At 40.9% G+C, this 144,179-nt stretch overlaps 4 protein-coding genes, 1 long non-coding RNA gene and 1 pseudogene across 11 annotated transcripts in view; 4 read left to right on the forward strand and 2 right to left on the reverse strand.

The window, feature by feature from the left end:
- ACBD7 (acyl-CoA binding domain containing 7) overlaps nt 1–3,901 on the forward strand; it is a 9,407-nt gene extending 5,506 nt beyond the window's left edge. Inside the window, exons 2-4 of the mRNA XM_020777973.3 lie at nt 3,294–3,411; nt 3,516–3,578; nt 3,668–3,901. Of these exons, the coding sequence (XP_020633632.3) occupies nt 3,294–3,411; nt 3,516–3,578; nt 3,668–3,741 (255 nt within the window). The 3' untranslated portion in view covers nt 3,742–3,901. The remainder of the gene's footprint in view (nt 1–3,293; nt 3,412–3,515; nt 3,579–3,667) is intronic.
- Nucleotides 3,902–15,675: 11,774 nt separating this feature from the next.
- Nucleotides 15,676–39,709, forward strand: CROT (carnitine O-octanoyltransferase). 3 transcript variants are annotated; one of them, XM_020777965.3, is made up of 17 exons: nt 15,676–15,815; nt 18,737–18,860; nt 21,012–21,136; nt 21,982–22,163; nt 24,091–24,215; nt 26,719–26,827; nt 28,228–28,321; nt 28,403–28,528; nt 28,908–29,009; nt 29,519–29,602; nt 29,702–29,809; nt 30,117–30,247; nt 31,529–31,652; nt 33,556–33,634; nt 34,277–34,370; nt 34,715–34,834; nt 38,776–39,709. In XM_020777965.3, exons 2-17 carry the CDS (start codon nt 18,746–18,748, stop codon nt 38,894–38,896), a joined length of 1,839 nt encoding a protein of 612 aa, XP_020633624.3. In that variant the 5' UTR covers nt 15,676–15,815; nt 18,737–18,745; the 3' UTR covers nt 38,897–39,709. The 3 variants fall into 3 exon arrangements, 2 of the variants coding, with proteins under 2 accessions (XP_020633624.3, XP_078234804.1); XM_078378678.1 differs by lacking the exon at nt 38,776–39,709 and adding an exon at nt 35,195–35,337; XR_012088273.2 differs by lacking the exons at nt 34,715–34,834; nt 38,776–39,709 and having other exon boundaries at nt 31,529–31,691; nt 34,277–34,311.
- On the reverse strand, nt 39,495–91,668 carry ABCB1 (ATP binding cassette subfamily B member 1). 3 transcript variants are annotated; one of them, XM_073003127.2, is made up of 28 exons: nt 91,130–91,668; nt 89,779–89,870; nt 87,021–87,075; nt 85,629–85,773; nt 84,393–84,468; nt 80,280–80,471; nt 79,360–79,531; nt 77,631–77,755; nt 76,230–76,401; nt 74,272–74,385; nt 73,324–73,434; nt 72,843–72,968; nt 71,530–71,733; nt 69,124–69,294; nt 66,628–66,789; nt 64,242–64,424; nt 58,900–59,046; nt 58,074–58,178; nt 56,198–56,275; nt 55,206–55,289; nt 53,527–53,730; nt 51,043–51,143; nt 49,273–49,413; nt 47,625–47,781; nt 45,035–45,232; nt 42,679–42,885; nt 40,960–41,106; nt 39,495–40,340 (listed from the first exon to the last, which is right to left on the reverse strand). In XM_073003127.2, exons 2-28 carry the CDS (start codon nt 89,838–89,840, stop codon nt 40,134–40,136), a joined length of 3,846 nt encoding a protein of 1,281 aa, XP_072859228.2. In that variant the 5' UTR covers nt 89,841–89,870; nt 91,130–91,668; the 3' UTR covers nt 39,495–40,133. The 3 variants fall into 3 exon arrangements, 2 of the variants coding, with proteins under 2 accessions (XP_072859228.2, XP_078234803.1); XR_013537792.1 differs by lacking the exon at nt 51,043–51,143; XM_078378677.1 differs by lacking the exon at nt 40,960–41,106.
- Nucleotides 91,669–100,724: 9,056 nt separating this feature from the next.
- LOC144583823 (uncharacterized) lies at nt 100,725–113,443 on the reverse strand. The gene is made up of 2 exons (XR_013537794.1): nt 104,082–113,443; nt 100,725–102,477 (listed from the first exon to the last, which is right to left on the reverse strand). It is a non-coding gene; the product is annotated as an uncharacterized LOC144583823 (long non-coding RNA).
- Nucleotides 111,036–111,152, forward strand: LOC140701551 (U2 spliceosomal RNA; annotated as a pseudogene).
- Nucleotides 113,444–125,312: 11,869 nt separating the features above from the next.
- The window catches only part of RUNDC3B (RUN domain containing 3B), a 46,882-nt gene continuing 28,015 nt past the window's right edge, over nt 125,313–144,179 (forward strand). Inside the window, exons 1-4 of one of the 3 annotated variants that reach the window (XM_020785129.3) lie at nt 125,313–125,700; nt 138,769–138,884; nt 140,085–140,218; nt 143,181–143,266. In XM_020785129.3, coding sequence (XP_020640788.1) covers nt 125,597–125,700; nt 138,769–138,884; nt 140,085–140,218; nt 143,181–143,266 — 440 coding nt within the window. In that variant the 5' untranslated portion in view covers nt 125,313–125,596. Of the gene's footprint in view, nt 125,898–138,768; nt 138,885–140,084; nt 140,219–143,180; nt 143,267–144,179 lie in introns of all 3 variants that reach the window. The other 2 variants (XM_020785130.3, XM_073003129.2) reach the window with 2 other exon arrangements.

The raw sequence follows: 144,179 nt of genomic DNA on the forward strand, positions 1-144,179 counted from the left end.
CATTGGAAAAACTGTGTATCCAAGGAGGCCATAAAATAAAAATTGTTACCAAAGCCAATTTCCCAAACAAAATCCCAACCTACTGAGAGCACAGATATTAAATATGTCTGGAATGATGCCATGTGCCTTCAGTAGCTGCATTGCAGCTTTTACACATGCTCTCTCTCTCTCTCTCTCTCTCTCTCTCTCTCTCACTCACTCACTCACTCACTCACTCACTCACTCACTCACTCACTCACTCACTCACTCACTCACTCACTCAAGGTCTATGCTGTGCTGGAGTTTCACTGCATGGATCAGCAATCAGAGCTTAAGAAAATAAAAAAACAAGACTAGTATACTAGGGGATTCTGGGAGCTGTAGTCTGACTTTTCCAAGCTCTGGATCAGCTGACATATGGAAGGCTGGAGGATACCCAGTTTAGTTCTCTGTGGTAGAAAAGAAATGATCTTATCAATTTTATCTTTCTTTCCTGATCATTTTCACTTTTACCATACAAAAGCTATTTTGTTGTTGAACTGTAACAGACCTTTCCCATTTTTTTGGAGTATTAAAAAACTTTTTGAAGATAGTGATAGGGAATGTAAAGGTGTTTTATACCGATACATAAGGAGAAACAAACAGGGCTCTCCGCATTGTCTCAAAGATGGACTAAGACCAGCGTCGACTCTAATGCAATGATGGCAAACATTTAGCCATCTAGACGTTCTTGGACAACTCACATCAGCCCTAGCCACCGTAGTAAAGGATGATGGGAATTTCAATCTGGCAACTTTTGGAGGGGGCACTGACTTGGGTATCACTTGGCAAAATCACTAGATTTTATTTATTTTCCCCTGTTCATATCTATACATGAGGACAGAATATTCAGAAAAATGCTAAATATACAGTACAGGAAAGGACCTGTATTTCATGCTTTTGAAATGGAATAGAAGACATCGGAAGCAGAAACTGACAATCTCTTAAGAATACAAAAGGAACAGTTTTGGATCAGACAAAAGGCCTATTGAGGCCATCATTTCTACAATTGGCACCTAGATGTGTCTGGGAGGCCCCTTGCCTTTGCTTTAAACAAGTTCATGTATCTTTTTGGTAGTACAGTACATGGACTGCAATATTAATTCTGCCTCCCTACCTCGCTTTCTGGGAGTAATAGATTACTTGGAAAATAGAGTAGTGGCTTGTTCACTAAATGGGTGAGGTATAAATATAAATAAATAATAAAAATAACTTATTAGTAATGGTCCTTCTGCAGAATGCAGCTGTTTTGCACATATACCGTATTTTTCTGTGTATAAGATGATACTTTTGTCTAAAATCTTTATATTAAAAATTGAGGGTCGTCTTATACATAAATGTAAGGAGGGGGAGGGATCAAAGCGCTTTGATTCCTGCATTCCCCCTCCACTTTCTTGCAAAAAAGTGGAGGGGGAAAGCACTTTCCTCGCAAGAAAATGGAGGGGAAAAGCAAGAATCATCAAAGCACTTTGATCCCTGCCTTCCCCCACCACTTTCTTGCAAAGAAATTAATTTTGGGTTAGAAAAGTGGGAGGTGTCTTATACACAGAAAAATACAGCTACAACACAGACTGTATGAGAATGCCACATCAGTTAGCACTAGGAAGTGAGATTATAACAGGATTTTAAAAATTGTTCTAAAACACTTTTGTTGTTAAACTGAGCCTCTTGGGAGAGGATGAAGTAAGAGCTCTACACCTGACATGTCATAGTAACACTGGTGATACATGTACAGTACAATACAGTAAGTGGTTGTGCAGTTTGGGTGGATGGGGAATTTTATGGACTAAAGTTAAGAAAAAGGAGTATAGAAATGAATGATGTGTTTTGTTTTGTTTTTGTTTTTTTGGACTTATATACCGCCCCATAGCGCTACAAGCACTCTCCGGGCGGTTTACAATTTAATTATACAGGCTACACATTGCCCCCCCAGCAAGCTGGGTACTCATTTTACTGACCTCGGAAGGATAGAAGGCTGAGTCAACCTTGAGCCAGCTACCTGGGATTTGAACCCCAGGTCGTGAGCACAGTTTTAGCTGCAGTACAGCGTTTTAACCACTGCGCCACGAGGCTCTTTAGTTAGGTGCTGCTCGTTGCGGGATGAGTTCAGTGGTGAATCCATTTTAATTCTAGCCATTTTTATGACCATGTGAAATTAATCCCTTTTTTAAAAAATAGAAGAGGCAAGAAATGGAGGAACTGTGAACTAAAATCCATCTACTTCCATGCAACGCCTTCTTAATATGCAAACCAGAGTTCAGTTTACACATTTTAAATAGCCTCATTGGCTCTGTTTACAGAGCAAAGGTAGCAGTAAAAGGAGCCTGCAGGCAGATGGGAGGAACCTCAGCAAGCCACATCTGGCCTGCAATGCCAAGAGTTCCTGCTGTTGCATTATAACATCATCCCATCTTCTCTGCAAAGAAGTAACAATTAGCAGTCCCATTATAATGGGCGTCTATGTATGTGTGTGTCTGGATTGTGATGCAAGGAGAGAAGCAATTATAAATTCTTCATGCCCTTCAGAATGCTTTTTTTATTTCAGTGTTCAGAAATGTATGGTTAATTTTAAAAATGAGGATGCTGCTTGTGTGTGCTGGAATTCCTACCCCTGCAGTAACAGTAGTTCAGAGTGAGTACAGAGGAAAAGCAGAAGTAACAACCATACAGTTAAGTTTGGAGGCAAATGTTGAATGAAAATAGTGTCATGATGACTTGGATTTTAAGAACTGTACAGTGGTGCCTCGCTTAACGACGATAATCCATTCCAGGAAACTTGCCGTTAAGCGAAAACATTGTAAAGCAAAAATAAAAACCCAATTGAAACGCATTGAAACCCGCTCAGTGCGTTCCAATGAGGTAAAAACTCACCGTCCAACGAAGATCTTCCATTTTTGCTGCCTCTAAAGCGAGGAATCCGTCCCTAAACACAGCGGGGAGCCATTTTAATCACCCGGTGGCCATTTTGAAACCATCAATCAGCTGTTCAGAAAACGTCGTTTTGTGAAGAATCGGTTCCCGAAGCAGGGAACCGATCATCGCAAAGCAAAATTCCCCCATTTAGACCATCGTTTTCCGATCACAATTGCGATCGCAAAAAGATCATCGTTAAGTGGTTTCATCGTAATGCGGGGCAATCGTAAAGCGAGGCACCATTGTAGTTCTGAAAAGTAACTTTTCCAAGCTTTGCAGTCAAGGAAGGTTCAAACTCTACAAAAATAGTTTGTGGTCATTTATAGTGATGATGATCCCATTGTTTTATTTCTTCTCTTCAGGCTGACTTTGACAACGCTGCGGAAAATGTTAGAAAATTAAAGACCAGGCCTACTGATGATGAACTTAGAGAACTGTATGGGCTCTACAAACAGGCTACTGTGGGAGACATTAATATTGGTAACTTTGGACACACGTACACAATCCACATGAATGTTGACCCTGCATTTTTAAAACACATATGTTGATTTTGACTGAATTATTTGTGTCTTGTTTCTTGACAGACTGTCCTGGAATGCTAGATATGAAAGCCAAAGCCAAGTGGGAAGCATGGAATCTTAAGAAAGGTTATAATTAATGTAAACCATATCAAACCTTTTGTTTTGTTATTTTCCTGGAATAAGACATGGTTATAACTGCTAGTTTTTCACTACAGGTTTGTCAAAGGACGATGCCATGAAGGCTTATATTTCTAAAGCAAACGGGATGATCGAGAAATATGGAATATAGAATTCTTCCAAGTATCTTAAATGGCAGTAGTGAATGACTAATTTGAAGAGAAGAGCACTGTTAATTTCCAGTCAGACAAAAAACTTTACGAATCATGAGTTGTTTAACTGGACACTTTATGATGCAGACAGTACTTGTTTACAATAAATTTTTTACCTGATACATGACTTGTTTGGATTTTTTTAATGGATTAACAACTTTTATGGTTAATGCTGATCAAACTTCCATATATAATTTATATTTCATTGTGAACTTTTAAAACTCAGTTATTTGTCTCTGATTTTTTTCCAGATGTCAAAAAGCAAGTTGCAACTGATTTTCACTGAATATTTGTTGCTATGTTCCATTAAGTAACTTCTGGCAGTCTCTGGGCATCTTACAACATTTAAAATATAATAAAAAGGCAAAATAAAAGGCCAAAATAATTAAAATGCAATTAAAAATATATACTCTAAAAATTGCCATCAGACCCACAGCTGATATTATTTCAATTAAAAGCCTTCTGGAACAGGAAGGTTTTGACCTGGCACCAATATGTCATCCGCGTCGGCGCCAGATGAATCTCAGTCGGGAGGGCATTCCACCCAATTCCAGAGAAACCTCTTGGGGCTCAGGTTTATACAAGTCTTTCAGAAATAGCAAGAAACAAATTCAAAATAGTGTACAAGTTAAGTATTCCTACCATTATGTTTGGCCTCTAAACTAACACTGTTCTAATACCCGTTTCATTTCTTTGGTTAGAATTAATGCTACTTTACAGTACATGAATGTACTTTCCTAGTGGAGCCTGAAGTTAACAAAGACTTCAGTTGTTTCCTAGCTTTCCTATTCTCTCCATACACAAGTTTAGTAAAAAGTTTGGATGAAAACTGGACGTGACTTGCACAACAAATTCAATAGACCCATTCATTGTGGAGAGCCCTGCATTTTATTTATGGTAATGTGCCTATTGATGCCTGATTGTTCTTTTTCCTTGCCAGAGAACAAGAAAAAAAATATCTGGTACGGGCCTCTTACATTCCTGGTAGAACATGATAGCCGTGGGGATTACTTCACTGAGTAACTGAATGTTTTTTCACAGTTAAAAAGAAGTAGAAACCTGTTTGTGACAGAATCAATTTTTGCCCACTGCATGGGACCTGAGAGAACTGCACTTCTCTTTCTAGCAAGAAACAGATCTGTGAAGATAGTTTGGTGTAAATGACCGGTATCCAATTAAACGGATATTGAATGGAAGGTCCCGCCGGCTTGGGATTACACCACTTAGGCCCTGGTTGCACAAGATATTATTGAGTTCTTCCACTGCTTTCCACATCTCTGTTGTACTGAATCATGGTCACATGGTTGTTATCCAGGATGAATGTCCCAAGAACTTCTAGCAGTACAGTACTGATCTATTTCCTCCTATTTGAATCGTTAATGGCCAGCTACACCATGGTACAGGTTTATTTTCTCTCTTGCTTCAAGGGGCAATTTAGCCCTTTGATTTTATATATATATATCTTCCCTGTGCACCCACAACCCCTGCAGGGCTGAAAATTAGAGGGAATGTTGATCAGGAAGGGTTTCTGTTTAAGAAAGTGTCCTCTATTACACTGGCTGCTCCTGCAGAAATGCATTGCACACAGTGGGCATGGGATAATTGTGCAGCAGTACTGGCGATCACCCCGCTCCCCCAGTGACATTGCCATACCAATAGTTCAATGTTTCTTCCCATAGAAATATATATATGACCCACCCTGCTTCTTTTCAGAATCAAAGCCAGGAAGGTGGCCATCGTTGGCGTGCATATTTTTTAAATTATTATTTTTCATGCCTGATACATCGATATGTTGGGAAAAGCATGTCACTAGGGGGCCACCACCATTACATTACTGGTGAGTAATATATAGAATTCCATCTATAATTCAAAATAAACACAATGTATTAAAATATTTTAAATTAAAAATACTGATGTTTATTGCAGGAATTTGTTTATACTGACAAAAAAAATTTTTCATTATGAAAATCTCATAGTCTTCCCCTTCCATGGAATTTATTCTCGCACCCCTAGGAGGCACTAGTGGCTTTAATTACGAAGGTAGTCATTAATCTACATTTATTAATCCAAAATATAATTTGTTGTTGGAGTTAAACAGCATATAGGGAACTAAAAAGTTTGGACATTATGCTGCAACTATAGGTGTTATTTCCCAAACCCAGCTGGATAGAGACATGAATAATAGTCAAGTTACATTTCTTAGACAGCTTTATGCTGGTGCTAATTTGTCAAGTACATCAGAGCGCAGTTAACAGAAATGTACACGAGAGTCTGTAGCTGCTGGATAATGCTGCAATCAGGATAATTGGTCACCTTTGTCCTCTGCCTTCCCATTCAAATCTGGAAGTGCAAAACCAAGACATGGGAGACATGCAAATATTTAAACAGTAGCATTGTTGCATGTCTGTGGCAAAATATCTTGAGTTTTCTTTCAGTCCTCAGCTGTAATTTCTTCAGTATCTGCAACACAAACTGTTTGACACATTTCAGATTAAACCCTTGCTACGAACAGACTGCAAGCTGTGCCTATTAATTACCTACTGAAAAGCTTCCATCCTCTTCTAACAATCCTGACACATGACCAACATGGTGATCAGCCCAAATATCTGGGTGCCATCCTTTCACATTCTCTCTTTTTTCCAGCTTCTTCAGCCTCTGAACATTTTGTTGTGTGGCTTAAAAGTGGGGAAAGAGGAATGAGGAGAGAGGGAAATATATTAGTCTCAATCCACAACCACAAGAGGTAGTGCAGGCCTTGGACTGCCTGTTCTTTATCAGCCTAATTTCTGATGCACTTCATGTATGCTGACTTAAACTATTTACAAGTTAACGGAAATGCTAAGAAAGCTGATGGGGACTACAGTGGGGTCTTGACTTGAGAACTTAATCCGTATTGGAAGGCGGTTCTCAAGTCAAAAAGTCTGTAGGTCAAGTCTCCATTGACCTACTGTGCATTGAAAACCGATTAATCCCGTAACAGGCCGTTTTTGTTCCATTTTGGTTTTTTTCTGGTCTGTAAGTCAATTCTCAGGCTGCAAGTCAAACCTAAATTTTGCGGCCAGAGAAGTCTGTAACTCTAAAAGTCTGTAAGTCAAGCCGCCTGTAAGTCAAAGGTCCACTGTATAAGGCTACTTCCCCTACCCTGACTGCTTCAAAAATCTCAGCCTTTTCTTCCAACTCTGGGAAAAAGTAATTCTTTGTCTAGTGGTGATAGCACTAACCTTCCAGCCCCACTTAACTTTGCCCCAACTTCTAACCCTCTCAGTCTTCCAGAAGGTCGCCCTACTCATTCTGCTTCCTTAATTCCTTGTTTCTAATGGCTCTTTAAAGTTCCAGAGTCCTATTCACATAGGAAAAGATCATCATCCTTCATTTTTGATACCAGTGCTAAACGGCCACCCAACCCCTCTGCCTCCATCTCCTTTCCCTTCCTCCTCCACCTCTCCCACATTGTTGAACCAAAGTATGAAGAGATTCCGGTCAATCCACACACCCAGCTTTACCAGCTACAAGTCCCAGAATGGCGTCAGCAAATTTTATTTATTTATTTGTTTGTTTGTTTGTTTATTGAGCTTATATGCTGCCCATTTAGACATAGTTTACTATGGGCGGCTCACAAAATGCAGAATAAAAACAATATCAAATAACAATTTACAACATTTACATGAAACAGAGTAGATAAAGACAGAGAAAAAGAGAAAGTTACTGGTACGCAGTGCCTGGAGGGAAGGCCTGTCTATATAACCAGGTCTTGAGTTGGTTTTTGAAAGTGCCCAGCAAGGGAGCCAGATGAATCTTGGGGGGGGGGGGGGAGCTTGTTCCAGAGCCTGGGAGCCACTGCCAAGAAGGCCTGGTGTCTTGTTTTTTCTTTCTGGGCCTCCCTCGTCGTTAGTCACCCCTCCTGGCTAGATTGGGTGATACGAGTAGATCTAGGTGGGAGGAGGCATTCTGCCAAGTATTGAGGTCCTAAACTGTTTAGGGCTTTGTATGTGATCATTAGAACTTTGAATCAACGTGGAACTGAATGGGCAGCCAATGCAATGCGGCCAGAGTGGGAGTAATATGTTGATGTTTCTTCACCCCACTAAGAAGTCTGGCCGCTACATTCTGCACCATTTGAAGTTTCCGCATTAATCTCAAAGGTAGCCACACGTAGAGCGCATTGCAGTGGTCTAATCTTGAGATGACGAGCGCATGGACCAAAGTGGTGAGCACACCAACGTCAAGAAAGGGACGCAGCCGGGCAATTTGCCAAAGATGGAAATAGGCGGTGTGGACCACTGACGCCACCTGAGTTTCCATGGTGAGTGCCAGGTCCAGATGAATCTCCAAGCTGCGAACCTCATTCTTAGCAGTGAGAGTCACCCCCCCAAAAAAGAGAGGGAGTTTCCCAAACCGCTGACAATGAGTCCACCCACCCTCAGGACCTCCGTCTTGTCCGGGTTCAGCCTCAGCCTGTTTTCCTGCATCCATTGCAGTACAGACCCCAGACAGCACTGAAGGGACAGAACAGCATCCTCTGTAGTTGGAAAAAAAGAGATGTAAAGTTGAGTGTCATCAGCATACTGATGTCATGATGCTCCACACCCCCTGATGACCCCACTCAGCGGCCTCATATAGATGTTAAACAGCATTGGGGAGAGGGCCGAGCCCTGTGGAACTCCACAACTGAGGCTCCAGGGGACCGAGTCCCCCTCCCCAAGCTGGACTCTCTGAAGACAATCCTCCAAGAAGGATCGGACCCAGGTCAACGGCAGGCCACTGATTCCCAGCTCAGAGAGCCACCCCAGGAGGATACTGTGGTCGACAGTATCAAAGGCAGCTGAGATATTGAGGACCAACAGAGACTCATCACTTTGACCAATTCCGGAAAGGTCGCAGACTATACGGAAAAGTTCCACCTGCTAATTTGAAGCCTCGCTTATCCGGTTAGCAAGGTGAGCTTGACTAGCAGCACTTATCTTAGCAAGATAAAGGTTAGTCGCGACCCTGACAGCTACCTTATTGTGATCCGTCAGTTTCTGTCTCCAAATGCACGCTAGCCTTCTCCTAGTTTGCTTCATCGCTCGTAGCTCCTGATTAAACCAGGACACTGGCCGAGCTCTGCATTGGAGAGGGCGTTTAGGAGCAATCGTGTCTACAGCCCTGGTGGCTGCTGTGAACCAGCCATCAACCAGAGCCTCGACAGGAGCACCAACCAGTTCAACCGGAATCCCTCTCATGGAATCCTGGAATCCAGTAGCCTTTGAGGGCGAACCATTATTTATGATCACATAAATGGATGTCAAGATGGGGTGGTGGTGGTTAGCTTTCATATTTGAAGAAAAACACTAGAGGGAGCCCTTTCCTGAAAATGCAAGCAAGATGCTGTGAATTACATTTGATAGCAGGGCTGCTTTCTCTTTGCAGCCACTACAGAAAGTCTGCTGAACTGTGGATCCCTCCCAGGCTGCCCAGTACAATGCCACGGAGAAAGCTACAGCAGCAGACATTCTCAAAAACCAAGAAGATGCAGGAAACCATCACACTTCTCCATAGCAAATGGTGGTTGAGCCCCCAATTGAGTCATCTATAGTGAGAAGTGCTCCCCGTCTCCACTGAGACCATTCACAAAGTGCAGAGCTCCCCAGTGGCCATCTGTCAGTCTCAGCATTAATCCACACTGGTCAGCCAGTAGCTTTGTCTGGGCCCAGCCACACAGCCCCTGCTGCGTCAGAATCTGCAACAGTCACAACCACTCAGCAAACACAGATCTCTCACTCGCCCCAGGTTTAACGGCTCTACCAGGCAAAGTGTTTTCATTTAAGAACTTCACAATGCCACAAGGAACAGAGCACTGTCAATTCAGGTACATTTTGTGTGCATTTTTGGTCTGTCGGAGGATTGTGGAGCTGTTTAGATACACATCAGTCCCAGAGCCAGAATTAGCTAGTTACAAATAACTCAATACTCGTGGCTTAATACCTTTTTCCAGTAAGAAAAGTATAACTAACTTGCATTGGAATTGAAGCTTAAGTAGGGACAATGTCTTTCAAGTAACTTTTATTTACTTGAAAACTGGTCTCTCTAAATCAGTGGTTCTCAACCGTGGGTCCCCAGATGTTCTTGGACTACTGCTTCCAGAAATCTCGGCCAGCACAGATAGTGGTGAAGGGTTCTGGGAGTTTTAGTCCAAGAACACTTGAGGACCCAAGGTTGGGAACCACTGCTCTAAATAGAGCGACATCAGATGTATCATGTGCTGACTCATGTTGCTGTATTTTCAGGCTTCTTTGTTTTTGTTGTTGAATGAACGGATTTAATTTGTTACGGTCAAAGACCAGCACCAAACAATTAGTAGTGTACAAAATAAAATAAAACATGCAAGGTAATTCTGCCAACTACCATATTCATAGGGTACATCTACCCTGGAATTCAGCATCTGGAGTGCCACACATTCCACATTCCTGCACTGCTACCTTTAGAGACAAGAAAACAAGGGAAAATTAAGCAAAAACTGTGAAAACTGTAGCGCAAATCAAACAGAATAATGATGTTTTTTTTAATTTTTGGATTTTGAATTTTTGCATATGGAATTTGGATAGACCCATTAAAAAAAAGAATGGGGAAAATGCAGTCCTAAACTTCCCTCTTCCTCTTTTTCTACTGCCTTTAACCTTTCCCAGCATTACTGTCATTTGTGGAAAATCCTATCTTCTCTCATGATCTGCTCTCATGAGGATACCCAGGACCCACTTGTTCATCTTTCTGGCAGTCTGGGGTATTCTCAAAGTTCTCCTCCAGCACCTCATTTCAAACAAATCATTTTTTTCCTATCAGCTTTCTTTACTGTCCAGGTTTCACATCCATACATGGTGATGAGAAATACAAGAGTGTGGATGGTCTTGGTCTTATTCTCCAGTGACACATCCTTAGACTTGATGATATTTTCTAGTTCCTTCGTTGCTGCCCATCTAAGTCTTAGTTTTCTTGTTAATTTTCTAAATTAAACCTGTTGCTCTCCATTTCAGATATTTTGCCAAATCTTGTGAAGGCACAATGCAACATCAGTATAAAGTTAGCTTATATTAAATGCATATTAATAATATATATTTCTTGCTGAGAAAGTACAAATTTCTTTACAAATCAGCATCATGTCAAATAAATGTCCACTGAAAATACAGAACAAAGCAAACAAGCCTACATAAAATTAAAATATCATCATGCCGTATATATTTTTTGAATTCATATAATTATATTGTGCTTTTACATTCTGTCTGGATGGTGTAGACCCACTGACGACAACAAATTAAAACCTTAAAAGGATAAGGTCAAGGAAGAATCTCTCTGGATCAAATTAGATAAGATACCAGCTTTGCAATTGGAAGCTCTCATTTCTCCTCCTGTGATGCAGTTCCTTTAACACTCTGGGCTAAGCAATCAGGCTTGCTGTCCAACTAAAAGCAAGGTAGTTTTCTACATAGGTGATGAAAGTTCATGGTAGGATAAACAAATATCTTTTATCTTGTAAGAGAGCTCTGCTTCTAATGATGTGTTAACTGTATCACCCAATCTTACCTTGTACCCCTGATTCCAGCAAACCATGGGGCAATTGGTTTATGCTTAAAAAGAATCTTCTCTTAACATGCCATATTTTGATTCTCTAGGCTATCCACAAGTGATCTTAAACAGATATAAACTTAATCAGTCATGTTGAACAGTCCAGAAATGACACACAAACAAAAGATGCAATGCCTAGGCTTTAACACAACCAAAGGAGAAGAAGGTAACCTTGACATTTTTTACTTTGCCACACACTTGTGTCTCACCCTCCCTAGCTTCAACACTAATCCTTATACAGTGGTGCCTCACTTGACGACGTTAATCCGTTCTAGTGAAATTGCTGTAGAGTGAAATCGTCGTCAAGTGGGGGAAAGAACCATTGAAACACATTAAAAACCGGTTAATGCGTTCCAATGGTCTAAATACCTCATCGTAAAGCGAAGATCCTCCATAGGGCAGCCATTTTCCGGTGCCTGTATAGCGAGGAATCCGTCCTAAAGCACAGCGGGGAGCCATTTTGCACAGCGGGTGGCCATTTTAGAACCGCCGATCACCTGTTTGAAAATCGTCATCTTGCAAAAAATTGGTTCCCGAAACAGGGAACCAATCATAATGAAGCGAATTTTTCCTATTAGAACATCATTTTGTGATCGCAAAAACCTCATCGTCAAGCGGTTTTGTCGTTTAACGAGGTAATCGTTAAGCGAGGCGCCACTGTATATTGTTTAACCTCTTGTGTGACACAATGGCAGTTTTCTTTTACTTAGATTTACCATTCATCTTGGCCCTGAAGTTCTCTAAAGAATTATAACCTATAGAAAGACAAAAATAATAAAATGAAATGGGATAGATCTGCAGACAACTCAAAAGAAAGGCTGTGGGGTGATCCCTGCTGTGCCTCACCCACTGAGTAAGATACTCATACTCTAAAAGCTGTCAGTATTTTCTAGATTGACGCATGAGATTCCTCTGCTATCTTCTTATTCTTCCCTTTGGTCAGATCTGGTGTCTATTTTCTATTTGGGAATACTTGTATTTACACCAACATAGGCCATAAATAATTACTGCAGGTGAAATGTTAACAACATGCCTAAGTCTCTTACAGCCAATGAGTATTTCAAATGCTCTGACTAGGAAATTTATATTTCATTCATTCTTTCATTTGGGATTTTGCCTAATAGTTCTTGGCCTGAAATCTAAGGGAATAGGATATTGCTGGCTTGGAAAATGTAACAGGCAAGTGTAGAATTATTGCCTACCAGTCATGGCATATCATAGATACATACTCAGAAGTGAAGGTGCCAATATACAATGGAAAAAATGTGCATGGATCCTCTGTGAAGTCGGCTTTCCCCAGGTGCAATTGCTTTAACCACATAGGAACCAGCAGAAAAGAGAAGAGGAAATTAGCAATCAGCCTTATTTGCAGCTTGTTAAGGTAGCTCTTCTATACTGTCCAAATTTGCAAGAGTTACAGCTACTGCACAGCTACCTTAACCCGCTGCAAATATGTACTCATTAGCAATTTCCTCTTCACTCTCTGCTAATTCCTAGCTTTTTTTTCATGTTGTCTCCTAAGTACTCTAGTACCACAGGACCATAATTTTTTAAAAAGGAAACAGATAGGGAAAGGAAGAGGAAAACAAGCAATTTGAAGGAAAATGACTTATAGATGAGACCAACAATCTTGCTTTAAAAAACAGAACAAAAGCAGTTTTTAAAACCCTGCTCTCTATTTGTTAATTTCAGAATTGCTCCCTGTTCAATATTTGGTAACGGCAGATAGTTTCTGCATTAGCAAGAGCGAACACACAAACTGAATTGATGTGAATGTGCTTGCTGTCAAAAAATGTAGAAGCCCTAGTAGTGGAGGAAAAAAACTATGGATTAGTGGAGGGAAACTCCAAGCTGATTCACATTGACTTGTGCACTATGTAGTGATTTTGATCATCCCAATTCCAGAGCATTTCCTACATTATTTGTCAATGTGGTCACCTGCTCAGTACCATTTAATTTCACAGGGCTTACTTTTCATTGGAGTACTTAAGCCTTCTGTTTAAGAGAAGTCTATTCACATTTCAGAAACAACTCAATCCCCAAACAAGTCACATTTCAAACAAAAGGAAACTTAGATCTACCATTTTAAATTATTGTTGTCTATCCTGTTTAATCTAAGTACTGTAATTATAGGATAAACTTTAATCTATATAAATTAAAGATAGGTATTCTTTATATGTTGAAATATATCTTCATATTTTGTTTGCTTATTTAAAATACTACCATAAGGCCTTTCATCAAATTAGATTCCAGGGTGGTTTATAACAACACAAGTAACTATTAAAAGCCTACTACAATAGAATAAATCTGTAAGCTGAACTAATATAATAAAAGACAACAGACAGAAACTACTCGGCAAACTCTGTGATTCTACAGACAAAACTGACCAGGTTAATAAAAAAAATTAACCTGGAATTCACAAAAATAGTAATGTAAGTATAAGGAATACTTTTTTGTTTGTTGTGTGCTATCAAGTCTGGCAGATGTATTTCTTAAGTATGTGAGAAATTTAATTAATGGTTTTACCACTGCCACTCCCTCATGAGTTTCCATAGTTGAGGAGCAATTTGAACCCAGGCCTCAGTTCTACTCCCACACTATATCAACTATAGTACACTGGCTCTTATACCTCTTTAGGGAGCCAAAACATAAACACAGCTACGTGATGTATGGAATCAAGCTCAAGTAATAACTTAATGCAATAAAAGCACATTGCACAACGTTCATTAGGGTGTGTATTCCAAAACCAGGGCACCACTGAGCAAGCCGTCATCAAAGCACTAACATAATGTGATGCATGGAATCAGGCTCAAATAATACCTTAATCCAATAAAAGCATATTGCACAAAATTTTTAGAGTGTGTATTCCAAAGCCAGGGTACCACCACTGAGGAAGCTGTCAACTTTGCACTAAGGAACAGGTACATCCAACAAATCTGATTCAGGAGAAACTGCAGTCTCAGGACATAGTAAAATAAATCCTTGATAACTGTCCACTGCCTGGATGTATGACCCTCTTCAGGGGCTGTGTAACCTCCCCATCTCTTACCTCCATGCTATGTGTACATGGGGAGGAGGGGATGTCTCCTAGCCCTCCACCCAGTGAAGGCTTCTCTTAGGCTTGAGGGTAGGTATGTAGTGGCAGTTCCTTCTTTCTCTGAAGATCAGCCACCCCTCTTTCTCCAGCCACTGGGAGCTCCATGGAGCTGAGAGGGAAGGCAGAGTCCCATATTCCAGCAAGGGGAAACTTCCAGGAAATGGCCATATTGGATTCATTCTGTTGCATCAATCCAGGGACCAAAGCTGAGCAGGTTTCCCGCAAGATATGAAGCTCCATGGCAGAAGAGGCATCTTCAGGGCACCCTTCACCAGTACATTAGAGATTGGCAGAGCAAAAGGCACAAATGTTCATGCAGCTGAAGGGGTGACAGGAGCAGCGCCCTGTCCCCAATCTCCTCAGGCTCCTAAAGCTCTTGTTTTCTAATGCTGGAAAAATTAAGAGGGAAACAACAAAAACAAATGGACAAAATACTACTCCAAATCTTACCTAGTTACGCTGTTGTAACCTTCAGGCACATTGTGTAAATGTTATGAATGTACCACAGAGGGATCAGTTGTGTGCTGAATTGTATGGCTCTGTGCAAGAATATCTACAATGATTTCTTAAGGCAGTTTTCTACCAACAGTTACATTATTTGTGTAGCTAGGCAAGAACATTTTGGCCACTGTGACACGCTGAAGACTATTGTTTCAAAGTGAGCTTCGGAGGATCAAAATCCACTTCCTCAGACACTTTTAAACATCTCTGCTGGAGTGGGGGGGGGAACCCCTCTACATTTTAATACATAATTTTAGGAATATTTGAAGTTGCACGTTTAAAAACAATAAAGTGGTTTCTTAAACGAAGAACGAAGGGCAAGCTTTGTACTGTACTGTATAATATACCCGGACTAGTAAGAGGGCTGCGGAGAGACAGCAGCAGCACGAAGAGCGTGAGCTAGAGGAGGAACCGTCCAGTTTCCTTTTGTCCTCCCTGAACGCCGCCTTCACCTTAACCGAGGCAAAGGCAGCGTCTCGTCGGCCCCGTTCCCGAAGGCCTGGGTTAGAAGCCAGCCTCGGGAGCCCAACGCCGACCGGCCGTGACGGTGGCAGAAGGCCAGCCTCCTTTATCTGTCGCACGCCTTCGGAAGCCACCCCGCCTCGGAGAGGCAAGGCCCGGTTGCGGCCCATCCCTCATTCCCTCCCTCTGCCGGCTGGAATCTGGGGGAAAGGTGAGAGGGAAGCGGAGCCAAAAAAAGGAGGAGAAGCTGCCGCCTCCCTCGCAGTCATTTCCAACCGCTGTTGTTGTGACTAGCATTTGAGGGACGGAGGGCCTCCGCGGCCCGCGCTGAGGCCTCACAAACGAGCGACCAGCGGCGAAGGCCCGGGCTGTGAGGTGAGTGCAGGCGAGCAGCAGGCGCCGGGAGGCTTACTCAGGACAGTTGTGGAAAAAAAAAAGGCAGAAAGCAGGCCCAACACGTCCAGAACTCTCCATTTCTGTGTCTTTTGAGACCATTCTGTTTTCAGTCGGCCCTTCCACGGACTTTCTGGGGCGTAGTTGCCCGGTCTTGTTCTCCGGCCTCTTGCTCCGTGAGCCCTTATTTTCCCCGCTGAAAACTCTTCCTCTTGCCGCCCCCAGCCCGCCATCCTCGGGGCTTTTCAGGGCAGCAGGTTATCCCCCTGGCTTTCACGGAAGGGCTCTGGAGCAGTGTAACCTGACAACACTGCAAGGTAAACAAACACACGTGAAGAGCAATGCCTTTTGCCATTAAAAAGCACGATAAAAATCAACCAGCCCATATTCAGGCACGTTCCACGGTTTTAGACACGTTTAAAGTCGGGCACGGGGTGGGGGGAAGATAACACAATTCTCTTTTCGCTGCGTCGGAGGAGTGGATCCCGCTCAGTCAGATGCATCTTGGCAGGTGAAAAAATAGCTGATGTTGTTGTTTCGACTTATACCGCCCCTATAGTGCTTAGGCGATTTACAACATAACTATACAGTACAAACAACAACATTCCAAGGCTCCCCACTATTACTGTAGTAGGAACACATTTGCTGTAGTGGACTCAGTGAAACACTATCTGCAGTTTTAGGACTGATTGCCATGGGTCATACATATACTGTACCATATAAACGATCAGTTGTCTAGGTAGGAGTTCAATTCTTTTTTTTTCGCTGCACTGGATGTGTGTCAGGTGTTTATCAGATAGTAAGGGTTTGCTGGCAAGATGCTCCTCTTCTGATTGCCCTGTTTAAATTTGTGCACCTCTCTGTGACACTTTTGATTCAGTGTACAGTACTGTGCCCAGGCAGAGAGAGGTGCACAGTGTGTGATGTTATGGGCATATGTAAAATTTCACAACAATTGATAAAGATTGGCAGGGCAGGGTCTGGACCAAGGTCCTTTAACACAGCCTGCTGTTGATGATAAACAATGAAGGGGAGCCAAATGGAGTGCTGTTCAGGTAGTCACTAGGAGACATGATGACGGAATGGTGGAGGAGTATACTTATCAGAGAAACCTGATTTAAGATGGCATCGGACAGCAGGTCTGTTTTCCTGTTTGATGTAATGATGGTTTTGTTGCTGGGTCTAGTCTTGTGCTAATTTAAAAAAGTGAAGTCCTGTAGACAGAAGACATGCGTCCCAACATTAGAAAAGGGGAATACACAGCCTGAAGAGAAATAGAAAGGTGATTTGGATATTTTTAAATTGCATGGCATGCAAATTCCCCTGAAGGGGTTTGAAGAGGACACCGGCTGCTTCTGCTAGAGCAGACCTGGACAAAGTTTGGCTCGAGGGCCACATACGGTCCGTAAGCCACTCCTGTCCGGCCCACGGACAGTTTTGAACATCAAAATCATTTACTGTATAGCTTTTTGTCTAAAGTTGATCAGTTGCTTATCTTTAACATACCGCAAAAAAGCTCTGTACTATATATGAAGAGTAACAAGTTTAAAATAAAAACAATTATAAATCACTGTTTCATTTTATTTTTAAGTAAAGTTGGTTCGGCCCCCGAACACAGTTCAGATTTTTCATGTGCCCCCCCCTATAGAAATTAATTGCCCACCCCTGTGTAGAGAGATATTATAAACATCAGCAGGGAGTTTTTGTAACACTAGCACTACCCTACCTGTTGGTGAAAGGAGAAGCAGAGTAGTGCAGAAGGGTTAAATATAATCTTTTTTAAATCCTGTGTTTTATAAGTTATGATAACCAAAGTACACAACAGTATTATACAACAGAGCAAACTAAATAAAAGTTAGCATAACACAACTGGTTTAATCCAACTAAGGTTAATCTAACAGGAAAATCAGTACCAGTCACATTTCAGTGGGAGGGGCATTCTAGAGAAAGGGGATCACCTCAGAGAAGATCATCAGCCTAGTAATACACAGTGAACTTAATTGTATTCCTAAAGGATGGTCCTTGAAAAGGAACCCAGAGGCAGGTTGGTACAGGGAGATATGCTCCTTGTCCATGAGCAGTGCACTTATCTTTTCACAGGTTCATGAGGGTTAAGAACTTAAAGAGGCTAGAGATAGGAAACATGGCCTTTGCAGCAGCAGATCAGCAAAAATGTAAAGCAGGTTATCTTTTCAACCCCCAAAGCTTCCCAGAATGTATCCATCATGTTAACTGTTGCTATATTTCACATCAACTTTTGTTTGCACAAAACCTACTGTCAGCATTATTTCTCTATGGAGGAAGGATCATTATATTGGCGATTGCTGATGTTTGAAAGGTAAAGTGGTTACTGGACAAAAGAAGGCATTTGCAGAAACTGAGGTACTGGAGCTCTCTGTCCTCCCATATTTTGTTTAGATCCTTGTGGTATCATAGTAGCAGTATTGAGTTTTAGTCCTCTAGGTATCTTGATTTTAACCTGCAAAAGCCTTGACTGCCATGGAAGAATTGCGAGAGTTGTAATTGAAAGTATCTAGAATACCAAGAGTTCCTCGCATATCTTCAGACCCTTCATAGCGCCCTAAATGACTACGGCATGACTGAGGTATGTGGTAGCACTACTCATCAAAATCAGTCGAGATGATCTGAACCCTCAGATTTAAAAAACAACCACCTAGTGTAACAGCTGGTTTTATGACTGTTTTGAAATACTTTACAGAAAGACAAACAAGCGGAAGAGCAATGCTGTTTACATGTAGCAGTGAAAATTATCCCAGTTCTGGACAGTAGGTGGGGATGCTTTTCTGCATTGTGTAAGAGAGATGCAATCTTCTCTTACTAGTTCTCATGTGTAAATATGTAATACGACCTGAAGTGTAAAATATATTTACTATTTGCTATAGACTGGCATTATGGAAAATCAAGTGACTGATCATTCTGAGGAGCGTACATTTCAGTACCAGAATTCTCTTCCTTCACTACCTGTTCCGGCTCTTGATGAATCTTTAAAGAAATACCTTGATTCAGGTATGTCAGTTTTTAATGATTGTTTAACCGATGTATATTGTAGCTGGTGGCTATGAATCTGTTGGAAACAGTACTTTTTGTTTTCTGTTTAGCCAAATATCTTCACATAAATTAAAATCTGTTGATGATGGAAGTTTTGAAACAGATTGTGGGGAGAGGTAGCATTTGTGTATTTCTCACTGCTTTCTCTGGTACTGAAGCCAAAACAATGGTGTACAAAGGTTGAATAGTTCTGTCCAGTCAAAATTTTTAAATGAAAAGCCAGATGAGAGGAGCTTGAAATCATAAAATGTATGGAGTCTGTTTAGAGAATAAGGTCCCATTACTTCTGTGAAACAACAGTTGTTCTTCAGGTAATAGGAGGGGGTTTTCTGATAGAAATGTGAACTTTTTCTCAATGGGATAGCAGCAAATAGAATGCACAATGTACAGTGTTTCAAAAAGTAATAGATGTACCATGGCATATATATATTTATATTATAGTATATTAAGAATATATTATAATATATTAATTATATATTATTATTATTTATATTAATTAAATTTAGGTTCCAGATAGGAGCCAGATAGACTGCACCAGCCCCCAAAATAGCACTTCTTAGCTGTTTTTAAATAAGAAAAATTAGTGTTCAGGTGGACACTTCCCATTTGTTTGAATTATTTCATTTTGAGGGCTGGGTGGGCATAGGGGAACTACCCAAGGCCTCCAGAGTGAAAGCATGCAGTCCCAAAACTTCCAGGAATAGAAATAACACATTAAAAGGGGGGGGGGATACAAAAATAACAAAAAAAACCCAACCCCAAAACCAGACAAACTAATGCTTTTTAAACTTTTGTTGAGGCTCTGGAATAATACCCTGCAGAGCTCCATAATGTCAACACCTGTTCAAGGTCACAAAGAAGAAAAAAAAGCAGGACAGAGCTAGACTGATATAATGGTTAAATCATAGGCTATGCTATGCCCACAGAGAAGTACAAAGTGTATGGTTGATGATAATGTAGCGCCCAATAACCAGGCCAACAAGTTTTAGGATAGTTTCACAAAGAGCCCTCCCTTATGGCACAAGAAACTGGTTTTTGTCATGTTAAAGTAGGGAGATGGAGCAGAACCAGTCCAGTCCCCAACACCAGAGATCAAGGGGAAAATTTGCTGTGTACAGCTCTTAGTCGTCCTGAGCCCACTCCTTGGGCAACTTAAGGACAGACTCTCACTTAACCATAATGCTGAACCAAAATCCTCTGTTTCTGCTACTATTATGTGTTCTGTTGTATTATCAAGGTGGAAGAGACTTATAATGACCCTGATAGAGCTTTCAAAGTAGGTGGGGGTATTTAAGGGGAGTATTAGTTCCACAACCCCTAACCCCAATGAGTTTCCATGGCTGAGCAGGGGAAAGATTCAAGCCCAGGCCTCCAGAGTCCTAGTCCATCGTCCATTGCGCTATCCACTACACCATACTAAGTACCACCCCCCCAAAAAACCTTTTTACTTGTCATGATTAACCATGACTAAATTTCATGCATTTATTCCAGTGTATTAGTTTACTATTGTCTGAACACAAAGTCCTTTCAGTTTAATTAATGTAACGCTTTCACAAGCCTAAGAAATAAGCAGCTTGACTGTGTTCTTAAGGGACAATACTGTATATTAGTTGCACCAGCCTATTAGAATTCTATAGGAATGCATGCAGGTTGTCTAATAACCAGGAAAAACACCCCTTTCCACACTTCCATGTATCTGGATTATTGCAGTAAACGAACAAAATGGCTTGCTTCAGTTGAACACTGACTCTTCTTTGGGCTTGGTGAGAGCTTGTCACTTAACATGAATCCATAGTAATTGTTGACGCGGAGTAATTCATTCATACTTATTTTTGGACTTGTATCCCACCTTTTAGAAAATGAATTTGAGGCATAATGTCTTGTATGTTGTGATGAATATTGGATGGCCACATTTACAATCCGTTACAGTATTTGACATCACAGACATGCGTGTATATGTTCTGAATCTCACTGACATTTGGCTTTAATGAAATAGTTCTCTGCAGAGACTGTAACCTATGCCTTATTTTTTCTGTAGTCTAATTTAGAAGTACTTCAGAGCATCAATAAAACTTAAGAGACATGTGTTCTGATATTTGTGTTTTACAGTGAAACCTTTTCTAAATCATGAAGAATATCAACGAACTTGGGACATAGTAAAAAGATTTGAAAATGGGATTGGGAAGGAACTCCATCAAAAGTTGCTTGAAAGAGCTAAAGTGAAGAGGAATTGGGTATGTGTTTTTGAATATATGAACGTTCTCCATCTAAATGTGCATGGATATCAGTTTCCTACAGTATACAGTAATAAGAAAGTAAGAAAAGGATTCAAGAACTGTTTTAGAAATATGAAGGATTAGATTAAATATTTTGGTCCTTATCTGTGTTATTGCAACTTTTGGGTCAAATTATTCATCTTGATAGAGTCTTAGGATCAAATTCTTTATTTGTTGCTGAAATCCAGGACAGGTACCCTGTTTCCCTGAAAATAAAACCTAACCCGAAAATAAGCTCTAGTATGATTTTTCAGGATGCTCGTAATATAAGCCCTACCCTAAAAATAAGCCCAGTTAAGTGAAACTCCACCCCTCTACTTTTGTGTAGCAACCAGGAGATGATGACATGACTGTATTTGAATAAATGTAGACTATTGTACATGAAAAAAAATCCCCTGAAAATAAGCCCTAATGTGTTTTGGGGGCAAAAATTAATATAAGACCCTGGCTTATTTGGGGGGAAACACGGTATTTACCAAGAAGTAATTTGCTCACAGTCATTCTGTAATATTTAGATTTATTCTGATTTCAGTCTGTTCAAGTCATTAGAGTAATCCCACCACCACCCCACACAGAACCCACCCACCCCCCGATCACGGGGGACTACTGGTATAGAAGATTGCTCTTTGAGTGTTATACATTCAACCCTTTTTGAACTTGCTAAACTATGTTTGCTATTCTATGCATCCCAGCCATTAAGTACTGTTGTCTACCCTGAGGCCATGGGATTGGCTCCATAGTTGCAAAATAATATCTGTGTTAACAATTTATTGCATAGTTAACTGTCTTTTTTTCCCCTTCAGCTGGAGGAATGGTGGCTGAATGTAGCCTATCTTCAATCACGTATAGCAACACAAATCTATCACAATTTTGGAGGGCCAGGCCCTTATCTTGAACACTACTGGCCACTGAAAGAAGGGACTCAAATAGAAAGAGGCTCCTTAACTGTATGGATTACCTTGAAATTCTGGGAGCTAATGAGAACGTAAGAAATTAAAAAGCACAATGTATTTGTTTATATAGTATTGTACCGTTTCTTGTCTCATAATTTTTTTGCATGCATAGTTGCTGATGTATTCGCGAAGGCTTTCATGCCCGGGATCTAATGGTTGTTGTGGGTTTTTCAGGCTCTTTGGCCGTGTTCCAAAGGTTGTTCTTCCTAACGTTTCGCCAGTCTCTGTGGCCGGCATCTTCAGAGCACAGAGTGCTGTCCTCTGAAGATGCCGGCCACAGAGACTGGCAAAACGTTAGGAAGAACAACCTTCGGAACACGGCCAAAGAGCCTGAAAAACCCACAACAACCGTAGTTGCTGATGTTCATAGATAAATTGAAAAGTTAACTATGTGTTTTAAGTTCTGTGCCTAGGTATTTGGGAAAAAGCCCTAGTGAAAACAAACAAAAAACCAAAGCAAAGTGTGCTGCTTAAAGCACTCTCTTGGTAGTTTACAATTTTTTAATTAATTATACAGGCTACACATTGCCCCCACCCACCCCCTGCAAGCTAGGTACTCATTTTACTGACCTTGGAAGGATGGAAGGCTAAGTCAACTTCAAGCCGTTTGTCAGATCTGTTGGTATTGAACACTGACCGTGAACAGAGTTTGGGCTGCAATACTACAGTTTAACGACTGTGACATGAGTCTCTCTTGTGAACTCACTGGGGGTTTATTTTTGAGTGGGTGTGCAGTGCACTAATATGGAAGAAAACAAAAACTTCAAAGGTTTTGAAGTCTGAGCATCTGTCCTTAAGTAAAATCCTTCAAATGCATTTTCAGCTTTTTATAGGGCAACCCATGGCCCTCAGTCTGATCTCATGCAGCCCTCAGATTATTTTCCAAAGCCTTATGCAAGAATTGAGTTCAGATGTCTGCAGGAACTATCTGATCCTTGCTTGGTACTCTACTGGGTGAGGAGGAAGAGAAGAGGGAGAAAATGAGGTGTCAGAAAAACAAAAGGGAGGACTGCAGAATGGGAGAGAAAGCAGAAGATGTGCATGTTTCAAATCCTGTCCCAATACTGCCATCACCTCCAGTTCCTCCCACCACTGCTGTACAGCTCCCAACAGATTGCCCTTCTGAAGGAGTGCAGCCCTCAGCTGTAATAAGATCAGCTGCTATATATAAAGGCTGCTACTCTTGCTGTAGAAGAAGGTTGACTGCTGGAATAAGTTCAGCTGAATCCAGTGATGTTTCTTCCAAGTAGATATGCATGGTCTTGCCAGTTTTAAGTGTTTGACTTGAAAGTGTATACATTTCAAAGTACGATGTGGATCAAAACAAACACCTCCCTCTTCTTCCTCAGCCCATCCAGAAGTCACACAGATTTCCACATATTCAGCACAAAGGTGTGCAGGGGTGTTTATCACCATGTTTAACTGAACATATTAAATACTTATTTTTAAACTTGTATTCCATCTTTTAGAAAATAAAAATTAGGCAGACTGTCTTGTACGTGGTGATGAATATTGGATGGACATTCACATATACCAGCATTACCATGATTGGGATTTATTCTTTATTGGGGCTGCAAATCATAGACACACTAAATGTGCTCACAACACCTATATGAACCTTCATGCTAAGCTAGTAAGAGTTGGAATGACTCTTGGGTGGAGTCAGAACATGGAAGATATTATTGGAAGACATACCTACAGTATGTCATCATCACACTCTGAGTCTTGCACATTTTCAGGCTTAAAAACTGAATAGGGCTTTTATAAGTGTAAACTAAGAAAATAGAGTGCAACTTACTAGTTTATTGATACATGGAAAGATGGTAAGTCTTCAGAATATTAGTCAAGCTCACTGAGTGAAGATTCACACCTGATGTCAAATATGGTAGTCATTAACAAAATGCAGGCCTTTCTAATGTAAAATTAGAATCTCAATGTATTTTGTTCTTTTTGTTGCAGAGAAAAGCTGCCTGTCCATAAGTCTGGAAATGTCCCTCTGGACATGGATCAGTTCCGAATGTTGTTTTGCACATGCAAGATTCCAGGAATTACACAGGATTCCATTGCTAATTATTTCAGGACAGGTAGCAAAAATCTGCTCTATATTAGAAGAAAAGTCATCTTAATGTCTCCTCTGTATACATGTCTGTTGCTTAGATAAAGTGCTCACCAGTTGTATCCAGGCTTTAGTTTTATATTCATCTATTTTGGAGAAAGCCCAAATGATCTGAATAAGATTTACTTATAGAAGTTCTGTACAGGATTGCATTAGTTTGTGTCTCTGATTTAAGAGATGCCATAAAAGTGGATTCTTGGGTTTCTTTTGTTAGCATTGCTTTTATATGCTGTCAGGTTGCTTCTGACTTATGGCAGTCTTATGTATTAGTGACATTCAAAAGTTTTTTTTAATTAACAGCTTTGCTCAGATTTTGCAAACTAAAACCATCACTTCCTTCACTGAGGCCATCCATGACATGTTTGGGGTGTTGGCTTTTTTTTCCTGCTGTTAGTATTACAGTCAGGTTTAACTTGAAGTGCAGGAGTCCAGAGGTGAATAGTTTGATTTGATTATTGTTACTGTGAGAGGTAGTGTAGTAGGTGTTGAGTTTTAGAACTCAAACTAGACAAAAATAAACAGTAAAGACCTTAACTCTTAGACTTGGGATCTTCCAAGAAAAGACTAACTTGCATACTGCACCAGGTCCTAGTTATGAATGGATTTCAACAGACACTGAATTAGTGTTACTGTTAACAAATTGTTCATCTAAAATGAAGATCAAGCTTGCCAGGCTCAGTATCATAGATAACTCTTTTGCTTCAAGGCTATAATCCTTTGAAGACCTGTATTGGAGTGAATCCCATTGATATCAGGGTGGTTTACCTCTGTGTAAGTTAGAGGGAAGCAAAATGTCAGCTATGAGTGAGATTTTCAGATTTTATTGGAGAACCTTCCTGTTCAGAAAGAAAGTCCCAGCTTAGCACTTGGGCTGGAATAGGAAGCTTGAGTAGAGCCTAGCCTAGCTAAGCCTCTGAATCTTCCAGCTGAGGCCTTTCTTCCACATAAGCCTCATGTAGGTGTGTGTAAGGTATCTGTCAAAAAGAACTCTCAGAATGGAGAATTATATGATTTGGAATCTTGTAAGGCATTTGAGGAGACAGTCATGGCTAAAAAGTGTGTATTATATTTGTAAATGTAATACACAAATATATTTGTGCTTGTGAGGCAAGAACAGAAGGCTGAAATGGCTCTTTGCTTAAGGCTATGTAAATAAAGTGTAAGACTTCTGAATAAATACAGTGGTGCCTCGCACAACGATGTTAATTGGTTCCAAAAACAAAAAACCGTTCTGTGAAACATCGTTCTGTGAAACACCATTTCCCATAGGAATGCATTGAAAACCGGTTAATCCGTTCCATTTGGAACGGATTGCCGTCCTTAAGCGAAAATCCCCATAGGAAACATCGTTGAGGGAAACGCGGCTTGGACGGCTTTTGAATGGCTTTCAATGGAGAAAACAAAAAATCACCAAAAATTAACGAAGACTCAGAACAACACCAAATTAAGTTTGCATAGGTTTCAGGAGGTGGGCTAACGATAGCAAGCATTTAAAACACTTTTCAAACAGTTTAAGGCACTTTTACAGGAGCGAAAAGGGACATCGTTGTGCGAAAATTCCCCATAGGAAACATTGTTGTGTGAGGCGGCCAATTTTTCAGGAAAAGCCATCGTTGTGTGAATTTATCGTTGTGTGAGGCACTCATTGTGCGAGGCACCACTGTATACATAAGGTTGAACTGCTAAGGCTGCAGTCCTTGTGTGCTTTCTTAGGATAAGTTCCTGTGAATTCAAACTGGCTGACTTTGCAGTTGACTTTTTATGTACTCCTGAATCATCTATCAGCTGTACTGTCACAGCGGTTGAAATCCAGTAGTAGGTTGCAACTAGAGTAGGGCTGTTGAATGAGTTGAACTTAAAGAGTTCAGTAGATTCACCAAATCTCCACTGTTTAGGTGGGCCTATTCTGGTTGTGATTTATTACTGGATTTCAACGAGTGTTTTGTAACAGAGCAGTTCATAGTCCTGGCAGGTGGACACCTCTTCACAGCCTTCTTCAGAAAAAAAACACATGTAATTTTTATTCTTATTAACCTTGCAGTGCAGATTTTGCCATAGTATTTTGCACAAAGAAGCACATTTTACCCTTAAATACTTTGCAGGTGATGGCCACCTTTGTACCCAACAGTAAGCTTTTGAGTTGGTCAGAATTCTGGATTACTCTGTACAAGCTGCATGTTCATGCACACAGTTCAGCTGCATATTTCAGATTTGTTTAGTTGATCAGGCCAGGAGGAATAAGGAAAGGGCATATGGACTTACATGCACAAGCAGAGATCTCATTCACATTAAGCCAGGAGTCACCAGAATCCTGGCTTACCATTATGCACGTACAGTACATGGCCAGTTCCTGAAGGAGATTGTTGCACTCACTTTATTTGTTAGAGCACCTTGGCTCACATTTTGTGATGACTGCATGAGTTCCCTAATGAAAAAGTCCTGTTAATTGACTTTCCCCCTCTTTTTTTCAGAGAGTGAAGGTGAATGCCCATCTCATTTGGTAGTGCTGTGTCGAGGTAGAATTTTTGCGTTTGATGCAGTACATGATGATCATATATTGACCCCACCAGAGATTTTTAGGTATATTAAAAGCAAACTATGCATGTTTATTATCATAGGATTCTGACTTCTGCCAATTCAGGCTGTTGGCCTGTTGGATCTCCATGTTGTTAACACTGGCTGTCAGCAGCTCTCCACGGTTTCAGGCAGAATGTTTTCCTCTTACAGGAGATACAAAGTTATCAATCTGGGACCTTCCACATAGAAGGTGTATACTTTACAACTGAGCAGCAGGCCTGCCCAAGTGCTGGGTAATACATGCTGAAATCTGTCTAAAAGAAAAGTAAAATATTTATTGTATTCTCAAAGGCTTTCACAGCCGGGATCTGGTGGTGGTTGTGGGTTTTTCGGGCTCTTTGGCCGTGTTCTGAAGGTTGTTCTTCCTGACGTTTCGCCAGTCTCTGTGGCTGGCATCTTCAGCCTACTCCTCTTCTCTGAATGTCAGGAAGAACAAACTTCAGAACACGGCCAAAGAGCCCGAAAAACCCACAACAACCAAAATATTTATTCTGTGCCATTTAGAAATATTGAGGGCAATCTTTGTGAGGAAGATAATATATCTTTCGGAAGGTTCTGTGCAAGGTCCATGGAAATGAATGAAAAGTACATTGCAGCAGTATTTGTGGACGGGGCAGGCTATATTAGAATTATACTTCAAAATGAGTTACTTTGCTTCCACACTAATACTTCAATTGTAAATAATCAAAAGAAGTGAGTAATTAACTGCTCCTCAATGAAGGTGTTTAAGAATGACAGCAGTGACAACTTTGAGCAGCTGCTGTCTACCACAAACATCCCACAATATAGTTGCTAAGCATAAGCAAGATCACCACTGCTACTAAGAGGCAATGGGAGAAAATGGCATCTGCTGGGAGGACCACTGCTTTGACTTGTAAGTCCTCCCCCATTCTGTTGTGTTATGTCACACAACCAGTACCACTTGCATGCTAACTCCTATTTTCATTTCCTCTTGCATGTGATGTGGAAAATGAGTGGGAGTATAATTTTAATTCTCTGTTCAGCAATGCCTCTGCAGCATTAAAATTTCTTGTGTGGAAGCAACCTTGAACGTTTGTCTAACGTATTTGTCTCAGAGGACATTAGTGCAATCTACAAATGACAGGGAATATTTAATGTACTGTGCACTTAAAAAACCTCTCTTGGTCTGAAGAAAAAAAATTAAAAGCTAGGAAGAGAATACAACACATATAGGACATAGAGATGCAAATAGGTACTTTAAAGAGAAATTGACCAGCAAAAGGCAGTGAGTATAAATTTCTCCTGGGAATTTCTACTGAAAACAGTGTATGTTTTGTGTGTGTGTGTGTAAATATTAACTGTAACTGTTATTTTGTATCTGATCTAGTAAGTAGCTTTAATATATTCCTTCCCCCCCCCCAAAAAAAAAATCCGGCTTGAAGGCAACTTTCCTATATCCAGAGGAGGTGCCACAATGAACCTGAGGGGCCAGGATTGGCTGCCTTAACCTCTGAGGAAAGAACTCCATGGGCAAAGGTTAGGAAAATCTTTTTCTCTTTTTAGGATACAGACGGATACATACTTTGACATTTCAATAGCCTTTCATTTGTCTCTCAGACACGTGACTATCTTGTCAACCTTGATCCAAAGAACCTGGCCTTGTTGGAGAAAATTCAGAGCAGCTTGTTTACAATCTGCTTGGATGAATCAAGTCCTCAAGCTATTCCTGAAGATTATACAGAGGTACTTATGGAGTGGTGTATCTCATTCTGTATCATTTTCAATAGCCTCTTCAGTGTTATATTGAAGAGTTTAGATATTTTGAAGTGATTAGTTATATTTGCCTAATTTCTGTAACTTCAGATTAGAAGTGCATTACTCCACTTACCTATGTGTACCATGTAGTCGGAGGAGCCATACAAATGAAATGTCATTGTTAACCCTTGGCTGTAAAGTGGGTTCATCTTGACAGCTTCCTCTCCTGTCATCTTGCTGTTTTGCCTGACCTTATAAAGAGGTTCAAATTCACATTTTTCCTGCTGGTTTTCTCTTACTCTTTAAATGTAAATGTGGCAAATTTCTCTTTCATAATTCATATGTTGTTTTTTTTTTTTTTACTTAGATCACAAAGTTGTCACTAACAGGAGATCCAACATTACGCTGGGGAGACAAACCTTATAACTGCATTGTATTCTCAAATGGTGCATTTGGGTCAAATTGTGATGTAAGTTTTTTTTTCATTTGTGAAATCAGCATATTTTCTATTCCTCAGAATCTTTGCATACAGTCTTCCTAAATGTGGAAGTCATGTTCTGCCATTTTGCATAGCAATTTCAGTTTCAGAGATCAGTTTTGGTAAAGATCTTAAATATCTTTAAAGTTTTAAAATGAGTAAGTGTGGAGAATACATATTTTTATACAGTAGATCCAGATTTAGGCATATGCAGCCAAACATGTAAGTCATCTTCTGTCAGCTCAGTTGCACATATCTAAATTTGGCTTTAACTCAATCTGTAAATCACAATTTATAAAGTCTTTGCTTAAGCCATAGAGTGTCCTAGTTGGAGTGTTCTAGCCTAACTGGATAAACAGTAAATAGAAAAGAAGTGTAATATAATTAGAAAACCAGATGGCGTTGTACCTTGTGAGAATATTTTTAGAGGATAGAGATAATCAAGATTGGCCATCCATTTATTGCTCTGTATGGTAATGTTTATATTTTGTATGTTCCAGCATGCTCCTTTTGATGCTATGGTTTTGGTAGCCCTCTGTTCTTTCATTGATGCCAAGGTCATTGAGTCAGAGGGAAGATGGAAGGTATGTAAATCGTTACCCCTTCCATACCAGTTGATCCAGTTCTGTGCCTATAGAAATAAATCCCTTGGTTCTCTCTTTTTATTTTGAAATGAAATATAGGGCTCAGACAAAGTGCGGGACATTCCTTGGCCAAAGGAACTTGCATTTACATTGGATCAAAAAGTATTGAATGACATTGCCCTTGCCAAGGACCACTATAAAAAGAAGGTATGTACTTTGTATCTCTTCTTCTACAAGCCTTGGGTACCTGCCTGTTGGGGCATCCTCTTTGTTCTTTTTCTTTAAAAAGTGAGATCCCTAAATGTAGCTACAGATAAATCCTGTAACTATCTTTATCTAAACCAAAGAGTGAGTTCAAATGAGTTCCCTGGATTCTCCTCCTTGAATCTATTTCCGTCGGGTAAGGGAGATAAGAATAATTTATAATTTGAGTATTATTTTTTTGGATTTTTGTATAAGAGACTGTTGTTGATTTTCACCTGACTTTTCAATGTATAATTTTTCTGTTTCTCAGACATCTGACGTAGAGCTGGTGAATTATGCCTTTACATCCTTTGGGAAATCACTGATCAAGAAACAGAAGCTTCATCCTGATACATTTGTCCAGCTTGCTCTCCAGCTGGCTTATTATAGACATCATGGACAGTAAGAAAAGTTTACTTTTCCAGCAAAAAGTTTTGAGCATACAGTGTCAGTTACCATTATACTGAATAAATAAATGAATTCTGAAATATATATGGGATTGGATACATCTATAAAGAAGACCTCTTAGTTCAATGAAGGATTACAGTTAGCAACATTTTCTATAAATCCCATTGTTTTCAGTGTCTGATTTTGCAGATGAACAACGATAACAATTTGCCCCAAATACTCATACTTGTGTGTAATGAAATGTTTGTACGTATAAAATGCTTGCCCTTCTCCTTTCCCTCATGGGCACATGAAATTTTAACAGCACAGTCAAATCCAATAATCTGGTTTCTTCTCTGTTTCTTTTATTTTTCTGTTCTTCCCAAGGTCCTCATGTGGTAATGCTTCTGATACTATTTTAATTTTATTATATGTTCATTTGTCTTTTTAAAACATTTTGATTGTGAAGGCTCGCCCTAGAGTACAAGGTAAAAGAAAATATAATAATTTAAAAAATAATTAAATTGCAAAAAAGGGGGGGAAAGGGAAGAAAGAATTTGAAGTTCCTACATTTTCCCCAATTCTTTCGAATAATACCTGATGTAAGTGTGCAGCAGAGTGTTTCAATGGCTGTCACATTTTGAGCAGTTTCTTTACTACTCTTTGGAAACAAAACACACCAACTGCTGTATCTGTTTTAGTCTGTAAACATTCAGTCAAAAATAGTAGAGTCCTATGGCACCTTAAAAATTGTCATTCTCAGAATTAGAGGATCTGTAGTAGGAGCTTGAAAGGAATAGGTTTCCTTTGTTTTTCTAACAGAAAGAATCCCCAAACTCTGATTTAAAATGTAAGCAAATATAAAGTGCTATAAGGTGAGTGATTTCAAGAGGCTTCCAAGTGAAACTGTGAAGCATGCACTTTTTTTTCAGAGTTAATGTGTAGTATAGTAATATAAAACATCTAGAACAGTGGCCATTTTAATGCATAATGGAGTTGATGTTTTGAGAAACAACAGGGATGTTTGTGCATTAAGAAAACATTAAACATCAAAAGTAGTCTGGGCAGTGTTTGTGCTTTTGAAGATATCCTTACTGTCCTGCATTTGTCAAAAAGATTTGCCTAATTATTATTACTTAATTATTAACTTTGCCTCTCCTTTTCCCTCTAACTTTGTCATATGGTTTCCCTCTTCGTCATATGGTTAGACATAGTGTTCTCACAATGGGCTACTTACGTCCCTGTCAGATGAAGGTATATCTTCCTACTTTTAACTGTCTTAATGTTCTTTTCTAGTCCAGGTTGCTGCTATGAAACGGCTATGACCAGGCGTTTTTACCATGGCCGAACAGAGACCATGAGACCCTGCACTATGGAAGCAGTCGAATGGTGTAAATCAATGCTAGATCCAGCCTTTACTGTAAGCAGATGATATACTAGAGCTGAAAAGACTTCACAGGTCTCCAGCATCTTGCTTATTTTCTTCTGTCAGTATAAAGAGCAGTTCTGATATAGGAATCAAACCTGTTTTCATACCTGCAGGCAACAAGAGTCAAAATTCAGTAGAATCATAGAATAATTGAGTTGGCAGGGGCCTATAAGGCCATCCGGTCTAACCCCTTTCTCAATGTAGGAACCAAAATCAAGGCAAATCAGGCAGATAGTTGTCTAGTTTTCTCATTGCTTCCCATGTTGGAGTGTTCACCACCTCACAAGGTAATTGGTTCCATTGTTGTACTGGTCTAACAGTCAAAAGGTTTTTCCTTATGTTCAGCCTAAATCTGGCTTCCTTGAGCCCATTATTACATGTCCTGCACTCTGGGATGACTGAGAATCAGTCCTGTCCCGCCTGTGTATAAACTGCATTTCAAGTATTGAAAAGCACTATCATATCTCCTCTCAGTCTCCTGAGACAGAGATATGTTATGTTACTTTAATCATTCTAGCTACTCCTTTCCTTCCTTCATTTCATTCATCAGCTTCTTGTGTAGCTAAAACTACCTATACTAAAGCAGTTTTTGCAGAAACCTCTTTTTGAGGTTGGAGACAAAATCCAGCATGGGGCATTGAACCTTTCTTTTTGCTAACACAAATGATGTTATACCACTGTAATCTGAGTTCCTTACTTTTAAGTGGGGCAGAAATAGGCCTCCCTCCTTTGATTTCCTTTTAGTACTAGGAGTTAGAAATGCGAGACAAAAATAAAGAACCATTTGTAACAGAAATCTGATTCTTTAGGGTGTTTGCCCCCCCCCCCTTTCCACTCTTGTTTCATTCTGTTTCCCAGGCTGTTGTGTTTTGCTTGCATTTGGTCCCTGCATTCACTCATGGCTTGCTGGATAGCTTGGTCATTGGTTGGCTGAAGTCCCACAGGGCTCTGCTTAGGTTTTGCACCTGAGAAATTGCAAAATTGATGCAAGACAAACATCCTGAGATGATATACTATACATGTTAGTGAATTATTCATTCTTTTACAGAAGTGACTTTCCTGTTCAATGTTTTCAGCCTTCCTAGGGTCACTCCATCACATTTAAGGGTCTTTCCGCTGAATAACAATTTGCAGTTGGTATTTAGTCACTATCTCTTTCAGTCCAAATCTCTTTCCTTTGTGTATAACTTGGTTCACACCTTCTTTTTTGAAGTAGGTAAAATGATTTTTTCTAGCATGGAATTCACTAGAATTTGAGCTTAGGGAGAATTTGATAGGTTTTAATCAACCAACTGTCATACCTCTTACTCTTGACCATATAAAACATTTTGTACAAGTGCTATGGAAGAAGAATTGTTGTGTATCAAACGAAAGGTCTATAGCTGTGTGAGCCAGTGGAGTGTCCTGTACTGGCCCATCTCTTTCTCTCTGAGCAGGACTTAAGTGGATAGCCAGGGAAACAGCCATCATTTGTGGATATTGTACCATTTATGAATGGAAACATATGTGTGGCTTATCTGCAAATGTTACTTAGATAAGACCGCAGAGAGTTGACTAAATACACGTACTGCTAAGCAACAAGAACAATAAAAATCCCAGTGTTTGTCTTGGATTTTCCTTTGATCTCTGCAGGTTAGGGATGTGCTTTTCAAAAGGCAGTAGTTAATGCTTTTTTTTGTAGCCAGACAATTGTTCTGAGTTTGTTGTGTTAACTAAAGTTTTCATTTTGCCTTAAGACAAACAGTGCCAGACAGATGTTTCAAAAAGCTATGAGAGAATGGTTAGGGATGCATTTTTTTTTTGCATTTTTCCTGCATAGAGCTATTTGCTTGAGGATGAATTTTCAGAACTTGTTTAGAGTTTGGAATGAATTTATCTTTCTTGCTTTACACAGCCAAATGAGCAGAAGCAGCTCATGTTGAAGGCCTTTGCAAAACACAATAAATTGATGAAGGAGTGTGAGCAAGGAAAAGGTACTTTCCTTTTGTTTCTTGGGAAAATATTTTTTTTCTTCCTCATGAGTTGGGACTTTTTCAGAAGATGAAATACTGAGCAAAGTTGCAGACCTGCCATGTTCCCCAGATCATTATGAGAGATGGGGGTATTCATTTATGAATACTCCTGCACATGTGGACATAATGAGGGTCCAGCCCCCTGGGGTTGACCATCCACTCACCACGAACTCCAGAGGTCACTGTCTGCAAGTGACTCCTGGCAGGAGGTGGGTGGATGAGCCTCACTGCAAGGTCGATGAGCAATAGGAAGGGAGCGCAGAGCTTGTGCCAACAGCGGAAGGTGAGTGGACAGTCCAGCCCCAGGGCTGGACCCTCATAATGACCATCTGTGCAGGGGTATATGAATATGAATACCTCCATCTCTAATCATTATCCTATGCTTTGGAAATGTAAGCTGTACCCTCCCTCTGCCTCCATGGAAGTGCAGGCTCCCTAACCCATCCTCCTCTCTGCTACTCACAAGGTCAGCAGGCTGAATAGATTACAGATGGTCTGAGAGACTCCATTCTACGTTGCGTCCACTGGTCTTTTTCAGAGTAGCCACAGAGAGCAGCCAAGAGTAAGACCTGACAAACCAATGGTTTTGTATTTCTTTGACAGGATTTGAGCGTCATCTTTTAGGCCTCCTGCTTCTTTCCCAAGAGCACAGCCTTCCTATGCCAGAGCTCTTCACAGATCCTGCATTCACTAGAAGGTATTTAGAAGCTTTTATATATATATTCACAGCCCTAGCAGTTCTGCGAGAGGCTGAGAAGGTGTGCTCTCTTCAAAGGTGCAAAGTTGTGGGCCTTTTACTCCTTCAAAGTGTTACTGCTGGGCCATAAGGTCCTCCAGTTCGGAGGCAACAGAGGGGGTCTGGAGGGCTCCCCCAAATACCGACTTTCCTGCTTTGAAGTAGTAGCTGAAGTACATTTACTTCCGCCAGGGTTGGCTATGAATTTTAAAAGGGAAAGCCAGTAAGTGTGTTTGTTTTATTTTGCCTCACTCTGAAACAACTTATTTTTTAATTTTGCATTTCGTTCTGTTTTCAATTTATAGCGGGGGAGGCGGAAACTTTGTGCTTTCCACCAGCCTGGTAGGCTACACAAGAGTCGGGGGAGCTGTTGTTCCAATGGTGCACAATGGATATGGATTTTTCTATAGGATTAGAGATGACAGGTAAGGATACATTTAGTACTAGTCAACAGAAAAAAACTTTAACCTGCTATCAGAGGTTCCTTGGTGCATGAAACTAAGAAATAAAGGAGAAAAGATGGGGAAGGAAGGACAGAAATGATGAAATACTTGTCAGTATAATAGCTATAGACACTGAAGGATGATGTTACTTTTGTATGGGTAATGTGACCATTAGATGGCTTGTCATGACAAGTGCCTGTTCAAGACCTCAGGTTGTACTGCTGTCCTGGTATTATTTGCCTCTGATAAAAACAACTTTCATTGCTGTGAATGGAACAAGCTTGTGAAAACTTCAGTATTTCTGTGGAGGTTTCTAATGCTGTTTAACTGTTTTTGTTGAAGGTGCAGGTAAAGAAGAGTAGCTAGTTAAGGCCATGTGCTTTGAAATCTGACTTTGTAAAAAGAAGAAGCAAAAACTAAAGGAGAAGTCACAATAGCTATGTGTAATGAGTTGCGCAAAATGTTTGGAAGAGTTTGGTTCCAATGAAGCTCTGCCACAGCCTTCCATAACTGCTTCAGTTACATTCCGCCTCAACTTCTGTTTGCTATTTTAAAGTCGGACTAATAATCAGTTACATCATGTAAGGACTACTAGCAACAAAAATCTACTATGACATATGAAAGCTGCTATATTTTTATTATAATAGTGTATTATTATTTTTAAGCATCTGTCATTTATAATACTTTTCAGTGCCCTTCGAACAAAAAAATGTACAAGCTGCTTTACACAGACCTAAATATAAATATAATCCAATTCAGATCACATAGAATTGTAGTTTCAGTGCATCAGAGCAAAAGTATAATGTATCAAGTGATTCCCAAATGCCTGGTGGAATCAGTATCTTTGCCTGTTAAGAAAGAACAGGGAAGAAATGTGCCACCAAATTAAATACCACATTTGATGACTCATGGGTTACTGCAGCAAAGCCCAGCTTCCAGCAGATGGCAAACTTACCTTCATAGATTGCAGAACCTAAAACTAGGTGCCACTAGAAAGACTTAAAACTAGAGATAGGGGGTATTTGTATATGAATAAGAATACCACTGGACAGCTGGAGTTAAATCAGCGGCCCTATTCTTTCTTCCATTCGTTCCGGAGCGCCCGGTCAGCTAGCCATTCACCAGGCTTGCAGGGAGACTCGTCTTCCTTCCTTCTGCCAGGAGTGGCTAGCTGACCAGGCACTCCAGAGTGATTGGAAGGAAGAGCGGGATTGCTGTCGCACGCATCAGAGGACAGTCTGGCCCCAGGGGGTCAGACCCTCGTTAACTCCAAATGTGCAGTTTACTTAACACTCTAATTGTCAACTCTAATCATATACATAGGGGAAGCCGCACTCTATGATACAATCTAAATTCAGACAGGGTAAAGCATTAAAGGTGAAAAAGGCAAAATATTATGTTTAAATATTGTGATATTTCACCATCCTCTACTTTTTACAAACTGGCAATCACTAACACTCTTTTTGAACAACACAAGAGGCAACTCTACACATGGACATCACCAGATGGGCAATACTGAAATCAGATTGATTATTTTCTCTGCAGCCAAAGATGGAGAAGCTCTATACAGTCAGCAAAAACAAGACCTGGAGCTGATTGTGGCTCTGATCATCAGCTTCTTATAGCAAAACCCAAGCTTAAACTGAAGAAAGTAGGAAAAACCACTGGACTACTCAGGTAGAATCTAAACCAAATCCCTTATGAATACACAGTGGAAGTGAAGAACAGATTTAAGGAACTAGATTTGGTGGACAGAGTGCCTAAAGAACTATGGATGGAGGCTCGTAACATTGTACAGGAGGCAGCAACAAAAACCATCCCAAAGAAAAGGAAATGCAAGAAAGCAAAGTGGCTGTCCAACAAGGCCTTACAAATAGGAGAAAAAGAAGGGAAACAAAATGCAAGGGAGATAGAGAAAGTTACAGAAAATTGAATGCAGACTTCCAAAGAATAGCAAGGAGAGACAAGAGAGCCTTCTTAAATGAACAGTGCAAAGAAATAGAGGAAAATAATAGCAAGGGAAAAACCAGAGATCTGTTCAAAAATTGGAGAACATTGTGTGGTTGTTGACCTTGATCCAGACATCCTGGAGAGTGAAGTCAAGTGGGCCTTAGAAAGCATGGCTAACAACAAGGCCAGTGGAGGTGATGGCATTCCGGTCAAACTATTTAAAATCTTAAAAGATGACACTGTTAAGGTGCCACACTTAATATGCCAGCAAATTTGGAAAACTCAGCAGTGGCCAGAGGATTGGAAAATATCAGTCTACATCCCAAGCCCAAAGAAGGGCAGTGCCAAAGAATGCTCCAACTACCGTACAATTGCACTCATTTCACATGCTAGCAAGATTATGCTCAAAATCCTCCAAGGTACGCTTTAGCAGTATGTGGACCAAAAAATCCCAGAAGTGCAAGCTGGATTTCAAAGAGGCACAGGAACTAGAGACCAAATTGCTAACATACAAGGGATTATGGAGAAAGCTAGAGAGTTCCAGAAAAAACATCTGCTTCATTGACTATGCAAAAGCCTTTGACTGTGTGGACCACAGCAAACTATGGCAAGTTCTTAAAGAAATGGGAGTGCCTGACAACCTTATCTATCTCCTGAGAAATCTAGATGTGGGACATGAAGCAAGAGTTAGAACTGGATATGGAACAACTGATTGGTTAAAAAATTGGGAAAGGAGTACGACAAGGCTCTATATTGTCCCCCTGCTTATTTAACTTCTATGCAGAATACATAATGAGAAAGGCAGGACTGGATGAATCCCAAGTCAGAATCAAGATTGCTGGAAGAAATATCAACAACCTCATATATGCAGATGATACCACTCTGATGGCAGAAAGCGCAAAAAATGGCCTGAAGCTCAACATCAGAAAAACTAAGATCATAGCCACTGGTCCCATTACCTCCTGGCAAATAGAAGGGGAAGAAGGCCGTGACAGATTTTACTTTTCTTGGGCTCCATGATCACTGCAGATGGTGACAGCAGCCACGAAATTAAAAGACACCTACTTCTTAGGAGAAAAGCGCCGACAGACCTCGACAGCATCTTAAAGAGCAGAGACATCACCTTGCTGACAAAGGTCCGCATAGTCAAAGCTATGGTTTTTCCAATAGCGATGTATGGAAGTGAGAGCTGGACCATAAAGAAGGCTGACCACTGAAGAATTGATGCTTTTGAATTGTGGTGCTGGAGGAGACTCTTGAGAGTCCCCTGGACTGCAAGGAGATCAAACCTATCCTGGACTGCAAGGAGATCAAACCTATCCGTTCTGAAGGAACGCTGAATGCTCACTGGAAGGACAGATCCTGAAGCTGAGGCTCCAATACTTTGGCCATCTCATGAGGAGACTCCCTGGCAAAGACCCTGATGTTGTGAAAGTGTGAGGGCAAGAGGAGAAAAGGATGGCAGAAGACGAGATGGTTGGACAGTGTTATCGAAGCTACGAACATGAATTTGGCCCAACTCCGGGAGGCAGTGGAAGACAGGAGGGCCTGGCGTGCTCTGGTCCATGGGGTCATGAAGAGTCAGACACAACTTAACCACTAAACAACAACAATACTCTTTACACTGAAATAATTATTTGTATGAATTTGTACCCTGCCCATTTAGTGGACAAGCCAGTACTCTAGGCAGCTTCCAGGAAAATTATATATATATATATATATATATATATATATATATACACACATACATACATACATACATACACACACACACACACACACACAAAATAATTAAAGGGTAGAAAATTGAGAATATAAAAACAAAAACTTGTGGCCCGGAATAAACTCAGTACAAATTAATATTCAGGATTGCTCTGCATTTTGTTTGACATTTTAAAAATTCATTATGTTATTCATGTGATCAGCAAATCAGAATTTCTCTAAACAACTGTGTTTAATTTCTCTACTGATAGGATTGTTGTGGCCTGCACTGCTTGGAAATCATGCCTGGAGACAGATGCAGAAAACCTGTGTAAGAATCTCTTCCAGTCTTTTCAGGACATGGTCAAATTAATGGCAACAGCTCAGCTGTAGAGCAGATACTGTACTGAAAATCTAGTGCCTTTGTTCCATTGTGCATTACTCTAGTTCCTGAAGATTTGAAAGTGAAGATATTAGCCAAAGGGAGTGTTGGTAATTGGTCAGAAGACTTCATGATAGTTTGCCATATACTGTATGCTAGGCAGAAATAATGCAACCTCTTTTTAAAATGAGATTTACTGCAATAACAATGCAATTTTCCTTAATTAAGTTTGCAGTAGCAATGCAAATCATGACAAATCTTCTAGTAGAAACTATGCAATGTTAAACTAAGCCTCATCAATGCAAGCAGTGGGAGTTTAATAGATTTTTTTTGTTAAGACTAACTTGTATTTCTAATGTTCCTTATGATAGAAGGTATGAGAAGATTGAATTTGGATGACACTAGTTTTTTCAATGGTACAGATTCAGCCGTCATTGCAGGGATAATGCATAATGACTCCTTTCTAGATGGGATGTGTATTGTGGATTTTTTAGAAGTATTTGAAATTACTGTTCAATGTATATTGCACCTGATATTCTCTGTCTTATGCAATGGGATTGTAGAAACTCACAAGCTTTATAAAAATATAAAAGGACAGAATGCAATGACTTGAGAAACTTGTTTTTACATTCCAAACAAAGAACAGATATTGTAACAATACTTGAAAATATACAAAACATAATGTGATTAGAAACTATCTTGACAATGTTATTTCATATGTATAATTCTCAGGATTCTAAACCTCTTTGGTATCTTAGAAGGGGGACTTTGTTTTATCAGCTATGTCATTTCTTCCCTTTGAAATAAAACCACTACAAAGAGCAGCAGGTGTTGACATACTTGATTTGTACATCAGTTGCAGCAAAATACTTTAGAGACAACGTTTTCTCATTTAAAAAAAACATGCTTTATAAATAAATTCAAAGTCAAACATGTCAGCATAAAATTAACTAAAAGTTTTCTGACTTTGCTCTTGGAAAATAGTACTGCCAGCTGTGATGAACACCAGCTTCTGATTTTTTTCTTAAGGTCCATAAAAGTCTATAGGGCTCTTAGGAGATATTCAAGCATCAGACTTTCTGACCTGACATACAGTAGGTGCGAAGTCTAATTCCGAGATTGCATGTTGGACTTCAGCCCATCATTACCACCAGCTTATTTTGTTTGACTGAGATGGTATAAACAAAACCTTTTGTAAATGCCCATTTGTAAAAAAAAATGAATTAAGAGCTCAACAGCGTCCACTTCTTAATTGGCAGGTTGTCCCGTCTGAATGTTGACTAGAGAGTAATAGATTCCTCTGGCAGCCAGCAGCTGCTGATGTGTTCCTTGTTCTATGACTTTCCCATTCTGGATCACTGCTATGCTGTCAGCATTCTGCACTGTAGATAAGCGATGAGCTATTACAATGCAAGTGCGGCCTTGTCTGGCTTTATCTAGAGCCTCCTGGACAACCTATTGAAAAGAGAATGGGAGATGATTGTCCTGTGAAAAGTCCTCCTATTTATTACAATCTATCTTTGAAAAAGAGAAAAACAACTTTTCATTTAATGTACGTTTTCAATTTTTGAATGATGAACACTCATAAAAGAATGAAGACTCTTGAAACATCATCAGATACAAGCGAATGTATACAATACCGAGACTGAACACACTGGCCAGGAATCATAGTAGATGTACTACAATACATCTAGAGCAGTGGCTCCCAACTTTGGGTAATCCATTGTTCTTGGACTGCAACTCCCAGAAACCTTCACTTAAAGTTGGGAACCACAGATCTAAAGGACAGGAGGTTCAGGAAGGCTGCTTTACAGCAGAATGGGGAATATGTGGCCCTTCAAGAGTTATTGGACTACAGCTCTTTTCTGCCCTCCCCACTGGTTATGATGCTCAGAGCTAATATATTCAGTCAGCCTAACTGGCAGTAGCTTTCTCGGTAGTAGTCTTTCCCAGTAGCTCCTGGGAATGGAATGTAGGCTCTTCTACCTACAAAGCATGATATGCTATAATACCGAAGCCAAGCCGATTAGGTGCTTACACCAGCAGTATACCAAAGATAAGTGAAAACAGTTACCTTTTCACTTTCTGTATCAAGCGCAGAAGTGGCTTCATCCAGTAGGAGAATTCTTGGCTTGCGGATTAGAGCACGAGCGATAGCAATGCGTTGCTTTTGGCCGCCAGAGAGCTGGGCCCCTTTGTCACCCACAGATGTGTTGTATTTCTATGGATAAAAATCAGTTCATAAATGCACCCAGACAATGATGGCAATCCCATTAGGTACACTGCAGTGCAGTAAGACTTGTTAACAATTCCAACATTTCTGAAGTCTATGTTTATTTGATTAAGGTAAGGGTCAGCGATACATTTATTGGACTACTAAAAATCACAAATATCTTCTTTGGATTGTGTACAAAGACCAGACTACTTCTCTTTTCTATTGATCTGATGTAGTATTTGATCTTCTGGTCTTGGGTTATAGCAGCACTGGTCAGAGACGAGTGTAATGCCAATTATTCAGTGGCTAGGAGTATGATTTCATCTGCATTGTACATGCCAGCAATTTCCAAAACAGAGGAAGACCACAAATTGTCTCTTTACTGGCTTAGTAAGAGACCACATCCAATAAACATGAACAGTTGAACAGCAACTCTTTGGTGGCAGGGGGTGAGACATATAAATCGTGAGACATATAACCATATAAACATTATTATTATCTGTGGTATGCTGTGATGTAAATATCAGTGCAAATCCAATGTAAACGAAATGATAAGAAATAAATAGACTCAAATAGCCAGGCCTTCTGCAGAATGTCAATAAAGGTTGGTCAGAATAAGAATGAGGCTCTTAAAGTTTTAATTTGTAAACTGTCCAGAGTAGTATTTCCACTAAAGGGGCAGTATATAAATCAAATTAATAAAAAAAAATTATGAAACCACTGCTTATGAACTTATTTGGGGCTGCATGAATCCAGATAAGAACAGAATGAATGTGAACCGGACCTGTAACCAGATTAAACAATTGTAATCAGTCATCTAAATTTAAATTTAATTAAATTCATGCATGCATGGAAAAATGCTAGTATTTCTGATGGGAGAAGCCTGCTTTTCGTTGTATAGCAGGCATGCTGGAAAAGCATTTCCTTCCCCATGAAGTTAGACAGCGAAGTTCAGTCATGCAGGCCTCTACGCTGTTCACTAGGCACCCACAGCTACACCCACAAGGAGCTGGCAGGCGTTTGTACCCGACTGCTGGGGAAGGGAGAGCACAGAGAGATCACAGCACACTAGAGGGGGAGAAACACAGTGTGCTTTACAGTCATCTTTCAGCATCCGTTCTGGTCAGGTACCCGAGTGGATATGCAGAACTGTATGTTACAGTTAAACAGCATGATGAGGCCGTAGGGAATTCTTCCAAAATGGTTAAGCCAATTCCCCCTCCACTATAGTTAGTAATTCATACTAAAGAAATCAGACAATGTAATCATTATAGAAAGAGCATTTTAGCCATATTATTCCCTGGTCCATGTGTTTTTAACACAAACACTGTATTGTAAATCAAAAACCTGTTATCCTTTACAAAGACATTTTGTTTCACTTTCATGTCACACCTAACTTTGAAGTCTACAGAGGCTGAACCAAAAGCTTGAGAAAGTTTCAGACTGCAGCACCCAGAAACCAGCAGCTAGCTAGCTGGCAGAATAATTCTGGGAATTGTGAGAAAGGCACTGATTTCAGTAAAGCTTGAGGAAATGCACTGAAGACTGTAGGGAACGACATTTGACAAAGGCACTCACCTCTGGTAAAGAGTCAATGAAGGAGTGTATGTTGGCTGCTTTTGCAACTTCAATGATCTCGTCTAAGGGTATCTCTTTGCTGTTATCGCCGTAGGCGATATTCTCGGCTATGCTGCAGTCAAACAGGACTGGCTCTTGGGACACGATCCCTATCTGGGACCTCAGCCACTGGATATTCAACTCTTTTGCACTTTGGCCATCTAGTTGCTAGAAAATAAAGAATTTAGAAGCAGGTTAAGGAATTCCATTAAGTATAAAACTTGGCCAACATTTCTGTGATTAAAATGGAAATTATCAAGGTTTCCAAAAGGATTATCATCACTGTTCAAAGATAAATTGAAGAGAAGAAAAGCCACATATATTGCCTTGAACTCAGTTCAGGAAAGATAGAACAAGGACATAACAATAGATATAGAGTACATAGAATAAAATCAACCGTAACTGAATGGAGGAAGATTACTACTACTACTACTACTACTACTACTACTACTACTAATAATAATAATAATAATAATAATAATAATAATAATAATAATAATGATAATGATAATGATAATGATAATGATAATGATAATAATGTGTCATCAAGTCAATTCTGATTTATGGTGACCCATTTCAGAGTTTTACTGGTAGATAAGTGGTTTATCATTGCCGTCATCTGGGGGCACCCTGAGACTATGTAGTTTGCCCATGGCTGCAAAGGCTGGCTTTACTTGCAGGAGGCCCAGTGGGTAATTGAACTTCCAACCTTTGGCTGTACAGCCAGATACCTAAATAACGGAGCTATCCAACTGGTGGGAGATTAAGGACAGAAAAAAGAAAAGGGAAAAAGACTTGTTTGTGCAAATCACAGTGAAGCTGGAATCTGTTGTCAAAAGGGTGAAGGGCCACCAACTTAGGAGGGCGATCAGATGGGCAAACAGCTCCCTATTTCAGTTGTGTCAAGGATAATATTCACAGTGAGGCAGAACAAGGCCTACGATAATCAGCAGCCATATTTTACAGGTGTGCAGAATGCTGAATCATGCAGTCTGGGATGATGCAATGTCCACACTGATTGGTTGTATGTAAATGTGTATGTGTATAACTGTGTGGACATGTGGAGAAGATGTTGGATCTCTTCTAATGAATGTGATGCTGTCATGCTGCCGGTTTGTACTGCTAAATTTCTGTATATACTGTAAATAGACTTGGTGTCGGAAGAAGCTGTCTTTGTCTGTGTCATTCAACTGGACTGCCTGGACCGAAAAACTCTGCTAACTTACACCAACAAGTTCAATATGAAATAAGTTGAAGATTTGGGTCACTTTCCAGTGACTACATGGGTTTTCAGTAATATCAATTCATCTTGCCCCTTTTCCAAACTGTCCCGCTGCTTTCTGGGACAGGGCTAGGGTTGCAGGTTTATTTGGTGCAATTGGGGGCTCTCTTGGTGCTCTTCTTCTGCAGCCCATGCAACTGCTAATCCACTCCCAAATGGAGCTACGTTCTCCGTGGTGATGACCCTGAGATGTAAGCAGTGGGTCTTGACCTCATTAACCCAGCACAATCTTTGATACATTGGAGGCACCCTTCAGTGCTGGTATTAAATCTGATGCAGCGCTGACTCATTGGGAGGAGTTTTTTTAAAGGGGGGGGAGAGGGTCACCATGGCCAGTGGGGGCATGACTAAACCAAAAGGGGAGAAAACTGGAGCACCCTGAAGTGCTGTCTGGATCTTTCTCATGAGAGAAGAAACAGCTCCTGTGTGAATGAAAGGATTGCTCAAAAGTAAGGTAAAATAGATTGCACCAAAGATAAGAGCCTTTTAAGGAGAAACTCCAATGCATTGATGAAAACAAAATAAAGGGGAAATTGAGTTCTCTCTCTGTGTGTGTGATAGAGGGAGAAATAGAAAGTGAGTGAGTGAGAATCAAATTGCTGATTGAAAACTACTCTTTCGTTGTGTTGCTGATTATATCACATTATTAATTTAATTACTTGCAGTCAAATCAATTTGGCAACACATCCAGGGTTTTCTAGGTATGAAGTAGTTGGAAGTGGTTTAACAGACCATCTTTCTCATGGCACATGACCCCCCCGGCGCGCGCACACGCGCGCACGCGCACACACACACACACACACACACACACACACACACACACACACACACACAAACACACCTGGTGAGCTCTGCTCCCCACTCTTCTGGGAAACACAGTGGGGATTAGAATTCCTGGGCCTTGGCTCCACAGCTTGCTGCTCAGACCCACTGAGCTATGCCAGTGGACTATACTGTACACCAGCTCAGTACAGCTCAATAAAATGCGTCAGTCTTGTGAAGAAAACCGAACTGACCCAAAACCAACAAACTTACCACTTCTCCATTTAGGGGATCGTAAAATCTTTCAAGCAACTGGACCACTGTACTTTTCCCACAGCCGCTGCTTCCCACAAGAGCCAGGGTCTGGCCCTTGTCGACTGCGACACTCAGGCCTCGGAGCACAGAGACGTCTGGCCGAGTGGGGTAGTTGAAGGCCACTTTCTTAAATGCTACATTGCCATTAAATCTCTCCTAGAATTAAGACAACAATTCAGGTTTTAGGGGAAAAAGCAGAATGATTGTGCAGAGAAACATAGGACTGCAAACAACACCTGTTTTTCATGAACAGAAAGACTTCCTTTTATGGAAGATGTACATCTCGACTTTCAGAGACATCAAATACTCCCCCAATACACCCCAGCTCAGCCAATTCAAAGAGATTCCTCCAGTCCTCTAGGGAGCATTTTCACTGTGCTGCCTGAAGGAGTTGCCATATAATGAGGGAGGCAGGGGGATCTACTTCCACCAGCCTAGCTGCATATACTTCAGTATGAATCCGAATCCAAATGTGTTGAAAATGCCACTAAGAGGGGGCTGGGTTTCATCCTTGCAACTTCATCTGGTTGGAATTAGCCTGCCCAGCACACTCTCTTTCTGGATCTTTCTATAACTTCCAAGATTTTAAGAACTAGGCATCTGAGGCAGTTGGGGCTGAGCATATCCCCAGCATGAAGGGTGGTCTTTTTCCCTCTCTTGGAACCTGACGGAAAATAATCAAATAGCTGTCAGGATAGCGACTAACCTCTACCAAACTAAGATGAAGACTGCTAGTCTATCTTAATTCAAGCGAAGCCTCCAACCAGCAGGCGGAACTTTTCCGTATAGTCCGCGATCTATCTGGAGTTGGTCATAGTGACTGGCCTCCCATTAGCATCTCACCTGACCAATTTGCAGCCTTTTAAAAATCAAAAGCGGAGGCCATCCGCTGGAATCTTACCCCCTATTTGAAAACAGTGGATCGAGCAGAGACATCCAGCACTCTGTCTTGCCCGATGAGACTTAACCACTTTCAGCCTGTGATGCCAGACATGGTGGACAAAACGCTTGACCGCTGTCATGCCACCACCTCCTCCCTTGACCCTTGCCCGGCCTGGCTAATCAAAGCAGCCAGGCCTATAGCGTCTGAATGGGCTATGGCAATAATTAATGGGTCTCTCCAGGAGGGTAAGGTTTCCCTTGCCCTCAAGTTTAGGCCCATTAGGAAGAAACTGAACTTGGCGGTGAACGATATTGGTAATTATAGGCCCATTGCCAATGTTTCTTTCCTCAGCAAGGTAGTTGAGAAGATGGTGGCCGATCAGCTGCAGGCTTTTCTGTATGAAACCAATGCCCTGGATCCATTCTAGTCGGGCTTCAGGCCGTGCCACGGCACAGAAACAGCATTGGTCGCCCTGTTTGATGACCTACTGAGGGAGGCCGACAGGGCAAAATGTCTCTGCTGGTCCTCCTCGATATCTCAGCCGCCTTTGATACCGTCAATCACGGTATTCTCATGGGGAGGCTCTCCGAGTTGGGAATCAGTGGCCTGGCTCTTGCCTGGCTCCATTCCTTCTTGGAGGGCCGTTCCTAGAAAGTGCAGATTGGAGAGACTTTCTCAGCCCCATGGATCCTCAATTCTGGGGTTCTGCAGGGCTTGATTATCTCTCCAATACTATTTAACATCTATATGAGGCTGCTGGGAGGGGTCATCAGGGGATGTGGGGCTTCGTGTCATCAGTATGCTGATGATACTCAGCTCAACATCTTTTTTCCAACAACAGTGGATGTTGTTTCGTCCCTTGAGCACTGCTTGGGAGCTGTTCAGAAATGGAAACAGGAGAATGGACTGAGGCTGAACCCAGGCAAGATTGAGGCCTTTCGGGTGGGTGTCCCAGACATCAGTGGTATACCATCATGTTTTCCCCACTCTGACTACCTTGCATTGGCTGCCCTTCATTTCTGCATTGATTTCAAAGTTCTTACGATTGCATATAAAGCCCTAAATGGTTTAGGACCTTGATATCTGGCATAGCGCCTTCTCCCACCCAGTTCTGCCAGAGTCACTTGTTCCAGCCAGGCCGGGCAGCTGAGGGGTCTAATGCCAAGGGAGGTCCGGAAGGAAAGGACAAGGAACCAGGCCTTCTTGGCAGTGGCCCCTCGTCTTTGGAACAACTTGCCAGTGGAGAGTCGCCTGGCTCCCTCTCTGGGTGTTTTCAGGAATAAACCTAAAACCTGGCTATTTGGGCAGGCTTTCCCTTCTGCCGTATCTTAATTTCTTACACTTTCGCCACATTGGATCTATAATATATGTTTTTTGGTTTTGTTGTTTTTAAATTTGTAAACCGCCCAGAGTAGACCTTTGGTCTAGATGGACTGGACAGAAATCCAATAAAATAAATAAATACAGTGAGGTTTATTCACATCAAACCAAACAAGTGAGGAGCTGAAAGGCAGAGAAGGAGGCTGAGCATGTATATAAATTGAGACAAAGTGGTCGCATCCTGGATTAGTGGGTGTAGCAATAGGTATCTCATAAAACCCCAACCACAAAGTAACAGAAGCAAATACTAAAATGTTCTATATGGTAGGAAAGGGATCAACTTACAAGCTTCAGTCCTTCATCATTGTAGTTATCGATTGATGGTACTCTTTCAAACAGCATGAACATGTGGGCAGCAGATATCTTTGCTTTGGCATAATCAGGTGTAAGTGAAGAAGCCTGTCCCAAGGCCATAGCACCAAAAACAATACAGGAGAATACCCTGGGAGTGGAGGGGAAAAACAAGGGTTACCATTCATATAGGCTGGAATCCTATTTGTGTTTCCTTAAAGTTTGTACATCACAACTGACTGCAGTTAATCGATGAAGCGCCAGTCAGATGGATCTGGGTTGTGTAATCAGGCATATGATCAGGCAGGTAGCCAAGATGTACCCCAGCAGCTCATCAATTAGTTGCAATTAGCCATGTAAAGTTACACAAACCACATGTGAACACCAATAATGTTCTTGCCAGTGTAGGATCACCAGGTAAATTCTTTGTCATATAATTTCTTTTACCACATCTGACCATAATAAGGATTCTGGCCATTATGTGCTGCTGAAAAGTTCAACCACAATTTTGTTGTTGTTGTTTATATGTATTTTGTTGATATAACCTAGTACCAAACAGCCACTAAAAAGGAGAATGGCCCAGCACAGGAGGGGCAATGGATCAGGACCACAATCAGCAGTGTTCCTTCATTTGAAGGAAAAAGGACACTCATTTGATGACCAAGATCATTTTGGACCAAAAAGATAGCTGGTTTGAGAGAGAGGTCAGGGAGGCCATACATGTGCATATACAAAATCCCTAACTCAACAGAAGTGGAGGCCTTAGGTACAATCTGCCTCCTGTTTATCATTCTCCCCTTTCCTCCATCCCCAGAAAGATCAGGACCACACCCAACAGAAAGCCACTGTTAACAACTGTTAATGATGCATGGCAATGGGTGGAGAAGGACTGCAAAGGTGGGATTTTCACTCACCCCCCCCCATCCTTTGGTCATTTATTCATCTAAGGAGCATATTCAGACTAGAGAGAAGTGAAACCAACGTGGAGGATATATCAGGGGTCTCCTACCAACTCTCTTCAGAATGAAGAAGCTACTTGGATGAATAGCGAAATATTTCAATCTAATAAGAAAGAAGTCCACTTGCCATGATTCAACTTCCAGGAGATACTTTGTTGGCTTTCAGCTCAGTGAAGTGATTTCCTAGTGGCCAAGAAATGGCTGCTGAGGCAAGCGAAACAAAGCTTCTCCTGGATCCCTGATTAGCCCAACGTCAATAACAAGCATTTCCTTTTTTGTCCATTTGTTTCAAACCATTTTTGGCTAAGGCAAAGTTTGGGAACTATATCCTATTTTAAAAGAGAATCATTCCACCCAAAGGTGCAATTCCCTTCATTTATTTATTTTTCTCCTTTTTTTCCAAATGAAAAATATTTTGGTGCTGTAGGAGGTTCTAGGGGTCACAGACAAGGCTAGGAATGGACTGGGAGGAAACGTGCAACCCACAAAATGGTGACAATCCCAATCTTGTCATTGATTCTATCTGGGGACACACTTGTCTGTTCCACATATATATGTGCATATGAGGGTGTTAAAACAATTTCAGGCAATTCTGAGTCAAAGATAAATCTATGCATTAAAAGAGCCGATTTCACAATATTATAGTTGAAAAAGCACAGCTTGCTTAGACTAGATATACTTACAGGAAAACAGACTTAAATTCCATGTAATTTTCCTCCACTAGCCATGCACCAAATCGAAAACATCCTGCATAGGTAAAGTACATCATAGCCTGGGAAAGGCCAAAGGTCAGCCCATGAATGTGTGCTTTCTTTACAGAATTTCTGCAAAAGAAAATGGAGGAATGTTGTTTTTTTCTTCTTCTGCTGTTTTGTATACCTGAGTTTATATTACGATTAGCCCTATTCTGGTGTTTCCAATCTGGTTACTCTATACATGCAAGGAGGTGGAGCATGGTAGACCTCCCACCCTCGGTGGTTCTTGGCTCTATGAAAGCCTCTGCATCAGTGGTCCCCAACCTTGGGCCTCCAGGTGTTCTTGGACTACAACTCCCAGAATCCTTCACCACCACCTCTGATGGCCAGGATTTTTGGGAGTTGAAGTCCAAGAACGTCTGGAGGCCCAAGGTTGGGGACCACTGCTCTACATGATCTGGAATGCTGGAAGTTCACACCTATCCTCTAGGTTCTCTTTTACTCATTATTAGCTGCTTACAAGGGAGCAAAGATTTAATGATGATTGGCCAGAATCTTATAGTCGATTTATATTTCTGCAAAGAGAAGTACATATGATTTGGCAGGAAATTGGTGTTCATTAATGAGTTGCAGGTTGCATTCCTGCCAAGACGTATGCAATTTCCCTTATGAGAGCACATAAATCAACAATGAGATGGTGGCCATTACTTTTGAATTGCTTGTGCTAATTCAATCGTTAATTTTCTCTCTTCGAATCGGAATGTTATTGACAATCATTGTAGCTTTTTTAAGATTATCCTTTATCTTATTAACTTTGCGATGGTATTCTGCATTATTTCGTAATTCATTTGCTGCTCTGTTTTTCTACAATTGTGGAAATAAAAGTAAGGTGCAAACATGAAAATAAATTGTCCTTGGATTTCATTTGTAGAACTGTTTCTACATTCGTTCCCTCATTCTAAATATCCAGCTAGGTTTCACAACAGGTAGTGTTTAAGAAGAAAAAGCTCTTAGGGCCGGCCTGCAAAGTCTCAACTGAGGTGGGATGCATCAAGCTAAATAGATTCACGTAACATTGGGCAGAGATGCAGAGATCTGATACACCGTTTGGTGCAAATCTTGTGTCAAAATGGCAGACACCCTTCAAATGACTGTGTTTGGTTCACCCCCTGTTGAAAACAACAACACAAACAAAATCTCAACCCTTGCTGCCTCCTCCTTCCTCCTGCATGCTGGAGGAAGCTTTCAATTATTTTATTTTATTATATTTTCAATGTAGCACATCAGCACTATCCTAATAGACTTCAAAACAATTGTTTTACTTACTGCCAGGAGGATCAGAGGAAGTGTTTTGATTTCTCAATACTGTGAAATGGCTAAGCTGTCTTCTTAAGCCACTTAATAATATTGTGAAATAGAAACCAGCTGTCAAATTGGAGACAAGCTCTATTTGCCTGTGCTGGAAAGAAACCAAAATGGATTCTGCCCACTCCCAAAAATACTAGCCCTTGAGAGAGACCCACAAAGATGTGGACAGGAACACTCTGGGGATAGGCTGTTTCACTCCAGCAATTATGTCGTCTGAATGCTGGGAAAAGGAGGGAACCAGCCCGTCTGGGCAGTAGACCAAGCAGTGGGAAAAATACTCATTGGATCCCGCCTTAGTAACATGGTTGAGCCGTACAAGGCAAGGCAGAGTAAAAAGGAACAGTTGATTCTTCCTTTTCAAGTATTGGACAAACATGCCTGATTTGTTACCTGTATGGTCCCACCAGACTTTGCCCATACATGAATTCAAATTTTCTTTCCTGAGTGAGAGAGGCAACTGTTCGAATATTCCCTATTGCCTCTGTCGCAATCTGCAAAAAGAGGGGAATATGCTTTTAGAAAAACTAGCTTCCCCGATATCAGGTTCTCCTAGCAAGTCAGAATCTGTGAAAGAAGTAAAAAGAGCTGCTAGAAGAGTCTTGTTTACCTGGAAAACCCCCAAAAGGGTTGCCATAAGTCAGAATTGACTTGAAGGCACATTATTATTATTATTATTATTATTATTATTATTATTATTATTATTATTATTATTATTATTATTATTATTATTATTATTATTATTATTATTATTATTAAAGAGTTTTGGCCTTCCAGATGTTGTGGTACTCTCTCCCAATCAATGAGGAGGGAAAATGGGAGTTATAATTTAACAACTTCTGGAGGGCAACCTGCTTATAGAAGGTGGAAGTAACATGCTGTTGTAACAGACCACTCCATTTATGAATGCTAAAAACTGGACTTTGAGGCTTAATTGTTGGCACTTTCGGGTAACCGGCTTCACATAATATCCACAGAGCCCAACATTAACACAAGAGAAATGCCCTGTACTCCTAAAATGGCTGCTACATGAAGCATCTGCATTGTGTTGTAGGCAGAGCTTAAGAAATTTATTTCTTGAACAACAGTTCCCAGAATCCCCCAATGAATATAGCCAGAACGCCGAAAGTTGCCCAAAAATCCAGAAAGTAACTTTTTAAAATTCTAGTTCCAGGATGAAGGGGATGTAGCAAATGCAAGGATATTCTCCCATCTCTCTTCCTTCCGCAGCATCCTATCTGATTTTCTCCCATACAGAGAGTTGCTTATCTTCAAAAGATATTGGGGTTTGGGAGGCTACTAGGAAGGAATGCTAAAGAGGCTACGTATGTTCCCCTGTCTCCATGTGAACTAAAGCTCCTCTCTTTGTTGTGTGAATAACAGGGAGTTTTGAATCCAAAGAGTCTTCAGAAATAACATGGAGAGCTAAGAGCCACATCCTGCGCTGCGGCTCTGCTCCGCCATGTCACCTCTTCCAGAAACTAGTAGGGTGAATACTGAACGGTACAAGAAAGCAAACCTGGTACTGCCCACATAAGCTGACAAAAAGGCAGCAATAGATCATAAACCCAGGTATGAAAAAGCTGAAAAATAGCTTTGGGGAATAGAGGAGTACCCAGTCAGGAAGAATGTGAAAGGTAGTGTTCTAGAACAGTAATTCCCAACCAGGGGTCTCCATTTAGGGCAGGGGTGGGCAATTAATTTCTATAGGGGGCACATGAAAAATCTGAACTGTATTCGGGGGCCGAACCAACTTATTTAAAAATAAAATGAAGCAGTGATGTTATGATTGTTTTTATTTTAAACTTGTTAATCTTCACAAATGCTAAAGAGGTTTTTGGTGGTATGTTAAAGATAAGCAATTGATCAACTTTAGAAAAAAAAAAGCTATAAATGGTTTTGATGTTCAAAACTCTCCGCAGGCCGGACAAGAGTGGCTTGTGGGCCGTATGTGGCCCTCGGGCCACACTTTGCCCAGGTCTGATTTAGGGGTATGTGAAAAAAAGTTGAATAATGGCTGGAAAAGGCACATATTGTATGCCAACAGTGTAAACCCCTTGTTTATATCCTGAGCAATGAGAAACCCCTAGGCTTTTCTTTCTCTTCCTGCTCACCGCGTGAGAGCCCAGCAAATTGGCTTTAAATCCAAAATGATGTCCATTATGGACAGTATCAGAGGTGATGATGAAGCAAACTGAAGATGAGAGGGTGGAGATTTCCCCCTAGCCTAGCTCCCAATATGAAGGCTACCGTTTTTTGGAAATGGGCTGCCAAGGGGTGAGGAATTAAAGTTTGGGAATCACTGTTCTAGATTATCTTTTCCGCCACAAGAAAAACAGAAAGAAACAGGGCAAGACTTAAACTAGTGAAACGTGCAACAACGTGTTCACCCCTCCTACTCTCTCTTGTTCTTGTACTGCCCTCCTTCCACGCTACTTCTGTCGAGAGTTTAGATATCTGTTACAGATATCTCGTTACTTGTAACTAATGTGTTTCCAGCAACTAAAGCAAAATAAATACTACATTACAATTACAACTTAGCAAGGGATAACTTTATTAATTTTTCAGAGCAACTGCACTTTCCAGTCACTTTTACAATTAGGATTTCACTAAATGATGGAGGAAACATATTGCATGGATCAGAGACTGACTCGTGATGCTTAATCAAAAACAGAAAGAAGTTTGTGGGAAAACAACTAAACTGTAGTTACTAAAAGAAGATGAGTATTAGTATGCTATTTAATTATTTCTGAAAAACAGGAAAATAGAGACTTACATTAAAGTCATAACTCAAATATTAATTATTTTTCTTTTTAAACCTTGAAAGTGTTACTAAATATCTTTTTTTAAAAAAATCCTGAAAGAGCTCAAACTTACCTTCCCTGCAGCTTGAAGTTCCTTCCTATTTTTCTTGGCTTGTCCAGCCAACATTTTAATTTCAATGATCCCTGCTACAGCAATGATTGGCACAACAGCCAGGATTACAAGGGTCAACTGCCAGCCATACACAAACGATATAATAATCCCTGTCCCAAGGTTAGCCAGGTTTTGGGCAATCATCCCTAGCCTGGCTCCTGTAGCCTAAGAGAGGGAGAAAGACATACAGATGTGCAATGCGTTAATCAATAAACATTATCTTCCAGTATCCGTTCTTAACCAAAATGAGTGATTACACTATAAATCCAAGGTGAACATCTGCTATTTTGACAGATGAACAAGAGGTATATCTCACTTAAGTAAGCGAATTTATCTTTCCAGTTTGGATTTTAGACTACATATGATGGAAGGAACAAGTTGTGCTAGGACCAAGTTACTAAGCGCTCTTCCTGACAGCCCAGTTGTACCTTTTAAGTTCATCCTTTATTTGTCTTCCGTCACTTGTTGATGGAAGTTAAGAGTTACAGTATCTTCCAGTATCCATTCTTAACCATAATGAGTGATCACTGATCACATTACTTCCTGATGATGGGCGGTCTAACATCAAACTGCTTCTTCACTTCAGTGTTGTACTTCTACTGGATCATGAACTTGCTAGAGTTCAGCAAGACTCCACTTTGGCTCATCACAGTTCATGTATGCCTCCCTGTGCTGCACTGACTATTTCTTTATTATATCTGTTCATGCAAACATTCTTGGTAAGTGTCACAGCATCAAACTCCTCCCCCACCCCCGGCAAGGTACATTGGAACAAAATATAAACCAAGGATTTTGCAAGGGTAAAAAGGATCCAGGAACAAAGGGAGAAAAACACAGTAAGAAGCGATGCGGGAGGAATGTCTGGCCATTAGGAAACATTCTGACGGGATTGGCAAAGAACCCAGAACAAGTGGAACAAATGCTCTGTCTAAGGTTAATCTGTCTTAATCTAAGGTCAGTGGCGGCTATGTTTTTAATATTGTGGTGGTAACCAACAAGAGCACTACCAGGTAGAGTTTCAGGAATCTTACAGATTTTCACAAAATTATACTACCGAGTGCTTTGGGATATTTAAAACAGCAATGGTAGGGCACAGAAAGCAGACATAGTTTCTCTTTCCTTTCCTTTGAGATTTCCAGTCTACCAAAATAGTACAGCTTATATCCTGTTCCTTTTTAGGGAGCATAACAGTTCAATGGGTGGAGCATCCTGTCCAAGCCAGTGTTAGCATTTTCTCCTAGAGTGAGCTGCATATTTATTTATTTTTTTACCACAGGGAATGGGAAGAAACATTTATATTTTGGTTGTAGATCCTATGATGACTGAAAGACATGTTCCATTCATCCAGGCCAAGGTCGATATATTTCCCCCTTTTGTCGGCATTAATTGGCAGTGGTTCTACAGAGTTTAAGTAAGGACTTTCTCTTGTCCGTACGTGGAGATGCAGCCACCAAGTTACACATTTCTCCTCTCACCTCCAATGCTACAGAAACAGGAAGCTTTCCTGAACATCCATAACTATTCATTGTTTCCTATTACCATACAATATCGAGCAGGAAACCTACATTTGATTCTTGTGCCAGACACCTCTCTACGCCACAGCTAGAAATCCCAAGAGGATGGGAAGGAGCATGACTTACCCCCTTCACTTCAGAAGCATCATTAGCCAGCCGTGCCGTCAATGCTCCCGTGCTGTTTTGGGGGTCGTCAAACCATCCGATGTCCTGTAAGCACATGGTTCATTTTAAAATCCAAAAACTACTGTATTTTCCCCCAAAGAAGGGAAAGAGAGACAAATAGGAAATGTATCGAAGCATTTGTGGGCACAGTCACATTTGTTATGAAGACTTTTGAAGTTTTTGTTTATCTTAGGCTTTGCCATTCCTGCTTATGCTGCTGAGATGAGGATAAAGGTAAAGGTAAAGGTTCTCCTTGACAATTTTTGTCCAGTCGTGTCCGACTCTAGGGGGCGGCGCTCATCCCGCTCTTCAAGCCATAGAGCCAGCGTTTGTCCGAAGACAATCTTTCCGTGGTCACATGGCCAGTGTGATTTAGACACGGAACGCTGTTTACCTTCCCACCGAGGTGGTCCCTATTTATCTACTTGCATTTGCATGCTTTCGAACCGCTAGGTTGGCGGGAGCTGGGACAAGCGACGGGTGCTCATTCCGTTGCGTGGATTCGATCTTACGACTGCCGGATCTTCTGACCCTGCAGCATCACTCAGATGCACAGTCCTACACCTAGCAACTAATTCTAAGCACCAATAAAGTCAATGCTATTTGTTCCACCTAAGTTAACAAGTGAGTGGATCCATTAGGCTTGCGTGAATTCTAAGATCCAAGGTTTCTAAAAACATATGCTGGGATTCAAAGTGCAAGTCAATATATGCTCTGAAAAGTGATTTGTCATGTGGCCAACGGAGGGATAGTGTTGAGGGGGAAAACCACTCTTCCCAGATGCCGGATGCAAGCAACGAGTTATTTATTAGTCGTACTGGTTCTGGAACGCAGGTGTAGCATATTGTTTACTGTATGTTTTGTGGAATGCAGATGAATAAAGCAACCCAGTCATTGGATCAGCATGCAGAAAAAAGATGAAACAAGCAAACAAATACATTTTGTCCACCTACTTGTCTAAGGATCGCTTTGAATCCCATGTAACGAAGCTTCATTGTAAGGATCTCTCCGGCTCTGCCAAAGCTGAAACCCTGAAAGAAAGACCTTTCTATAAACTCAGAAGAAAACCAAAGCAGAAGCAGACAACTGCTCTTCTGTTTTTAAAGAAAAGCAGGGCACTGGAGGAAGAAAGTACATGTGTCCTGTCGGGGTCCTAGAGAGTTGGTGATCAGCTCTCTTTCCTTTCCAACTACTCACATCCCATCACGAGTTGGGTTTCTGACATGGCTCAAGACATTTTGCTGAAAGAGGTGGAAAAGCAACGGCCCTTTCCACTCAATCAAGTCAAGAGGCATGTTGCCAAATGTGACTGTACTGCAAAGGCGAAGAACACCTCACAAGAAACTCTTTCAAAACCAGATTAAACAAAAAAAATTTTTTTCTGCCTTTTTTCAGGACACCAACATCCGCTACCTCTCTCTGTTAGGCCTCCCAGTATTGAAATGACCAGGCAACAAAACTACAAGGCTGCAAAACTATCTGGGTCTGCTCAAGCTACTCCATGGAGAGATGCTGCTTTCTTATAAATGGAAGGAAATCATAAAACTGTATCGGAATTTAAAACAGGTTGTACCAACAGGACTGCCAACCACAATGTTTTGAAGAATCAAAGCGCCTATTTTCTTAGAAAGCCACAAAAGCGTCTCAACAGTCTATCATAATACAGCTGGAATGTTTTCTTTTCCTCGGCGGTGAATCTGATTCTAAACTAAAACCCGTGACTTCAGTTGGAAGTGTTGAAGGTATGCTGTGACAAATATATGGATGTCATTCTGGTTTCAGAACCAGTGTTCTTTCTTCGGTATTCATCTGGCTAATCTGATAAGACAGTGGTACATGTACCACTGATGGAAGACAGAAGAACTTGAGGTGCAACACAGGATTTTCTTAACTATGATTCAAAATTAAGAGTTCACTCTCCCTCAACTGTCACTTCCTCCCACATCTGTGATGTGACCTTCTGGCATCCATTGGTGGTGGTAATAATGACAATGATGATGATGATGATGATGACGACAACACTACTACTACTACTGCTGCTGCTGCTGCTGCTGCCGCTGCTGCTGCTGCTGCTGCTACTACTACTACTACTACTACTACTACTAGCCGCCTAGAGTGGTCCTCGCCCGACCAGATAGGCAGGATATAAATAAAATAAATAAAATAATAAAAATAAATACTACTACTACTACTACTACTACTACTACTACTACTACTACTACTACTACTACTACTACTACTACTACTACTACTAATACTACTAATACTAATACTAATACTACTAATACTACTAATACTACTAATACTAATACTACTACTACTACTACTACTACTAATAATAATAATAATAATAATAATAATAATAATAATAATAATAATAATAATAATAATAATAATAATAATAATAATTTAAAAAGTCAATTCTGACCTATGGCAACCTTTTCCAGGCATTTCCAGGTATAAAATATGCAGAAGTGGTCTTACCATTCCCTTCTTATGGGGGTGCCCACGGACTGTGCAGCTTGCCCATCATGACCACACAGGCTGGCTCTACTTACCGGAGGCATGGTGCATTAGGGGTATGAGGTAAAATATCTGTGGTATTTTTCGGCTAAAACACAACAGGCTTGTCCTTTTGCCGCTAGCGACTGCTAAATCTTCTAGAATTAAAAGCCTAATCCTGGACCCTCTTGAAAAGTTTAGTCTCAAATTTTTGAGCTAATAATCATATTTTCCCTTTCCTGTCAAAGCAAAACAATGAGTTCTTCATCTTAGACCAAGCTTTCACAATCCACCTATACATCGGCAGAGGAAAGAAGCACAACTTACCTGAAGGAAAAAAGTTATGAAGGAAAGGATTCCAATTCCTAAGAACAGTAAGCAGTACATATTGCTTTTTTCTCGCACAACGGAGGGTTGTGGTATTGCGAAAATCTGTGAAACAACAATCTAAGTGTTATTTTCATTTTATTAACGGACACCAAAGGGCTTCCCTTGGCTTCATTACAGTGAAATTCATTTGTGATGGAAAACATTGATTGGTTACAAGTTAAATATGGTGCCATTTAGATTGGCAATAAACTGCAAATGATGCAAAGAGCTTGCAGAAAAGCCACATCTGGAAGCATCCATATATTGAAAAGAAGTGGCTGAAAGACATCTACTACTGTTCCTGGAAAGACAACGCTTGTTATTGAATGAAATCAGAAGCCCACCTACAAAGCCTATATGCATGTGTCTGTTTACATACAGGTGGAGGATTCTGGCTTCCAAATCTATTTTCCCCTAATAGGAGCTACGTAGAAGACTGACAGGGCACTTTCAAGATTGGAAGAAATGTTAAAAGTGGGTTCCAATACAGGTTAAATAACTGGCAAGGCAGCCTCCCAAAGAAATAAAGGGACATTTGATCTGAAGGTGGCTTAATATATCTATATATCTAGCGAACCTGCAAACTAGGCAGAATTTATGCAGGCTGGGTGACAATGGGTGCGACAGCCCCCTCCTCCAGACAGTCACTTTTCCATGCTCTGAAAACAAGCGTTGAATTCTATAGATAAGCAAGGTTACAAAGGGACTGATATTTCAGCAATATGGGACAATTTCAACATAGTTTTGGAATGGAAATCAGAGGCAATGCTCACAATATACTCACACCTATGATTTCTGAGAACAGGATTGCAAAAGCCGGCTGCAAAGCTCCATTGATGAGGGAAGCAAACGTTCCCACTACAAAATAAGGCCATTCAGATATATTCAACTTCATGATCTTCAGAAATGAAACAGGAGGCACATTTTCACCCTAGAATGCAGAAACATTACTGTACTTTTTTCCTGCCTCCTATTTATAATTTCTTTACATTTTTGAGTACCGCTGCGGTGTTGAGATCTGTACATTTCCAACACACCCTTTTCAAGCATAAACATGCCCCTGACCTATTATGCAGGGGTTAAAAAAAAGAGCAGGGGAACATCAGCAATGGCAGTTTCATTCATTTCTTTTTCTTCTTTTTTCAGTCCTGGCACGCAAAAGGATTGGCGGTGAAACGTTTAAACCTTCTCTACCTACCCATGGTGGATCTCATTGGGGTTAGGGCTTCACACACTCTTATTCATAACTAAAAATGGAAGGGGGAATTTCTTATTCTTCAAAAACACTAAACTATAGAAACATTGACTGGTATTATATAACAGATACAAGTTTTAACCAAAAACCTAAGTATCTGTTAAATATCGATGCAGTATGTATACTTTTCCTGATATTGCCATTTTTTGTAGCTCTAATAGTGTGATTTCTGAGATCTGCAACTGCTTATAGTACTGTGTACTTTTCTTGATATTGTTCCCAAAGCTCCAATGACTACGAGGACCACTGAATTGTGTTTCTTCCACAGGCAAGATGTTTTGATTGCCAGGCCTCTGTATTTTATTAGTTTTTCCAGTTATTTATTTTCAGCTCTGGCATCCCATGGAATTACAATGTCAATGATCTGGACATTTCTTCGTTCTATTACTAGTATGTCTGGTGTGTTATGTTCAAGGTGTCTATCTGTTTGGATTTGGAAATCCCACAAGATCCTGACTTCCTCATTTTCTGACACTTTCTCTACCTGATGTTCCCATGTTTTTTAGCGACTGCCAAATTATATTTTTGCATCATGACCAGTGCACTAATTTTGCCACTCTATCATGTCTAACTTTGTAATTTGTGCAATCTTTGGACATTCACAGATGTGGTGTGACACAGTTTTATCTTTTCTTGGCAGAGTTGACATTTGATGTTAGGACTAATTTCTTGGATCTTAGCTTTTATCACGTTGGTTTGGAGTGCAGTAAAAATCAAGCCTTCTGTTTCTTTCTTAAGGGTCATGCCCTTAAGGTTTAGCCATGCCCATGTTGAATTATGATAATGTTTTCCATCAATATTTCTCAGCCGTTGTCCATGTAGTGGTTTATTTTTCCAGCTGTTTAATTTATTTTCAAATTGTTGTTCCTTATATTGAGTGTTTGTTTCTGTTGTTTTCAAAATATTCTCCATTTTCAATGCCTTAAGTAATTTTTCTGTGTTTGCACTGATATAATCATTTAGGTTTATTTTCTTCTTTCTCTATTACCTGCTGTATTTGCAGTAATCTATGGCCTCTGATTTTTTGTGGTAAATATAATTTGTCCATATCACTTTTTGGATGTAGTGTGTGATGTATGTTCATTAGTTTCCATGTTTTTTTGATCCAATTCTTCTAATTCGTTTTGAGTCCAATCTATTATTCCAGCTGAGTATTTAATTACTGGAACTGCCCATGTATTTATGGCTTTGATTGTATTTCCCCCATTTAATTTTGATTTTAAGATTTTCTGCAGTCTTTTGGTATATTCTCTTTCTTTCAGTTCTTTAACTTTTTTGCGCACAATGTTGTCTGCTTCTAGTATTCAAAGTATTTATAATTTTCATCACTTGATAGCAATTTTATAATATTGCCATTTTTAACTCTATTCCATCTAGGTTTTGAATCTTGCCATCATGTATAGACAGAGCTGCACGTTTGTCAATTCCAAATTTCATTTGCATGTCTTCAATAAATATTTGCACTGTGTTTAGCACTGATTCAATCTCTGTGGAACTTTTTGCATATAGTTTTATGTCATCCATGTATAAAATATGATTGATTTTTCCAGCTTGTTGTGAAATATGGTAGCCTAATCCAGTTTTATTTGAAATTATTAACATGGGGATTAGTGAAATGTTAAACAGCAGTGATGATAAAGAATCTCCTTGAAATATTCCTCTTTTGATGTTAAATTCCCCAATTTCTTCACCATGGGCCATTAAGATGGTTTTCCATTTTTCCATGTTTTTCTTGAGGAACTTCTGAATGTTTTTACTAATCCCAAAAAATTGTAGGCAGGTGTTAATCCAGCTGTGTGGCAATGAGTCAAATGCCTTTTTATAGTCTATCCAGGCCATGTTAATTTTTTAAAATCTTTTTGCATTCTTCAGAATCATTTTATCCATATGCAGCGAATCATTTGTGCCTCTTGACTTTTTAAAGTTCCCTTTCTGTTCAGTTGAGTATATGGAGTTTTCAGTTAAGTATTTAGATATTGATCTTGCAAGTAGTCCTGTGAGGAGCTTGAACATTGTTGGAAGGCATGTAATTGGTCAATAATTACTGGGTTTGTTGCCCTTTTACTGATCTTTTATTATCAGAAATGTGTGGCCTATTGTCATCCAGTCTTCAGTTGTAGAATTTTGAAGTAAGTGGTTAAATTGCACTGCTATACGTTAATGTAGACTTGTTAGATGCTTTAACCAAAATCTGTGCAGCTCATCTGGACAAAGTGCATTCCAATTTTTCAAAGCCTTTATTTGCTTCTTAATCATTTCAGTTGTTATTACAATGTCATCCATTAGTCTTCCTTGAGTTTCTTTACAAACGTCTTTAATCCGTAAGGCGTTTTTGTTATGTGGTTAGGTTTCCCCACATTTCTTTCAAAAAATTTAGAGCATTGTCTTTATGTGGGCCTAATTTTTCTTTCTTTTTTTTTCTAATTATGCTCAATTATGTTATATACATGCTTGTTTTATATTTTATGTTGTAAGCCACCTAGACTGTTCACGGCGAACAGATAGGTGGGATATAAATAAATAAATAAATAAATAAATAAATAAATAAATAAATAAATAAATAAATAAATAAATAATTTTTCCCTTCTCTCTGCATTTTCTCCTAGTGATGTATAGAATAATCGCTGGTTATTTTGAAACTGCATGTTTTCTCTATATTGTTTCAAGTGACCACCATATCTTTCAATTTTCTTTACTGTAGATATTACCCACTGTTTAAATTCTTCCATAGTTTCAACAATTATTTTCCTTTCTAGATCATACATTTTGCATAGCCGGTCTTTTACTTTTTCATTTTAAAGTTTTGAATCTTTAAAGTGTTTTAGTTGCTAATGTCTGCATGTAATTTGCTTATTTTTCTTTTTGGATGTATTTTCCATTTTGGGGGTGCCATGTGTTTTCTGGGGTTTTTGCAGTTTGTAACCAGGTTCCATGGTTATTATGGTAGTTGTGCTATACATGAGGTGGTTTGTTTCCTTTAGCATGTTTGTTGGGATTGTTCTGATGACAACATTTGCATCATTCAATAGATCTTTTACTGGTTTACTTTGTAATTGGTGCAAATTGGGGAGCCGTTGTCTTTCTGTGTTCTGGCTAATATGGGTTACTATTTTTTCCCTCAGTTATGTTTGCCATTCTGTCAACTCATAATTTCTGGGTTGTTCCATGAATTGTTCCTCTGTTTATCTGTTTTCTTCCACTATCGTGTATACCTCTACCCTCCATTTGTCTTCCACATTATGGTCATTTTTCTGTGTTGATTTTGCCACCTTTTCTCGTTCTCGCAATTCCAGTTCTGCAAACACTTTACTCAGGATGATAAACTTTCTCTGGCTGATTAATTGTTGTTCATTTATATCACTACTTGAGTGTTTCCTTTTCCAAATTTCCATCATTCTTTTTAGAAAACCACAGGCTGTTGGGTTCACCTTGTAATAACATTTTATAATTTCTTGATTTTCGGTGGCAGTCCAAGTTTTGTGTTTATGTTGTTGGAGTAGCTTTGCAGTAGCCTGTCCTGGTTCCTCAACAGGGTCTGCTGATCTCTGTAGCCCATTTGTCAACAGATGCCCAGGAGCTATAGCATCTGACACAGTTCTTGTTGACCTTGTTGACCTGGCCAACGACAGATCCGGTATCTGTTTATTTCCTCTCATCATAATTGATGGTTGGTGGACGCAGTTGGTCTGGCTTCTCAGTTGAGACCTGACTGGCTTGGAAGACCCTTCAACATAGTTCTCAGCCTCACTGAAGCATGCAAGGCCCTCCACCTCAACAAGGGATGATGATGACGTCAAGCAGAGTTTTCTAGGTAGAGAATACTGAAAAGTGGTTTGCCATTCACTTCTTCTGGGGGTGTTCTGGGACTGGGCAGCTTACCCATGATTAGACAGACTGGCTCCTTTCACAGAAGGCACAGTGGGCAATCAAACTCCCAACCTCCTACCTAAACCACTGAGTTATCCAGCAACATTATGTATGCTGTTGGTTATGTTACTGCTAGACAAGAAAGGGAAGAAAGAATATCACACAATAGAGGCAACTGGAGAAACAGTGGGACAAAACAAGAAAACACAAACAAATCCAAATATAAAAGCTGAAACCAAAGTGGTCAGCACCCATTAGCAGAAATTGCACAGATCAATTTTAAGGAGAGAAAAGAGAATTCATTCATTCATTCATTCATTCATTCATTCATTCATTCATTCATTCATTCATTCATTCAGTTTAGATACTACCCATCTAGTGGCAAGCCAGTACTCTTGGCTCTGTAAACTGCTCAGAGTTTACAGTTTTGCACTCACTCACTTGCTCACTCACTAAATTCCATAGCTTCATAGCTACCATCAAGAAGGCCCAATTCTTAGTTGTAGTTTTTCAGAGAGAAGAAAAGACAAGACAAGACACAAGAAATGAAAAAAGAAAGTAAAATCTAGTTTGGCAAATGGAGATCAAGATCTGTAAATGCTTATCCTGGTATGGAATGAAAATAATCCCCATGTTCATGGTTTGAGCAGTCCATCGCCTGCCTAGCTTAAATGGGATATCCCAAGACAAAGTGGAGGTATCAATAGGAATGGAGAAACCCCAAGGTTCACAAATTAAAAAGGAAGAAATAAAAATATTTCTCCCTCCCCCAAAAAAACAGTCCAATGAGAATAGAGCATGCTTACTAGCCACAGAATACTAACTGAGACAGGAGAGGGGAAATAGAAAGGAGAACTGAGGGTTGAGAAGGACATTGCAACCTGAATGGCTGAACACTGAACAGAGAAACTCTTATGCTGCAATGTTCTGTTGCAGTTTCTCAAGCAAAATATAATTAGCGTGGTTGCCACTGAACTGTAGCTCTCGGGAGCCACACCACTTACAGACTGAACAGTTTGAACCTCCAGATCTTCTTCTTCTGCTTCTGTTTTTTTGGCGCTCTTGCGAGTAGAACGTCTTCTCAGTCCATTTGAAGTGGTTTCTTTTAGTGCTTCTTTTGCCATGTCCTTTTGGAAACCCAGACCATTTTCACCCGTCTCTTCAGACTGAATTTCAGTTTCAATTGACTGGAAAAAGAACAAACATTGTGAGAGGGTCATGCCTGTTCAATTAGTGGGTATCATCAAATAGTTAGCTGTTGCAGTTGGAAATGTATGGGAGGAATACAGCGTTTTTTGATTTTTAAAGCGCTTCACAGATTGCTACTGAAAGAGGAATTGCCTCTAACAAATCATAAATAACTACAAAATGGCCCAGGCACGAAGGGGAAGTTTACTGTAAATGTAGCATTGCTATTATGTGCCATTAACCCATATCTGACTCATGGTAACCCTAACAGGGTTTTCAAGTGTGAGGCAGAATAATAATACAGTGGTGCCTCGCTAGACAGTTACCCTGCATGACAGTTTTTTCGCTAGACATTGACTTTTTGCGATCGCTATAGTGAATCGCAAAACAGTGATTCCTATGGGGGAATTTCGCTGGACAATGTTTGGTCCCTGCTTCGCAAACCGATTTTCACTAGACAGCGATTTTGACAGCTTCCTCCGCACTCGCAAAACAGGTGTTTTCGGGACCTAAGCTTCACAAGACAGCGATTTAAACAGCTGATCAGTGGTTCACAAAGTGGTTTCCAATGGCTGATCTTCGCTAGACTACAATTCTTCCCCATTGGAATGCATTAAACAGGTTTCAATGCATTCCAAAGGGGAAATGCTTTTCGCGAGACAATGATTTCGCTAAACAGCGATTTCAGTGGAACGGATTATCATCGTCTAGTGAGGCACCACTGTAATATTTAATAATCTTAGAACTGCAGAGTTGGAAGTGATCCTATGGATCATCAAATCGCGTCCCTGTTAAGGAAGCATAGCTGGGAACAGAACTCCAAAATCTGGCTCCACAGTCAGATGCCTGTCTAGCACTTTTTAAAGACCAGATTTGCCATTGCCATCCCACAGTGAGTAAACATACCTTGGCTAACCAAGGATTTGAGCACAGACGTCCCGAGTCCTGGTTAGTCACTCTACACCACACTGATTCTCAAAAAAAGGGATGTTTTCCTATGCCTTTAATAGTTGTGTAGAAAAATTACACCTGCTGCAATTTCCTCTGGTGTACACCTGTTAAAAGTACAGAAGCCCTCTCTCTTTTTTTTTAAAAAAAGATGGTCATTGTAATTTCCAGTTATACAAAAACCCACAATGCTGTCACCATTCAAAATAGGGACACAAGTGAGACTTCATTTTGTTCTACACATGCTCCTAGATCAGTGCTTCCCGACCTTGGGTCCCCAGACGTTCTTGGACTACAACTCCGGGGAGATTTAGTCCAAGATCATCTGGGGAACTAAGATCAGGAATCACTGTCCTAGATCCAGGGTGGGGAAAGTATGGATTGATGTTGTTGGATTGCAACTTCCAGGATGTTCCACCCTTGGCTATGCTGGCTATGGCTGCTGGGAATGGAAAGATGATAACATCTAGGTCCTCCAGTTTACTCAGCCCTAGACCATAGGAATGTTGGGGAATTTCAGTGTAGCTGAAACCAGAATTTTAGGCATGTTTACTCAGAAAGAGAATTGCAGGTGAAAGTACCTCTTCAAGGAATTAACAGAGCTGCTTATTTGTAATGAACACAAATTAAATTAGGAAGGCTTAAAGGAAGATTAATGTGGCTTTAACTTGTCTTAATTATTCGGAATTACTCTTCGTTTACGAAGCTATCCTGGGAGAAAAACACTTTGGGAGTCTTCCCTATAGATACTCCAAATTTCCTATTTTTCTTCATCAATGGCATGCCTCTCTGTGTGTTATTTTGTCTGGCCTAACTTATGACTTCAGGTAGTGTCAGAACACTGCACCTTTGCAAAAGGATCTGCACAGTAATCTGGGCTCTACTAGAGATACAAAAGATTGCCGCAGGGCAGAATTAATAGACAAAAGAGATTTTTGAAGTTCTAACCCACCACACAGAGTTGCTGTGAGGATGAAATTGAAAGGAAGGGGAGAGCCATATATGCTCCTCTGAGCTCAGAAGAAGAAGAAAAAAGGGACACATGAATGAATGAATGAATGAATGAATGAATGAATGAATGAATGAATGAATGAATGAATGAATGAATGAATGAATGAATGAATGAATGAATGAATGAATGAATGAGCAAGCAACCGGGTAGGAAGGCATAAGGACACAAAACCTGTATGGAGTGCAAGTTCAAGACTCATTTAAATCTTAGAAGACAGAAGGAGCACATGAACTAATTAATACCTGCATATTAACCAATTTGAAATAAACTCCTTGCTTTTTCATAAGTTCATGATGAGACCCCTGCTCCGTGATGACCCCGTCTTCAAAAGCAGCAATAAGGTCAGCATTTCGCACAGTAGACAAACGATGAGCAATGATGATTGTTGTGCGGCCCTCCCTTGCCTTAAAAACCAACAACACACAGAAAGATTCAGATGAGACAGTTGCATGTTCACCCGTTTTTTGCCCACACAGAGCCCCAGTAGACATCATATACCCACCTTCTTGGAAATAAGTCCCATGGAATTCCATGAGGCATACCTCTGGGTATCTATGTACAGGACTGCACTGTTAGCATTGCTCAACATGAAGAAGATGCTTCTCGAAGGTGAAGAAGTGGTCAGGACAAAGGAAGCTGCCTTCAACTTAGCTGGGCCAGAGTGGCATCTAGCTCAGTAATGTTTACACCCACAAGGAGGAAGTTGTGGCTCGTCAGATGTTGCTAGGCTGACGTGCAACTCCTTTCATCCTTGCCTAGGAGTGATGGGAGATGCTCTCCAACAAGGAGAGGGCTGCTGACTAAGGATGGGATTTTCTGATTTCTTGGACTAGTAAAGGTGAAGGTTCTCCTTGACATTTTTGTCCAGTCGTGTCCGACTCTAAGGGGCGATGCTTATCCCGCTTTTCAAGCCATAGAGCCAGCGCCTGTCCGAAGACAGTTTCCGTTGTCACCTGGCCAACATGACTAGGAAACGCCGTTTTACCTTCCCACTGAGGTGATACCTATTTATCTACTCACATTTACATGCTTTCGAACTGCTAGGTTGGCGAGGAGCTGGGACAAAGCGACGGGAGCTCACTCCATCGTGTGGATTCGATCTTACGACTGACCCTGCAGCACAGGCTTCTGCGGTTTAGCCCACAGCGCCACCACATCCAATTCCCATAATTCTCCATTCTGGAAGTCGTACCAGACAGATATCTAAATGTAGGTCACTTGGGAGAAAGGCTTCAACTAGAAGGCTTTGAGGCTTAACTAGGCCTAGTTTGGCCGCAGCTTCCTCTTCCTGATCCAGTGCTAGCTGGGAGCTTTCTTTCTGAACAGGAAACTAGGTAAGCTACATCCATCTGTCAACTACAACTCCCAGAATGGAGCACTATGGGACCTGTAGTACAAGGAATCCAAAAATCCCATCCCTGCTGGTGATTCCAATGTCACAGTGAAGCTGCCCCGAGATTTGGTCTGAACTTTAGAGGAGCTTTCCAAAGTGATGACCTCTATCCCCCACATAGGTTCAACACTTTGGAGACGTCCTTTAAAGTTGAAGCTAAAATTCAGAACGGATTCACCACCTGCATGCCATTTAAGTCGGCAGCCTCCACTGACTCCAGCAACATCTAGACGGCCGCATGATATCCACCAGAGTATAGATGTTGTCAGCAGTTCTCTGTGGTTTCGAACAGTAGTTTTCCCAGCCCTCCCCGAGGCTGCAGGATGCTGAAGCTGGGACAGTTTGTACACAAAGCATGTGCTCTACCATTGATCTTTAGCCTTTCTAATTTTTTTTTTATTTTAATACTGCACAGTCATTTCTAATTTAATGAGAATGACAGAGGGGTACCTTGCACATTGTCTTTCCAGGATACAAAGCAACTTAATTTTTTTTCCCCATAAACCTGAGCAATAAAAGATAATGATTTGCCAGAGAATCTGTTGGTAAAACTGCACAGGTTGTTGAACCTGGATTTCTAACCCTGCGATCCAGCAGCGTTCTTTAGTACATTGAACTGATTTGGCCTGAAGCTAATTGGTTATGTTTCTGCTAGACAAGAAAGGGAAGAATGAATATCACACATATCCAAGTTCAAAGTCTTTCCCAACCCTTAAAGCTATATTTAGCATTCCATTAGTTTTGTCCTTAAATCAGAGGTGGGGGGGGGGAGAGAGAGAGATCTCATTCCACATTTGAACAGCAGGATGCCTTGCTACAAGACTCCCCACCCCCTGTTTCTAATTTCTTTTTTCTTTGCGTGGAAGGGTATGTATTAGCATGTTCCAATTGTATGCAAATCCTGGGGGTCCTCTTTTGGGGTAAAATTGTGTGTGTGTGAGATGCTTTCACACTGAAAGAGTTGGGAGTCCAAAAAGGCAATTCTCCCTATATCTGGAAGAGGTAAATCCCTCTTTACCCTGCAGGTCACGGCCTTTAACCCATCATCAGGCTTCCCTCAGCATTCCACCACCCTTATGGGGGTGTGTGGGGCAGGCGTTAAAGGCACAGGAGACTGCAGTGGGGTGGATGGGGCCAGGAAAACCTATTGTACAGCTTCTGCTGTGTATCACTGAAGACAATCCTATTTGATTATTTTAAAAAGCCATTCATTTCCTGTTATGTAAGGTTGCTGTCCCATTCGGATGGATGGGCCAACAATTTCCACCCCCATTCTAATGGGCGGCACACCCAGAGGGCAGCAGCTTGAGGATAGCTGATTTAAGTTTGTTTAGTCAAGGCTGACCTTGTCCAAAGCTGCCTGAACCACAGCTTCACTTTCCGTATCCAAAGCCGAGGTCGCTTCGTCCAGCAAAAGAATCTTGGGGTTCCGAACCAGGGCTCGGGCAATAGCTATCCTTTGCTTTTGGCCTCCACTTAGCTGGGCCCCTCTTTCTCCCACCAGCGTCTCAAATTTCTGCAAGACAGAAAAACACTCGGATGCACTTTCATCTATCAGAGCTGAGCAAAGTTGTTGTTGTCAAAAGCTGCCCAATCTGAGTCTGGTTAAAAAGATAAAGAACCATAAAAGGGAGGATAAATGAGGACCTTGAACTTGTTGCAAGTCAACAGAAAGTTAGCACTCAGAGCAGCAGGTCACCTTGTCACTTCCTTCTCCACCGTTTCTGTCAGGATGTCTATTTAAGTAACTTCCAAATCTGCATGGAAGGATATGCCTCAATATTTGTAAATTTTATGCAAACCTCTTTTCTGCCCATTTGGGTTGCAACTTTTCTTCATTTTTGTGTATAATGCTGGCTATGAAATTCACGGGGCTGTTATTCCAGAAAGCCAACTTTTCTTATATCTGTGAAAAACAACATTTCTCCTTGGCTGCTAATAATATAATTTTTTCCTCATAGTATAGTATCTCTATGCAGCAGTGTGGAATTATGGAGTGTCAGTTAGTTCTTTTAGATGACCTATACTCTGTTTTTATGAAGAAAGAAAGAAAGAAAGAAAGAAAGAAAGAAAGAAAGAAAGAAAGAAAGAAAGAAAGAAAGAAAGAAAGAAAGAAAGAAAGAAAGAAAGAAAGAAAGAAAGAAAGAAAGAAAGAGTACTTGGAAAGGTTGCTATTTTGAATTATAACAAACAGTCCCCTTTCTTGGCTCTGGATGTAAGCCAACCTAGGGAATTTTGATTGAATGGTAAGTGGGAAATATGTTAAAGAAATAAATGTGGTGTGAGTTTTTTCCTTGCAGCAATTACACCTGTCCTGGAACAATACCTGGGCCACACATGTTGAAAATCAGCAGAGTGCACCCAAATCTTCAAATAAGCTACTTATGTCTTAATTAGTTCAGTTAACTTTGTAACTTTTGACCCAATGAGAGCTAAAAAATGCAGTTGATTGATTCTAGGCAGCTATAGCCAGCAATGAATGTTCAGAAAGATTATTTCTGAGCCATGGGCAGTAAACAAAGGAAGGGACATCAAAGGCAGAGGATATCACCAGAGATATAATGGATCTGGTAAAACAATTCCTTACATGTCTATTACCCTGAAAGCCCTATTTGGATGACTATAGGTTGGTTCCAACTTGATGGCACTTAACAAAAACAAAGAGCCATCAATTTTACTAAAGAACTGCTCCTCATTTGTTTCTAAAGACTGATCCAACTACCTCTGGTTTTAGATGCTCTGTATCTGATGATGGTGGAGACTGTCCGGGCAAAAGCCTGCACTTCCACTACAGCAATGAACATTTCCTCAGAATTCCAAGATGGTTGCTCCCACCCGTCCTGTCATCAGTAGTCTATAGAAGTTGCTGATCATAACAGAAACACCAGCATGAGAGAGGGACATTTTTCTTTTATATTCACTAGATGCGACATGAAACAGACACTGCTTCATCAAAGTAATCAGAAATGAAGTGAACAGAATGCAGATCAGAACTGTGCTAATGCAAGAGATGGGAGGGGTGTTTCTCTCTTCGTATGATTATACCGGATTAGTATTTTCACCGTTCTTAATTCTAAGAGGCTGGGAAGACAGAAGCCATGCAGTAGTGGAGGAAATGGTCTAAATCTGCTCAGGGGCACTCAAAACTATAACTGTTAAGAATTTTCCACCATTTTCTCCTTGGGTCTCCTTAAATACCTACATAAGCACATCTCAGTAAACACACCAATGTTGAAACAGCTTTTTCTCATGAAAACTATAAAAGCAGATGCACCACATATTGTACTTAAGACAAAGAAGACTGCATTTAAGGAGAGTCAAAATATTATCCGGACTGGTTGATATCATCCTCTCTGGCCTCCTACTGCAGTTCCTCTTCCCTCTATCCAGGACTCTGTTAAATTTTATCCTAACTTTAGAAAGACCTGTAGAGCAGCTTTCCTTAGCCTGGCACCTTCCAGATGTGTTGGATTTCAACTCCCATTATCCCCATCCAGCATAGCCATAGCCTGAAGAAGGCAGGTGTAGAGTCTTCTTTCAATTTTCATGCAATTATTTATTTGTGCTTGATGTACCTCTAGTCTAATCTGTAATTTGAAGGCTTAGAACAGCGGTGGTCAACATGTACCCCTTTAGATGTTGCTGGACCATCTTGTGAATGGGATGGTTCCTGGGAGCTTCAGTCTAGTCTTATCTTGAGGCCACAAATTTCCCACCCACCATGCAAACAGATGATAGTAGGGTTGCTTACATTGGGCAATTTCATGATGAAGTCATAGGCATTGGCTTCCTTGACAGCTTTTTCCATTTCTTCCATGGTGACATCTTCCCGACCATATCGAATATTTTCTGCAATTGTGGTTGCAAACAGCACAGGCTCCTGGTTTACCACACCTATAATCTCCCTCAGGTATCTTAAATTCAGGGTCTTTATATCCTGCCCATCGATGGTGACCTAAAATAAAACACAATCATGCAACAGGTATTCCAAGTGGAATTCAGGATAAATATTGCTGCACAGCTGGAATAGAAAAGAAGGGCAAAAAAAAGTCAAGTGAAAACATTGACATAGATGCAGTACACAACTGGTAAAAGGTTGTGATGGGCAGAGGTGGGATGAGAAAGGATTCTTTGGATAAAAATATGGGGAGAAGACACGAGAGTAAAACTGGCCTGGGCTCCATGAGAGGCTGGTGGCCCCCCAAGGACATTTTTGCCGTACCCCAAAGCCCCCTTAAAAGTGGGAAAGTATTACAAATTACCAACATTTAGATTTTCTATTCTTAAAAATCTCCAGAAGCAGCAGGTTTCACTTCCTGGAACTTCAAGAGAATTCACTAAACCCCACACCCACCCTACTTCCAAAGGAGGGAGGCATCTTCCTGTTTACCTCTTCAAATTAAAGATTGAAAACATCAATTTGGGGATTCCTGCAGCTCATGGAGGAGCCCAGGGGCATAACTCTGATCCCCCAAGCCACCTCAGTTTGACCATCCCAGAGCATGTGTTGTATTCTACAGAAGACAGGCAACGTTTAAGGCAAAATGGCGTTTGAAGGGTAGTGCATGAGTCCCTATATTTAGTTTAGTGGCCAATATGGACCTTGTGAATCTATTCCACATCAAGTTCAGAATGATTGCTGCCCTACACTCCAACCAGTTTTCAAAGTCTGCAAATTTGTGAAGTCATTGCATTAGAAATACAACATGGCTGTGTCATTTTTGGGGTTTTTCCCGGATATATTTCAAGTTTGGAGACATGATAAGCAAACTCTCCCAAACTTTAGACTGCTAATTCCAGGGGTTTGCAGTTTATGCAGCTTTAAAGCTTGGTTGAAAAGAAAAACACGAGTTTGTTGAAGGAATTTGTGCTCCCTTGATTCAGTTTTCACCCCAAGTCAAAATCAGTTTGCAAGTTACGCTTCACTTCGTCCTGCAACTGAGTCTGGCCATCTCAGTTTGACCTGAATCTTACATTAATTGTTCCAAATCAGGCTGGTTTCATCTAGAACTTGTGATTTGTTCAAATCTGGTGCACTGTCCTAGGTTGGATGGAGTCTCTTACCATGCCTTCCACAGGATCATAAAACCTCTGTATCAGCTGGACTGTGGTACTTTTCCCACAACCACTGCTGCCTACCAGGGCCACGGTCCGGCCACTGTTAACCTTCAGATTCAAGCCTTTTAACACCTATATGAGAAAGAATAAAAACATGGATTAGACACAATAAATTGTATACTGCTCTGCAATAGTTACACACTATCAATGCTCTTAGAATAGGAACAGCCAATTTATGGCCATCTCGTTGGACTTCAGCAACTGTAACAAGTACAGCCACTGGAGATGGATAATGGGAATCTGCAATCTGCCCGTGCTGAGATCTTGCAAAAGGTCTGATCTGCTTCTGCTGCTGTTCCTTTTTTTGCTGAACACACACCAAGGAAGACACAATGATGCTTTATACATTGACAACTTTGTACATGACAACTTTAGGCAAATGTGCATCTATACTGGTTTAGTTTATGATCTGGACAATTTACAATACCTGTACATCTGGTCTTGATGGGTATTGGAAAAATACATTTTGGAAATCCAGATTTCCTTGCACTTTGTCAGGTTTATAACCAGCTTCTGAAAAACTGTCAATGTGAGGTTCCTAAATGCACATAGAAAGAAAATCACATAGAAATAAAATCTGGGGTTTAATTATTTTGCAAACTTAAACTCTTACATAGCAAAATAACATGCAAGGGATGTGTAACAAAAATGATTGTCTATTTTGTCATTTATATCAGCCTACTCCACTCTGAAGAGTCATCCTTCCACCTGTGCTAATCCTGATGCCAGGCTAGGTATATCTTGACCTATCACAATTTTTCTAAAGGCTGTGTGGTCCTACATAATCTAAAGGTGAGGGTGGGTGACACCTTTATTAGACTACTAAAAACATTACAAACATAAGTTTGCTGTCAATGTTGTAAAAGGTCTTCATCTGGGAAGCTGGGTTTTTGAAGAGTGACTCCTACTAGTCCTTTTTTAGTCTGTTTGGAAAAACCATAAACATAAGAATTGTGGCACATTAAAGATGAACCAATTTAATTTGGGGTCAGCTTTTGTGCATTACTGTATATTCCACTTCACCAGGTGCAAAGGGAGGGTATTTCACAAAAGTCCACACTGGAATAAACCTGATAATCTTTAAAATTCCCTAATTGATTTTCATTTTGATTTTTTTAATTATCCAAGCCCAATAGCTGATACCCAGCACCACATCAGAAGCTTCTTTTCCCATTTCCTGATGCAGCTGTATATCTTTTATCCGATGTGCTTTGCCCCCTGAAATGAGGTGCTGTTTCAAGATGTCCTGGGTGTGTCTTGCATAAAACAAGTTCCACTTCTGGATTCTGGCCATTGATGATTATAAAATTATAACAGACCTCAGACTTCCTGTCTCTCCATAATGTCAAGCTGTGGCTCTAAAAGAGATACTTACATTGTCTATGATGTTGAATATTGCATAAGCAGCTCCTCTTGCAACTGCAAACGATTCTAGGTTTGGAGTCACTTGTCCAATGCCAAATGCTCCTATTAGTACAGCAAAGAAGACCTAAAGGAAATATTTATGAAACAAAACATAAAGATCTTTATCAACAGTCATTCATTTTGCCCTAAGAATTTCCAAATCACATAACTGTGATGTGGTTGAAGGTCAACAAGTAAAACTGTTGAGAGGTCAAAGCCAATAACAAACACAGAGAGGGAAGGAACACGCTTCCTGAAACTCATTCATAGAACCAGAAACTGAAGGGATCTATTAAAGATGTAATACTTATGGTCCTATCAGGATAGTGGTCTATATTTTTGGACTGTCTTGAGCTGAAATAGCTGGTTGGATAGCTCAGTGTGCTAAAATGCCTGGTTCCATTGCCAAAGGTTGGAAGCTCAGTTCCCTACTCTGCCTCCCAGGAGGAGAGGTAGCCTATGTTGCCTTGGATGACCTGCACAGTCTTAGAGAATCACCAGAAGATGTTAAACCATTTCTGAGGACGTTCTAGCTGGGAAACCCTAGGAAGGATCACCATAAGCTGAAATTGTCTTGAAGGCAGATGACTGAATTAATTAACAAAAACGCTTAGGTTCCGTCCTCACAATAACTGGAAAAAATCCCAATACCTCCCCCAAAATATTACATTTGAGGCTCTGAGTAGCTTCATATGTGTTCAGTTGTGCTGTTTTTGCTAAGTGTCTCTCCAACAATTGGAGGGAAGAGAAGGAAGATTTAAAGTGCTTTGGAGTGTCTCTTCCCAGCTCAGTTTTATATCCTTTTAATGCCAGGCCAATATAGGAGCAGCAGAAGATCTGTGGAGCCTCCCCAAATCATAATATACAGACGTTCCTGGTCACTTGGAAATTGGCAGGGGAACTGTATTGACATAACGCTGGGCTGCACAATGAAAGGAAGTTCAAGCCTGTGTCAAGGGAGAAGCCAGAACATACTTGGAACGGCTGAACTGGTGGGAACTGAAGTCAGAAGTCAAGGAGAGGTCAGGAAATCTGAGGAGAACTAGGCATGGATCCAACAAACAGACCAGGTTAAGCAGGTAGATGTGGAAGGAGGAAGAAGAAAGGAAAGGAAAGGGATGAACAAATAAGTAGGTGCTAACTAAGATATATGGCTAGGATGAAACACGGAGGGGGGGGCTTTTATGAGCCACATCAGAGTAGTTTCTTCAGGATTGCAGACACTAGAAATCTATAAGGATAGCAAGAGTGGGTAGAGCTTGGAACTACAGCTCCCCATATGGTGATGGTGGCAAGAGGATTCTGGGAGCTATTGTCCAAAGGTTAACTTTCCTAACTCCCAAGAACAAAATAAGAAGAGATTTGATGCACAGGCATAATCCACCAGGAAAATCCCCTTCCGTGCAAACCACAGTTGACCTTTCACAATTCCTATTCATTTTGTAAAAGCACAATAGTCTTTCCCGCTAAGATTAAAGGTCCATCTAATCCAATATTAGAAAACGCAGGTGGCTTGGAAATATATATGTTGGAAGAGTTCATTTTGGACTACAAATCACACAATCCCCCATGACTTGCCTGGGGGATTCTGAGAATTATAGTCCAAAAGTACAGAATCCTAAGCTCTGGTTTGAAGGCAGAGGGCCCACTTAGTGTTCTTGATTAACAGCCATAGATAAACTTACCCTCCATGAACTGATCTAATTTTAATGCTATCTATGCCAGAAGATTTGCATAATTTAGTAATGAATTATCTGCCATGAAGCCTTGTTCAAGAGACCTTCCCAGAGATTGTACATGACATCATATACAAAAATTAATTTGCAAATCTATTTTTGATTCCCACTGACTCCCTGATCCTCATTTATTCTGAGCAGTGCTGAATGTGGTCATAAAAAGAAAATAACACAACTGTTCACCAACACTTACTGTGAGGACTCCCCCAATACTGTAATGTTCATCTAGGATCAAAGTAGTTCCATACCAGAAAGCCAATGCATAGGATGCATATATTAATAAGAAAGCAAGACCCAAGGAAACGCTGGCTGTAATAGACTTGCGGATTCCAATGTTTTTAGCATTTTCTAGATTTTTATGATACCTGAAGAAAGAACAGCAAACAATAACTGAAATAAGTCTATACTGGACAGCCAAAAGCATTTTCTCTCAGTTTTGATGATTTAGGCAGTTTTCCTGTAGAAAACATTTTCTGTCCACTCACATGTGCATGTCTTGCTAATGAAACTGCGGCCATAAGGAGGAAGTCATTCCCACCGCTCTACAGAAACTGTTCTATGCAAACACAGAATTAGCGGGAAGGAGTTTCAAATAAAATGTGGGTCAGCCTAGCTGCCATTGCTTGACTACCCAGGCTTAGGCTGTCTACATAAGAAGAGTCCTGCTGGATTAGGCCAAGGGTCCATCTAGTCCAGCTTCCTGTATCTCACAGTGGCCCCACCAGATGCCTCTAGGAGCACACGAGACAACTCGATACCTGTCTCCTGGTACCCCTCACTTGTATTTTCAGGTAGCTTCCTTTTACGCCTGGAGATTATACATCCCCATGACTTGTAACCTGTGATCAACTTTTCCTCCAGAAATCTGTCCGATCCCCTTTTAAAGGCATCTGGGGCAGATGCCATCACCACACTCTGTGGCAAGGAGTTCCACAGACTACTAACACACTGTGTAAAGAAGTATTGTCTTTTGTCTGTTCTCACTCCCAACACTCAATTGGAGTGGATGTCCCCTGATATTGTGTGAGAGGGAAAAGAGCTTCCCTCTATCCACTTTATCCATCCCCTTTATAATTTTATATGTCTCAATCAGGTCCCCCCTCAGGCACCTTTTCTCTAGACTAAAGAGCCCCAAACACTTTAGCCTTTCCTCATCAGGAAGGTGCCCCAGCCCAGTCATCATTTTAGTCGCTATCTTCTGCACCTTTTCCAGTTCCACAATGTCATTTTTGAGGTACGGCAACCAGAACTGAGTGTACACAATACTCCAGGTGCAGCCTTACCAGTGTAAGGCAGTACAGAGAAACCCTTGGATCTGATTATATGCCAATTATCTGCAGACAAAAGTAGCTGGACAGAGAAAGTTTCAATGCTCAATCAGAATGTTAAAAAATGCTGCTGGCCATGTAGGCCTCACTAAAATTCAGTACAATTTACTCGGGTGAAAAGGTTCCAGAATCTAGTGTTCTGTTTGGAAGCAGTTAAACACAGAGTCCTGAATACACCCAGATGTACAAGAGACCTCTAGAGTGGCTGGCTTTTTAAAAAAGAAGAAGAAGAAAAGGGAAGGGACGAAAAAGGGCAGTTCCCTGACCTCTCAATTTCTTTGTTCTGTCCTCCAAAAGCAACCACCGTCCTTATGGCTGATAAAACCTCCTCAGCAACGGATCCAGCTTTTGCATATGCAGCAAGCTCCTTGTTTGTGTATGCAGTTAGGACCTGCAGGAAAGGAAAGAGTGCAGTTCCAGGGCCAGGCGAAGACATTTTGCTGTCCGAGACAAACCAGCTCATAGTGCCCTCTCCTTCCCGAGAGCAAAGCACCCTATATCCAAGGCCAGACAAGTTATTTTGGTGCCTGAGGAAGAAAATGTCTGGTGCCCTGAACCGCATGGAGCAATAAGACAATCATCATAGATGAAATAGCTAACTATCGCCTGCCTTCTTATGAAACCCCACACTGCCTGCTTGGGGCAGAAGCCTCCCAGTGCCGAATGCCAGGACCAGCCCGATCAGTTCTAGGGTTTTCAACAATTCCCTGTGAGATCAGGCGTCCATTTCATTCCCTTTAGCTGTACTTCTCTATTTTTTTAAAAAAAAAAACACCACACGTACGGCTGACATACAATCCCTGTCAAATACTGAGTATCCTGCTATACTCAGGAGACAAGAGAGAGACAAGTTCAGAACCATTTTGGACCGACCGTCTCACTACTGTGCAATTCTTACATTCAGGGTGCGGAGGTCCAGCAACAAAGAGACAGCCTTCCCTAACTTCCCATTCTTACATTCCCCTCCTTGCTGTCCTTCCGCAGGCAAGCAAAGACTTTCCCCTCAGGCAGGCGTTTTCCTTTGGGGGGGAGGGGGCTGCTGTTTGGTTTGGTTTGGTTGTCCTTTCCCCCTTCCAACTTTAAGATTGTTCCTTTTTAAAACTGTAAGCCCCCCTGAGTGCTCTTCAGGAGAAAGGCAGGATATTATGATTTTAAATACATAAATAAATAATAAATACAATCTCCATGGGCTTCAGTCAGCTTGCTCACCAGAAAACATGAGTGCCAGGTTGGTGAAGGCCACTCAAGGGCCACAGATTTCCCACTAAAGATGCCATCTCTTCCTGCAGAAAAATCCCACCCCATCCCCGAGAATGACCTGCTGCTCTCTGAATATGGATCTTAAACAACACATTGTTTGGGATCCAGACTTAAAAATGGGTTAAATGTTAAATATAAAGTTAAATCACTGCAATTTAAATTAATAATTACTATCTTAAGACCCACTAATTCTGTACTCTATGTTTGGCTAAATCTGAACCCAGTTGATTAGTTATGTTTGCCTTACGTCAGGGGTCCCCAACCTTTTCCACCCCGCGGACCGGATGGGGAAGGTGGGGCACCCCCTGCGCTTGTGCGCATGCACGAATGAGTGCACACATGCACATGCGCATACACAAACAGCAGCATGGCACTTGTGTGGGAGCTCACCCATGCACATGCATAAATGGTGGCATGCCGTTTCTGCATGCCCACGCATGCATGCACAAATGGCAGTGTGGCGCTCACATGGGTGCCCTGGAGTGAGCGTGCATGTGCAAATCAGCTGTGCGGGGGTGACTGTGTGCAGGTGGTGGGACGGGAGGTCTGTCTCCGCCCCTCTGGTCCGGCTCAAGCCACGGACTGATACTGGGCTGCAGACCGGGGGCTGGGGACCTCTGCTTTATGTAATTAAACCCAGAAGCAATGGAAAACTCATTTCTGAGCAGTGGTAATGCCATTTTCATAACAAAATAATTCTGTGATTCCCTCACATTTCACCCAAATTATACATACCTTTGCCCAGGCGGCAGCTGAGAGCCCCAGAACAGGACTGATGGCCAGTATGACAAGAGTCAGTTTCCATCCTTTAATAAACCCGACAACAAATCCAGCAATAAATGTAGCTATTCCCTGAATCAGCATTGCCATTTTATCACCAATTCCATCATTGATTTTGGAGACGTCACTAGAAAGAATTTAAGGTAAACCAGTTAAAGTTCTGTTGAGGGGAAATGCTACTATGGTGTTTTTCTAAGATACTTCAAATGTAGTTTTACAACACACTTTGAATACATATTTCATACATACTACGAAACTCTGATATGACAACAAAAACAGATGTCATAGACATCTATCAGCAGATGAGAAAATTCCTTAAGAGCTGATTGTGTGTAAGTGTCACAGGAAGTGCCTCAAAGTTTCAAATTAACTCTGGTTAATCATTAGTCTTCAGAATGTAGGCACAGGATTCCTTTGACTTCTGACTTCTCAGACATGAAAAATTACCTTAGCCATCTTTCTCCGACACTGAATGGCTTTCATATCTACAATATTGGCTATCTATACTCTTTGTTTCTGCAGTACCTCCTCATTTAAAATATGAGTTCAGTAATACTGGAAATGTACTTTAAAAACCTAATGCATGAAGTCACATCAGGACATTGGGAATCTCAACTTTCTTTAAAAAGATCAGTCCAGCTAGTAAATTAAAATTAGGTTCTCTACTGAAGCAATAAATACTGGTATTGTTCAATAGGTTGGTATGCCTGCAGTGCCTTCCAGGAGAGGGGCCAACCGCTCATGGTCTTTGGCTGAGAGTTGTGAGCCCTGCCACCAGTACAGCCTTGGGCAAGCTGCATGATCCCAAATTGCAATCAGATCGAGGGACTGGGAAATCAGTTGTGAGCCCTTCGCATCTAATATACAGTACTCACTCTATAAGTCTAGTATTTAGTTCTCCAACATCATTAACATCAAACCATCCAATTTCTTGCCGCATGATGGCATGGAAGAAACGCTGCCTGATGTGCTTGGTCTGTCGGCCAGCTGCAAGAGTCCAACATGCAACGTGCATGTAGGCGGCAACAAGAACAGCAGCTCCTATTCCTGAATAATAGTAGGCATATCTGAAAGCACAACATGGCAGAGTCATATTCAAGAAGAGTGGTTGTGTGAGCCCTTTGCAGGAGAGAGACAACTTGGTCTTGAGACAGAAACGGCTTTATATCTGACAATAACAGAAAGTAAGGAAGCTGGGAGAACTCTGTTGGAGCCAGCTAAGACCTATTCAGTAGAATACTTTGCTCCCTGCACTGGCCAACACAGTGCCCACAAACAGGATATCAGACTACCAGCCTGTTCCCACTGTTGTTTTCTAGCTCCTTGCATCCAGAGATTTGCTGCCTTTGATCATGGAGGCACCTAACAGTGAATATGGCCATCGCCATGCCTTAAACTCCATAAACGTGCTTGCTTTGGTAGCCATCACCAAAGTTTATGGCACCAGATTCCAGTACACAAGTACAGAAACTCTCATAACCAAAGAGCAGAAGCTACCGAAAGACCTAAATGGAAAGAAACTGAGACAAAAAGTGGGCTCCTCCTTCCTCTGAATTTGGGGCCCATTTGCTGTCTCTTCTACAGACAGCAGCTTCCACTGCCACAGTTTCTCTAAAGCTCAGCCCAGCCCTCATCCCCTTCAGTCCAGTGATGAGTTTTGGGTTCTTAAGAAAGCTTCTGCTCAGAGGACACACCGATTGTTCCAAGATTTGATTCTAGATAAATATATGAACTTGACTTCTATCTGGTTGAGAGAAGAAAGGGGAGTTTGTTTCATCCACCATTATTCACTTATGGCTGCAGCCTATGTGCATGATGTCCCTTGGGACTCTAACCTATCCCATGCATTATTCACCATCTACATGAAGGTGCTGGGAGATGCCATTTGAAAAGGTTGGGATGAGGAGCCAGCAATGTGCAAACGACACCCACTTCTATTGCCTCTTATCACCGGATACCAAGGCAACAGTGAGGACCTTTGAACACTTCCTGATCTTGATAACAAGCTGAATGTGGCTAAGCAAGCTGAAATTATGTTCTGACAAGACGGAGGTGCTAGTAATCAGTAGAAAATCGGACCTGGGGATTCATTAGGTTGTAGTCCCCTTGACTGGCTTCACTTATTATTTGAGAACGCTTCTTGATTTTATGTGTTTTCTTTGGGGACCCCCAGGGGGCAGTGGTGATGAGAAGTAGCTTTCCATTACTCTGCTTAGTGCACTAGGTCAGTGGTCCCCAACCTTGGGCCTCCAGATGTTCTTGGACTTCAACTCCCAGAAATCCTGGCCAGCAGAGGTGGTGGTGAAAGCTTCTGGAAGTTGTAGTCCAAGAACATCTGGAGGCCCAAGGTTGGGGACCACTGCACTAGGTAACAAACTTTCAAAGCAGACCTAACCTGGCTACGGTCATCTATGCCTTAGCTACGTCATGCCTTGACTACTACAATGCGATCCTTGAAGAGGGTCCAACATCTTAATTTGATATAATGCATGGCATAATAGTTTATAAGCTGAAAGTCTTTCATTGGTTGCCAACTACTTAACAGGTCCAATTTAAAGTCCTTGTTTTGACCTTTAAAACCCGAAACAGCTTGGGGCTTGGCTATCTTGCTAAGGCACCATCTGGATGTTGAGGTCTTTGGGTAACAGCCTCTTAAGAATATCTACAGCTGAGACACCTACTTAACAGGCACAAAGGACAGCATTTTCTCCTTCACAGCCTGAGACCATGGGAATGCACTCCTTGTAGAGCTGTGAACCATTTCCACTCATTTTGCTTTTAGGAAGGGTGTGAATACCCGTCTTTCTAAATTGGTAATTGACATTGTGATGATTTTAACTGTAGATTTACCAGTTGTAACTGTTCTTACAGTCTTGGTTGTTTACCTTCATTTTCAATGATGTTATTTATTCTATTTATTTATTTTATTTGTACCCCGCCTATCTGGTCATTGCGACCACTCTAGGCGGCTTCCAGACAAATTATGGCTGAATCTTCTTTTTAATTCTGTTTTGTGATAGTAAGTCACCTTGAACGCTATTTAGCGGTCTAAAGGCAAGTTATAAATGTCATAAAACAAATACGCAAGATGAAAGAAATGATGAAGAATGGGAAGACAGTTAAGGAGAATGAACAAGCAATGGAAATAAAGGGAGCCCAGCTGAAATGCATGACTTCTATATCAACACTCCTCATGCTGTTGAAGCGGCATCAGAAAACAATAACTGAAAAGATGAGCCAGGAGCCATGACATTTCAGCCTGGACAGTAGAGGCTGGAGAAAGGGAATGTTGCCAAAACTTTGTTCAGTTCTTGAATGTTCTAGATAAGGCTCTGCCTGAGCGCTGCACCCGGCTTTAGGCTAAGGGCTTGTCCACACTGTGATCCAGGCAATGTTTAAAAGGTCCTCAAAGGTTCCAAGGGAGTCCCAAATACGTAGACTGTTTGCCCTAGCCTTGTTCCATAAAGATGCAGAGCAGCTCTTAAAGGGGAAGGATGAATAATCTTAGGTAGAAAAAGAAGCAGACAAGGTCTTTTCCGCCATTCCAAACAGTGATGTCAGGGAACCAAATAATAACTACATGTGTGGAAAGAATCTAAGAATAATACCTTGTGCACATCTTCACTGGGGGGGATGGGGGTGTGTGTTTCCATGACAATAGCCATGTAAGCACTGTAACAAAATCAGCAAGGAGTCTTGGGGCACCTTAACTTTTAGTTGGCATAAGCTCTCATGAATAGCAGTTCAGTTCTTTTCCGATATGAATGTAACAAACTTCAGCTGTCAGTGCACACATCTGAAGTAGTGGGCTATGGGCCATGAAATCTTAAGGTGCCACAAGATTCTCTCAAAATCTACTCTATTTCCGGTGGGTTTCATTGTGTTTCAAAGGAGGGCAAATAGAGGCATGGCTCTATTTCAGGAAACAGACTTCTCTTTCCTAATTAAAGCGTGGGTTGGGTTTTAGAAGACCAAAGTCTAAACTATATACAGTATATGAAAAAGTGCTAAATTAACTTGCTATATACAGTATTTTTAACCAAGTCTCTCTGGAAAAGAGAGAAAAGATCGAAGCAGACACACTAAGCAAGAGAGTAAAGGAAAAACAAGAGAATAAAGGAAAAATGGGATCATGAAACCAGGTTTTCAGAACATTCCTTTGAGAATAACAACTATTATAACCCCTTCCCAGAGTTTAATTTTTCCACAGTTTTGCCTGGCTTGCCTGTTACTCCAACAATTTTGCCTAAGCCAAGAGATGCAAATAACAATTACTACATTATTGCCTTAAATCATGGTGATTTTTTCATAGTTGCAGGGCCAGCTCTAACACTGGGCAGAGGGAGGTGACTGTCTGAGGGGGATGATGCTACGAGGCAGAGTCTGGATAGATTCTCTTGAGCTGCTCAGGCATCTTGCTTTCCACCCAGTGCCCTGGAAGGCAGAGCAGTGGATGCAACACGATTTCTTCATTTTCCCCTAAAATGGCTTGCTGCATTGGGTATGGTGGAAGATGCCTGCTCATCAACCAAAACCTTCTGCGTGGCGGATGAGGAGGAGATAGCCATTCTGTCTTCTGACCAGGATGGTGAAATAACTTGAGTCAGCCTGGCTGTTTGTAATCAATATATTTTTTTCAACATTCTTTCTATGCAGGTTTTTGAAAACAGAACTTTCTTCACTGTGGTTGACCAAAGAGTACTCATGGAAGAATAGTTCCCAGTACTGCATAACAATGAAAGTCCAGCAGTGTAATTAATCTTGATATTAAAAATATCTCAATATTTAATTTGTGTTACTCAGTTAATAAATAAATTTTCAGATTCATATCATGTGAATAATATAAAAAGGAATATTTTGTATTAAAGAATGCAGTGCTTTTTTTAACAAACAAAATGAAACAGATGCAAGAAGATCTCAGATACTGAGTAACATGAAAAGTACCCCCTCCCATAAATATAAAGACTAGAAGATATATATCAAGGTACCTTGTCATTTGTTCCTGTAGAGTCTCATTTCGATACTGAGAAATATTGAGGAAATCAATATTATCAAGAGAAATATCTATGTAGGGGAAAAAAATGAAAAGTTGTGAAACAATTATTGAAGGCCATCGCTAAGACTGATTCCAAAATTCTGTTATGGACGTCTCATTTTCCCATAAACATCCAGGGATAAATATGTTACAGGAAAAACAACAAAGAACTTTGCTGCTCATTAAATGTTTAATTTTCTATAGCAAGTGTTGTATTTTTCAACATTGCCTGTGCCTATGGAAATTTTACAGCCTTGCCTCTGGTTAGTAACTACCATGTTTAGTTCCCTGACCCGCTTTAGTGTGACCAGAATGGGAATTATAGTTTCATATTACATATTGTGCAAATGACTTTTATTTCCAGGTCTTAGGCAGAAACAGATGAAAGAAGGAGCCTGTAATTATAGTTGAAAGCATGTTGATGTGCAGAAATTAATGAGGCAATTTCGAACATCTGCTTCTGGCCTCCACAAGAAGAGTTGTTTGTTGTTACGATTCAAATGTTTTCCATATTTCATATTAGATAGATAGATAGATAGATAGATAGATAGATAGATAGATAGAGAGAGAGAGAGAGAGAGAGAGAGAGAGAGAGAGAGAGAGAGATACAGAGATACAGAGATACAGAGATAGAGACAGATACAGATACAGATATAGATATAGATATAGGCACTCCACCTAGCTAACTATCAGGGAATGTGATAGCGAAAATCATAAGGGGATGATTTTCTGACCCTGGAGAGTGGACAGATTGCCAAAAATTGGAGAGGCAAAATTAAAAAAGAAAAGACACTGGAAGCAGCTAGATGTCTACTTTCAGCAGGGGTGGGCAATATGTAGCCCTCTAGAAGTCCAAATGCAGCCCCCAAAGTCCCCGCATCAAAGTTAACAAAAATAAATTAGGGGATCGTTGCAACCTATAGTATTTAGAAGGTGAATAACCAGTCCTGTAACCTTTCAGGAATAACAATCCACCACTTTTGTCCAAGTAAAAAAGCAAGGGAGGGTTATAGGAGAGCAGAAGGTTGCAAAAAGCAGTGTGAGAGGGTTTATGTGGCCTACTATGCCCACTCTAGCCCTGAAAGTTCAAAAGCTTGCCCTGCAACCTTTAAGCTGCCCTAGTAAAAGATTGTGTTCATATAATATTTATTTATTTATTTATTGAATCACAGGAAGAATTAAGACTTACTTATAGGAGGCATTCCAGACTGCACAAAGGAGTTTGTCATATCTCCAAAAACAATCATCATGACAGGAAGGGAAGCTCCATGAACGGCTGCGAACAGCGTTCCTGCTGCCATTAGTAAAGTGTCTGGCCAGTCAGCATAACGAAACTGAAAATTAGAAAGCCTTATGTGAAAAATAATTTGACTGCATTTAATTATAATCAACATACACGGAATAATTCATATACGTGGGAGGTAAAGGTAAAGCCTCCCTTTGACATTTAGTGCAGTCGTGTCCAACTCTAGGGGGCGGTGCTCATCCCCGTCTTCAAGCCGTAGAGCCAGCATTTGTCCGAAGACAGTTTCCGTGGTCACGTGGCCAGCGCGACTAGACACGGAAAGCCGTCCCTATTAGTGGGAGAGTGTTACTCAAATTCAAAGGTGTACAAATCGCCTCACAGCAGCAACCCAAGGTTTGCAATTAGCACCTTACAAGAAACTGAACTTTGACCGCTGTGGTTTCAAAGCTTTGACATTTTAATTTGTGGAGGGAACACCTCTCAGTGTTGTCAACAGGGAGCAGCTGCGAGAGGGCATCCATCATGCCTGAGGGCAGCAGGCGAGCTTCAGGGCACAGGGCAGGCGACCTGTCAGCTACCGTTTTTGCTTTTCATTGCAAGGGGATGGAAAACCAAACGGTAGCTCCCACAGGCCCCTAAGATCCTCTGCTGCCGGAGTGTGGTGTGAATTACACTCTCCTACCAGTGGAGTGCTGCAGCCGCTGTGGGGGTTTCAGTCCATACTTCTCAGGGGGTGCCCAAGTTGCTGAATCCCCTCTGATGCAACTCTGAGGTGGACTCACGGCCCCGCTGACATCCAGCTACTAGCCTCCACTGGCCTCATCAGACAAACAACACCACAATCTCACAATGCTATCTGAGAATGCCAAAATGAATGAAGTTTGAAGCAAAGAAACCCTAGCCCAGCAATGGCGAACCTATGCCACCCCTGGCACGCAGAGCCCTTTCTGCTGGCAGGCGACCCATAAGTTGCCGGATCACTACTCCGTCCCCGCAGCCAAACCTCAGGAGGCAGCTGCAGCTGTGGTGCTGGTGCTTCGACAGGTGGCAGGCCCGAATCCACAGCAGCTGGCGCTGGTGGTGTATCTGGAATGGAGTCTCGAGGCACCTCCCCCTTCTGGTTCTGCCACCACCGCGGCACACCACTCACACATTCCCCCCCCCCCAGTTTGGGCATCCAGGCCCAAAAAGGTTTGCCGCCACTGCCCTAGCCCAAAGCAGTAACCAAATAACTAAAATGTACAATGAATCCTTGCAACGTTCTTTCAAAAATCAACGTCATTCAGTCTGCGCTGGGCCAAATAAATAAATACATACATCACTAAAAGAACTTACTATTGCAAAGGGGCTGACCATTGGGGGTTTCTCTTTCTTTTTCTCTTCTTTACTGCTGAAGAGCGCATGACGAGATTTTTAAAAATGAAGAAAGAAACATAACAGTTGAAAACAACAACAAGAAACACAGTTTACATGAAAGTATAACACGGACAGACACTGCTAATCACTTTTTGACTGCACATGGCAACTGTTTGTCTTTATTTCTCCTTGTCTCTCCAACCTGGATATTTGGGAAGTCTCCTAAATCAGTTCTACAACCAAGCTACTGTTGGCTACTAATAGATTGAAAAAGATTCTTTTAAAGGCATGCGTACGATAAAATGTATATGCCATGCCCACTCCTCAGAGTTTTAATTCATAGGTTTGGTCCCACCTAGGACCACAGGCAAAATGGGGTCATTATAATGGGAGCAGACAACCATTTTCGTGCCTGTGCGTTCAGTGGGTCTTGTATTTAATACATGTGTCAGGGAACGGCCTAGAGAAACCAGGTAAGACGTAGCCACACACCATCCTCAAGGCATTCAGCCTGCACGGTGCACCCCAAATGCCACAATAATCAGCTAGAACATGATTAATGCTGAGAAATGCCACTTTGGAATAATTCCAATGAGATGGCCCTGCTACACAGGTGACATGTTTATAATGAACAGGTGTGAGGCCCATAATAAACCACATAGGCAATACAATGTGGCCATTTGAACCAGACTTTCTCTCCAGACATTTACTATCTTCCAAAAATAAAATAAATAAATAAATAAGGGAAATGTGGTCCACAAGACATGTTTAGGCTTCATTTTCCCTCAGCCCTAGCCAACACAGTCTGTGGTGAGGGACAACAGGATTTGAAGTTGAACAATACCTAGAAAGAGTCACGGTTCTCATTTCTGGCCTACCATATTTCTCACCAGCCTGCCTTCTTCATTGCCACATTTCAACAGTCATATTGTTTTTTATTCTTCTCTAGAACGTTACCCTCTATCCTCACCCCCCCACCATTTTTGAGCTGTGGCAACGTTAATTTTGCTCTTTGTGTAGACTTCAATCAGACTTCTACAAATGGCCAATATATTTCTTTTCTTGCCTTTCCTTCTCATCCTTTTAACCATCATTCTTACAAGCACATCCTCTCTAAAATAAAATGATCAACAACCCAGATGGTAGGTTTGGGGAAAAGAGAGCTCTTTGAACTGGGAGAAGGACACAGGTCCAAACAGAGAGCATTGATTTGTTTTGAGAGCCACCAGCACATTTCACTCACTCACTCCTCCATAGGTGTCAAATTGCCTCTCCCCCCCCCCCCCCCCCGCTATTATGGACTTTGCTAAATTTATCTCAGCAGTCTTGTGTAACAGAATAATAATCGGAGGAGACAGCTCTTGGTGTGAGAACCTAAGAGAAAAAATTAAGGCAGAATTTCTGCTAAAAAGTACTTTTTAAATAAGTAACCAAAATTTGGGAAATGTTCTTCACTTGGACTTTGCCAGAAGGGTAGGTTTTCCTTTTGAAAATAAACAATAACAAAAGCACAGAATATAGAAGTTTCAATTGCTTTAGTTGTAAAAAATCAATGAGGTTGCAAATTATTTCAAGTGAAAATCTGTCTACTTTTCTCTTCTCCCTTGCCCCCACTTACAACATTGCTGGAATCACCTGCCAGAAGACTTTGGATGAAGTCCTGTAGCTTAGCTAAGCAAGTCACAACTAGAGCAGGTCCACCGAATCAATGGGACTTAACAGAGAACATGACTCCCCAGATCTCCTCTAATTCAGGGGATCTACTTGTGTCATACTACGCTAAGCAACAGGATCCCAGCCCTTGTCTTCAGTGAGACAAAAATTGACCTGAGGTAATCGTGCTTCTCATGGCTCTCAGATATTCAATACAAACTCTCTATTTTTAGGGTTTGATGATGAAATCATTTGCTACTTTCCAAACAATATCTTCCATATTATTTCAATTTCTGTTATAATATCAATGGAGCATCGTTGTAATTGCACCCTGTCCTGTCCCCTGGTCGGTTTTCTGCTTTTAAAAATAACATGTCATGTAGACATTCAACAGGCACAGTTTCCTCCTAGAACAGGGAGGCAGGGATGGGACGAACACAGCCTGTTTTTTTAATACATATCCGTACAGACAAAGGGGAAGGAGAATAAGAAATCCAATCAAAATTATACATGGCTGGCAAAAATCCATATATTGGTCTGCAGCAGAATTTTGGCTAAAACACTATTTTAACAAACATGATAACAAAGATGGCAACAATATGAATATCCAAAACATTTAATATACTGGTGATGAAACCAGGTTTGATCATTGAGCAGTCAAGAAGGTAACAATAGCAGTCAAGAACATAACAATAGCATCCAGCACTCTTTTACTTTGTTTCATTTAAAAAAAAAATCCACAGTATTGTAAATCCTTTAGGTAAAAAAAGCATAATAAATGTTAAAGTAAAAAAAAAAAAAAGATAAGGATACCAACAAGGATACCAACAAGATTGATAACAGCATCAAAACAAAGGAGATTAAGTCCTCACAGGAAAAAGAAAGGAAAAAAGAAACAGCATAATAGAACACAGTATTAATTGTTGCTGTTTTCCTTAACATCCAAGAAACAACCAGTAAATTGGCTAGAATATACAGTATCAGATAGATTTAGAGTGTCAAACATTTCTAAAGGATTCTTTTTCCCTACAAAAGAAAGCATTGTGGATGTCCTCATTAACTAAAAATGCAGAAAAATAACTACCTTTTGTTTTTGGTACCAGATTCACTGTCTGCTGAATCCAAGCCATCAACCCTTTTACTCATGTCTATCTGTGTTTCACTTCCCGTCTGTGCCTAGGGAAGAAACAGCGTGTCCCAGAATATTAGATTATAAACAGTATGGGTTTAAAGAAACATGCAATATTAAACTGAGGATATAAAAGAAAAAGTTGATATAACATTTGTCCCATTAATAGTCAATAGTACTAGCCTGCAATTGTTATGTATTCATGAAAGATGGAGACTAGAATAGAAAGAGAATATTAAAGGGGGAAGCACTGTTGTGTTGCATCTTCACTTTGGGTTTACCATGTTGATTTTGATACAGATTATTAGGATAGGTGGGTCTGCTACTGTTTCATAGAATTATTGTTGGTGTTATTTGTCATCAAGTTGACTCCAACTTATTATGACTCTACGGATGGATGATTTTAAAAATGTCTTGTCCTCAACAGTCCCACTCAACTTCTGTAAATTAAGAGATTCAACCCATCTTGTATTTGCTCTCCCTCTTTTTGTGCTGCCTTCAACCTTCTCCGGCATTATAGTATATTTTCTAGAGAATCTTGCTTTTTCATGCATGACAAAGGTATGACAGCCTCAGTTTCATGATTTTTTTGTTGTTGTTGTTGCTTCCAGAGATACTCCAGGCTTGATTTGGCGTAGGACCCACTTGTTCATCTTTCTGGCAGTACAGGATATCCACAAAGTGCAAAGTTCTTCTCCAGCATCATTTCAAACAAATAATTTTTCCCCTGCCAGTGTTCTTTTCTGTCCAGCTTTCATACCCATTCATACGGATCAGAAATACAAGAGTGTGACAGATCCTTACATTTGTTAATCTTTTCTAATCCCTTCATTACTCTCCTTCCACATCTCCTCATTCTTCTTTTTTCTTGTCTGCAGTTTTTGTGGAATTAATCATTAGCATTTGTGGTGTCGTTCCGAGCTGAATTTATTTAGCTTGATTCCCTCCCAATTCCCTCCTTACACACATTTTAAACAATGACATGCATAGAAGGAATGGGTAGAGGTTGCAATATGATTCATAATACTTCAGTGTGGCTTTTAATTTCAAATTTTTTAAAAATAACAATAACACACACAGAGTTCATTGTTTCTCAGCCTCTTGACTAAGATTTTGACAAATGATTTCTATTTTTAAAATGACCAAAGTGTGTATTACCAGGTTCTGACAGAACTACAGTAGCCTGATGATAGTTTCATGTGGTAGATCTGGGGATTCTGGGAGGGTGAAGTTGATCCCATAAGCCATAAAGAGCCAACCTATGTTGTGCATATAAACCAGGAAAGAGAGCCAAGCATTGACTTACCAAGAATGGTATTGTTCTGTCTTGTCTTTTCTTTCTGAAGTGTTCAACAGCTGTAGTTGAAGTTCTGTTGCTGGCGATGAGCTGTAGGCTGTTTACTGTACAGTTACATAAAACCTTTAATGACAGAGATTTACACTCGCTTACACCTTGCTTAGTCCCTAAAGAGATACGCTCTGGTATATTTAACTCCACCTCCTGGAAGACTAATATTTAACAAACTTCCAACTCTCCCTTATGAACTCATACGAACTCCTATGAACTTTCCCTTATGAATTAATCATTCAATAACTCTACCCTATGAAAGCGTTTGTCGTCTTTGCTTTTCAACTCTATTGATAAACTAGAATTATCAACATCCCTAGCTTTATTTTTAGGCTAATTCTTAAACACTACTGAATACTACAGAGAACTACAAAAATCATTATTGGGAAAAGAATGGTAAAGACTAAGGAGACAGGAAATCTCAAAACAGGAAATACGAAGAATGCGTTAAGGAAAATATCATAGTGTGCAGAAGGCGAGGATTCAAAATGTTATGTAACAATTGTTCCCGCATGTAGGACTCTTAGGACTCGTATCCACGGCTTGTGCAAAATAAGGTTCTCACAAGCACTGTGATCCCATGTTATTACATTGAATGGACTTTGCCCACTTATTCTGGAATAACCACACGAGACCAGATACATGGGTTAAAAATGGGCCACACTTTATTGAAATCCATTCCGTTTCCGTGAATATGCCAATCTTTTGGGAAAGGGGGGTCCTGCTGTCGTGCGGATTCAGCTTCCTTGTTGGGTATTAGGTTGGCCCTTGCCCAGCTGCAAGGCTGGGCTCAGGCCTCAGTTATTCCCTTCATTATCACCATGGGATAACTGATGGCCTCTGAATTTCCCCGGACTCCTTCCTTCTCTCTGTGCCTTCCAGGGGTCTGGGAGTGTCCCCAGCACATCTTTACTTCCTAGCAACGTGATTGCCTGCCTGGGCATGCTGCCAGTTCACATGCGCTGAAATTTGGTGCCACTATCCAAGAAACCAATATCCAAGGCCTTTGAATCCGCACTACCCACCCCATGTGACCAAATTGCTACCACCCTTGCCCGGCCAACACTCCTACTCCAGTGTGGGATAGGCGAAAAATCCCCGCCTCCCGTGGCCAATTGGGTGATGGGTCAAAAATTCCTATCCGGCCCCCTATAAGGTGACCAGCTAATCTCACACTAGAAAATAGGGCAGCCAGGTGGGTTGCCAGTTCAGCATGACTGATGAAAGACAATAGGGACGCACCCCTTTAAATGCCCTCTGATGGCCCACGCCCCCCGGCCATTCTCACGTACGGCCCGTGTCAATCCGGGCAAGTTAGCAAAGCCCCACCTCGATAATTGGATCCCTTCGGTCCCACTATCGGCCAGTAGGATACTAGACGAATCATTTCAGTGGGGACTTGTGTCTAAAAAGATGTACAGTAATATAGGCTTGTATTGTAACTAGCCTTAACATTGCAGCCTATGACTAATTCTGTGAACAGAGTATAAAGCCTATGAAACACAGTAGGGTTTACCTGAGTAAATATTTTGTACACAAGTCTTTCCTTTCCCCCATTTTGGCTCACAAGTGAAGTGACTGTGGCTGCCTCAACACCCAATGAATTTCCTCACAAAGTGAGAAAATTTTAACCGAAGTCCACCAAGTTCTAATCCAAGACTCTAAACACCATACCACACACTGGGGTATTAGTATGCTAAATGCAGAGGAATGCTTAAAGGGTAAGGAGAAAAAATCATCTCTATTAACATGATGGTCATTTATCTACAATCTTATCTTAATCTTAGAATTGCAGAGCAGGAAGGGATCCTACGATCATTGAGTCTCCCCAAAGAGGAACTGCATCACCCCCCCCAAAAGGGCAAAGAGGATACCGTTTTGCCTAAAATTTATATATATAAATATCTTTTATAAAAATTATTACTATTTAAACAGAAATGCAATACGTTATCACACAGTAGTATTTATTTAAAATATTTTTCACCCCGCCTTTCTCCTTTAAAAAAAAACCACAAGGCAGTTTATACAATTAAAAGACAACATCTAAATCTAAAAATAATAAGTATACAAATACTACAAAGGATTGAACAAAAAACCACACTAAAAAACAGCAGACAGAAACAACACCAAAAATATATTCAAAGCAGTAAGGCACAAGAATCCATTCAAAATCCCCACTCAGGTTTCCCTATTCACTAAGGGAAAGCTTGCTTGAACAGAAATGTCTTTGCCTGCTTGCGGAAGGACAGCAAAGATGGATCCAACCTGGCCTCCTGTTGGGAGGAAGTTCTAGAGTTAGAAAAAAAAACTTGACACTACCCTACAAGTCGTAGGGAAGGCAAAGACCATGTGACATGATCGCTGCCCAAGGTGGTCATTATTAATAATACATACATACATACATACATACATACATACATACATACATACATACATACATACATACATACATACATACATACATACATACATACATACATACATACATACATACATACATACATACACAAAAAATTCAGGCCTGCTCATTCTTTGTTAGTGGAGGGTATCTGCGGACTTTAGTTTTGGGATGCTTTGAATTTTATTTATTTATTTATTTATTTATTTATTTATTTATTTATTTATTTATTTATTTATTTATTTATTTATTTATTTATTTATATCCCACCCATCTAGTATATTCTACCACTCTGGGCAGCTATTCATTCTGAGTTTTAGTCTGTATGTAGAAAGCTATTCACAGTGCTGAACAGTGTCTCCAAAATAGGTTCAGTGCCTTGGTTAGCTTTTGTAAAGTGTGGGCTAAAACCCGGAGGGGATTCATAGCACCTCACAAAATTGGAGTCACTAGTCACTACCACCACTGCCTTTCAGGATTTTACAGGGTCCCCCAAACACTGGTTTCTAAGGGAGCTGGAGCTCACAGAACTGTTTGGTATATGGGAAGAGGATGGGGAACCAACAAAGTCCTCTTAACGACTCTCGAGTTCAGTGACATTTGGACGAAGACGACTCGGCCTGCAACCTGATGTGTATACGGGTGGGGAAAGCACTTTCAGATCCCAAAGGCTGAATTCAATTTCAGAAGAGTTTGTGGAGATGGCTTAGTTAAGAGTCAGAGATTGGGAACAAGATCTTTAAGCCTAAAATGACAGCATATTTTGGCTTAAAGGTCTTGCTCCCGTTCTCTGACTCTTAACAAAGCCTTAGAAGGGACAATTTACCATTAATTATAGAGAAAAAAACTATTCAAAAAAGTAAAACATTTTAGGATGCAATTTCAATGCATTCTGTGTTATGCCTTATTTTTCAAGGTTCATCTTGAAGGACCAGGTCAGAATTAATCCATTCCACCATTCTGTCCCTCCCAGCAAACAAAATGCCTCTGGGCATTCATGAATGTGACAGCCTGATGATATGATCTGTTCCTAAACATTTACAATGTTCCTCTCAGTGAATGTCCCATCTACCTGTCTTGGTGATCAGTAAATTCATCTTCTATGAGTTGTTTAATCCTTTTTCAAACTATGTTAAGTGGGGTAATCTTCATGACGGGTAGATATGAATTCCACAGCTGGAAATTTATTATTTATTTTATTTTATTTTATTTTATTTATATCCCGCCTATCTGGTCGTGTCAGGACCACTTTAGGCGGCTAACAACATAAAAATAATATAATAAATGTACATATAAAAACAATTTTACATTTCAAAAATACTAAACAAAATGGGAAAGCTATAGGAGAGGAAAAAAGGGCGTCAGGAATTGTCTGATGGGAAGACCTGCCTAAACATCCATGTTTTTAATTGATTCCTGAAAATACCCAGCGAGGGAGCCACGCGAATCTCAGGAGGTAAGTTGTTCCAGAGGCGAGGAGCCACCGCCGAGAAGGCCCGATTTCTTGTCTTCTCCTTCCAGGCCTCCCTCGGCGTTAGGCTCCTAAGCCTCACCTCCTGGCTCGCTCGAGTGACACAGGTAGAACTTGGTGGGAGAAGGCGTTCCGCCAGGTATCGAGGTCCTAAACCGAAGGTACTTCAAAATGCCAGAAGCAGGGGAGGGGGAATCAGGAGACAGGTACTGTATCTAGTTGTCTCGTGTGCTCCCAGAGGCATTTGGGCGGGGGGGGGGGGGCACTGTGAGATACAGAAAGCTGGACTAGATGGGCCCTTGGCCCAATTAAGCAAGGCTCTTCTTATGTTCTTATGAAATAGAAGCTTCTTGGAACAGGTTTCCCCACCCCCTTGGTTAGTAAACATTTACAATATATAATACATAGCTTCTCATGACGTGCATTTTTATAACCCAATTTAATTTATACTGGCAATTGAACCATTGAAAGTGTAATTATACCAATCTGCCAGATGTTTGTTCGATGAGACATTCTATGAACAACTGAACTTTCTGGTGGCAAAGTAGGAAGGGTAAAGGGTGTCATAAGGTCACTTTTATGGGACCACCACCCACCAGATTTGTTCATACTTAACAAAGGTGATATCAGAAGAAATCAATCCCTGTTAATCATCATCATTTTCTTTGACAAGGCTATGCAGTTCAGCAAGCTTCTGAAGAATGCTCAAGAAGGGGTCCTTAATTAGCTTTCAGCATAAGCATCTGTTTGGGACAGCAATCCTGAGTAAATTTAATTACAAGCAAACTCCATTGAATGATCCAGGACTTTTTTTTTCTGATTTGGGTTTTCTAGGTACAGTATATGATATTCAGAAGTGGTTTATGCTTCCCTTCTTGTAGGAGCAGCTTAGTACTGTGCCACTTGCCCAAGGCTACGCAGGCTGGTTGTTCTCCCAGGAAGCACAGGGCAGAATCAAACTTCCAACCTATGGCTCTGCAGCCAGGCAGGACCTCAGGCTGTGATCGCACTTACAAAATGTTGTCCCGTTTCCCGCCTTTAATACTGAAATTAAAATTTGTGATCATATTATGTATCGCCATTACTGGAATTTGTCCTGCCTACCCGTGGTAACCCTGTAGTATTTCCCTTCTGCCAGCACCTTTCTACTTTTTTTTGTTCCGTACGTAATGTGGAACTGCTCTGTCATGGGCGTCTGGTATGCACAGTTGTGCCGGGATTTATTTTCTAAAAATGGCAGCCATTTCAGACCATGACGGATACTTGCATTGCCCTCTTTTTCTTTTCTTTTAAAAATATTTTCCTAGGCAGTACGGAAGGATCAACTGCTCTATGCCTGGAGCGGAGGGAACCGATGCCTGGGGAAGGCTCCCTGCCCGCAGGCGCCACTAACCAGCTAGGCATTTCCCAACTAACCGTGTGTGCTGTGGATGGAGGGACATGGATGGCAGGGGGTGGATGTTGTGGTGCCTGGCCTGGCGTGCGCCCAGCCCACCACTCTCCAGCAGTTGTGAAGGTGATGGTGGAGGCAAATGGCTCTCCCCCTCACCAGTGAGAGCAGCTACAGCCGGCCCATGGGAGGGTGATGGGCAGCTGGAGGGAATGCCGACTGCCCATGCCTGGGGACATGACATGCTTCCAAATGTGACGGAGTTCCCCTCCACTGTTGGCACTGCGTTGACACTGGGGAGGGAGGCATGGGCGAAACATCCTGGCACGGGCCCATCCACCCACTTCTCCACCCCCTGGGCTGGCCATCGGCAGTGGAGGGAACTGGCTAACTCAGAAAACATACAATGATGCAGGTCTTGGAATATATGTCACATGACTGCAAAGCATGACAGTTTGGTGATCTGCAGTCATGACATAATACAGGCACATTTTACCAGGAGCCTTGTGGCGCAGTGCTTAAACTGCTGTACTGCAGCCAAAACTGTGCTCATGACCTGGGGTTCAATCCCAGGTAACCAGCTCAAGGCTGACTCAGCCTTCCATCCTTCTGAGGTCAGTAAAATGAGTACCCAGCTCGCTGCTGGTGGGGGGGGGGGGGCACAACATTTTAATTTTTGTCTTTATTGTCCTATATTGTGAAAGTAAAATAAATGAATGATTTTACCTTTCTTGCTTTAAGCAGCCAATTGAGTGGAAGCAGCTCATGTTGAAGGCCTTTGCAAAACACAAAAAATTGATGAAGGAGTGTGAACAAGGAAAAGCAATACCAGAACCAAGAGACATCCACTCCAATTGAGCGTTGGGAGAATGAAAACAGACAAAAGAAAATACTTCTTTACCCAGCATGTTGGTAGTATGTGGAACTCCTTGCCATAGAATGTGATGATGGCATCTGCCCCAGATGCCTTTAAAAGGGGATTGGACAGATTTCTGGAGGAAAAGTCCACCACAGGTTACAAGCCATGATGGGGATGTGTAATCTCCAGGCTTAAGAGGAAGATACCTCAAAATATCAAGGTGCAGGGGAGGAGTATCAGGAGATCTAGTTGTCTTGTGTGTTCCCAGAGGCATCCGGTGGGGCTATTCTACGTTGTCTCCCCTGGACTTTTTCAGAGGAGCCATTGAGAACAGCCAAGAGTAAGACCTGGCAAACCAATGGTTTTGTATTTCTTAGAAAGGATTTGACCGTCATCTTTTAGGCCTCCTGCTTCTTTCCCAAGAAAACAGCCTTCCTATGCCAGAGCTATTCATAGGTCCTGCCTTTTGCTCCTTCAAAGTGTTACTGCTGGGCCACAAGGGCCTCCAGTTCTGAGGCGACAGAGGGTGTCTGGAGGGCTCCCCCAAATACTGACTTACCTGCTTTGAAGTAGTAGCTGAAGTACATTTACTTCCGCCAGGGTTGGCTACGAATTTTAAAAGGGAAAGCAAGTAAGTGTATTTGTTTTATTTTGCCTCACTCTGAAACAACTTATTTTTTAATTTTGCATTTTGTTCTGTTTTCAATTTATAGCAGCGGAGGCGGAAACGTTGTGCTTTCCACCAGCCTGGTAGGCTACACAAGAGTCGGGGGAGCTGCTGTTCCAATGGTGCACAACGGATATGGATTTTTCTATAGGATTAGAGATATCAGGTAAGGATACATTTAGTACTAGTCAACAGAAAAACTTTAACCTGCTATCAGAGGTTCCTTGGTGCATGAAACTAAGAAATAAAGGAGAAAAGATGGGGAAGGAAGGACAGAAAAGACAAAATACTTGGCAGTATAATAGCTATAGGCATTGAAGGATAATGTTACTTTTACAAGTGCCTCTTCAAGACCACAGGTTGTACTGGTGTCCTGGTATTATTTGCTTCGGATAAAAATGACTTTCATTGCTGTGAATAGAACAAGCTTGTGAAAACTTCAGTATTTCTGTGGAAATAGGAACAACAATCTACCATGGTCATTAAAGCTGCTATTTTTTTGTTATAATAGTGTATTATTATTTTTTGGCATCTGCTATTTATAATACTTCCCAATGCCCTTTGAACAAAAACATTCACAAGCTGCTTTACACAGACCTAATAGAAATATAATCCAATTTAAACTACATAGAATGGTAGTTTCAGTGCATCAGAGAAAAGTATAATATATCAAGTAATTCCCAACTACCCAGTGGAATCAGTATCTTTGTCTGTGAAGAAAGAACAGGAAAGAATATGTGCCACCAAAGTAAGGACCACATTTGATGATTCATGGCTTACTACAGCAAATCCCAGCTTCCAGCAGATGGCAATCTTACCTCCATAAATTGCAGAACCTAAAACTAGGTGTCACTCGAAAGACTTAAAACTCTAGTTTAGTCAACTCTAATATACATAGGGGAAGCAGTACTCTGTGAGATAATCTAAATTCAGACAAGTTAAGATATTGAAGGTCAAAAACAGGCCAAATATTACCTTGAAATATTGTGGTATTTCATTACACTGAAATATTCCAGATTGCTCTACATTTTGTATGTCGTCTTTTAGAATCATTATCATGTTATCCGGGGGTTCAGCAAATCAGAATTTCTCTATTAACAACTGTGTTTAATTTCTCCACTAATAGGATTGTTGTAGGCTGCACTGCTTGAAAATCATGCCTGGAGACAGATGCAGAAAACCTATGTAAGAATCTCTTCCAGTCTTTTCAGGACATGGTCAAATTAATGGCAACAGCGCAACTGAAAATCTCGTGCCTTTGTTCCCTTGTGCATTACTCTAGTTCCTGAAGATTTGAAAGTGAAGACATTAGCCAAAGGGAGTGTTTTAATTGGTCAAAAGACTACATGATAGTTTGCCATTTACAGTACATACAGTTAGGTCCGGAAATAACTGGACACTGACACAAGTTTTGTTTCTTCAGCTATTTACCAAAATGAATTCAAGTTACAGTTAAATAATGAATATGGGCTTAAAGTGCAGTCGGTCAGGTTTTATTTGCAGGCACTCACATCCAAATTGGAGGAAGGATTTAGGAATTTCTGCTGTTTAATATGTAACATGTATATCTTTTTCAAGAGATCAAAAGTAATTGGACATTTGACTCAAAAACCATTGCATGGACAGGTGTGGGCTGTTCCTTCGTTATTTCATCATCAATAAAGGAGGTAAAAAGTCTGGAGTTGATTCTAGGTGTGGCATTCACATTTGGAAGCTGTTGCTATGAACGCACAACATGCATTCAAAGGAACTCAAGAGTGCAAGTGAAACAGGCCGTCCTCAGGATGCCAAAAAAGAAAGAATGAGATAGCAAGAGCATTAGGAGTTTGCATCAAGAGTTTGCTACATTCTGAGAAAGAACAAAAAGGAGTCTGGACATGCACGGAAGACGACAGCGGTGGATGATCATAAGAGCCTTTCCATGGTGAAGAAGAAGAAAAAACCCTTCACAACATCCAGCCAAATGAAGAACACTCTCCAAAAGGTAGGCAGGTCATTATCTAAAGAGAAGACTCCACAAGAGCAGATAAGAGGGTTTACCACAAGGTGCAATCCATTCATAAGCCTCAAGAATAGAAAGGCCAGATTAGACTTTCCCAAAAATATATATATATTTAAAAGCCAGCCCAGTTCTGGAAGAGCATTATTTAGACAGATGAAACCAAGATCAACCTGCATGAGAATGTTGGGAAGAAATAAGTTTGGAGAAGGCTTGGAACAGCTCATGATCCAAAGCAGTGGTTCTTAACCTTTGTTACTTGGATGCTTTTGAACTGCAACTCCCAGAAACCCTGTCAGGACAGCTGGTGGTGAAGGCTTCTGGGAGTTGCAGTCCAAAACTCCTGAGTAACCCAAGGTTAAGAACCAGTGATCCAAAGTATACCACATTATCTGTAAAACACTGTGGAGGCACTGTGATGGCATGGGTGTGCATGTCTTCCAATAGCACAGTGCTGGTGTTTATTGATAATTTGACAGAAGACAGAAGTAGCTGGATGAATTCTGAAGTGGATATATTGTCTACTCAGATTCAGCCAAATTTAGCAAAGTTGATTGGACAGTGGTTCACTTTACAGATGGACAATGCCCTAAAACATACTGCAAAAGCAACCCGGGAATTTTAAGGCAAAGAAACTGAATATTCTGCAATGGCAGAGTCAATCACCTGATCTCAATCCAATCGATCATGTATTTCATTTGCTGAAGACAAAACTTAAGGCAGAAAGACCCACAAACAAACAATAACCAAAGACAGCTGCAATAAAGGCCTCATAAATCATTTATTTATTTATTTATTTATTTATTTATTTGATTTTTACCCTGCCCCTCTAGACCATGTCTACTCAGGGCGGCTTACAAAAGGATGGTGATGTCCATGCATTCCAGATTTCAAGGAGTCATTGCCTGTAAAGAACTCTCAACAAAGTATTTAAAATGAACCTTTTTTAAATGATTGTGTTAATTTGTCCAATTATATTTGAGCCCCTGAAATAAGGGGACAGTGTGCGAAAATGGCCAGAAGTCCTAAACATTTCATACAATATTTTTGTTCAACCTCTTGAATTAATAATGAAAGACAGAACTTTGATTGCATCTCAGTTGTTTCATTTCAAATCCATTGTGGTGGCATACAGAGCCAGAACTATGAAAATTGTGTCAGTGTCCAATTATTTCTGGACCTACTGAATTGTATGTTAGGCAGAAATAATGCAACCTCTTTTTAAAATGAGATTTACTGCAATAACAATGCACTTTTCCTTGATTAGGTTTCCAGTAGCAATGCAAATCATGACAAAGCTCCTAGTAGAAACTATGCAATATGAAACGAAAGCGGTGGGAGTTTAGGAAATTGATTTTTTATTAAAAACTTGTATTTCTATCTTATGATAGGAGGTATGAGAACATTTAATTTGACTGATACTAGTTTTTTCAATGGTAGAGAATTCAGCAGCCATTGCAGGGATAATATATAATAATTTCTTTCGAGATGGGATGTGTATTGTGGCTATTTTAGAACTTTTAGAAGTAATTAAGAAAGCTATAGAACTACTTAAGATTACTGTTCAATGTATGTTGTAGCATAGCTGATATTCTCTCTCGCATACAGTGGGATTGTAGAAACTCACAAGCTTTATAAGAGCTTTATAAAAATATAAAAGGACAGAATGCATTTTACTTGAGAAACTTGTTTTTATATTCCAAACAAAGAACAGATATTGTAACAATACTTGAAAATATACAAAACATAATGTGATTAGAAGCTATCATGACAATGTTGTTTCATATGTATAATTCTGAAGATTCTAAACCGCTTTGGTGTCTTAGAAGGGGACTTTGTTTTATCAGATATGTCATTTCTTCCCTTTGAAAAAAAACCACTACAAAGAGGAGCAGGTATTGACATACTTGATTTGTACATCAGTTGCAGCAAAATACTTTAGAGACAATGTATTCTCAATTAAAAAACATGCTTTGTAAATAAATTCAAAGTCAAACATGTCAGTATAAAATTAACTAAATGTTTTCTGACTTTGCTCTTAGAAAATAGGACTGCCAGCTGTGACGAACAGAAGCTTCTGATTTTTTTTTCTTAAGGTCCATAAAAAGTTTATAGGGTTTTTAGGAGATGTCCAAGCATCAGACTTTCTGACCTGACATACAATAGATGCAAAGTCTAATTCTGAGGTTCCATTTTGGACTTCAGCCCATCATTACCACCAGCTTATTTTGTGTGACTGAGATGGTATAAACAAAACCTTTTGTAAATGCCCATTTGTAAAAAAAATGAATTAACAGCTCAGCAGTGTCCACTTCTTAACTGGCAGGTTGTCCCGTCTGAATGTTGACTAGAGAGTAATAGATTCCTCTGGCAGCCAGCAGCTGCTGATGTGTTCCTTGTTCTATGACTTTCCCATTCTGGAGCACTGCTATGCTGTCAGCGTTCTGCACTGTAGATAAGCGATGAGCTATTACAATGCAAGTGCGGCCTTGTCTGGCTTTATCTAGGACCTCCTGGACAACCTATTGAAAAGAGAATGGGAGATGATTGTCCTGTGAAAAGTCCTCCTATTTATTACAATCTATCTTTGAAAAAGAGAAAAACAACTTTTCATTTAAAGTAAGTTTTCAATTTTTGAATGATGAAGACTCATAAAAGAATGAAGACTCTTGAAATATCATCAGATACAAGTGAAGGTATACAATACAGAGACTGAAAATGCTGGCCAGGAATCATAGTAGATGTACTTCAATACATCTAAAGCAGTGGCTCCCAACTTTGGGTAACCCATTGTTCTTGGAGGCCCCTGTTGGCCTCCCTCAGGAGGTAATCTTGCAGGGTGACTAATGCTGTCTCCATGCCATGACGCAGCCTGAACCCAGACTGGAATGGATCGAAGGCATTGGTCTCCAGGAGACCTTGAAGCTGGTCGGCCACCACTCTCTCCACCAGCTTGCTGATCAAGGGGATATTGGCGACTGGTTGCTAATATCATCAGCCGCCAAATAGGGTTCTTTCCAGATAGGCTCAAACTATAGAATATCAAAATTAAGTTAACAAAGGAACAATTTCTGAGAAATGAAACATTATTTTGATTCCAAAACGTGAGACATATAACCATATAAACATTATTATTATCTGTGGTATGCTGTGATGTAAATGTTAGTGCAAATGCAATATAAAAGAAATGATAAGAAACAAATATACAGACTCAAATAGCCAGGCCTTCTGCAGAATGTCAATAAAGGTAGGTCAGAATAAGAATCATGAGGCTCTTACGTTTTAATTTGTAAACTGTCCAGAGTAGTATTTCCACTAAAGGGGCAGTATATAAATCAAATTAATAGAAAAAAATAAATCATGAAACCACTGCTTATGAACTTATTTGGGGCTGCATGAATCCAGCTAAGAGAACAGAATGAATGGGAACCGGACCTGTAAGCAGATTAAACAATTGTAATCAGTCATCTAAATTTAAATTTAATTAAATTCAGGCATGCATGAAAAAATGCTAGTATATCTGATGGGAGAAGCCTGCTTTTCGTTTTATAGCAGGTATGCTGGAAAAGCATTTTCTTCCTCATGAAGTTAGACAGCGAAGTTCGGTCATGCAGGCTTCTGCGCTGTTCACTGGGCACCCACAGTTACACCCACAAGGAGCTGGCAAGCATTTCTCTGTGTACACGGTGGTTGACTGCTGGGGAAGGGAGAGCACAGAGAGATCACAGCACACTAGAGGGAGAGAAACACAGTGTGCTTTACAGTCATCTTTCGGCATCCGTTCTGGTCAGGTACCCGAGTGGATATGCAGAACTGTATGTTACAATTAAACAGCATGTCGAGGCCGTAGGGAATTCTTCCAAAATGGTTAAGCCAATTCCCCCCACCACTATAATTAGTAATTCATACTAAAGAAATCAGACAATGTAATCATTATAGAAAGACCATTTTAGCCTTATTCTCTGGTCCATGTGTTTTTAACACAAGCAGTGCATTGTAAATCATAAACACCCTTTAGCTAACTGGCAGAATAATTCTGGGAATTGTGAGAAAGGGACTAATTTCAGTAAAGCTTGAGGAAATGCATTGAAGACTGTAGGGAACGACATTTGCAAAAGGCACTCACCTGCGGTAAAGAGTCAATGAAGGAGTGTATGTTGGCTGCTTTTGCAACTTCAATGATCTCGTCTAAGGGTATCTCTTTGCTGTTATCGCCGTAGGCAATATTCTCGGCTATGCTGCAGTCAAACACGACTGGCTCCTGGGATACAATCCCAATCTGAGACCTCAGCCACTGGATAGTCAACTCTTTTGCACTTTGGCCATCTAGTTGCTAGAAAATAAAGAATTTAGAAGCAGGTCAAGGTAGGAATTCCATTAAATATAAATCTTGGCCAAAGTTTCTGTGATACAAAATGGAAATAAGTAAAAAAAAACCCAAACCATTTCCCAAGATTTTCAAACTATCAGTCACTGTTATCGGTATGATATATTTAATAGTGTTATACTATGCTTTTCAGAATATGAACCCTCGTGGATTATACCTTAATTATAATAATATAATGAGTTTAGAATGGCTGAGCTAGAAGGGGCCACCAATTTAGAAGGGCGATCAGATGGGCAAACAGCTCCCTAATTCAGTTGAATATGAAAAAAGAAAGATAAATTTGGGTCACTTTCCAGTGACCACATGGGTTTTCAGTAATATCAATTCATTTTGCCCCTTTCCCAAAACTGTCCCGCTGCTTTCTGGGACAGGGCTAGGGTTGCAGGTTAATTTGGTGCAATTGGGGGCTCTCTTGGTGCTCCTCTTCTGCAGCCCATGCGGTTGGCTAATCCGCTCCCAAATGGAGCTGCGTTCTCCATGGTGACAACCCTGAGATGTATGCAGTGGGTCTTGACCCTAAAAGGAACAATGGACAAATCCCTTCTTCTATTTTAGTCTTCTCTAACTTAAAAAAAAAAAACCTCTCACTGACCCAGCATAATCTTTGATACATTGGAGGCGCCCTTCGGTGCTGGTATTAAATCTCATGCAGCGCTAACACAATGGGAGGAATTTTTTTTAAAGGGAGAAGGGATCACCATGGCCAGTGGGCTACAAAAGGTGGGGAAAGGGGCATCGGTAAACCAAAAGGGGAGAAAACTGGAGTGCCCTGAAGTGCTGTCTAGATCTTTCTCACGAGAGAAGAAACAGCTCCTGTGTGAATGAAAGGGTTGCTCAAGCGTAAGGTAAAATAGATTGCACCAAAGATAGGAGCCTTTCAAGCAGGAACCAGAGAGCTCCCAATTCCCCCGTTTAGATGGACCCTCAGGAGGCTTGTAAAAAAGGAGGTGAGGGTAGAAAAGGCTGTATGTCCACTCCTGGTATCTGCACACTCCATGCCAGAGGCAGTCTGCCTCTGTATATCAGCGGGTGGAGGGGATGAATGGGAAACCGCTGTTGTATTCATGTCCTGCTCGGGAGCTTTCCCTGGGCAATGGATTTGTTGTTTTGCATGTGGAATGCTGAAGGAGATAAGGCTTTGGTCTAGTCCAATCTGAGCCTTCATATGTAACAAATAAAACAGTAGCCACAGACTTAGTTAAGAGCAGCGAACTTTAAAATTAATCAAACACACATGGAATAGATAAATCTTTTAAATCCTCCTGAAGGTCAGCAAAGAGACAGCCAAGTGTACTTCCTGAGGAGTTTTATCTTGACCTTTGAAAGGCATGTCGTTGCAAATAATTCAAAAGAAAATATATCAAAGGATATTAAAACATGGTAAAGGCCAAACAAGGGCTAATATCACACAATTATATAATCCATGAAGGCACTGGTTCATCACAGAACTCATGTTATAGCTTTATGGAAACCTCTCTCTTTTACTGTTGTGTCAAACAACACAAGACATGGGTATTCTTTAACAGGCACGTGAAATGTATTTTCTGTTACAGTGGACCCTTGACTTACAGACGGCTTGACTTACAGACTTTTTGAGTTACAGACTTCTCTGGCCGCAAAATTTAGGTTTGACTTTCAGCCTGAGAATTGACTTACAGACCAGAAAAAACCCAAAATGGAACAAAAACGGCCTGTTACGGGATTAATCGGTTTTCAATGCACTGTAGGTCAATGGAGACTTGACCTACAGATTTTTGACTTGAGAACCACCTTCCAATACGGATTAAGTTCTCAAGTCAAGACCCCACTGTACCAGCAGCAGTCATACGAACAGGGCATAAAGATGACAGGGACTCCAACACATGGATGAAAACAGAGTGAGGCGGAAAGTGAGTGAGCTCTGTGTGTTTGTGTGTGAGAGAGGGAGGGAGAGAGAGGAATGAGAAAGAGAACCAAACCTCTGCTTGAAAGCTACTCTTACATTGTGTTGCTGATTATATTACATTATTAATTAAATTACTTGCAGCCAAATCAATTTGGCAACATTCCCAGGGTTTTCTAGGTATAAAGTAGTTGGAAGTGGTTTAACAGACCCTCTTTCTCATGGCACTCAAGGCACATGACACCCCCTCCTCAGGCATACACACACACAGAGAGAGAGAGAGAGAGAGAGAGAGAGAGAGAGAGAGAGATCAGAGATATCAAATACATCACAGCTCAGCCAATTCAAGGAGATTCCTCCAATCAGGGAGCATTTACACTGAGCTGCCTGAAGAAGTTGCCATATAATGAGGGAGGCAGGGGGATCTACTTCCACCAGACTAGCTGCATATCCTTCAGTATGAATCCAAATCCAAATGTGTTGAAAATGCAATTAAGAGGGGACTGGGTTTCATCCTTGCAACTTCATCTGGTTGAATTTAGCCTGCCCAGCACACTCTCTTTCTGGATCTCTCTATAACTTCCAAGATTTCAAGAACTAGGCATCTGAGGCAGTTGGAACTGAGGATATCCCCAGCATGAAGGGTGGTTCACTCTCTCTCTCTCGCTCTCTCTCTCACCAGAACAGCACAAAGTCGCAAACATATCTGGACTGCCTGGACATTGAACGCATGCCCCTCTCCCTCCAAAACTGCTATCTGTTTAGTACAGTGAGGTTTATTCACATCGAACTAGGAGCTGAAAGGCAGGGAGGGAGGCTAAGCATGTATATAGGCTGAGACAAAGTGGTCGCAAATGAGGCAAATGAAGCAAATACTGTACTAAAATAATCTATTTGGTAGGAAATGGATCAACTTACAAGCTTCAGTCCTTCATCACTGTAGTTATCGATTGATGGTACTCCTTCAAACAGCATGGACATGTGGACTGAGCACCATGGGAGAGGTGTTCAGTCCACACAATAATGCTTGTTTGTCACCTGTTGTCGAATACCTTAAAGAATCCTACAGGTTCAGGCGCTCTGCACTGGATATTTCTTTTTACTCAACAGGCTACTTGGAGATGGAATTTTCATTTTAAAAAGAAAAGAAAGAAAACATGAAAGAGGCTCTCTTCATTTTGTTGATTCATCAAAGAGAGCCTCTTAAACATGTACGATCCATATGAATAAAAGAGGGAGTCACAAATATTCTATGCTTTTTCATGCTTCTCTCCTTGGTTAAACTTTCCTTCCACCCTTTGTCTGTCAAAACCCCAGGAATATTTGTATTTTTTTTGCTGTCAGCAGCCAATCTGAACGTCCGGGGTGGAGGAAGGGGAATTTTGAATTAGTAGAAAGTCATGGGTTGGTAGTTATAACCCAGTGAGAAGGAGCGGGGTGCTCTTTCTTTGCCTCAGCACAATTGTGCTGCCTACTTGATTGATTCTCTGTTGCCTTGCCTCTGCTTTTTTGGAGTAGTATTGCAGCAGAGGTGATGAACTGATAAGGTGACCGGTGTTCCTTTGTGCAGCACCAGTAGAAGAGTGAGCAGCAAACCAGCAGGACTTTTGCAGGTCATGCCCAGCCTTAAGACAGTACTATGAGCCCAATCCTCAGTGCTGCAGTGTCTACAGGAGGTAAGGTGGGGAAAGTGCTTCTGTTTGAAGGGAAGCTGAAGTATGACAGACAGGCAGCATGGGCAGAAGAAAACAGAAGCAACAGAACTAGAAGGAGAACCTGCTGGCTGAGCAGCAGGAAAGGGAGTGTTGCATTTTTGAAGGGCAGGTATACTGATTTCCTTCCTCCCACCTTCCATGTCTCACCTTCTTACTTCCATCTTGAATGGCATGTTGTTTGATTTCACTGTCTCTTCTGTCAGAGAGCAGTCACTCTCTTTTCCCAACCTTGCCCTACTTGAAGACAGTGAGATTTTGAGACTTCAGGATAGGTCTCGGTTAGCTTTTATAGCAGGCACAAACCGGGGGAAACAAATGAAAGGACTTGAAAGAGAAATGTTAAATGGAAGGACCAGTACACAAAAGACTTGAAAACTAAGAAGACACCGGCTCTATTTTAGAAGATGTACCAGCTGAGAACTACCATTGCACTTAGACGTAGGCCAAAATGGTGTGAGAATAGTAGTGGGGGAAGTGTGGAAGCTACTATTCAAAAATGTTCCAGGTAATACGGTGGGAAATTTCTACTAGACCATTATAGAGAAAGGAGGGAAGCTGTTGCCTGTCTTTCCTTCTTCCAAAGGAGGAAAGACAATCTAACCTAAAGAGCCACGGTGACAATGGGGTAGACCTTCCAATCTAAAAACCCTCTTTAATGCTAGGTCAAGTAAAGGGAAAAAACATTGTTCCAAGATTTGATTCTGGACGAAGATATGAACTTGGCTTCTATCTGGTTGAGAGAAGAAAGGGGAGTTTGTTTCATCCAACATTATTCACTAGATTGCACAGCAGGGTAGAGTGGGAGGGAAGGGGTGTTAAATGGCTACAGTCTATGTGCATGATGTCTTTTGGGGCTCTAACCTATCCCATGCATTATTCACCATCTACATGAAGGTGCTGAGAGATGCCATTCGAAATGCTGGGATGAGGAGCCAGCAATGTGCAACCGACACCCACTTCTATTGCCTCTTATCACCAGATACCAAGGCAACAGGGAGGACCTTTGAACACTTCCTGATCTTGATAACAAGCTGCATGTGGCTAAGCAAGCTGAAATTATGTTCTGACAAGACAGAGCTGCTAGTAATCAGTAGAAAATGAGACCTGGGGATTCATTAGGTTGCAGCCCCCTTGATTGGCTTCACTTATTATTTTGGAACGCTTCTTGATTTTGTGTGTTTTCTTTGGGGACCCCAGGGGGCAGTGGTGATGAGACGTAGCTTTCCGTTACTCTGCTTAGTGCACTAGCTAACAAACTTTCAAAGCAGACCTAACCTGGCTATGGTCATCTATGCCTTAGCTACGTCATGCCTTGACTACTACAATGTGCTTCATGTGTGGTTACCCTTGAAGAGGGTCCAACATCTTCATTTGATATAATACATGGCAGAATAGTTTATAAACTGAAAGCCTTTCATTGGTGGCCAACTATTTAACAGGTCCAATTTAAAGTCCTTAATTTAAACTTTAAAGCCCCAAACAGCTTGGGGCTTGGCTATCTTGCTAAGGTGCCATCTGGATGTTGAGGTCTTTGGGTAAGGGCCTCTTAAGAATATCAACAGCGGAGCTACCTACTTAACAGGCACAAAGGACAACATTTTCTCCTTCACAGCCATGGGATGCCCTCCCTGCAGAGCTGTGAACAATTTCCACTCATTTTGCTTTTAAGAAGGGTGTGAATACACATCTTTCTAAATTGGTAATTGATATTGCAATGATTTTAACTGTAGATTTACCAGTTGTAACTGTTCTTATGGTCTTGGTTATTTACCTTCGTTTTCAATGATGTTATGGCTGAATCTTCTTTTTAATTCTGTTTTATGATAATAAGCCACCTTGAACATTATCTAGTAGCACAAAGGTGAGTTATAAATGTCATAAAACAAATACGCAAGATGAAAGAAAAGATGAAGAATGGGAAGACAATTAAGGAGAATGAAGAAGCAATGGAAATAAAGGAAACATCAATTTGACCAAAGTCCAGGAGGCAGTGGAAGACAGGAGGGCCTGGCGTGCTCTGGTCCATGGGGTCACGAAGAGTCGAACACGATTTAATGACTAAACAACAACAGCTGAAATGCATGACTTCTATATCAACAGCCCTCATGCTGTTGAAGTGGCATCAGACAACGACTGAGAAGAAGAGTCAGGAGCCACACTGTTTCAGCCTACTCAAATTCAAAGGAAAAGGTCAAGTAATTTTTGCATTTTATTATACTCTCATTCCTGCATGACATATATTATTTTACTGTACATCCCTCCTCTTTAGCAGGAATAAAGGTTCCCTAGAGGGATGAAACACCAACCCTCTGATTTACCTCTGATTAACCACACCAAGCTACTGGAAACTGAGCTCCAGTTTAAAGGTGTACAAATCGCCTCACAGCAGCAACCCAAAGTTTGCATTAGCATCTTACAGGAAGATTACTGTAATGCTGAGAAATGCCACTTTGGAGCAATTCCAATGGGATGGCCATTTTGGCCCAGTTACACGGGTGACATGTTTATAACGATCAGATGTAAGGCCCATAATAAACCACATAAGCAATGCAATGTGGCCATTTGAACCAGACTTTCTCTCCAGCCATTTACTATCTCCCAAAAATAAAAAAATTAATAAGGGAAATGTGGTCCTCAAGACATGTTTAGGTTTCATTTTTCCCTCAGCCCTAGCCAACACAGTCTGTGGTGAGGGACAAGAGGATCTGAAGTTGAACAATACCTAGAGAGAGTCACGGTTCTCATTTCTGGCCTACCCTACCTCTTACCAGCCTCCTTTCTTCATTGCCACATTTCAACAGTCATATTTTTTTTTATTCTTCTCTAGATTGTTACCTTCAATCCTCACCCCCCACCATTTTGAGCTGTGGCCCAGTTAATTTTGCTCTTTGTGTAGACTTCAATTAGACTTCTACAAATTGTCAATATTTTTCTTGTTTTGCCTTTTCTTCTCATCCTTTTAAACATCATTCTTACAAGCACTTCCTCTGTAAAATGAAATGAATAAAAAAAAATCCAGACTGTAGGTTTGGGAAAAAGAGCGCTCTTTGAACTGGGAGAAGGACACAGGAAAAACTTAAGGCAGAATTTCTGCTAAAAAGTACTCGGCCTTTTGGCTAAGATCAAGTGTAGTATCTGTTCTTATCAGTTTAAATAAGTAACCAAAATTTGGGAAATGTTCTTCATTTGGACTTTGCCAAAAGGGTATGTTTTCCTTTTGAAAATAAACAATAACAAAAGCACAAAATATAGAAGTTTCAATTGCTTTAGTTGTAAAAATAAATGAGGTTGCAAATTAATGCATTTCAAGTGAAAATCTGTCCACTTTTCTCTTCTCCCTTGCCCCCACTTACAACATTGCTGGAATAACCTGCTGAAGACTTTGGATGAAGTCCTGTAGCTTAACTAAGCAAGTCACAACTACAGCAGGTCCACTGAATCAATGAGACTTAACAGAGAACATGACTCACCAGATCTCCACTAATTCAGGGGATCTACTTGTGTCATACTATGCTAAGCAACAAGATCCCAGCCCTTGTCTTCAGCGAGACAAAAATTGACCTGAGGTAATCGTGCTTCTCGTGGCTCTCAAATATTCAATACAAATTCTCTGTTTTTAGGATTTCCCCTGACAAAACCATTTGCTAATTTCCAAACTATAACTTCCATATTATTTCAAATTTCTGTCATAACATCAATGGGGCATCATCGTAATTGCACCATGTCCTGTCCCCTGGTGGGTTTTCTGCTTCTAAAAATAACATGTACAGTGGTGCCTCACGTTACAACGTTAATTCGTTCCAGCGAAATGGCTGTAGAATGAAAACGTCGTAAAGCGAAATTTAAAAAGCCCATAGAAAGGCATTAAAACCTGTTTAATGCATTCTGATGGGCTGGAAACACACCATCCAGTGAAGATCCTCCATTGGGTGGCCATTTTCGCTGCCTGTGCAGCAAGGAATCCGTCCCAGAAAACAGCGGGGGACCATTTTGTTTATCCGGTGACCATTTTGAAACCGCCGATCAGCTGTTAGAAAATCAACGTTTTGTGAAGAATCATTTCCCGAAGCAGGGAACCGATCATCGCAAAGCAAAATTCCCCCATAGGAAACATCGTAAAGCGATCACAGAAGCGATAGCAAAAAGTTCGTCGTAATGCGGTTTCGTCGTTAAACGAAGCGATTCTAAAGCGAGGCACAACTGTAATGTAGACATTCAACAGGCACAGTTTTCCACAGGGAGGTAGGGATGGGATGAACACAGGCTGTTTTTTTATACCTATCCGTACAGACAACGGGGAAGGAGAATAAGAAATCCAATCAAAATCACACATGGCTGGCAAAAATCTATATAATCTTACAAAACAAATATATTTGTTTTGTAAGAGGACTACAGAGGACGAGATGGCTGGACAGTGTCATCGAAGCGACCAACATGAATTTGACCCAACTCCGGGACGCAGTGGAAGACAGGAGGGCCTGGCATACTCTGGTCCATAGGGTCACGAAGAGTCGGACACGACTAAATGACTAAAGAAAACAAAAAACAAAATCGTCATGTTGTTCTGAGCCTAATTTTATTTTGATTTTCTCCCAATTCCCTCCTTACACAGGTTTTAAACCATGACATTACAGAAGGAATGGGCAGAATTGCTGTATGATTCACAATAGTTCAGTATAGATTTTAACTTCTAAATGAAAACAAACAAACCCAATAACACACACACACACACATTGATCATTGCTTCTTAGTCTCTTGACTAAGATTTTGACAAATGATTTGTACACTTCTTACAAAGACTAAAGTGAATATTTTCAAGTTCTGGCAGAACTTTAATAATCTGATGATAGCTGACTGAGGTAGATGTGGGAAGCTATCCTAATGTTTATATATATATTTTTTCCCAAGGTAATTACATTATCAACAGAACAGTCTGCTTACTGAAAGAAAGCCATCCTTTGATTGATTAATTCTTGGAGAGGTAGAGTTAATGAAAAAAAATCTGTTTATTTAGCCTGAATCAGATAAATATTGGCATATTTATTTATAATCATGATTACTATTTTTTCCTTTTCAAATGAAGTATTTAAATATCATATGACTATAGTTATTTATCTTTGTTCTTTATATTTAGTACATACATCCTGAGCTAATGATCATTTTTGCATTTTATTAGAGTTTTTACAAGGGCAAAATATGAACTGTAATATTCTTGCTTAACTGGTTACATTTCAGAATCAGATGTCCTTAATGGTATTTCTGTAATCCAGCACCTTAACTGAAAATTAGTTTTCCGCCCCGAGTAGATATTGTCTAGAGGGATGGGGTAAAAATCTAATAAATAAATAAATAAATAAATAAATAAATAAATAAATAAATAAATAAATAAATAAATAAATAAATAAATATTTTCTCATCTAAAAAATTACAGAAATACAGACACACACACACACATGGTCTATTGAAGTGAAGAGGGGGCTTGAGGTAATCGGGGGTATTTTATATTTGTAGGCAGTGAAAGAGCTCAGAAATCTAGTCCTGTCTTGATACCCCAAACAAATGTTAGGCTCAAAATTTCTTAATTATAATTGTATGTGTCTTGTTTGTATGTATATATCTTGATTTCATGTGGTAGATTTTGGGATTCTGGGAGGGTGAAGTCGATCCCATAAGCCATAAAGAGTCAGCCCACTCCTGTTGTGTGTATAGCCCAGGAAAAAGATCCAAGCATTCGTTTACCAAGAATGGGATTGTTCTGTCTTGTCTCTTCTTTCCAAAATGTTCAACAGCTGTAGTTGAATTTTTGTTGTTGGTGATGAGCTCTAGATATGGCTGTTTACTGTACAGTTACATAACACCTATAAAGACAGTGATTTACACTCGCTTACACCTTGCTTAGTCCCTAAAGAGATATGCTCTGGTATATTTAACTCCACCTCCTGGAAGACTAATATTTAACAAACCTCCAACTCTCCCTTATGAACTCATACGAACTCTTATGAACTTTCCCTTATAATTAATCATTAAATAACTCTACCCTAAGAAAGAGTTTGTGATATTTCTTTACCAAATATATTGATAAATTAGCATAATCATCCCTAGCTTATTTTTAGGGTAATTCTTAAACATTGTTGTATACTACAGAGAACAAAACAAAACAAAACATTATTGAGAAAAGAACAGTAAAGACTAAGGAGACAGGAAATCTCAAAACAGGAAATATGAAGAATGTTTTAAGGAAAAGATCATAGTGTGCAGAAGGGGGAATATTCAAAATGTTATGTAACAATTGTTAATACATATTTCTTCCTGTGCTTCTTTGTTATTATAATAGCTAAGTACAATATTATTGAATAGGGGTGTTCCTAAATGTATTCGCCCAGAAGTGCTAATACTACCAGAACCATCATAAATGGACAACAGTCCTATGCCCACTTACCTAGACCGCCTGGACAGAATCCTGCTGAGCTTGTGCTGAGCAGAAAACCCCACCAACATAGTCACATGGGATCACATTATCCTATGCAAGCATTGCCCTTGAGCAAGCAGTAATCTCTGCCAAGAAAACATATCCACTGCTTATGCAAAAAAATACAGTTCTCACAAGCAGTGGGACTTTCCACTGTGTAGAAGCTCAGTAGGATACCAAGTGAATCATTTCAGTGGGGATTTGTGTCTAAAAAGATGCAATATAGGTTTATTTTGTAACTAGGCTTAATACTGCAGTCTGTGGCTGTAAATCTATAAACAAAGCCTATGAAACACAGTAGAGTTTACCTGGGTAAATATATTGTATACAAGTCTTTCCTTTTCCCCGTTTTGGCCTCACAAGTGGAGTGACTGTGGCTGGCTCAACACCCAATTAATTTCCCCAGTTTTTGAGGATTTCAACCAAGTTCTTTCAAGTTCTAATCCAGGACTCTAAACACCATACCATACTGGTATACTGGTATGTTAAATTCAGAGCACTGCATAGAAAATAGTGAAACTAACACTTTCATATAGTGGTGTTTGGAACATACAACCAAGTCCTAAACTAAAACTAAAATGATCATTGAAGAAAAAATTAAGCTAACTTTGGACAGTTCCACCTAGGACAAAGGTTCCAGCCTGTTCTTCTCTTTGTTCATCTCTGTTTGCTGTGAAGGATTGTGCAGCTTACCTGGATTCACATGCAAACCTTAGTTTAAAAAGCTGTATCTCACACAACTGCTTTTGCTCAGAAAATTATTGAAATTGTTTTGTTTTTAAAAATGAGACACACTTTTCTCATGGAGTTTCTCTTCTGCAGAGTTTTTTTTTTTATGGCTGGGAGCAGGTAATTTAGTGAAAACTTAATTGAAAACTTCTAACCAGGATGCTCTGACAGGGAAATGAAGTTCCACTGCACTAATTCTACCCCGCAAGTGAACCAAGATAAAAGCAAACCATGTCTTAGAAGAGTGGAAAAACATAGAAAGTCACAGATTTCTTTTGTCACTGTTGGAATCAAGACAAGTTTTACATCAAATGGAGTTTGGTAAAAACACTAAGATTAGTGCTGACTCATATGTAGATATATACAATTGCTTTGCGTGAAAGAGCATCTCCTTGGTGTCAAAATAAGCATGAGTCAGTAAGAAGCAAAGAAGAGAAGGGAAGGGAAGGGAAAGTAAATTCATTGCCAAGGGTTGAGAGAGTATAACTCTAACCTCCAAGATACCAGAACAAGGAAAAGCACTCAGCACGTCTTCAAAGTGCGTAACATATTGACAAGATAAATTCTGGAATTAAAAATAGCTTAGTTATGGTGTGTCATTGCTATAATCACTGCTGCAGTTTCCACCAGAAGCATGCATACAGCTTCCTAGAATATCCACATTAAGACAACCTTTGGGAATCGGGGAAATTGGGCTAGCATATTACAGCTTATTGTAGTTCGGAAAAATGTTTATGAAGGTGGCTTAATGGGTACGATCACAATAAATAATGTTCTGCCTCTCACCAAAAACAGAAATCATTACTAGAAAGAGATACTAATAACTGTAACACAATCTGTGCTTTCCTAGTTAATCAGGAAATGCTTGATTGCTCAGTAACGTAGTTCTTCTTGGCATAAGAAAGTTCTGATTTCAAGTCTCAGACTTGAAATGAACTTTACTGAATTTTAGTTCAATTGTTATCTTTTGTTATAAGCTTTACTATTTCCGATTTCATTTCTGTTTGCTATTTTATGAGACTGTAATCTGCCCAGAGTAGTGTTGCAACACTAATGGGAGCAGGATACAAACTGAATAAATAAATTAAAATAAATACAGTAAATTGGAACTAAATTCATATAGTGTACATTCACCTTTGGCTGAGATTATAAATGTTGCTTTGTTCCTTTATATAATCAGGTTGAAAAATAATAATTTAAAAAATTAGTAAATATTTTACCTGTAAAATATTAAAGATAAGACAGTGTGAGGCTTCATATCTCACTGAGATATCTACAAATGCTCTTGAGCCGAGACGAATAACACCTGCATGCCACATTCAGATAATTAGATAAAATAAATACATTGAACTAGAAGAGCTTTCTTAGAAGTAAATTCCCTTACCCAAGAGATTTGTCAAAGATGATTTTATGTTTGCAAGAAAATTAATGGCTACCACATCAAATCTGTGTACTATGCAGAATGAGGTAATAAAACAAAGGAGTAGGATTTTGGATTGAACCTTTTTTTAAACACTTGCTACTAGTTTACCTAATGCAACTGTTTGGTTAATGGAGGGGTGTTGCCTCCATATTACCAGCAGCATGTATAATTTTTTTTAAAAATATATATATAGCATTCTTCCCAACATGATGGCTGCCAAAACATTCCGAAACATGACACTCAACTAGACATTGAAGTGGCATAGTCCAGAATACTGCTCACTCTGTCATTCTGTATAAATTAACAGATCAAGAGGAGGGTAAATCAGGTTGCTCAGGTGTGACCCCTAAAATTCTCTTCCAACACTGCTATCTTAGCCCCTTACCCTTTATTTTCCAGTTTCTTCTGCCTGACCTGACCTGGCTGCTTATACATATGCCTGACTCTCTCTGTGTTGTCTTTCCTGCTGAAAACAATAACAACTCATACTGCATTTTCCTCCTGTATCTACCCCACTTTGTTTCTAAACTTCCATTCTCTTCTATCCTCACATTTCTGCCCCGTAAGTAGACCTTTCCATCAAACTCTAATTTCACAGCACATTCTGCCACCTTCTGCCCTTCATCAGTCATTCCCTGAAGGCGATCCAAAATATACCGTTATCTGAGGCCGAGTAGAAAATGTTCCTCCCGTCACAGAGTACCTGACACCAGACACATGAGGCAGCAAATCACACAAACACCTTTCCCTATCCCTGACGGTAAAGATGCAGTAAAGCATTATATAAGTAACCATCTCCTGTCCTTTCATGACATACCAAATTATTTCCTGCTTGAAATAATTGAGTAATAGTGGGGCTGGTCCTTGTCATCCTGTCGTTGATTCTGCTATACTTCAGCTTCCATAAATCTTCAGTTTTCCTGTCTAGAGCCTAGAGCTTGTCCTTTTGGCCACATGGAGAACATATACTGCAGTTGTCAAAAGAGGAGTGGGTGTGAAGATTTCATGTCTGACAGCTTCCCCATCATAAAGATAGGTTGAAAACATTGTGGCATCTTAGCCATGAGGAACTAGGAGCTTCAGAGTCACGGTGGTTGTGTCCACAACCATTTTTTCCCCAAACTATCTTAGGGCATGAGAGCAGAGGTTGGCCTCTTTAATGTGCATGTCAACCCCACTTGTGTCACTGCCTCATAAATCTATTTCCCTTAATTGTTGTTTTCCAAAATAAATGTTGCATCATTATCATAATCACTGCCAGCATCATTTCAAACCAAGGAAATGAAAAAAGGGTGGGGAAAGGGGGAAAAGAAGTGGAAAGATGAGCAAGATACAATAAAACCACAAGCTAGACATATACTGTCATATACATTAATGTAACCTTACTCTACATCTGGAAACATCTGGAATTGGCATCGACAGAATACATATATGCATATGTTTATTTATACTAAGGCAGTAAAATCTTATGACCATTGAATGATGGGTGGTGTGTGTTCATTTTTTCAGCCTTAACGCATCTTTTGGCAATGGGAATAGCTTATTAAGATCCAGCTGTGCTGACCACCAGTTAACCTCCAAACTCTAGGAATGTAGTTCAAAAGTACATCCATATCCTCAGACTAACAGACGTTTTCTTAAACAAAATTAATTTGCTGTAAAACCAAAACAGGGCCACCACTGAAAATGCTCACATCATATGTCCCAAAGAAGCATTATCTGTGTTGTGTCACCAGGATTTAGCTGAAGTAGCCCAATTTCCTTCTACATAGAGTGGTCCTGAGTTGGCTAGATAGGCGGGATATAAATAAAATAAATAATAATAATAATAATAATAATAATAATAATAATAATAATAATAATAATAATAATAATAATAATAATAATAATAATAATAATAATAATAATAATAATAATAAATAAACATGCGTGTTTAAAATCAGTTTTTTTTCTGCACCAAACGTAGCTTTAGGTCTCAAAAGATTTTAAGATATTGACACTAAGGCAGATCTCCATTGGTTGTTTTGCACTGGGTAGTTAGACTCTTCATTTCACTCCATTTTCATTTAATTAACATCCAATTTCATGTTTTCTAATAGGCATTTATAAATTACAGTTGCTGGGTTTAATTTCTCTGAAGATGCAATGAATGGTTCTAAAGTAGCAAAGATTGCTCATATACTGATCTGAAAGGGTGTTAAAATTGTAAATACTGTCATACCATTTACAGAATTTGGGTTGTATGCGGCTTGCAATGATACAATATGTTGAAATTCTAGGTGGAGGAATGTCTTTTATTGCTAGATGGCCTGAACCTAAAGCCATCCAGGAAAAGAGTACAGCCAAACAGCTTGACTCCATGACCGCCCAGGAAAGGCTGGTTAAGTCAGAATGAATTTGTCCACTGCTTGTGCATGCCAAAATTTATGCTTTATGATACCGACTCAGATCTAGAAAACTGAACCCATCTTCTGGAAGGGGTACTTGTATCTCCTTAAGTGAAGCTAATCTTTAATTCTCCACTAGACCACAATGATTGAGACTACTTTTTACTATAACATTTGTTGGAAAGCATTGGTTGAAAACAATGGAACTAAATACATTAATTTCAAATGCTTGCTACATTTGATTTAGTGTTTTGGGGCTACTATGAATCTTGTAACAATTCTACAGAGCATGGCTACATTTCTAACCTGCTCCCGACATAACACAGGATGCCTGTTGGTTCGTTGTTCCACTCCTCCCAAACTATTTCCTACAACTGCGAAGTCCAGTGATACCGGCTTTGAACTCCTGGAATGGGCCATTGTTATAGGAAAACATAATACACACCAGATTGTTTTTATAGCTTGCTGTGGTTAGGAAGTCTTGTTCTCTATTGAACTCTGCCTTGTGGAAAGGCTACTGATAAGCACTGAATAAATCTAAGAGAATGGCAAATAAGGGTGGGATCAAGGACAACAGGAACAACGGAGGATAACAGGAGTATGTTATCAATTAACACTTTTACAAATTTGTAAATATACTCAATATAAAGAACAGAAAAGAAAGCTTACATGAAAAGAAAGGAAGCATTCCACATACAGCAATGCTTTCTTGATTAACAGAATGGTGACACAAAGAAATGCTCTATCTTTGTTCAATGACATCACTTTAAGTTATTAATCTATAACCCTTTATTTCATACCTTGTTCCAGTCAATCCAGAACTCCCTTAGATGCTGTAAAAGGAAATGACTCAGTATTTATGATCCCTGCCATTAATCCAGGACTTAGGACGGAAGTCCTCCACCATGCATTCCATTGACTCAACAGGCAGGCTAACTGCAACAAAATGATCGCAAAGTTGCTTAGTGCTTGTTTTGTCCCGGCCCTATCAGTCCTCCAACCTGGGTCTCAGTTACAATAATTGATCCTTAGTCTTCTGTAGTCCACAGCTGGGGGCTGAACTGAATCACTAACCTTAGAGGCTGAGCTTTCCCTAGCAACTGCTGGTATACCTAGGTGGAAGCTGGCCCTCCTGCTGCAGCTCCTTCTCTCATTCCTGGACCAGCTGTACAATCCACTGACGCCAGCACCACCTCCTCCAGCACTGCATCTGTTTCGGGGTGGCCATCTTGCCAAGGTGGGGTGCAAAGCCTGGCTTAGTAGCCCTCAATCCGAGGTGAAGGTGTCCAATCAAAAGGTTCAGGAGGACAAAGGAGGCTTGTTTCCCACCTCCCCTAGGATGCAGAAGAGCAGCTAGCTGTTCTCTAGGCAGTCCTTCCCAATCTTAGACAACCCACATGTTCTTGGACTGCAACTCCCAAAAACCCTAGCTGGCACAGCAGGTGCTGAATACTTCTGGGAGTTGCAGTCCAATAACACCTGGGTTGACCCAACACTGGGAACCACTGTTCTAGGGGCCCCAGCCAATCCTCCTCCTCCTCCTCTTTTATGTTCCCATCCCATCAGGTTGCACCTGCTCATCACCTGCCCCTGTGCTCTTTCCAGGTCTGCAGTTCCCCTGCCTTCCTCTTCATGATTGCTCAGGGTCCTTGCCTCTGGGCTGCCCTGTAACTGGGATCTTGGGAAAGTCTGCTGGCTGCCTGCACACAAGGCGGATGGCCTTCCAGGGAAGGTGGATGTCGCTCTCTTACAGCATGATACAAGAAATATCTTGTTTAAATGCCTATTTATCTACTTCCTGGGTCACTGCATGCCTCTTAGATCACAAAGAACAGCTCTCTAATTGAAAGTGTTCTCTCTTTGAAGAGCTAGATAATTCCAGCCTGGTTTAATGCCAAAGAGCCATTAAAAAAAAGACAATCCAGGGGCTTTCCAGTTGCTCATTCACAGTTAAAACATTGACAGTGGGTATGTAGCTGATATGTAGGCCATGTGGCCTTAGTGTTCTACACTTTGGTGTAGTGCATTTTTATTTCTATTTAAAGTATATCTATTATCTCTTTATTGTACAGACACATTAGCAAATGAATATGTTAAACTAATCTGTTTCCTCTTCTATCCATCTCCGTCCTTTTAAAAATTATTATTAAGCATTTATTCTCTTTTGGCAATGCATAGGTGGCTATCCAATCAGTACCTTCTTTAAGTGGGCTTCACTTTCAAAATAGGTGCTTTTGTGCTGTGCCAATAATATCACACTAAATATGTATTTAAGGTAACAGGAAAAAAGAAGACTAAATATGAGACGGATGGATTTAATAAAGGATGCCACAGGCTTCAGTTTCCAAGACCTGAGCAGGGATGTTAACAATAGGCTCTTTGGAAGTCATTAATTAACAGGATTGCCATAAATGGTGGTGGGCCTAGTTAAGGTCAGGGATTAATTTTGGAACACAAAGGAGTACAAACACTTCACCTGGAAGTGTTCTGAATCTCTCAAATTTTTCTTCTCCCCCCATCAGTCCATTTGCTCCATCTTTCCTCTGTCTTGCAGAGTGAGTGCCAGAGTAAATTAAAAAAACCCTACTGAGCAGTATTTTTTTTTTTGACTGCTTAAAGCTGTTAAAAGTGGCATGCTCGTTCCTCGTTTCCAGCATTCTACTTCTAAAAGCAACAATGTCATTGGTGCTACAAACCTGTGATTTTAGCTTAAGAATTTAGCTGACTTATATATACTCCACTTGTTACTTATGAACCCTTGGTTCTAGAATTGTACGTTTATTTCCATCAGTAGGAGCTACTCAAAATCAATTTTATGATTATTCCTGATGGTTGCATTGGAACTTCATTTCAAGGATGCATAATAACTGTAAATATCTTCCATCAGTACATTCTGGCTTCTCCAGTGAAGCAAAGCAATTTTGCTGATTTTGCATACACCTTTCAGCAAAACTGAGCCTTTAGGATAGAGAAAAGAATAAAAGGCATGAACCAAGATGGGAATTTCTGCACAAGCCTATCTGGATGGCACCAATCTATCCTGAATTTCTTTGGGAGCCATTCCTATCTACTCCTAAAACAAATCAATTATGTTATATATGCATTTCTGGATCTCACACACACCCTGACACTGCTAAAAAAAAAAGAAAAATGGTTGGGGGTGAGGGGTGGAGGGAGACAAGCTTTAATATGTTAATTTTGACCTACCCAATCATAGCATGACTTAGCACACTGTGATCTCATTCTAAGCCAACTTCCCCTCTAGCTGGAATGCTCAGAGGAGATCTTTACAGAGGCAGGGGTGTTCAACTGGCAGTAATCTCGTTTTGGCACCAGTTGCTCAGTCTACTGATACTGTGTATATTTATTATTTCCCCTTTCCTCAGTTCAAATCCCTGAATTTCTTTTAAAGTTTTTTAATTCTACAAACATCAGATGAAAAAAAAATCAATGATTACATTGTTTGCTCCATGGTTAACCAAAGAATCTTTGCTCTACAGTTGACCAAAGCCTCTTTGCTCTGTTCAGTCCACCCCAAAATCAAACAAATACTTCTGATCTGCATTACTTTCCCATTTATCTGGAGTCAGCACACATCCCCAATCTGGATTAGTTGATCTGTTTTTTAGGGTGAGGACGCCATGACATCCTGTTCTTAACTGGATAGGAATGTTTTTGTTTTGAGATGGAAACTTACCGACATACTACTGAATGTTAAGAAAAGCTAGCCCAGCAAGAGTTAAGCAATATTGCTCAACTAAATGTTGCCATCTCGTGGCAATACAGAGGTATGGACAAACAAGATAAATGCTCTAATATTTTATCAGGGAAATCCTATATGGTCCCCAAAACAATACAAATGCAGGAACTGGTGATACCTTTATTGGACCAATAAAAATAAAAAATAAAAACTCCCCCCCCCCCAAAAAAAAACCCCAGCAAGCTTTCAATGATAATTCATCTTCTTCGGGCTATACACTAAGTTCTTGTGGGCAATTCCAAAACTGTATGCTTTTATTGAAGTCCCAAAGTCTGGAAGTTGGGTAATAAATCCCAAACTACTGTACTGGCTGAGGAGAGGTTTGAAGACACACCCTCCCCCCACAGAATTCTTGCAGACTGCAGCTATTTCCATCTAAGAAGTGAAACCTGGCCCCAATAATAGCCATGAGACTTTGGGACTTTAATAAAAGGATATACTTGGTGCACAAGAAGAAGATGAATCATTATCGAAAGCTTGCTGGTTTTTAAAAATATATATATTTTTAGTGCTCAAATAAAGGTATGTTCTTGCATTTCTATTATTTTATATCATCATCACCATCATCTTAGAACTGCAGAGCTGGAAGGGACTCTATGGATCAAGTCTAGTCCTTGTCAAGGAGGCACGGTGGGGAATCAAACTCCCAATCTCTGGCTCCGCAGCACGATACCTAAAATATGACAAGACCAGGCTGTGAAATCGAACAGTATACAGGAAAGAACGTTTGGTGTTCATTGAGAAAAAGGTAGAAAGCAACTGTAGTTTGCATTGTTGGTAGGCGGGTAGAGTATACATGAGAACTGAACAAACATGGCAGACACCTGAGTTTTCTCTTAAAAGATAAGCAATTTCCCCTTTGCTCAAATATAGACCTCCATTATTGTTATTTTTATAGAGTTCATAGTCAGGCCAGGATGATATCTTGGGCAGATGCAGCAGGACTCTTTTGTGAATGAGTTGGCTAAACCAGAAACAGTCAGCAGAACCAGTTTCTGCCTCTTTCATCCCATTCTTCTCTTCTTGTTCAGTTATCTTGCCCTCCTTACTTATGACTGCCTAAGGTCCCCAGATCAGACTTGAAGTTAGGAATCAGATGCCGGAAAGAGAGCCATTTGTGAGAAGGGGGAGATCTCCATAATCCAGTGGAGCAGCAGCAACAGTCATGCCAAAACCAGTGCCTTTTACAATCTTTGAGTGATGAGCTCATCAAAAGGAATCCAACATTCAATGAGCGGCACTGCAAAAAGCCTTGCAAGTTCCAGCCTGACTAGGGAGACTGTACTGATGAGAACCACTCATCAGCTTGGGTAGGCCTAGCCTCTACAATACCTCACTATTTTTCCTCTCCCAGGGATGAATGAATGAATGACTTCATTGCAGTATAAAATCACAGAAATACAACTAGCACAGTTACAGGATCATGCCCTGGTAATATACATCTCCCAGTGAAGCACTGTAAGTACCCAAGTTTTGGTGTTTCAGTTTGGGCTTGTACTCCCTCAGATTCTGTGACCGTTGAGCCATCTGGGAATGGAGGTTCAAAGCATCTGGTGGGTCAAAGGTTAAAACAACTGCTCTGATGGATAGCTGTAGTAGCACCCGCCTGCAAAGCAGTAAATAGGTTCCTTCAGCTTCCAAAACTGTTGCAGGGAGGTAGTGTGGAGAGAGTGGGGAAGGAAGACTGGCTAGGATAGTTCTTGAAAAATGTTTTGCTTATCCGTTTGATTTAGATGTGGCTGAGCATACCTGACTGAGTTACCCACTCTGCTGAATAGCTCAGTGGAGCCAGAGGTTGAGAGTTCGATTCCCCACTGTGCCTAGGGTTGCTTTCAGCTCTGCAATTCTAAGATGCCGATGATGATGATTACTCATAGAATAATCACAGAATACTCAATAATCATAGAATACTCATAGAATGATTGCGTTGGAAGGGGTCTATAAGGCCATTGAGTCCAACGCCCTGCTCAGTGAAGGAATACAAATCAATGGGTATCTGCAAGGTGGTTGCCTACGTTTCTCTTGAATCCCACCTTTCTAGGTAATTGGTTCCAATACCGTACTATGCAAACAGTTTGGAAGTTTTTTTTTCCTGACATTCAAGCTAAATCTGTCTTACTGTAATTTGAGCCCTTTTTACATTCAATTTCGTGTGTGTGTGTGTGTGTGTGTGTGTGTGTGTGTGTGTGTGTGTGTGTGTGTGTGTGTGTGTGTGTGTGTGTGTGTGTGTGTGTGTGTGTGTGTGTGTGTGTGTGTGTGTGTGTGTGTGTGTAAAAAACACATTTTACTCTCAATTTTGTCAGGTTCCATGTTGCCGGTGGTCCATTCCCCGCTCCCCCCCACCCAGAACCGGCCGGTCTACAACACGCGGGTCTCCAAGCGGGTCAGGGGCCCGTCGTCGCTTTCTCTTAACCCCCCGCCCCAGCCCGCACCCCTCGCCACCTCGTGCCCATCTGAGGAGGAGCCTGGCCCGGAAACACCCACGCGCCCGACCCCCTGCCGGCGTGGAGGCCCGCCCTTTCGGCTCCCCCCCCCGCCCCCTTTAGCGTCGCGGATTGGCTGGCCGAGCCGGCGCTCTGCGGCTCCAGCTGCCGCTCCGGCTGAGTCCGCTGGTGGCTCAGCGGCTGGGAAAGGCGCCGCGGAGGGGAGCGGCGAAGGCGCCTCCACCGAGGGGGCCACGGTCCCCCCCCGTCTCTCCCGCCAGGGTCCCATGCCTCGCTTCGCGGCCCACGTTTGGGTGCCAAGCCGGAGGCTGCTGGGTTTCCTCGCCATATTTTCCTAACGCGTCTGTGGGAGCGGCAACGCCGCCTTCCTCCTCCTCCTCCTCCTCCCCTGGAACAAAGGGCCCACCAGAGCCCCGCGGGCACCTGCCTTTCCCTCCGCGGAGAGATGGCGTCGTTCAACCTCGGGGGACTCCACGCCTCCTCACGGAGGAAAAGCGTCCATTCCCGAAACGCGACTGTCGAGAGGCGGAATCTCATCACCGTCTGCAGGTGGGTTTGCTCCGGGGCCGGCTTTTCCCAGCCAGCACTGGCTCCCCTCCCTTCATGTATACACATAAGGCATATAGTCAAATGCCGCTCGGTTGCTACTGCACCACCACCATCATCATCATCGTCTTCGATCTGCAGAGCTGGAAGGGATCCTATGGATCATCAAGTCCAGCCCCTCCTTTTATGTTTACTTAAAAGTAAGTCCCAATGAGTTTATCAACTGCTATTATTATTATGGTCATAGAATTAAGGTCTTCCTCCAGAATAGCTGCTTCTCAGCCTTTTCATTGTGTTATTGCGCTGGCTAACACGGAGGGAATACCCAACTTCTGCAGCCCAAACCATGGTTGGGAATTCAGCACTGGTTGGGTGTCTTAAAGCAAAACATGCTACTTATGTATCACCCTCTGGTGTTTGAAGCGCTTTCTGGGAGGTTTACAATTTAATTATGCGAGAAAGCTTGGGTAAACCTTGCCTAGGATTGAACCCCAGTTTGTGAGCAGAGTTTTGGCTGCCATTGCAGCAGGAGCTCTTAAGATACTAAGAGAATGCATCTCTGTTGAGTTGACTTTGTGTACCTAGAATAGGGGATCTCTTTTCTATCCATCCCACTTTCCTTATGCTGGAAGTGGAAGATTTCTTGCGCTTCCTCCTCCTTGTGGCATCTGAGAATTGCTAGGGCCAACTGCTGGAAGTTGTGACAGATGGGGATTTCTTGCATGACAGTAAAATCTGTGTAGTTAAATTTATCATGTGAGTGCAAAGGAGCCCCATTCTGTCCCATTTTGGTGCCTTTGGCCTTCATGAACGCTAACTGGAGAATACTGTACTAATCCATTTACTACGTTGCCATCTTAACAGTGTAAGTACCCTGTGCCTTGTTGCATTTTATTTTATTTATTTATTTATTTATTTAATTTATACCCTGCCTATCTGGCCCACCGGACCATTTGAACCTTACCTCACCTTTATGGTGGGCCGTGTGGAGTGCTATGGAAGTAGGAACGTTGGGAAAAACAGGTGCCAGATTCTGGATTCTGTTGTGCTAGCATGACCAAGGAGAAATCTAAGAGAAGTCTCTGCAGAAGAAAGTGGGCGTAATTCTAGCGTGATGAGCTGCCATAAATGAGAGAAGGCTTATTCTGCCCTTTACTGTGGGAGGAGAGCATGGTGGCGGGATTAGCTTGTCACCACTGATGCTTTGAGTTTCTTCAGTAAAAATGAATGGCTGCCATTCATTCTGTTGGGAAGAAGTGAATGGCTCAGGGTTACAGTGAAGGCAAAAATGTTTGGCTCTGGTTGGCATAGGTTTCACAACGAAGTGTGTCATAGATTCTTACCAGGGAGTCTAGAAATGCATAAGTATTCATTCTTTTGCTACATATCATAATGAACGCCCCTTCGCTAGTCTATTTGTTTCTGCCACATTCCAGCATATACATTCTTTTTCCTTCTGTGATGCTGTAGGCTTTTTGTCAAACTCTAGCAGGACTTGGAGTGGGGCTATGAATATGGAAGTAGGGGCTGGTTGAATTCCATAATATGAAATAAATCTGCTGTGATCTAACTGAGATGCAGTAAAACCTGATGTCCCAACAAACAGTGTAATAAGTGTTTAGTTAATTTCTCCCTTATGAATTTATGTTGCCACTTGTTTTTATGGGGAAACAAGAACACTGCAGTTGGAGACAGGATTGAAGAGGAGACACTGTCCAGCCTTTAAGGAAAACCCCAGGAGATCTGCAGGGAAGAGTACTATGCCTGATACTTCCACCTGACTGTGAGATGAGGAGACACCTTCTTATGTCACCCATTTGTCCAGTGCAGCTTCTGGGCAGGAGAAGTAGACAATATTCCTTTTATTCTCCTTGAGCTGGATTTGTCTTTGGTTCAAAGGCTGAGAGACTGGCCAAGTTTATGGAAATATGTTTGCTAATTCATTGCCTGATCCATAGACAGCAGCTTCTGTGCCAGCCTGAATTATATGTGACCATGCACAGGGCTGGGTGAAGGTGCTGAACATGGTAACTGCAGATTGGTAATGGAGGCATAGGAAAGAATATGATCCCTTTTCAACAGGCATAGTGGGCCTGACAGTAATTTATTTTATTTATTTATTTAAAGTATTTTTATTCTGCCTTTCCCCTTTCAAAGAGTCCAAGGTGGTGCTCCTGGGATGAACCGGATTTGGAAATATTGTGCTGATGCCTTCTTATAAACACAACGGGATCTCAGTCAGTGGCAATAGTACACATTTAAGTGGGGGTGTCAAATACATTAAAGAAAGCTCTGCCCTGCCGCATTAATCACAGTGTGGACTAACAACTTCTCTTTGAACTAGTACTTCACACCTATTGCAACATGTTCACTTTTATCCACTTTTTCCTGTGTTCCTGAGTTATTTTGTGCATTAGCAAAAAGAGCATGCATGTTCCATGGTTCTCACATATCTATGGCATACCAGGCAGCAAATTTAGGTTCTTCTGCACTCCCTGCATGGTATGTGGAAAATTATCTTCCCAGCCATGGGAGACTGAAAATTTCAGTGGGAAAGTATCCTGAAGACCTCTCAGTCAGAGGAAGCTGGTGAATACATATTTAAATTTGTTATCTCCAGTCCTTTCCTTTCCTGACCATTAGAGACACCTGTCCCCCCTCCCTTTTTAGCATCTTTAGCTGCAGCTCATAGACTGGGAACCTTTGAGTCTCCTTTCCCTCTATTTAATTATGACTGTGTGTTATATGTATACATGAGACATCACATCATGTTATGAATTGCATGTGCTTATATATGTGCTAGCAGTGGGCAATAAACCCATCTGAATCCAGACCAAACATCAGAACATATGTTTCTGTGTACTATTCCTTTAGTGATTTTTGTTACTTATGTCACAGTCCTTGTTAACTTTCCCCACATTTTGTTTTGTTTTGCTTTTGGTTTGCTTAAGAATCTTAGGCAGTTTTGCTCAGTTGGTTTGTTCCTGCTGAATTAGGTCCCTAAGCATTTTTATTATCTCTTTCATACTTTCCACTTTGCAGATAGTGTCCCTTTTTGTTGCTGCAGTGATTCATAGTGTTCTGTGTTGTTCTGAGAATGTTATTGTGATTATTCATTTTTGTAGCTGCTGTGTGTCATGTTACTCTGTGTTGCTGTGATGATATAATTGTGATGATAATGATCACATATAAACATGCTATGTTTGGAATATATTTACAGTTTGTTGTCAATGTTTACACCAAAGTATTCCACATTTTTCTTTTATACTGAATTTGCATACTATTCTTTTCTACAGCTGCTTCTTAGTAGGCAATGAGTGGAGGTGATTGTGATAGGGAGGAGTATATAAAGAGGTGGATTTTGGGTGATGAGTAATGCCAGAATGTTTAAGCAGAACAGTTAATTAGTTAAAAAGCTTCCCTTTTCTGTGTGGTGTACTGCTGCATTATGAAACCAGTCACAGATACACTTCGGGTCTTCTGTTTACTCTGTCGCTCTGCAGCCATGATCTTGCAGTGTATGCACTTCAGTTTCCCCTTGTTCAGGGACTGCTTTTTTCCTTTTCTATGTCAATATTTGTTATTATCTGATAAAAATGACTGCATAAATAAGTTGTTTGTGGTATTAATGTCTAATACTTTTGGAGAATTCAAGGTTTGGGAGCAGTGTGCTCTTCTGCTTGCAAGTTGACTTCAGACCCTTGAAAGGTAACATTTGTTCCTCCCCTCCCCTCTTTGTGCCTGGTGACACTGCTGGGCGCCCAGTGAACACAGATCTTACCGGGGTATCTCTCCACTCTCATTCATAAAAATGTATCCATTTTTGTTTCTCTGTTCTCTTTCTTCTTTCTCCCACCCCTTTTTTTCTGTTTTTTCTCTCTCTTTTTAAGGTAACAGCTTTTTAAAAAAGGAATGGATAAAAATATTTCAAAAAGCTGGAAGAAACCCTTTGAAAAATGATTCTCTGTGCTGGATTTCATTTTATGTTTTTGTTTCAGTAGATTAGTGCCAACATTGCAAGCTTCCAATCTGAGCCCTTTTCAGCAGAGGTTCACTTTACTACTCTTTTGGAAATCTGCTGTTTTTCACATCAACATTTTTGCTGAGAAAAAGCTTTGATATCCTTTAGAAACAATATTCTGTGCTGAATAGTTTTATTTATGAATTAATGCTAACGTTCCCACACAAGAAGCTTTTGGCACCTGAAGTCCAGCCAAGTACAAACAGCATCAGCAAGACCTCATGAAAGTGGTTTAAAAACCAAGACAATCAGTGTTTGTGACACTATTTGTAACTGTTTGGTACTCAGTGTTGGATTCTCTAGGTAGTGGAAAAACTACTGAGATCATCAACGCACAATTAGCTTGCTACCCGTATTTTTCGCTCCATAAGACGCACCTTTCCATAAGACGCACCATTTTTTTAGGAGAAGAAAACAGGAAAATATAATCTGTTTTCTTAGCTCCATAAGACGCACAGAGTTTCCACACCCCTGTTTTGTGGGAAAAAAGTGAGTCTTATGGTGCAAAAAATACAGTAATTTGAGGCTTGCATCTTTGTGAGTTGCAGGAAAATATTGATAATGTCAGCACATAGTCATGGACATATAGGGGAACAATGCTCCATCTGGATTTGTTTACATTATGGTAATGGATAAATTGCTACAGTAATGCAGAGATTTGCTACTATTTGATGTTCAGGCAAACCAAATGTACTCTTTTTTCCCAAGGCAATTGCCATCCCCAAATACAGTGGACCCTCTACTTACGGAATTAATCCGTATTGGAACGGTGGCTGCAAGTCGAAAAGTCTGTAGGTTGAATCTCCATTGACCTACAATGCATTGAAAACTGATTAATCCCATAACTGGCATTTTATATTCTATTTTTGTTCCATTTTGTTTTTTTTCTGGTCTGTAAGTCGATTCTCCAGCTGCAAGTCGAATCTAAATTTTGCAGCCAGAGAAGTCTGTAACTCGAAAAGTCTGTAAGTCGAGCCGTCTGTAAGTCGAGGGTCCACTGTATGACTTTCTGTGATTTTAACAGTAAGCATCGCATTCTCTGGCCATTCTCTTTGCATTTTCAGACTTTTTGAGGTGTTCCCTTTTAGGGTTATTTTTATTTATTTTATACTTTTTGCTCAGGTTTTATGGAGCAAAGAGGGATTAATATCTGTCATGTGAGTTTGCATAGCATTTAACCTTGCAGTATGATAAATATTACTTTGTGTAAATTCTTCCCCCCTTCTTGTAAGTACTGGTAGACACCACACACCATTTCCTTCATCACAGGATGAAGTGTAATTAAGCCTACTATTTGTGAACCAAGTTGAGAAACTGTTGTAATGCATTAATTGTGCTTCAGCCTCCCCACAGAAGAGGCTGAATAGCAAATTAGTTGGCTTCACCTCTTGATTCTGGCTCTGTTGTTCCTGCCCACTACACTGTCAGACCCGATGGGCAGCAGCTCTAAGTGATCACACTATCAGTCAAGAGTGGCTTAGGGTCATTTATGAGTGACTCCTGCTAAGTCTCACACCACTGTACACTTTTCGAACAGTGGGCAATTCTGAATTTGGACATTTGGTAAATATATAAAATAGCTGCAAGGCAACTCTGTAAACCTAGAATACTGATCTCAGCAGTTTATTTACAACTAAGAATGTTGTTTTTTTGTTCACCTGATTTGTACTGGACAATATGGCTATCTGCTATATTTTTTCCAATTTTTTGTTTTCAAGCTTCTGATAGCATTGAAAACAATATTGTCAGGGAAGGAGACATGACTGAATATTCTTATAAAGGAAAACCTATGGATACTTTTTTTGAGGAGAGTGCTGAATGTTGCAGGGGAGAAAGACTGGTATGTTACAGTGCTGCAGGACCAGGAATTTTTGATGTGAAACATTTTAGAGATTATAGATACAGACATTTTTTAAGCTTAGTTTTATGTATTAGCCAAATGTAACAAAAGTTTCTTAATTATGTTAAGATAAAAGAAGAAAAGTGAGACAGCATGGGGAAACTTAAAGTTAGGACAGATGGCATTTCCAGATGCTATATAAACTTTCTTTCAGAAAAAATAAAGCTTAAATCATACCAGAAATGTTACTATTTGTATCATGTAGTCTCACCCTACAAGTGAATGGTTTGGAGAGGGGGGTGACCTAGATAGTGTTAGTTATATTAATACAAGCATCTTTATATAAAATGATTTTTTTAAAAACTATGAATAACAAATACTTGCATAGTTTACTTTGATAAATAATGTAGAAAATAAGAATCAAAGCCTGCATTCAGAAGCTGAACTATTATCAATTTGTATTCTCGAAGGCTTTCACAACCGGGATCTGATGGTTGCTGTGGGTTTTTCAGGCTCTTTGGCCGTGTTCTGAAGGTTGTTCTTCCTAACGTTTCGCCAGTCGCTGTGGCCGGCATCTTCAGAGGACAGGAATCAGAACCCAGAGCACAGTTAAAGTTCTGCCAGCCACAGAGACTGGTGAAACGTTAGGAAAAACAACCTTCAGAACACAGCCAAAGAGCCCGAAAAACCCACAACAACCATGGTATCAGTTTATCTTTAAAAATTGCAAAGGAGTTCAATTCCCCATTGTGCATCCCAGAAGAGCTAGCCAGTCTGTGTGGCAAGCTGCACAGTCTCAAAATAGACCCAGAAGCAGGGAATGGTAAGCCACTTCTGAGTACTCTTCACCTAGAAATCCCTGAAAAAAGTCACCCTAATATCACCCTACTGGGATATGCCACAGTTTCACTAAGCTGCCACCAACCATTCCCTGTAAGGAGTCACACAGACCAGGAATGGATTTTTAACAAATAAAGGAATAAGGTTTATTTAAACAACACACAGGGAAAATAAAATGATCAGGTGAATAAGATACAGTAACGTGGCTTAGTCTCAATCATACATACACACAGTTTGGTTCACACAGAACACTTAACTTGAAGCACAGACCCTGAACCTATCAGTTCTGGCTAACCATACAGACACCTGAACCTATCAGGTTGGTACTGACTGACACACAGTAGTACCCTGTCTGACACACAGACTCCCACTCAAGCTTCTTCTCTCAGCTCTTCTCCCGGCTCTCCTAACTTCTCCACACAAGCTCCACATATATATACAGTACAGCCCCTCCTCCTGATGTCCCGCCTTCCACTCCCCATAGGATGGAACTTTCCCTCCAAACCCATGACAGACAGGTAACATCAGTGCTGTATGTAACACCTCCCCTCTTTATAAGTTGTTTTGTAGGGGGAAAGCTAAGGTGCTTTTCACCAAAAAACAACCTGGATCCAAAACATACAAAAACAGTCATATAATAACATACAATACCATACTTACTCTAGGATAAACATATCAATTAGGCATTTAAACTTTTACCATTTACAATACATCAAGTTACCTTTATTCATACAAACCAAGTTCAAAAAAAACAGGTACATTTAACCTTTGGTCACCAAATATATACATAGTCCATGTTTCTTTCGCCGTCTTCATTCTTCAGGTCTTCTTGACAAGGCGTCAGCAACACAGTTCACTGACCCTCTGACCACCTTCACTTCAAAGTCATAGTCTTGCAGGTTTAAAGCCCACCTCATAAGTTTGCTATTGTGGGATTTCATTGTCTTTAACCATTGCAGTGGTGAATGGTCAGTGCACAGAACAAAATGTCTTCCCCAGATGTAAGGCTTGGCCTTCTGGATCGCGTAGACTATGGCCAGGCACTCCTTTTCCACGGTTGCCAAATGTCTCTCACCTTTCTGGAGCTTCCTACTCAGGTAGGACACTGGATGCTGGTCACCATTCTCATCCTCCTGGCAAAGAACTGCTCCTACCCCGCTGTTAGACGCATCGGTGTAGATGAAGAACTCCCGGTTGAAGTCTGGAGCACGCAGCACTGGATAGTTGATGAGCGCCTCCTTCAACCTCCGGAACGCCTCCTCACAGTCGCTGGTCCACGGGATGCGGTCATCAGTCTTCTTCCTCGTCAGATCGGTCAGCGGAGCCGCAATCTCGCTAAACCTCGGGATGAACTTTCTGTAGTAGCCCACCAACCCAAGAAATGATTTGACTTTTTTCTTGGTGTTGGGTCTAGGCCAATCACGAACTGCTTCTATTTTGGCCTCTAGGGGTTTTATCACTCCTCCCCCTACCATGTGACCCAAGTATTTTATTTCTGGGCTACCCAGCTGACACTTGCTGGCCTTTACTGTTAGCCCTGCTGCACTTAACCTCTGCAGCACTAACTCCAGGTGTTTCAGGTGATCTTCCCAGGTATTGCTGAAGATCCCTATGTCGTCAATGTAGGCCACAGTAAAGTCACTGAGCCCTGCTAAGGTCTGGTCCATCAGCCTTTGGAATGTGGCTGGTGCATTTCTGAGACCAAAGCTCAGGACTCTAAACTCATAGAGACCAAAAGGGCTGCAAAAGGCGGTCTTTTCTTGATCCCTGGGATCAATTCTTAATTGCCAATATCCCTTTACCAGGTCCAATGAGGAAATGAACCGACAACCCCCTATGGTTTCAATCAGGTTGTCTAGCCTGGGCATTGGGTAGGCATCAGGAGTGGTTACGCGGTTTAATTTCCTGTAATCGACACAAAACCTAATGCTCCCATCAGGCTTGTCCACTAGGACTATCGGAGAGGACCAAGGACTAGAAGAGGGGACGATTATGTTCTCCCTAAGCATCTCGTCCAGCTCCTTCCGCACCTTGTCCCTATAGGGTCCCGTTACTCGGTATGGGGATACAGCATGCGGGGGTGCATCCCCTGTGTGGATCCGATGCATCACTCCCTTCACTATCCCCGGCTTATTGGAAAACACCCTTTTATATTTGATGAGCAGCATTTTTAGTTCTTGCTGCTGGTCTTGGGTGAGTGCAGGACTGATCTTTACCTCCTCTGGGTTGTATTTTACTTCCCCTCTACCCTCCCAGAAGGGTAATTCAGCTTCCTCACTCTCAGCTGCTTTTATCGCAAATAAAACCCTCTGTTCCCCTCTGTAGTAGGGTTTTAGGGCATTCACATGAACCACCCTCCTTGTTTGGTTCTCCTCCTGCTCTATAAGGTAGTTCAGGTCTGACATCTTGGAAATGACCCTATATGGTCCTGCCCATTTGAGCTGCAGTTTGTTCTCTCTGCAGGGCCTAAGCCAAAGCACTTCCTCCCCTGGGTCAAAGTGCCTCTCTCTAGCTTTGTGGTCATACCATGTTTTCTGTCTGACCTTCTGAGCTTGCAGGTTTTCTGCTGCTAGCTCTAGGTTTCTCTTTAGGTCATTCATCAAGGTGTCTATGTATGTCACAACGTCTTGCGGGTCATCCTGGGTGATCTGCTCCCAATTTTGTTTGATCAAATCAAGGGGCCCTTTCACCCTTCTCCCAAATAAAAGTTCAAACGGACTGAACCCGGTACTGGCTTGTGGCACTGATCGATAAGCAAACAAAAGGGATTGCAGCTTCTGGTCCCAATTGTTTGGATTCTCTGCCAAGTAAGCCCTAATCATGCGCATTAGAGTCCCATTGAACTTCTCAGTTAATCCATTACTTTCAGGGTGATAGGCAGTGGTTTCCTTGTGCTTAATTCCACAGATTTGCCATAAGCGTTTCATGAGCTTCGATGTAAATGATGCTCCCAAATCTGTGATTATTTCTGAGGCAAATCCCATCCTGGACATATACCCCACCAAGGCATCTGCCACTGTGTTAGTTTCAATGTTAGTCAAGGGTATGGCTTCAGGGTACCTCGTGGCATGGTCCACAATGGTGAGAATGAACCTGTTCCCCCTCTTTGTGGCCTTGGGCAAAGGTCCCACAATATCCACCCCTATGCATTTGAACGGAGTGTCAATCACAGGCAAAGGGCACAACTTTGCTTTGGTCCTGTCACGATTATTCCCCTGCCGCTGACACACATCACATTTTTTACAGAACTCCCTGATCTGCTTCCCTATGTCAGGCCAGTAAAAATTCTGTGTGATTCTCTGCTGTGTCTTGTTCACCCCTAAGTGCGCAGCAAACATGTCAGAGTGCCCCCTTTGTAAGATCATGGGGCGATACTTTTCAGGTACCACTAGCTGACTTCTGATCCCATCTCCCCCTTTTGAGATATTCCTCAGGGTCTCTCTATATAAAATCCCCTTTTCCTCTAGAAATCTCACTGGGGTTTCAGGTGTTAGCTGGGCGTCTGTCACCTGTTCAAAACACTTTTGGAGAGTGGCGTCTGCCTTTTGCTCTTGGCCAAATCGGCTGTCTGTGGTTAAGGTTTCCACCACAGCTTCTGAACTCCCCTCTGCTTCCGTCTCGGGCTCGACAGTACCCCCCTGAACTGTCCCCGTGGTAGCTTGTGAGCGTGTAATCACTAGCACCCGTTTCACATGTTCAGCCAGGTCATTTCCCACGAGCACGGCTGCTGGCAGAGTCGATGAAATCGCTAGCCGCCAAACTCCCCTCCAGCCTTGAAAGTTCACAGGTACCTCCGCTACTGGCAGTGAGATCACCTGCCCCTCAATCCCTGCCACCTTCATGCTCTCATTTGGGATTATATATTCCCTAGGAATAATATCTGGATGGCACAGGGTCACCTGGGAACAAGTATCCCTTAACCCCCGATACTGATGGTCAAGTATTCCTACGTCCACCCCTGCTGTTTCAAACAACTGTGAATCTGTTCTCACAAGTAAGCAGCGCCGGACCTCCACAAGAGGACCATTTTCCTCAGCCTGATCAGCAGATGTAACTGTTCCAGATTGAGTAGCCATGGCAACAGGCTCCCTCAGTGGCAAGGAGCTTTGCTCTTTCTGGACACAGAACACAGCTTTTGGCTTGGTTCCACTCGAATCATGAGGTACAATTCCTTTTAGCTGCTTTAATTTCTCACACTCTGAGATTAGATGGCCCTTTCCTTGACAGAAATAACATTTTCTGCTGCATTTTGAGTCTTTCTCATCTTGTTTTGGTTTTCCCTCCAAAATATGAGGTCTGTGTTTCATGTCTGAGGGCTTCCCTTCACCATGGGCCCCTCCCACTTGCTGGTTTCTCCCTGGTCCCTGAGAGTACTTGCTGTAGGTTTCCTTGGGTTTTCCCACAGATTTCCCCTCACCTAAGGGCTTTCTTATCTGAGAAATAAAATCTGCGATTTCGGCCGCTTCGGCCACAGATTTCGGTTTCCTTTCCCTCACCTGGAACTTCAGTTCCCCATGCAGGACTGAATAAAACTGTTCCAGCGCTATCAGGTCTTTGAGCTGCTGGAAGGTCTCTGTTCCCTCCTGAGATAGCCATTTCTCTAGCAGCCTCACCAGTTGGGCCCCCACTTGGGTAAAAGTCTTCTCTGGTTTCTTGGTGAGTGACCTGAATCTCTGCCTCAGCTGTTCCGCATTTATCCCATGTCTGGCAAACACCAGTTTTTTAAACTCTGCAAAATCTTTTAACCGCTCCTCTGGCATCTCTGCATAGACTTCTGCCAGGCTGCCACTGATTAAAGATCGCATGATGGTCATCTTCTCAGTTTCCCTTACTGAGAAGTCCACAAACGCTCTTTCCACGAGGGAAAAGAACACCTCAGGGCAATCTCCCTTGTGGTATACAGGGAATTTCTTCAGGTCAGTTTTAGACAATTGGCCTCCCTCAGAATCCCTATTGTTATTATTGTTCTGATTCATCAGTTCCAATTTTCTTAACTCAAATGCCATTTTCTCTCTCTGCAATTCCAATTTAAATTGTCTTTGCCTTTCCCTTTCCCTTTCCTCCACTTCAAATTGCCTCATCCTCAGTTCATGCTGTTGGGCTATGAGCATTCTTTTGAGTTCTGGGTTCTGTTCTCCCGTGCTGTCACCCTGCACTGAGCCAAATTCATCCTCAGAACCTTGGTCTACCTGGGGGTCTTTCACTTCACCCATTTCTGCCATTTGGCTTCGAGTCAAGGGCATAATCCCCCCCCAGCACAGGCTGCTTTCAAAAGTCAAGCCTCAAAATAAAGCGACCACTTTTTTTTTCTTTTGCCTCAGAACCAGCCTTCTCTAGTTTGCTGCTGTTCTTCAGCACTAACTTGCAACTGTAGCCAGCCAGAGTCCACCCCCCTCTGCTAGGCCTCTCAGCAGACAAGCTAGATCACTGCTATTTCACACAGTTTTGCCTCAGCTTTTTTCCCGCCAAAACCAGGTTGCCTCAGAGCTCCCTAATCTAGTCTCCCCAGTTGGCACGTTCTTCCACTAGCGCACCTCCCCGTGAGGTACGCCTAGAAGATTACCTACGCGCCCTCAGATTGTCCCTGACTAGACCCCCCTTGCTCTGGGCACACTTGCCAAGGCTTTGCTGGACCACTGGACAACTGGACCAGTCGTATCCCACACGCTGGACACCAATCAATGTGACAAACCCAGACCTACTGGGATATGCCACAGTTTCACTAAGCTGCCACCAACCATTCCCTGTAAGGAGTCACACAGACCAGGAATGGATTTTTAACAAATAAAGGAATAAGGTTTATTTAAACAACACACAGGGAAAATAAAATGATCAGGTGAATAAGATACAGTAACGTGGCTTAGTCTCAATCATACATACACACAGTTTGGTTCACACAGAACACTTAACTTGAAGCACAGACCCTGAACCTATCAGTTCTGGCTAACCATACAGACACCTGAACCTATCAGGTTGGTACTGACTGACACACAGTAGTACCCTGTCTGACACACAGACTCCCACTCAAGCTTCTTCTCTCAGCTCTTCTCCCGGCTCTCCTAACTTCTCCACACAAGCTCCACATATATATACAGTACAGCCCCTCCTCCTGATGTCCCGCCTTCCACTCCCCATAGGATGGAACTTTCCCTCCAAACCCATGACAGACAGGTAACATCAGTGCTGTATGTAACACTCTTCACCTAGAAATCCCTGAAAAAAGTCACCCTAATTCAGAATTGACTCGATGGTGCACTATTAATATTATTGTAAATGCAACCAGAGAAATGTGTGTTTATTTCAATATATTATGCATTCTAACATGTAATATATTTAAAAATAAGCCATGCTCATTCTTTTTACATTCTAGGTTCTCTATCAAGACACTGATTGATCGATCCTGTTTTGAAACTATTGATGATTCTTCTCCTGAGTTCAACAATTTTGCAGCTATTTTGGAACAAATTCTAAGCCATCGACTTAAAGGTATTTAAATCCTGCTTTGTATGTGTTATGATGATAAATAGTCCTTGTTGTCTAGGGAATATGCTCATTATAACAATAAATGAAGGTTAAGTTATATCTGCTATGAATGTTAAAGACTTTAAATCTCCAATTTAAATTAATTAAGCTCTCTGTCAGCTTAGTGAAGATTCACAGGATTTCTATAAAGAAATCTCAGTATAGTTCAAATATAGCTGGGAAGTTACCTCCCACATAGTGGCAAGAGAACTGGTGCTAGAAAAAATTTAATTTTCCTTTCTGTCAACTGGCAGGTAGTTACCACCATTTCTCTCCAGGCAGGAATTCCTTCTCAGTTCTTAGGAGGCAGGGGGAGCAAACCTGTTGGGTTTACTTGAGGGTCGGACTAGATCATGCACTTTCCTCACAGTGCACACACAAATGGTGAAAGATTCCTCATTATCTTAGCATGGGTTTTTCTACTACTGTGAAAATTAACTTGGTTTGTTTTGTGACTGATAATTGGGAATTAGAGCTTGGATTTATTTGCAAGTCTGATAGCTGATTGCACCTTTGGGGGAAATTCTGTTGCTAGAAGAAAAATGTACTAATAATGGAAAATACACAATCCTTTTAAGATTTAATTCAACCTTTAATTTCAGAGTCCATGCCATCATATTTATTTATTTATGTGTATTTTCTTAGTTACATATTTATCCCATCTTTCCACTAAAATGTGCTTCAGATAGCTGAGAATTGTGTGTGTGTGTGTGTGTGTGTGTGTGTGTGTGTGTGTGTGTGTACTTCCTAACCATTTTCTTTAGTTGCATCTTCTAAAATTATTTTATTTTATTTTTGTACAACCCATCCCTATACTAATTTTGATCTCTATATTATTTTGGCTTCTGACATGAAAGGAAATATACCAGCACACATTTGCTTTCTGCAAGATAATAATAATCACCTACATTGCCCCCTCCCCCGGTAAACTGGGTGCTCAGTTTACTGACCTCAGAAGGATGGAAGGCTGAGTCAACCTTGAGCTGGCTATCTGAGCCCATTAGTATCAAACCCAAGTCATGAGTGAAGTCCTGCTACAGTTTAACCAATCTGCCACAAGGCTCCTCTTATAGCATGTTAAAGATGATACTCATGGTAAAAATGTGTTTTATATTATATTCGTATAATTTTCATAGTTTCCCTCTTTGTGATGTCTCTGTTCAGGTCAAGTCACTTGGTTTGGCTATGAAAGCCCTCGTAGCTTCTGGGATTATATTAAAGTAGCCTGTCGCAAGGTTTCACATAATTGTATCTGTAGCATTGAAAATATGGAAAATGTCAGTTCTTCAAGAGCTAAGGTGAGATTTAATTATTAGTATTTACAAATCACATTCTGAATTGCAGGCCATCCAGTACCTTATTTGTTGCTGTTGAGTATTTTATACTGATAGATGCAAAAGCTTTCTGTAATTATCTGTCTTAGTGATGAAGAGTAGAAAAATGTATGTGTTGAAGAACATCATAGATTACAGTATACTACCGTTTCAAAGAGAGCAAATACACAGGCCACTGTCAAAACACTGTTGTCTTGCAGGCAATACTTACTAAAGTTCTAGAACAGGGGTCTTCAAAGCACGGCCTGCGGGCCACATCCGGCCCACCTGGCCTTTTTATCTGGCCCATCTGTGCATGTGGGTGGGTGAGAGTGTGTGTGGGGGGTGGGGGGTGGGCAGGAGTCTGTGTGTGCAGGTGTGCATGCATGCAGGCATGAGGGTGAGTGGGAGTGCAGGCGGGTGGGTGGAAGTGTGTGTGTGCATGCGTGGGGGTGGGCAGGAGTAGGTGTGTGTGTATGGGCGTGCAGGTGGGTGGGTGTGAGTGCATGTGTGAGGGCGGGTGTACGTGTGTATGAGTGTGTTCCTTTAGCCCTTGAAAATATCACAAATATATTATGTGGCTCTCTGTGTGAAAAGTTTGAAGACTTCTGTTCTAGAAGTTAAGGAATACTGTGTAAAGCTAAAACTTTGAATCACCTTCCCGTCTGTAGATATTTAAGTGGAGTTTTAGTTATACAAAACTCTGGATTGGGAAGGATATGCAACATGAAATCTAGAATATTTAGATTTCGCTAAATGAAATCACTTTAGTAGAAAATACTTTATTTTATATTACTTAAACTAGCTAAGCCAGGAGTTTATTGCTCACAAACTTTGGAACCATTGTATTTTAGTAAATGTATCCAGATTATGTTAATTTTTGGGAAGCTACTGTGATTTTGTAGACCCATAGAACTATAGAGCTGGAATTAACCCCCAGAAAAAATATTAAATCTATACCTAAAAGATCCTTGACAGATGGCAATCCAATCTCTGTTTAAAAACCTTCAAAGAGGAGAATAATCTACTTTCCAAGGTAAATCTGTCCATTACTATACAACTCTTATTGTCTAAATATTGCTTCACATTTTAGTGGAAATCTGCTTTCTTTTGAAATCCATTGCTTCAGGTCCTATCTCTGAAGCCACAAAAGATAAAACAAATTTGGTCCATCTTCTATATGACAGAATTTCAAATACTCAAAGATGGCTATCATATCCCAGCTTCTCTCTCCTAGGCTAAACATACACAGCTCCCTTGGTCATTTTTCATAGGGCTTCATTATCAGACCTTTTACCCTCTTGCTCACTCTTGTCTAGACATGTTTTTATCTTGTCAATATCTTTCTTAAGCTGTGGTGTCCAGAACCGGACATAGTATTCCAACTGAGGTCTGACCAAAGTAGAATAAAATGACTGCATTACTCCCTCTGATCTGGTCAATATGCTTTAGTTGATGCATCCTCTGATGTCGCTTTTGTTTTGTTTTAGGTGGTGTTGTTTTGGCTGCATCACTGACTCATGTTAGTTTGTGGTCTTCTAAGAACCTTAAATCATTTTCAAATGTATTATTTCCAACTCACCTGTTACCCATCCTATGTTTGTGCAAGTCAAGGTTATGGCTGGTCAGAGAAGCCCACACTAACCATTGAGCCACACTGCCCAGACTTTTCCTGATGTGGATAGAATGCAGGAGGGCTAAATGTGCTGAAGGCTGGGGAAACCCTTCCTGCTAGGTACCCTCTCCCAACGCATTGAGTCATTCTGACTGCTTACTGATCAAGGGAGTTAACAAACAATTCACAAGGTTGAGTGTTACAACTTTTATGCCATCCTTGCCAGGTAGGAATACCAAAATACCAACAAAAAATAAGGAATCCAGTAGATGGTCAAGGCAAGTCCTTTCTTTAGTACTAATCAACCCCTTTGTCCAAAATAGCCAAACTGTTTTAAAAATATTTTACTGAAGTTGTTGCAAGAAAAAGGTCAAAGAGAATTAAGTTCTAAACAGTTCAAAAGATAGTTTCAGAAATTCCGAAGCAGTCAAAAAAGTTGTGGCACAAGTAAACATTCAAAAGATATTGAGGCAAAGGCAATTCCAGAACAAATCCCATAGTAAACAAGAAAGCTAATATTCACATTCAAGCAGACCTTCAGAGCATATGCAGAGTACACATCTGATAGCAAAGCAGTAGATGAGCATAGCGTTCTCCTGAAAGAGAGAGGCTAAATTAAGCAAAATCTCTTTCCATTTTTATACCCACCATTCCATTTTTCTAGCTCTTTCAAGGGAATTCCCAAGGCAGGCCTCAAGTCACCCCAAACCTTCTTGAATAAGAGGGCAACATCTCCAAAACAACATCTCTCTGTCATCCACTCCCTTGACTTCAGATACAGCTGCATTTTGCGGTCTCTGTGCAAAGAGGAAAAACTATACAGAGTTGTGTCTGAGTGGGGTGAAGAATATATAGGCAAATGGACTTGGAAGCCCATGTGGGATGCAAGATGTGGTGATGAACAAATTGAGGAGTGTTTAGAAACATGTGAGAAGTGTTCTGCTGTCGTTTGAAAGAGTCAGTATTGTAGAAGTCAAGCCATCACCCCAATGTGCTTTGACTGTACCTTGCCACTTAATAAGGTTGCCAAAATAATTGCTTAAAAGAAAGAAAGACCAGAATATTGTAAATGTGAGAGTTGCCCCCATTTTTAGCCTCTTGATCCTAGAACTTACAGGCTTGTGTCTTACTCAGTTTTGGATAGTGCGGAGTTCATTTGGGAAGGAAGCAGATCTGACTGCAAATGAATGGGTACAAAGTATGAAATGTATCATTCCATCAGGAATATAACTCCATCACTGTATTTTAGTCAAGTAATTTTTATTTGTTTGTTCAAAAACTGTTCCGTTGTTCAGTCTAATAATACCTCATTCGTGGCTTCCTCTTTTTCAGGGAAGAGCTTGGATTAGAGTAGCACTTATGGAAAAACACCTGTCTGAATATATTTCCACAGCTTTGAGAGACTTCAAAACAACCAGGTGTTAATGCCCCCCTTTTTTTACCAAAATATGAAAGTGAATGTTAAGTTCTTCATTATAATTTGCTCAACTACTCCTGTAGAAGAACCTTGACATTTGTTTAAATGCTATCAAGTGCTAAATTTTTGTTGGGATGGATTAAAGATATTGCTTTCATATGACAAAATCTATCATGTGCTAATTAATACATCTTTCTCCAGAGTAACACCTTTTTTTTACTTAACATTGAATCAGTTTATATGGATCCTTTTAAGGAGAAAGGTGGGGTAAAATAGACAGGTAGGTAGGTAGGTAGATGGATGGATGGATAGATGGATACAGTAGATAGATGGATACAGTAGATGGATAGATAGATACAGTAGATAGATACAGTACAGTAGATAGATACAGTAGATAGATAGACAGACAAGCAGGCAGGCAGATAGACAAATAGATTTTTGCTTTTTGTATCTGCTTGGATGCCCTAAAATTATTAATTGCCAATTTCTTTTAGATTGAATGAGAGAGAGAGAGACAGAGAGCAGGCACAGATTGTTGATGGGCATGCATTCCTCCCAAGCTAGTAGACTACAGTCTATTGCAGAACCCAATGGCTGTTTGAAATACTTGTAGAACTGTAAAAACAAAACAGAATTATAACTTACTCCATGTAATCATAATGTCAATCATCCGTTTAGTGTTTCCAGTTTCTAAAAAAATATAAATGTTTACCTTAGTAAGGCATCAAATATGTAGTACCTGTATATGCTATTAAAATGAATGGGGAAGTAGCATTATCAGGTGTGTAAATCTATTTGAATCAATTTTGTCTCCAGCATCACCTCAGAATTGAGCAGGGCTTTTTGATTATATTATAAATGTCATTTTTAATGATTCACTACTGTTTCAAGGATGCTGGAGTAAAATCTTTTTT

Source organism: Pogona vitticeps, chromosome 6 (assembly GCF_051106095.1).
Source record: "Pogona vitticeps strain Pit_001003342236 chromosome 6, PviZW2.1, whole genome shotgun sequence".
Taxonomy (NCBI): domain Eukaryota; kingdom Metazoa; phylum Chordata; class Lepidosauria; order Squamata; family Agamidae; genus Pogona; species Pogona vitticeps.

What these genes read in the sequence shown, in the direction of transcription:
- CROT (XM_020777965.3), top strand. Translation starts at nt 18,746, where the DNA reads ATGGAAAATCAAGTGACTGATCATTCTGAGGAGCGTACATTTCAGTAC. An exon ending in AAAGAACTCCATGGGCAAAG is followed by an intron (nt 28,322 to 28,402) that starts GTTAGGAAAATC and finishes TTTGTCTCTCAG; the next exon opens with ACACGTGACTATCTTGTCAA. An exon ending in TATTATAGACATCATGGACA is followed by an intron (nt 30,248 to 31,528) that starts GTAAGAAAAGTT and finishes GTTCTTTTCTAG; the next exon opens with TCCAGGTTGCTGCTATGAAA.
- ABCB1 (XM_073003127.2), bottom strand. Translation starts at nt 89,840, where the DNA reads ATGAGTAAAAGGGTTGATGGCTTGGATTCAGCAGACAGTGAATCTGGT. An exon ending in TGGTCAGCCCCTTTGCAATA is followed by an intron (nt 85,774 to 87,020) that starts GTAAGTTCTTTT and finishes TCTAATTTTCAG; the next exon opens with TTTCGTTATGCTGACTGGCC. An exon ending in TCATTGACTCTTTACCAGAG is followed by an intron (nt 41,107 to 42,678) that starts GTGAGTGCCTTT and finishes TTTTATCCATAG; the next exon opens with AAATACAACACATCTGTGGG.